This window comes from Pistacia vera, unplaced genomic scaffold, assembly GCF_008641045.1.
Source record: "Pistacia vera cultivar Batoury unplaced genomic scaffold, PisVer_v2 Contig52, whole genome shotgun sequence".
In the NCBI taxonomy this organism is placed as follows: Eukaryota; Viridiplantae; Streptophyta; class Magnoliopsida; order Sapindales; family Anacardiaceae; genus Pistacia; species Pistacia vera.
The window spans coordinates 307,395-425,178 of NW_022196357.1; the positions used below are offsets into that span (position 1 = coordinate 307,395).

The 117,784-nt window shown below is 36.3% G+C and overlaps 9 protein-coding genes, 2 non-coding genes and 3 pseudogenes across 11 annotated transcripts; 4 read left to right on the forward strand and 10 right to left on the reverse strand.

Moving 5' to 3' along the window:
* Positions 1 to 544: 544 nt before the first annotated feature.
* Positions 545 to 2,681, reverse strand: LOC116106558 (short-chain dehydrogenase TIC 32, chloroplastic-like). The gene is made up of 8 exons (XM_031392931.1): positions 2,506 to 2,681; positions 2,166 to 2,397; positions 1,849 to 1,928; positions 1,618 to 1,774; positions 1,379 to 1,460; positions 1,171 to 1,258; positions 1,041 to 1,087; positions 545 to 947 (listed from the first exon to the last, which is right to left on the reverse strand). Exons 1-8 carry the CDS (start codon positions 2,627 to 2,629, stop codon positions 744 to 746), a joined length of 1,014 nt encoding a protein of 337 aa, XP_031248791.1. The 5' UTR covers positions 2,630 to 2,681; the 3' UTR covers positions 545 to 743.
* Positions 2,682 to 10,204: 7,523 nt separating this feature from the next.
* LOC116106571 lies at positions 10,205 to 12,338 on the reverse strand. Its single transcript, XM_031392944.1, has 2 exons — positions 12,278 to 12,338; positions 10,205 to 11,119 (listed from the first exon to the last, which is right to left on the reverse strand). Exon 2 carries the CDS (start codon positions 11,091 to 11,093, stop codon positions 10,557 to 10,559), a length of 537 nt encoding a protein of 178 aa, XP_031248804.1. The 5' UTR covers positions 11,094 to 11,119; positions 12,278 to 12,338; the 3' UTR covers positions 10,205 to 10,556.
* Positions 12,339 to 16,680: 4,342 nt separating this feature from the next.
* Positions 16,681 to 25,273, reverse strand: LOC116106580 (annotated as a pseudogene).
* Positions 25,274 to 42,206: 16,933 nt separating this feature from the next.
* Positions 42,207 to 57,635, reverse strand: LOC116106581 (probable trehalase). The gene is made up of 12 exons (XM_031392952.1): positions 57,394 to 57,635; positions 50,198 to 50,833; positions 49,932 to 50,051; positions 49,330 to 49,445; positions 49,105 to 49,205; positions 48,919 to 49,028; positions 44,104 to 44,176; positions 43,850 to 44,017; positions 43,678 to 43,765; positions 43,003 to 43,102; positions 42,695 to 42,908; positions 42,207 to 42,611 (listed from the first exon to the last, which is right to left on the reverse strand). The coding sequence occupies exons 2-12, from the start codon at positions 50,803 to 50,805 to the stop codon at positions 42,525 to 42,527; spliced, it is 1,785 nt and encodes a 594-aa protein (XP_031248812.1). The 5' UTR covers positions 50,806 to 50,833; positions 57,394 to 57,635; the 3' UTR covers positions 42,207 to 42,524.
* Positions 53,593 to 57,367, reverse strand: LOC116106608 (annotated as a pseudogene).
* A 1,104-nt stretch (positions 57,636 to 58,739) lies between the features above and the next one.
* LOC116106609 lies at positions 58,740 to 62,899 on the reverse strand (annotated as a pseudogene).
* Positions 62,900 to 71,609: 8,710 nt separating this feature from the next.
* Positions 71,610 to 72,806, reverse strand: LOC116106610. Its single transcript, XM_031392974.1, has one exon. It carries the CDS (start codon positions 72,804 to 72,806, stop codon positions 71,610 to 71,612), a length of 1,197 nt encoding a protein of 398 aa, XP_031248834.1.
* A 5,931-nt stretch (positions 72,807 to 78,737) lies between these two features.
* On the reverse strand, positions 78,738 to 79,354 carry LOC116106544. The gene has a single exon (XM_031392915.1). The coding sequence runs from the start codon at positions 79,177 to 79,179 to the stop codon at positions 78,955 to 78,957; it is 225 nt and encodes a 74-aa protein (XP_031248775.1). The 5' UTR covers positions 79,180 to 79,354; the 3' UTR covers positions 78,738 to 78,954.
* Positions 79,355 to 79,607: 253 nt separating this feature from the next.
* Positions 79,608 to 79,678, forward strand: TRNAG-CCC. Its single transcript has one exon. It is a non-coding gene; the product is annotated as a tRNA-Gly (tRNA).
* Positions 79,679 to 81,481: 1,803 nt separating this feature from the next.
* Positions 81,482 to 81,552, forward strand: TRNAG-CCC. Its single transcript has one exon. It is a non-coding gene; the product is annotated as a tRNA-Gly (tRNA).
* Positions 81,553 to 82,498: 946 nt separating this feature from the next.
* LOC116106549 (ABC transporter F family member 3) lies at positions 82,499 to 90,451 on the reverse strand. The gene is made up of 18 exons (XM_031392923.1): positions 90,148 to 90,451; positions 89,852 to 90,064; positions 89,021 to 89,210; positions 88,669 to 88,877; positions 88,367 to 88,513; positions 87,724 to 87,852; positions 87,537 to 87,638; positions 87,288 to 87,434; positions 85,561 to 85,623; positions 85,402 to 85,448; positions 85,222 to 85,281; positions 84,822 to 84,904; positions 84,469 to 84,563; positions 84,010 to 84,096; positions 83,597 to 83,684; positions 83,338 to 83,423; positions 82,878 to 82,940; positions 82,499 to 82,753 (listed from the first exon to the last, which is right to left on the reverse strand). The coding sequence occupies exons 1-18, from the start codon at positions 90,349 to 90,351 to the stop codon at positions 82,631 to 82,633; spliced, it is 2,136 nt and encodes a 711-aa protein (XP_031248783.1). The 5' UTR covers positions 90,352 to 90,451; the 3' UTR covers positions 82,499 to 82,630.
* A 2,806-nt stretch (positions 90,452 to 93,257) lies between these two features.
* LOC116106595 (glutamine-dependent NAD(+) synthetase-like) lies at positions 93,258 to 98,945 on the forward strand. Its single transcript, XM_031392966.1, is given in 14 exon segments — positions 93,258 to 93,312; positions 93,315 to 93,450; positions 93,832 to 94,137; positions 94,234 to 94,457; positions 94,657 to 94,760; positions 94,890 to 95,024; positions 95,544 to 95,712; positions 96,210 to 96,345; positions 96,722 to 96,860; positions 97,034 to 97,210; positions 97,546 to 97,713; positions 98,102 to 98,197; positions 98,285 to 98,413; positions 98,508 to 98,945. Coding segments are annotated over 14 exon segments (2,196 nt in total). The 3' UTR covers positions 98,730 to 98,945.
* A 4,642-nt stretch (positions 98,946 to 103,587) lies between these two features.
* Positions 103,588 to 107,005, reverse strand: LOC116106523 (luminal-binding protein 5-like). The gene is made up of 8 exons (XM_031392893.1): positions 106,840 to 107,005; positions 106,017 to 106,284; positions 105,716 to 105,930; positions 105,366 to 105,608; positions 104,721 to 105,200; positions 104,460 to 104,614; positions 104,264 to 104,346; positions 103,588 to 104,186 (listed from the first exon to the last, which is right to left on the reverse strand). Exons 1-8 carry the CDS (start codon positions 106,895 to 106,897, stop codon positions 103,688 to 103,690), a joined length of 2,001 nt encoding a protein of 666 aa, XP_031248753.1. The 5' UTR covers positions 106,898 to 107,005; the 3' UTR covers positions 103,588 to 103,687.
* A 1,674-nt stretch (positions 107,006 to 108,679) lies between these two features.
* Positions 108,680 to 113,010, forward strand: LOC116106522 (importin subunit beta-1-like). Its single transcript, XM_031392892.1, has 3 exons — positions 108,680 to 108,811; positions 109,629 to 112,054; positions 112,144 to 113,010. The coding sequence occupies exons 2-3, from the start codon at positions 109,635 to 109,637 to the stop codon at positions 112,340 to 112,342; spliced, it is 2,619 nt and encodes an 872-aa protein (XP_031248752.1). The 5' UTR covers positions 108,680 to 108,811; positions 109,629 to 109,634; the 3' UTR covers positions 112,343 to 113,010.
* Positions 113,011 to 117,784: the final 4,774 nt, after the last annotated feature.

A 117,784-nucleotide genomic window follows, 5' to 3' on the forward strand; every position in this document is an offset into this window, starting at 1 on the left:
ATGGTCATATTTTTTCATTTTTTTTGCATAGAAGGCTTCTTAACTCTGAAAACGGGATGACTAGGGTTTCTCTGTAACTGGCCGGCTTTTGTAAGTATTATTGTTGATTAACGGACAACTGAGAGAGTCAAATTTACGACTTACGAGTCTTCATTAATTTTGCATTGATGGATTAATGGATGGTCTTTGCAAAAACATTAATTAAATTAATAATATATATTAATTAATTAATTAAATAAACACGTACGAGTAATGATATTGAAATTTTCTTTCCTTAAACGCATGTTTCCCTCCCACCACCAAACTTGCTGGCGCATGTTAGTAGGGCCGCCCACAGCATTACCACAAAGATACTCTTCTAAAATCAACCACCACATGCCACGAACCCACCTCCCCCATGTTCTTAATAAACAAAACCGATCATCATATTAACAATCTGGATTAGGGTTTCCACATCAACAAAACTCTAACTCCATAATCATTGTATAATTATATATATAATCAAGTTCATATCTCACAACTTGCCTAACTTCTACCAACACCTCAAACCACCTATATTTTTAAGCTGTTTATCTAATTAATTAATTATCTCTTATCTTCATTACTAATTATACTCATCTAAATATTTGTATGCATTGTGTTTATCTATACTATATAAGTATATATATTTCTGATCTCCCTTCCTTGATCATGTACAACTAAGACTTCATTCTCTCTCGTAGTTTCTAAATTTAAATGTCTTTTTAAATCCAAGGCTTTGCGTTGATATCAAGGACTTCTTTAGGGTCTGTAGAAACCAAAAGTTCAGAGATGGCCCATAATCTTGCAGCTTCATTTGAGTTGGATCCCAATTTTGACGTCCAAGCTTCGTTGCAATCCGCAAAATACTTTCCAGAAACATCTTCAAGTCTCGGATGAACAGAAACATAACAGGTCGTAGCAGCAGCCTACAATTACAACAATACACCAAATATTTTAGATATTCATTAACAACACAGAATCAAAAAGAAAAGAAATTAACACTTTGTAAATTTAATTACCTGAGGAATGGTCTTCAAAAGCTTTGAGGTCAAGAAGAATACAAGATCTGCATAATAATTAATTAATTAATTAAGATGAGAGATTAAAGAAATCATCAATTTCATATAATAATAATAATAATATATTGACCTGTGAGAAAGCCTTCTCGTTCTCTAGTGAGACGGGTTCTCACGATCCCAGGATGAACACAATTCACAGTCACGTTGGCATCCATTTGCTGCTGCATTATTAACAAACATATAATTATTAATACAATAGTCCTCAAGAAAATCAAAGGGAAAACAACAAAATTCGCTTTTTAAATAAATAAAATAAAGAAAAAAAATCCCACGTATACCTTGAGTCTCTGAGCAAGCTCCTTGGTGTGCAAAACGTTAGCGAGCTTCGAGAGAGCATAAGCACGTGTCGCATCGTAATGACTGGAGACAAGGGAGTAAAAAAATTCAATTAAAAAAATAAAAAATAAACAAACAGAAACCAGAAACAAATAAAGTCAAATCCCCCTATCATTTATTTCATGATCAGTCCAAGTAAATAATTAAAGACCTCCTGATCCTATTTGCTTTCTACCTTTACCTTTTGTTTCGCGATATCTGTGCGAGATATCGGATCATATCGCCGGCGAACCAAGTGTGGATGCTGGATGATACATTCACTATTCGGCCTTGAACGCCCGTCTCTTTTGCAGTTTCAATCATCTTCTTTAGTAAGAGTTTAGTCAGTAGAAAATGACCTGAAAATTCATCAAAATATCAGCCATAATTCACCAAATAATTTTAATACATTTGATTTCGTATAATTAATTACCTAGATAATTAGTGGCAAAGGTCATCTCGATTCCATCTTCAGATATTGCATGCTCGTGTGCAAACTTGCCAGCGTTGTTTCTAGATCAACCAATAAAAAAGAAATTTTAAAAAACGTTTAATTTAAATTAAATATGTTAATTATCAAATGACAATGAGTTCTTTTGTTTAAGGTTGTTGTGTTTGGTTGGTGAAAACTTTAAGCAAACAACAAAAAATGAAAGTAGCGAGTTATTGGATTTTCTCGGCAACCAAACAGAATAAAAATGGACAGATAATGAATGAAAGAGAACGCAAAACGGAAGTTTGGATGCTTACATGAGGAGATTGAGAGGTAAGTTGAGAGACTCGAACTCTGAAACGAAGTTTCTAACGGACTTGAGAGAGCTAAGATCAAGAGCCATAACAACAATCTCCGAACCGGGACACTCGGACGTGATACGCGCCTTGGCCTCCTCAGCAGCTTTGAGACTCCGAGCCGGTAGCACCAGTCTCGCGCCTCGCTTGGCCAACACCCGAGCCGTCTCGGCTCCTATCCCTGACGTGGCGCCTAGTTCAAACAGAAAAAAAAAAAACAAAAAAAATCAGTCCTTTCAGTCGATCATCAAGATTGATCATATTTCATATATATAAGCCCTTAAAGTAAAGGTAAAGTTACCGGTAATGATGACGGTAATGGATCGCAAATCAGGACAGTTGTCGGTGACTTCCTCGGCGGTGGACTTAGAGCCGTAGCCACTGGCGCCAGCTGCGCCGATAAGGTACTTCACAGTGTCGAGCATCTTCGATTCTTCTTTGTTTACAGTTGAAGAATCTCTGGCTACTGAGCGATTGACTTAGCTGACTAATGAAGAAATAGGAATCAAATAACAAACGTGTAGTTGTAGATACTGAGAGAGAGCTAACAAAACAGGCAATTAAAAGAGTTTGTTTGTTTGTCAGATTTTGCTGCCAACGCCGCTTAGCATTAAAGAGAGACTGGAAAAAATGGCGATACTGTAGTCTGTAGTAGTAACAGCTATAGCTTTGCTTGGGAAAGCTGAAAAGCTAATAATAATCAATGAAAGACTGAAAATGTGGTTAAGAGCTAAAGGAAAAGAGAAGGTTGGGAGGAGATTTTATAATGGCGATTGGTGGCCAAGATTAATCAATTAAGTGAGAGAAAAGGTTTAGAGGATTAGATATTTGGCTTTGATTGATCAAGATTAAACTTATGTGCATGATTCATGATTAAGGGGGATTTTCATTTTTTAATGCTAATTCGGTCTAATCCATTTCGAAATAATCGGCAATTCATCGCCTTTATTTTCTAGTCAAATGCCCATATCTTTGACCCTTAATCACTAATGACACAATGCTTACGTTTTAATTTAAATTAAAAGTTTACATTGTAAGCAATACATATCAACAATAATAATTCAAAAAAGGGAAATCTAAGTAATTATTATTGAGAATTATCTATTTAGTGAAATGCCATATAAAAATAATATGGTTTATTAAAAATAAATACGTGTCTTTGGTCTTGGATTCTTTATTTAATATAAAATATGATCTTTAATTATAGTTATTTAATTTTGTATCAAATAATTTTCACCATGTGTGTAACAATGGCCTTGCCTTTTATAATAAATGTTGGATCCAATCATAGATTTATTTTATATAATAATTGATATTAGATTAAAACATAATTTACAAAACTAATTAATATTAGACATGATTGAGTCTTTGACTCCTCAATAATTAAGTAGACCTCTACTTTTTTTTTTTTTAAACTAAGTGCGATTAATTAAACTAATAAACCCCAAGTTTGTGATTGACAAGTGTACGCCTTTTACTGGTGGAGACTGAGTCGGCGATTAATGAAATGAAAAAGCTGATGGCACGGGTATCTAGATAATCATCAAAGGAAATCGCACGTGAGGTGGTGAGGGTTCGAAATATTTGCAGATCGGTCAATCCTACGGCCTCGGATGCGGCATTTCATCGGGATACAAAATTTACTCGGTCAATCATTTCATAATTTTCATTCACTCTTGTTCAAACTCATAGATTATACTAATTTTCTTTTAATTATTTATTTATTTTTTCATCTTCACAATATTATTGTAGCACTTTAACGTCAATCAAATTCGACCATATAATATGTGGTGGGGCTGTACTTTGAAGAAGTTTCTTCACACCATTTTTTGGAAATAAAATGATTATATGAAGGGCCAATAATTTAATTCATGAACCATCTTATAAACTAATTAATTAGTTTAGAAAATGATACTTAGAGAGGAATATCCAAGTGGGTTAATTAATTAATTAACTTAGATACTATCTTTCAATCATTCATAGATATAATATTATTATTATTCTAATTATATTGTATATATGTAAATGCATGATAGAATTGTTTTGTAGCGTCTCTAAAGTAAAATTAGAAATCAAATGTAAATGATAAACATGAAATTAATAAGGGTTAATTAGGATAAATATAATTAAGTTATTATTTTAGTTTTAGGAAAAGGTTGGTAGGGTCGTGAAGAGCCAAAAGGTTTAATATTAAATATATAAATGGGAAAAGAAGGCAAGAAAAATTCAGCTTTATGAAGCACTTGTACCAGGGCCCGTGCCCCATGCGTGGGGGCCGAGAAATGACATCAAATTCCATACTCCACCACCACAATACAAATCTAATTTCTTCTTTATTTCTTTTAATTTAATATCAAATATGAATTTCAAGTCAAGCCTTGATATGATCACCATACCAAGCTTTGTGTAGCTTGGTTCACCTGACCTTTTCCATTAAACACATATTCGATTTGTAGCAGATTCCTCGTTTAAAATGTTTAATAATATGAACCTGAATTTGTAGCTTTAATCGGAGCTATGAATTTGGTGTATTGGAAAATGAAAAAGATCATTTTCAGAGACCTCCCCTAAAAAGAAAAACGAAGAAAGAAAAAGAAAGAGAGGTGGTGGAGAGTGGGGTACGTAAAAGAAGGAAAGATTAATCATAAAAATGGTGAAATTTATAATGGGGAGGAATAGGATGGCCAGTTCAAAAATTATAGGGTTTGAAACTGTTGACACTTGATTTTGGACGCCAACGACTCGCACGTGAAAAACGTTAAGCGGACTTAAGAATCACACGTGATGGATCCATGAGATTTGAATACACGTAATGGATCCATGAGATTTGAATATGGAGCTAAGATTATATATGTTGTAGAAAACATAAATAATAGGTTGATAAGAGAGGTTTTTATAGTAGTTCGGATGCTCAACAAGTGACTCCTACATCTACTGTTATTTTATTGATCTCTGACTATTTTTATAATATTATCCAGAAGGCATATAAAGATGAAGAAATACAGTGTTTACAGAGAGAAAAAATTGAGCTCTTATCTATGGTTAACTCTCATATGCCCAGCCCCCCTTTTCGAAAAGAGGAATACCAATAATTTATACACCTTGCATTCAAATGTAATGAGTTGTTTGCAGTTGCCTTGACACATATAAGACTCTCATCATAATTTATTGAAAAGAGATAGAGTTAGTAAGAATATCTTTGAAGAGATAGAGCTTGACAGTTAGTATCAAAAGACATTATTAAGCTAACATAAGATGACTTTTGAGGCATAACAGAAACCATCTTATCAACTTTACAGCTGGTATGGGAACAAAGGAAGATGAAAAAGCAGTGCATGATGTAATCTTCTACTACTAGGTCATATACAAAAATCTTTAACCATTTTTACCAGTGAAATGGCGCTCATATTTTTAAATTCAGAGATTTGATGGAAAAGCTATCTGTATTTTCATAATTTATTAGTTGATGATGTAGTGGGACGTTGGGCATTTTCTTAGCGGTAGTTCAAATATATATATATATATATAATATATATATATATATAACACATCAGAATAAACCCTAAAAAAGAAGTTGATGAAATAATAAAACCAGGCTGGAAGATATTAGTCTCTAGCTTCTAAGAAGAATGAATAAAAATAGAACATCGTTCAAAGGATGACTTTTAAGTCCAAAGTACAGATTGAAGTTTGTTCAAAGCAGCACATGGGAAAGATATTGACCTAACGATAGATTCTGCCAGGCAGAAACTCGATGCAGTACATCGAGCTCAGATCCTTATCTCTGCAATGCCCTCTGCCCCACACAATTTCACTTTTGAGACCCTTCTTCTTCTTCTTCTTCTCTAATTACTTTAAATTATCTGCAAGTTTCAGACTCCTCCAGAATTGTATGTCTTTCTTTCTCTCTCTTTCTTCTCTAGTATTCTATTCTATTTTATTTTTCGGTCTTTTTCCTTTACTAAATTAAGGAGAGAAATTAATTATAAAGAAAGTAACATTTCTTATATACATCATCTTCCTCGTGCATGCTTACCCTTGTCAGTGTTATTTCCTTTTCCTTTTTGAATATATATTCAGAAACCTTTTTAAATGACTTTCCCTTTAATATGGTTTTCTTAGCTTTGTATTAATCACCTTCACCATTATTGGTGTCTGTGCCACCACATAGAAAATCTAATGTGCAAACTTTCTGGTATGGAAAATTTCAATGTGCATGCACCATGCAGAAAAAAACACATACATAAATAACAGAGAATGCAACGTACATGAATATAAGAATAATTTTAATACTTAAAAGAGTACTTAAACAGTGGTTAAAACTCTATTACTGTGAGGATTAATTAATTAATTTACAAGTCTGAAAGCCAGGAAGTGTATATAACAAAATGAAGATGAAATGGGGATTGCGGATTGGGGATCAACCATGGATGCAGTGGGAGATCTGGGGTTGATTATAATAACTCTCTACTTTCCCCTATCATTTCCGAGATCAGTTAGCCAACTCTATTTGACTAATAATATGAAGCAGCTAGCTTTCAGAGAGAATTGCGCATCTGGTCATTACTTCCCACTTACTCATTTCCCAATCTAAATTAAGAAACTAATATTATTTTATTATTATTATTTATCAAAAGCATATACATATATGAATGGTGCCCTATTGAATAATGCCACTCTTCAATGATTGCCACTCTTTTGTGTGGGAGCCCCTCTTTCCCTTAAAATTAGGGTTTTATGCATGATTTTACATTCCTCTTCATTATTCTAAGTTAATTTAATCTTTCTTGTGGCTTGATGAGACTAATCATCCTTCCTTCCACTTCCTTGGATTTGAATATAATATTATATATACCTTTACATTTTGTTAATGGGTTTCTTGGGAAATAAGGTTGTAGGCTTCAAGTTATCACACCATTCCATTGTTCATTTGATCACATTAGATGACTTCAAACATTGAAACTGATGTAATTGTCAATAAAGCAGCATATATAATTAGAAAAAGTTTAAAAAGTTAATCATATAATTAATCATGCATGCTAATCAACATGATTGAATTTGAGTTTCAGATAATGTAAACGGGATCATGCACAAATCGGAATCCATTATCTTTGGTACTTTGTGGATATCCCTTTCTCTCTCCCTCTCTCTCTCCCTCTTCAAATGAGTGATGAATGATGCATAAGCTTTGGCTTTCTTTCTTTCTTTTGTTCTCATTGTATATAAATTTTCCCGAGAAAACAAACAAACAAACAAGATATGAACGATAATCTCGAGTTAAGTAGAGTATTATTTGTGTATGATTAGAGGATCTATGAGTGGCTAATCAAAAGAAAGAGGATCTTATAAAATAACCTACCACCACCCACTAATTTTAAGTAGGCCCTAAATCTTTTATTGTGATGGAATGCGTCCATAAAGATAGTTGGAGTCTGATCGTAGCTTATGTGCAAATCTTGTGTTTTAATTAACTATTAATTAATTAATGTTTTTATATACTGTAGTCATTTGCTTAGTTAATTGAGATGGTGACATAAACTTATTAACAATGATGTAACTAACTCCACCAGCTTTGGAACATTATTTGAGCTATCAATAATCAGAATATTAATGCTTCTGGTGCAAATCGAGGATTGGTTTGTCATAATCCAAAACCTAATCTCTTTACTAATTAATTAACTTTATCGGATTAAGAGGAGCACTTGCAAAAGATTATGGGTATATACGGATCATTATTCATATAATGGATTCTCAGCTGCATGGTTCGTTGGGGGTGAGTGACCACATATATAATAATAATAATAATAATAATAATACGAAAAGTTATACAGTATATAATTTAATTATATGGCCTCTTATAGTCAAAATTCTCTAACAACCACATCTTATCTTAACCCAGTAAATTAAAGCATTTTCATACTGGCCATTATTGAGACAGATTCATCATTCATTCATGCAGCCTTGAATATAAAACTCAAGTCTCATCTATCCTCTTGTGGTCGGGTGACAAACCTTTTAACCATTAGGAGGTATTTGGTTAGAGAATAAGTGAGATTATTAGGGTAATGTCATCTTATATTACTTGATTACCATGTTTGGTTGTCAAGTAATATCAGATATCGGTAATCTTCAAATACCAATAGTGGTTACTATTGATAATATCAGAGGTAATTTGATTACCTCCATTTTCTTAGGTATTCTAAGATTACCAGGGTTATCTTTTTTTGTTACAATTTTATCCCTTATTAATAAAAATTTTAGACAATAATACCCCTACTTTAAAACAAATTTACATTAATATCCTATTTCAATTTTACCCTTGTTTAATTAAAATTTTGGACAATAATACCCTTATATTTAAAATTATTTACAGACCACCACAGCCACCCAGCTACCACCACCACTGCCACCCAGCCACCACCGCAGACAGCAGGCCAACCACCACGGACCACCGCCGAAAAATCGCCGGAGTCCCTAATGAAGAAGAAAATTTTGTGGGAGGCTCCGGGGAGCTTCGTTATGGCCATTTCTGGCCATATTGATGGCCGAAAACGGCCATATCAGGCCAGATCTGGCCGTTAACGACCAGATCCCTGGCCATTATCGGCCAGGTCTGGGCTAAATCTGGCCGAAATAGATCTGGCCTTAACGGCCAGATCCGTGGCCGTTAATGGCCAGATCTGGTCCAGACCTGGCCGATAATGGCCATTGATCTGGCCGAAAATGGCCAAAATAGATCTGGCCATTTCCGGCCAGATCTGGCCTGATATGGCCGTTTTCGGCCATCAATATGGCCGAAAACGGCCATAACGAAGCTCCCCGGAGCCTCCCACAAAATTTTCTTCTTCATTAGGGACTCCGGCGATTTTTCGGCGGTGGTTCGCGGTGGCGGCAGGAGGTGGGGGTGATTTCGTCATAAATTAAAGTTTTTTATAAGCGGGGGTGTTTTAGCTAAATCTGAAATATTGGGGGTTAAAGGAAATTATTCAAAAATTAATAATAAAAATAATATTATATTAATATTTAAAAGAGGGTCAATTTAGTAATTTAAATAACATACCCACCAATTTATTCCCATAACCAAACATATTAATATAACATACCCACCAACTAACTGTAAAAATATTTCTTAAAGATTCTCAGTAATCTTCCAAGGTAAATCTTTCTAGTAATCTAACATTCCCAGTAATCAACATTCCTGAACCAAAAACCTCCTTGGGTTAGTTATATTTAAAGGTATTATATTCGAGTTGTAGGAGAGTTATTTACTATATTTGTATAATTACTTTTGTCCATTAAGTTTGTAGGGTTTTTTACAACCCTGAGGATAGACTCTAATATTGGGCCTGGATACCTCGGACACCTAACCAACAAAAAAATCTCAAGTCTCCTCTACAGTGTGCTAGCTGTGCTACAACCTACAAGTCCTCAATTTGCTTTGTGTCTTTCTTTGTATACATGGGTGAATTGAAGAACTATTATCAAGTGAAATTAAACATACGCCAGAATCGCGTAAATCGGCTTATACCAATTCAGGAGACACCGGCAATGGCGTCGAACACGTAGCCGCCGCAAACATAACAATTATACTGTATTCGTTTTTTCATTTTCAAATTACTTAAAGGAGAAAGGCTTTTAACGTGCACATTAAGATGTTTCTATAGGACTAACGAGATTGAAGACTAACATTTGGCTTCATTAAATTGGATTAATAATCTGGTTATATTAACTAGAGAGCATTAATTTGATCTTTTCCCAGACAAAATTGAAGCCTTGACGTCTTAAGAAACGGAGAGAAAAAGAATGGATGAATCTTCTATTTTCAGCCACGGTCCATAAGAAGGTAGAACTTCAATTTGATACTGTTTCTAAGAACAATAAAGCTACTGCATTTTCCATAATTGGTACTAAGATTTAGTATAACATTAAGACTTCTGGGCTAAAAAATAATCTCAATATCCACTTCTGCAAAATATTATTCAGCAATTAGAGCTGAATGTTAATTAACAAACTTTCATTCACCCACAAAAAGTACCACCTGACCAAAGTGATTCAGAACTAGTAAGACAGTAACAGAGCTTACATTTTTAATTAAATAAGATCTATATGTTAAAGTAACAAGTTTGGCATCAAAAAAGAGAAGATGAATTACAAACTTTAAGAGTTTCATTAGTAACAGCTCAGACATGGAGAGAAGCAAAAATTATAATGAAAGCATGAAAACAAAGCATGCAATCCAATAATGGTGACAACAAATTAGTGTTTTGTTTACTTCACAGCAAAAATCCCAGTGTTGCTCAAAATGACAAGTAGCTTGCGCACACATAAATGACTTGGAAATTTTCGACAAGTCTACTTATCTGCGGCACTCACTTGCTGCCTAGCTTTGCGAGAACAATCTGCATAACTTCTAAGCAACTGGCTACACTTCAGGGGATCCTTAACAAAGTCCCTGTAACAAGACTCACAAGCATCTTTCTCTGCCAAACAGGGTAAAGGTTTCTGGTAAGGAAGCTTAAATTCCTGATCATGGAGATTTTTAGCTCTTTCTGTTACTTCCTGCACCACGTTCTCTTCTTGCTTGTGTAACTTTTCCAAAACCTTCTCACTCTCTTGAAGAACAGATCTGATAGCATCTAACTCTGCATACTGCACAGATTGGTTTCCTGGCATGAATAATGGAGGCTGAAGCGGCCATCCAGGAGCCACAATCCCTTGGTGTGTTTTAGAGTCATCTGATATTTGCTTCTGATTTACCTTAGTCTGAGACTGTTCAGGTACTCGTAACGTCTTAGTTTTAGATTTCTTTGTTTTTTTCTTCAAATTCTGACCATCCTCAGCAAGTCGATTGACAAGGTTTGCACTTATATGAATTGCAAAATCACCCATTATATAGCAACCCCTAGGCCAAAGACCTGAAGAGATACATATAAAATTTTAAATTAAAACAATATATTCAAATTTTCTTTACACTCTTGATGTCAACAATCTGTATTCAATAATTATTAATGTCTCTACTTATGAACACTGGAGGGCTCAGTAAAGGCTTGACAATGAGTCTCTTTTTGGCCGAACAATTGAATTAGAAAACCATCTCTACTTCTGAGTCTCCCAATAATTATTAATGTCTTCTGTCATTGATTACACATGATTAAATGCACCAAGTTAATAGGCATTCCTAGTCCTTCAAGTGGCTCTATAAACACAAACCAAATACACATGGATCAATGGCAGTCATAAAGAATGAGAGACAGTAAGAGACTCTCTTGTACAATGCCATGCTACCCAGGGGAGGGAATACCTATAGAACTTATTAGGAAGCTGCCTTAAATAAAAAGAGAAAGAAGCAAGAAGGACACAAGGCTTGTAACCCCATTCCTCGAAGTAGGGAATGGGTGGTCTTCATCTTAATAAGAGATGCATTGAATAATAAGAATGTAAAAATATATTGACATGGTAAAAATTTAAATACCAAAACGTTCACTAGTAAGCTAGGAGATACACAAATTCAATGGTTTGTAAAATACATATTACCTAGAAAAAAAAAACAACCGAAAGCTCTACGTAATTTTACAAGGATTTAGAATACATATGCTAAAACAGTAGAGGCAGCCAAATCTTGAAGTTCTACTCAACTTTTTCCGGCATCATTTCAGTTTCCAGATAATTTCAAAATCATGAAATTCTACGCTTCTTATTCCAGCATCATTTCCGGGTTTCTAAGTAATTCTAACCTATCATCTTACCCAAAAATATCAAAATCAAAATTGCAGCTCAACAACATTAAGGTAATACTATTTAGCAAAACACATTTCTCCAAGGGTGCATCAATCAGGGCTGGATCCTGATCGGAAAGCTTATTTTGCTCCGGTTTTAGCAAAAAATTTATCATGACAAAATTTTAACATCGAACCATCAGAATTCAACACAAACGAGATTAGTGTTTGGAGAATAGAACCCTAATTATTTCAACAATAATTTGAGAACCGAGAATCTATAAACAAGATTTGAGATATATTGCAAATCATTGATTAATAAATCTTAAAAGATAAAAAGCTTGAATGAAGGATTACCTCGAAATCGCCTCAGTGACAGTGCGGGTTAAGAGTATTCTGCTGGCTAGCGGTTCTGATACGAGTGATTAAACAAAGTTGCAGAGAGAAACGATCCGGGGACTTCATTGTAAATTTATGTAAGTTTTGGGCTCCCTTTTATAGGTACGAGCGTGGGCTTAAAGATATTTCACATAATTCCTGGACTTCAAAAAAAATATTGAATACCTTATTTCTAAATAATCTTTTGAATAAAATAAAAATGTAGATTTTGGCTTCAATATTTTAAAANTCCAAAACCTTCTCACTCTCTTGAAGAACAGATCTGATAGCATCTAACTCTGCATACTGCGCAGATTGGTTTCCTGGCATGAATAATGGAGGCTGAAGCGGCCATCCAGGAGCCACAATCCCCTGGTGTATTTTAGAGTCATCTGATATTTGCTTCTGATTTACCTTAGTCTGAGACTGTTCAGGTACTCGTAATGTCTTAGTTTTAGATTTCTTTGTTTTTTTCTTCAATTTCTGACCATCCTCAGCAAGTCGATTGACAAGGTTTGCACTTATATGAATTGCAAAATCACCCATTATATAGCAACCCCTAGGCCAAAGACCTGAAGAGATACATATAAAATTTTAAATTAAAACAATATATTCAAATTTTCTTTACACTCTTGATGTCAACAATCTGTATTCAATAATTATTAATGTCTCTACTTATGAACACTGGAGGGCTCAGTAAAGGCTTGACAATGAGTCTCTTTTTGGCCGAACAATTGAATTAGAAAACCATCTCTACTTCTGAGTCTCCCAATAATTATTAATGTCTTCTGTCATTGATTACACATGATTAAATGCACCAAGTTAATAGGCATTCCTAGTCCTTCAAGTGGCTCTATAAACACAAACCAAATACACATGGATCAATGGCAGTCATAAAGAATGAGAGACAGTAAGAGACTCTCTTGTACAATGCCATGCTACCCAGGGGAGGGAATACCTATAGAACTTATTAGGAAGCTGCCTTAAATAAAAAGAGAAAGAAGCAAGAAGGACACAAGGCTTGTAACCCCATTCCTCGAAGTAGGGAATGGGTGGTCTTCATCTTAATAAGAAATGCATAGAATAATAAGAATGTAAAAATATATTGACATAGTAAAAATTTAAATACCAGAACGTTCACTAGTAAGCTAAGAGATACACAAATTCAATGGTATGTAAAATAAATATTACCTTCAAAAAAAAAAAAAAACGAAAGCTCTACGTAAGTTTGCAAGGATTTAGAATTCATATGCTAAAACATTAGAGGCTGCCAAATCTTGAAGTTCTACTCAACTTTTTCCGGCATCATTTCAGTTTCAAAATCATGAAATTCTACGCTTCTTATTCCAGCATCATTTCCGGGTTTCTAAGTAATTCTAACCTATCATCTTACCCAAAAATGTCAAAATCAAAATTGCAGCTCAACAACAGTAAGGTAATACTTTTTAGCAAAACACATTTCTCCAAGGGTGCATCAATCAGGGCTGGATCCTGATCGGAAAGCTTATTTTGCTCCGGTTTTGGCAAAAAATTTATCATGACAAAAGTTTAACATCGAACCATCAGAATTCAACACAAACGAGATTAGTGTTTGGAGAATAGAACCCTAATTATTTCAACAATAATTTGAGAACCGAGAATCTATAAACAAGATTTGAGATATATTGCAACTNTTTGAGTTGTGAGAAAAATGTGAGAGTTTAGGGCCAATTTATAGGAAAAAATAGGAAAGAAAAATGATGAAAAAGACCCCTCCAACGGCTATAAAAAGGCTATATTTCAAGGATAAAGGGGTAATTTGTAAAATAAAATAATTTTTTTTTTTTTAATTTTTTTCGGCCAACCCGCCGAGTTGCAACAGCCAACCCGGCGGGTTGCCGGGTCTCTTGCAAAAGAGACAAAATAGCAAACCGCCAGGTTGCAGGTTGCCATTGTGCAACCCAGCCCGCCCGGGGGTTGCTGCTGTGTTTAACCCGCATTTTTACGGGCCGGGTTAGTGTTGACCCGCCTAACCCAGCACAAATTTTCCACCTCTAGATGCAAGTGGTGGTGGAAGAGGATAAAGTCATAGACGGCGGTGGTGTGGTTGAGATTGGGAAACAAATAAGAAAGGAAGAGGACGAGAAGAGAACAGAAGAGAAGGAAAGGGAAAAAGATTAAGGATGAGAGTAGATTTTTTATTTAGTATAATCAATTTTTTTTTTTATTTAGGTTAATTGAAATATTTTAATTAATATAATTAATTAATTATTAAATATTTAATATTTAAGAAAGTGGTGATGTGACAGTTGATGTGGCTTTCCAGCTGTCATACCACTTTGTAAAAAGTTAAAGGTCCGTTTGTTTTGTTAATTTAGATATGATTTTAAGAATAATATTGGGTAGTTGAATAGGGTGAGTATTACGAGGTAAAAATTAAAAATTAACAAAAAAACCCTCTAGGTTTGCTAATTTAACTAAACACCCTAATATATAAAATTTTTATAAAATGACAAAAACACCCCCACCTACCCATAGTGCTAGATTCCGGCCACCACCGTCGAAAAATAGCGTTACGACACAGACTGATAGTGCTTCGATATGGTCTTTTTCGACCAGATCTACGGCCAGATTTGGCCATCGACGGCTGCAAAAGCGATGGCTAGATCTGGCTTTTTCCAACCAGATCTAGTGTGGACCTGACCAGAAAAGGCCAGATTGAAAAATTACCGTCCAGTTCTGGTCGTTTTTACACCGTTGTGACAGACTATGGGGGGTGGGGGTGTTTTTGTTAATTTTCAAACTTTTTTCTAAGGGTGTTTAATTAAATTAATAAATTTAAGGGATTTAAAAGTAATTAAAAAAATAGAATAGTATTTCTCAAATAATAAAACAAATAAGTATTTTGGGAATATGGATAGGAATAAACGCATCCAAAGTTATTTTTGTTCAACTTTCCCCTGTTTGTTTACTTTTCAAATCTCTATTCTATTATCCTATCAGATTATAGACAGTTATTGTAAATAGTAAAATACGTATTTGTATTCTATTATCTTATCCTATTATAGACAGTTATTATAAACAATAAAAAACGTATTTTTTTTAATATTGACGAAATTTAATTCAAAATTTAATTTTATTCTACTTAACTCAAAGCATACAATTACCTTTCACGATAAAAGCTTTTAAATTAACAAAACACCTTAAGAGTATCTCCAATGGTGCTCTTTATTTTGAAGAGCATCTTTTATATAAATAAAGAGCATTTTCATTAATTTTAAAATATGAAGAAAACAATTTTTATTCAAATCCAATAGACTCTTTAAATTTAATGAAGATACTCTTTATTTTGAAGAAAGAGACTTACAGTATCTCCAAATGACTTTTTATATAACCTAAACTTTTTATTATAAAGAGTCTATCCATAAAAACAAGAGTCCAACAAACTCTTTATCTTTAAAATATAAATTAGAGAGTGAGTTTGACTCTCCACATTTAGAGAGTCAAATTTCACTCTCTATCCTAATTTTAATTAATAAACTACAAGTTTCTATGTATTTTATTTATTAATTTTCTCTCCTATTAAGTATTTTTCTTAAAAATAAAGAGTATCATCATTAAATTTAAAGAGTCTATTGGAGTTGAATAAAAATTATATTCTTTATATTTAAAAATTAATGAAGATGTTCTTTATTTATATGAAAGATGCTCTTTAAAATAAAGAGCATCATTAGAGATGCTCTTAAGGGGAGAGAAAATTATTAAATAAAATACATAAGAACTTGTAGTTTATTAATTAAAATTAGGATAGAAAGTGAAATTTGACCCTCTAAATGTGGACAGTCAAACCCACTCTGTAATTTATATCTTAAAGACAAAGAGTCTGTTGGATTCTTATTTTTATAAATAGACTCTTTATAATAAAGAGTTTGGGTCATAAAAAGAGTCATTTGGAGATGCTCTAACCCACCAAGCCACTGTCAACCACCACCAGAACAATTGGCGATCAACCAGATCTAGCTGATTGTGTGTCGAACTAGCCATAAAAAATTTGGTCAAATACACGATGGATTTGAATGGAAAAGACTAGTTCAACACACGACCAACCCGATCAAACCAATTGTGCGCCATTCTGACTACTACCGACCACTGTCCGATGATGGTAGCCAAATACCAATTGCGTGGGAGAGTGTTTTTGTTAAATGTAAAGGGTTAAAAAATAATCTAAATAATTTCAAAAAATGTAATTAAAATATGCGTCAAACACATTCTCGGAATCCTATCTTATTTGATTTAATCATATCATATCCTATTCACAACAGTTTTTCATAATATCATATTTTATATAATATACCAAACAGTTTTTTATAATATCATATTTCAAGTAACATACAAAACAGGCCTTTGATTTTATTGTTAACAATATAACCCCTGCAACAAAGAGGGTGTTTGAATATTGGTATATTAGTATACCATACAATTTCAATAAACAACGGCCTGCATCCTTTATTCTAGTATATCAAAATTCCTTCTTCAGTTTCGTAGCTCACTGGCAATCTATCTTCAGGTTTCGAGGCCATCCAAACTCCTCCAATAATGCTAATACAACTCCATTTGACCAACCAAAACCAGTCTGCATCAAAGCATGCCACAAAATAAATATTAAATCGACGGCTAGTTTCAACTCTAAAGATAATATTTCTTCAAATGTACTCACTTGTGGAATGTATTCACCACCACCTCCGAAATCTCCACACTTCTTCACATTATATTTTTCATGCATACCACCGGTTTTCTTGTAGGCAACATAGTTGGTTCTGATCCACCTTACTGCAATGTCTTCAGCCATTGCCCTTGCTTCTTCTGATCCTGATCTTAACAAACCTTCTATTATCATGTGTTGAAGCGGCGCCCAACCATTTGGATAATCCCTGTTTATTGGAATTCGGTTGCGTAGGTTAATGGACAATAAATATAATGGAATACATAAGGCAATGCAAATGTTAAACATGTTACTAACCATTGGTTTCCAGAATTTATCAAAGAAGTTGCTATTCCAACAGCACAAACCAGGCCTGAACTTTCAAGACTTTTTTTAACCTTCTTCACCAAACAAGTGTCAGTGCAAACAACCAGTAAAGTTCTCAGTATTCCCCTTAAAAGGTTAGCAAAAGTTATTTCCTCTCTCCAGATCCCACTAGTATATGTTTTCATTTTTGATACCATAATAAACCTGTGAATACCTCATAAAAATTTGGAATGTAATATGCCTCACAGAATAGACTTCTGTTCCTTGATATCAATTCTTATGCCCAACTAAAGTACTGAACTCAAGAGGGCTAGGCCAAAGAGTTTAAAAGAAGAATAATGCTATCAAAATACATACGTCAAACTGAATGCAAAGGGTGTCGAAATCAATAACAGAGAGATCCTGCAGCATCTGCAATCCTTACTAGTTACTAGAGACACTTACAAGCTCATCTATTTGGGCTCATTTTTTGACTCAAGGATAATAGCAGCAAAATATAGCTTCCTAAATAAGATTCAGATCACCCACATGGTCCCAGATCGAATCTTGAAAACTGGGTTAAAGTTCAAGTTCCTCAACCAAGTGGCTAAGCCTTGTTTCCAAAACATTCAGTCCATTAAGCTAATAACTTCACCTTGTCTCAAAGTCTACTATAAAAAGCACAAACCTGAGTTGAACAAATCAATCCATAGAGGCAAGTAATTTGAAGCATATGCCCTATGATTCTGGTTCGAAGCTTGCCATGCTTGACATTCCTGCAAGTATCAAAGCAATGAAGGGAAAGTATTTTGTCCAACTTTCCCCTGTTTGTTTATTTTTCAAATTCTATTCTATATTACTATATATTGTAAACAGTTATTATAAACAATAAATAAACGTACCATTTTAAATCAACCGACTCAATTCAAAATCTAATCCTATTATAACTTAACTCAAAATATACAATTCACTTTGATAATAAAAATTTTAAATTACAAAAATGTCTCAACCACCCAAACATTATCGGCACTAACAACAATTGTCGACCACCACGAAATGACTAACGATCGAGATCAAATCTAATCGATTGTGCGCACATCTGGCCATCAAAAATCTAGTCATTAACAATAGTCAAATGCAAGTAGATTGGCAAGAAAAAGTAGTTCAAAGCACGATCGCCAACATCAAGCCGTCGAGCCTCACTCTAGCGAGTTGTCACCAGCGTGCGATGATGGTGGAGTGGTCGATATGTTTTTGTTAATGTAAAAAGTAAAAAAATAAGAGAAAATTTTTAAAAAATTGTAAAAAACACATTCTTAGAATCCTACCTTTTTGATTTAATCCTATCATATCCTATTCACAACAGTTTTTCATAATTCATATTTATAAATATACCAAACATTTTTTCATAATATCATATTCAAATTACATACCAAACAAAGCCTTTGATTTTATTGTTACAAATATAACCCTGCCAACTAAGAGGGTGGTTGAATATTGGTATATTAGTAACCATACAATTTCATAAACAACGGCTGCACCTTTATTCTAGTATATTAAAATTCCTTCTTCAGTTTGTAGCTCACTGGCAATCTATCTTCAGGTTCGGCCATCCAAACTCCTCCAATAATGCTAATACAACTCCATTTGACCAACCAAAACCAGTCTGCATCAAAGCATGCCACAAAATAAATATTAAATCGACGGCTAATTCAATCTAAAGGATATTCTTCAATGTACTCACCTGTGGAATGTATTCACCACCACCTCCGAAATCTCCACACTTTTCCACATTAATTTTTCATGCATAGCACCAGTTTTCTTGTAGGCAACATAGTTGGTGCTGATCCACCTTATGCAATGTCTTCAGCCATTGCCCTTGCTTCTTCTGATCTGATCTTAACAAACCTTCTATATCATGTGTTGAAGCGGCGCCCAACCATTTGGATAATCCCTGTTTATATTATTGGAATTCGGTTGTGTAGGTTAATGATGATAAATATAAGGGAATAATAAGGAATGCAAATGTTAAACATGTCTAACCATTGGTTTCGAATTTATCAAAGAATTGCTATTTCAACAGCACAAAACAGGCCTGAACTTTCAAGACTTTTTTTAACCTTCTTCACACAAACAAGTGTCAGTGCAAACAACCAGTAGATTCTCAGTATCCCTTAAAGGTTACAAGTTATTTCCTCTCTCCAGATAACCAGTATATGTTTTGATTTTTGATACCATAATAAACCTGTGAATACCTCATAAAAATTTGGAATGTATATGCCTTACAGAATGACATTTGTTCCTTGATATCATTTTATGCCCAACTAAAGTACTGAACTCAAGAGGCTAGGCCGAAAGAGTTTAAAGAAGAATAATGCTATCAAAATACATACGTCAAACTGAATGCAAAGGGGTCGAAATCATAAAGAGAGATCCTGCAGCATCTGCAATCCTTACTAGTTACTAGAGACACTTACAAGCTCATCTATTTGGGCTATTTTTGACTCAAGGATAATACAGCAAAATATAGCTTCCTAAATAAGATTCAGATCACCCACATGGTCCCAGACGAAATCTGAAAACTGGGTTAAAGTCAAGTTCCTCAACCAAGTGGCTAAGCCTTGTTTCCAAAACATTCAGTCCATTAAGCTAATAACTTCACCTTGTCTCAAAGTCTACATAAAAAGCACAAACCTGGTTGAAAAATCAATCCATAGAGGCAAGTAATTTGAAGCATATGCCCTATGATTCTGGTTCGAAGCTTGCCATGCTTGACATTCCTGCAAGTATCAAAGCAATAAATTCGAACTGTCGAGAAAAATATATCATCAGCCGACAAAACCTTGCGTGTAGAAAGTCACCTCAAGAGTAGCTCCATTATCAAACCAGTAATCAAGCCATTGCCCTTCTCCTCATTCCAAAAAACAGAGTTGATGTGCCGTTTTCTTGTTGAGAAGCCTTCAAAAAGCTCTTGGCAGCTATTTATCTCCAACAACTTTTGCAAAGAAGGCAATGTCAAGTTCCATCTGGACAATCATGTAGAACAGCATTAATATAAAAAGTGCATATATTACAAATCTGAAACTTACTACATAGTAATGTGTAATACCCTGAGTACGAATACATTCAAGTCAACAGGTAAAATCGATGTTGTGGTCAAAGTGGTGATATCCGAGGTGTTCCGCAATAGAAAAATGAATTGAATAAGCTCTCGAAACTGGAAACTTGTGAAATCGAAGTGAACAAGCCTGACAATTGAATCACATTATCACATAAGAGAAGAAAGAATTAGCTTTAAACTGAGCTTATGTGTGATTGTACTAAATGAATAAAGAACAATAATAATAATAAAAAATTAACCTCATCCATCTTGACTGAAATCCCATCCAGATTCAGCAGTCGAAGTACTCCCTATAAAAATCTGTTTCTCGAATCGTTCAAGATCTTTGAAGCAAATGCCTGTCCTGTTACACAGAAGAAGATTAAATTTCTCACAAAAACAGCGCAGAGAAATTATGCTAAAGTACGGGAGAACATACAATGGTAGCAGATTCAGGCCTTGGTTTGTTCCACATTGCATAATACGACTTAATTTGTGACTGCTAGCTGACTATCTTGGACTGTCACACTGTGTATTCCTACAACAGCAGTAAGAAACAAGACATATGAAATTCGTAAACTATGAAGGTATATATGGTTCCAACTTAAAAGGAAAAATATAGTAAATTTATAGAAATAAAACGAACATATATTATACCTGTATTCCAAAATTGATACTTTGAGCAGAGCAGGAAGAGCCTTTCTAACCAATCAAGTCACCAGTCCGCTTGTATATTTCATGAATCATTGCACTCAGTAGGGGAGGCTGGCTGCAACATATATTCTCAAACTACGTCAATATTCACCCAAAATGTTATAATAATTATTAATATGAAAATCGACCACATTGACGATTTGAGAACTTGCAGAGCTATACAAACTCCAAGAATACAGAAGAGTACAAGCTCCAAAAGTGTCACGGACTCCGATACTAAACATAGTATAAAGGGGTTCAAATCACTCTCCTTTCACCATCATGCACGTCCAGACAGTCAAGAGAATGAATGAATGAATGAATGAAAAAGTATTAATGCAGACCGTTACGCTAAGCAAGGTCTTAAAGGCTTGCGAAACTGAAACTCTTAGAATTGTTTCCTGAATCACCTTTGTATTGAAATATAAATGGAAACATTTTACATATATTAATAAACGAGACATCAAATACTCCATGCATCATATTGACTTGCTTATGAATTTAATGCAGAGGAGCATGAAAATTGAAAATAGTGACACAAAAACAGGAGCATTACCTCCTATTGGTGTAATAGGCACTTGCACACGTTAAGAACATAACCATATGTATCAATGAAGGAGATGAGATTAGTCACAATTGATTTTGCAGTGGCATACATTTTGCTTGCCATCAAGCCTCGCACAACAGTTACACATAGAATCAAACCCATACATGATCTCAAAGAAATGAAAATTGTAACAGCTGCTCTTCTAGATTGACAAAATAGTAAAAGGAACTCTTAATTGTAAAAACAAACATGGAAGTGAACTCGAATAACCTTATAACCCAGTAAGAATCCCAATAGTAGACCTTAAAGGCGAGACCCTGGAATAACAAACGGTCAGGAAGGGGAAGCAAAGTATGAAACTCAGGCCGGTTCAAAACAGATCAGAAACTTTCCGACCAAATTTTTCCACAAAGAATGCACTTCTAATGCCCATGCTCTCACTTGAAATTTCAACCTTAGGCAAAAAGCCCTCGGCTCAGGAACAACTCCAGTGGGTCAGCTAACACAAGATCATATCCAGCACCCAAAGTATCATCAATAAACTTGCTCAAATCTTTAATGAAATTGCCCAGTAGCGTTTCGTGGCAACTTGTCAAAGCCGAATTGTTGAAAGATTTGACTTCAAAGACAAGTAACGACATTTGGGATCAAAGTTTTGGACCAAAAGTTTTTAGCGAAGTCTCTGCAAAGTTTGAAGGAAATTTACAATGGGTTTGTGGGAATCACAGGGCCCGTATCGGCACTATGTTTCTAACGAAGCGCTTACGATGTTCATTTTTCATAGGTGTTAGTAAACAAGAACAACATATAATCGGAAACAAAGTGAAGGGTAACGTTGTGAGAAAAGCAGGCCATGACGGGGGACAATAGGAAGAGTTACTCTTGAATTTTACATGATGATCAAGGAAATAGCCGGCTACAGAAATGGATATTGCGGTGTTTTGTAGTAGTGTACGAAATTCTTCCTCTTCTAGTGGTTTTGTTTTCGATCAGTAATATGTCAGCAAATTGGTGGAAACCCATAAGTAAACTTCACGGTGAAGATAATGAGATTGACTGGACGGCTGGCTGATTGTTAACATTTGCACAGTTGCTGGAGGTTTGAGAGTGAAGTGAATAAGTAGTCTGAAGCCAAATCGAGAGTGAATGCATTAAGAAACTGGTTACGTGAAGATATATATTAAAATGCAAATGATACGGAAGCTTTATAGTTTTATAATACTGAGTACATTTTAAACATATTGGTTTTAAAAAAACACTATTTGTTTTTAAATAAAAAAATATCATTAATTGGAATAATCATCTAAATTTTTCATTTGTTAGAGGATGGTGTAAAATGTTTAATTGAAAACGAACACAAATGTTGTATTAAAGTACTACATTACCACATATTTTATGGCCCAAAAAAAAAAATTGCTGCCCAAAAATGAGATTAATTTCGTTTAATATCAACTGTATGTAAGATTACACATCATTTAGGATAAGAACCTTAATAACTTTTGGGATCGATAGAATTATTGTTTCTTAATGAATTGTTTTTTTTTTTTTTTTTTTTGGGAGGGCGGGTGTTTTAAAAAATATTAATAAAAGATTGATATAATAAAAATAAAAAGCATTCAATATATTTGTGGGAAAATGACTATTTTTCGGAGTAACTTTGATCCAAATACTAAAGGGTCTAGGAGGGAAAGTTATTTGTAAAACTTTTCCTGTACAAATCCAATTAAAAATCTAATCATTTCAACTTCAAACATACAATTAACTTTCATAATAAAGTTTGCATAAAATAAAAAATACCCCAATCCACCCAAACCATTGTGACACCAAAACCAAAACCACTGTCGACCACCACCGAACTGACGGCAATCAACAAATATAGCCAATTGTGCACGATCGACTATCAAAAAATCTGATCATCAATGACAACTAGATACACGATGAATTTGACCGAAAAATGCTAGTTCAAATGCCACCGACCAAATCAAACCAATCGTGACGTCATCTAACAACTATCGCCCCATCCACGATGGTGGCCAACTAAGCGCGGTGGACAAAAGTGTTTTTGTTAAAGTAAGAGGTTAAAAATAATATAATATTTTTCACAAAATGTCTAAAAAAATTACCAAAACACATGTTGAAAATCTTTATCTTTTTGATTTAATCCTATATCCTATTCAAAATAGTGTTTCATACTCAGGAACAAAATCCAGTGGGTCAGCATACACAAGATCATCTCCAGCACCCTCAAAGTAATCATCAATAAACTTGCTCAAATCTTTAACTGAAATTGCCCCAGTAGCGTTTCGTGGCAACTTGTCAAAAGCGTCAATTGTTGTTGAAAGATTTGACTTCAAAGACAAGTCAACGTACATTTTGGGATCAAAGTTCTTTGGACCAAAAGTTTTTAGCGAAGTCTCCTGCAAAGTTTGAAGGAAACTTACCAATGGGGTTGTGGGAATAACAGGGCCCGTTTCGGCACTCCATGTTTCTAACGAAGCGTTTACGATGTTCATGATTGTTAGTAACAAGAACAAAAATATAAACGGGAACAAAGTGAAGGGGTAACTGTTGTGAGAAAAGAAGGCCATGACGGGGGGACAATAGGGAAGAGTTACTTTTGATTAGACAAGGAAACATAATGTTGATTTTTATCTTATGATCAAGGAAATAGCCGGCCACAGAAATGGATACTTGCGGTTGTTTTGTATTAGTGTATGAAATTCTTCCTCTTTCTACTGGTTTTTGTTTTCGATCCGTAGATATGTCAGCAATTGATGGAAAAGACCCAGTAAGTTAAGAGAAATGCTAGAGTTATAAAATTTTTTAACAAAAGTCTTTTTATAAAGTGACGTGACAGATGACATGATAAATCACATCACTTATCACGTCATCATTTTCCACAATCAACATTTTAAAACTATTTAATTAATCCAAATTAAAAAAAAGAAAATTGATTCTATCAAATAAAAAATCCCCGATTCCCTTTCTGTTATTCAAACCCTAACCTTCCGTTGTTATTTCTCATCCGTCATCTTCTTCCTCTCTCCTTCTTCTCTTCTCCCCCTCATCCTTTCTTATCTATTTTTTTTCTCTCTCCTCTTCTTCCTTTCTTCTCCATCTCCTCCTTATTTCTTATTCTCTTTCTCCATCTTCCTCCAAATGCACTTGGGCAGTGGCTGAATCTTGCCACCACGGCCCAGATCTGGTGGTTGGCTCAAATTTTTTATTTCTTCAGTTTATTATTAATTTTTCTTAAGAAATTAGATCTGGTTAATTTGGAGATTGAAGGGTTGTAATTAATTATGTTTTGTAATGTATCTTTCATTAAGATTAAGAAAAAAAGAAAACAGAAGAAAAAAACTAAAATGTCAAGAAGAGAGGAAGACAAGGGATTGGTGGTTGGCCGCACCTTGGACCCGGGTGGCCTGGTGGCTGGCGAAACCGTGGCCACATGTGGTGGCAGTGCCGCGGGAGGCAAGGGATTGGTGGTTGGCCGTACCTTGGCAGTGCCTCGTGAATAGTGGTGGCGCGGTTGCGACTGGTGGTGGAAGAGGATAGAATCATAGACAGCGGTGGTGTGGTTGAGATTGGGAAACAAATAAGAAAGGAAGAGGAGGAAAAGAGAAGAGAAGAGAAGGGAAGGGAAGAAGATGAAGGATGGGAACAGATTTTTGATTTAGTATAATCAAATTTTTTTTTTTTTTTTTTTAATTTAGGTTAATTGAAATATTTTAATTAATTAATTATTAAATATTTAAGAAAGTGGTGATGTGACAGTTGATGTGGCTTTCCACCTGTAAAAAATTAATTGTAAGAGTCCATTTCTCTTAAAAGAAAAACACATATTTGTTTTTAAATAAAAAATATCATTATATTAAAAATAATCATCTAAATTTGTTCGTGACGGTGTAAAAATGTTAAGTGAATAACACACTTACACACACAAATGTTGTATTAAGCACTATCATTACCACATATTTTATGGCCCAAAAAAAAAAAAATTTCTTCCCAAAAATTAGATTAATTTCGCTTAATCTCAACTATATATAAAATTACACATCATTTAAGAAAAGAACCTTGTGATATATTATATTTTTTGGGTTTTTAAAAAAGATTGATATACTGAAAATAAAAACGCATTTAACATATATGTGGGAAAATAACTATTTTTCAGAGTTAATTTGATCCAAATATTAAAGGGTCTANAATACTGACATTGTCTCCAGAGCCTGAGAGCCACCCATGGAGGATTTCAAAGTTTCAGACGGTTCTTCATCCAACAGCCCTGAAAATTCTTTCGCTCGTTCACCCAAAACATCAAACACCTCCACTGCCACAAATATGGCCAAATACCTGAACCTCACCGATCCTAGCAACCCATTTTGGCTGGATAATGGTGACAACCCTGCCGTTGTTCTGGTCACCGACTTACTTACCAGTGATAACTACCCCACTTGGTCGAGTGCGATGAGAAGAGCTCTTCGTGCCAAAATAAGTTGAGCTTCATCACCGGTTCTATCTCTCAACCCACAGACCCCAAAGACCCTCTCCTTGACCTATGGGAGCGTTGCAACGATATGGTGGTTTCATGGCTTCAGAACTCTATAAGCCTCTCCATCAAAACCAGCGTTGCTTTCGTTGACGATGCCCGTGAACTTTGGCTAGATCTCCAGAATCGTTTCTCTCACTAAAATGGACCTCGCATCGACCAGCTCAAAAAGACTCTTGCCAGCCTTCTCCAAGAGTCGGACATTGTAAGTATGTATTATGGCAAACTTAAACGACTTTTTGGGATGAGTTACTTATTTATGACCCCATTCTAGTTTGCTCTTGTGGGTCGATGAAAACCCTCTCAAATCGTTACCAATGTGACTATGTCTTTCAATTTTTGATGGGCTTAAATGACACATATCCCCTGTTCGAGACCAAATAATGCTATTAGATCCTCTCCCACCCATCACCAAAGTCTTCGTGCTCATCCAATAACAAGAACGCCACTATCAAATGACCCCCACTTCCACCCCATCTTACTCCAAGGCCTTTGCCATTCGGAAACCATACCCACCTTCTAACCAATATTCATCCCAACCAAGATCCAAGAAAGAACGAGCTTACTGTTCTCACTGCAAGATCACTGGACACTCCCTTAAAACTTGTTTCAACGCTGGTAATGCTGAGCCACCCATCTATGCTCATTGTAACGTGTCTGAACATAATATGGAAAAGTGTTACAAACCCCATGGCTACCCCTCTGGACACAAACTCTTCAATAAATCTCAGGGTTCCAACGCCTTTGCTGCTCAAGTTGTTCCAACTGCATCTAACCTTAAGGATCTCAGTGATGGTTGAGTAGGCCTTACTTAGGCCCAGTACCAGCAATTAGTGGCTTTACTTCAACCACGATGGTCTCCCACCACGGCTCAGTCCTCTGCCAACCAGATTCAATTCAATATTCCTACTAATTCAACCTCTCACATCTCTGATATTTCCACTTGTTTATCCACCTGCACACACCATTCTTTGTTCTCACTAGATATTCCTTGGATAATTGATACTAGTGTAACTGACCATATGGTCTGTTGTACCTCCTTTTTTACTACCACCATTACCCTTGTTTCTCACTCTATTATGTTACCTACTGGCACAAATGTACCTATTACACACACAGGCACAGTTCACTTAACTCCCTCACTTCACCTCACTGAAGTATTGTGTGTGCTTTCTTTTAATTTTAATTTAATTTCAGCCAAGAGGTTGGCTGCCAATCTCACTTGTTGTCTAGTTTTTTTCTCTGATTTTTGCCTTATTAAGGACCTTTTACCTTGGACAACGATTGGGAAGGGTGAAATGAAGAATGGTCTATATCACCTGCTCAACATTGTCATCTCTCCCTCTACCCTAGTGACTACCCTTTCTCATTTCTCCACAGTCAAGAATTTGGCTACAGCTTCTGTTTTACACACTGAAAATGTTATTGACCTATGGCATTGTCGCCTAGGTCACCTTTCCTTTTTAAAATCTTATTACAGATCCTATTGTAAAGCAAAGCATTTCAACTTCTACTACAAAGCCTTGCTACATTTGTCCGTTGGCAAAATTTCATAGACTTCCTTTTCCTTATAGCAAGCATAAGACATTAACACCTTTTGAAATTGTGCACTGCAATCTCTGGGGACCCTGTTCTGTCCCTGCCTATGATGGCTCAAGGTATTTTTTAACAATAGTTGATGACTTCACTCAGAGTACATGGCTATACCTCCTTCCTAACAAAGCTGCCACCCGATCCCATATTAATTCTTTTGTTAACATGATTGAAAATCAGTTTAACCTTACAATCAAAATTTTAAGAAGTGATAATGGAGGAGAATTTCAAATGAAAGAGTTTTTCATAACAAAGGGATCATTCACCAAACAAGTTGTGTTGCCACTCCACAACAAAATGAAGTTGTGGAAAAAAAAACACCAACACCTTGCTTAATGTGGATCGTGCTTTAAAATTTCACATTGGTCTCCCTCTTGAATATTGGAATGATTGTGTTTTGACAGCCACCTACCTCATCAATAGGACTCCTAGTCCACTTCTTCAAAACAAATCACCCTTTGAACTCTTATTTAAATCACCATCCACTTATGCTCATTTGAAGGTTTTCTGGATCCCTTTGTTTTGCTGCCACCATTTCACAAGGTAGACAAAAATTTGATCCCCGAGGTCGCATGTGCATATTTCTTGGGTATCCCTTTGGCACTAAAGGTTATAAATTACTTGATCTTGAGTCCAAAACCACATTTGTCTCTCGAGATGTGCTATTCCATGAGTCAATATTCCCATTTCAATCTTTGCCACATCCCTCATCCAATCCCTCTCCAAACCCCACACTTGTTTTCACACAACCTCTGCCTAACTCACTTGATTTTCCTATGTCTCATTCTCCTTCATCATATGTCCCTCCAACTTCCCACCAACCCGCCACCTCCCTATGTATTCCTATAACAGACTCATCTCAACCACATGCCACTCCATCCTATAATTCTCCCACTCTTTCTAACAATGCTAATCCCTTAAATTCAACTTATGATTCCCCCTCCCAACCCCCTCTTCGCAGGTCACAAAGGATAAGGAGAGCTCCACAATACCTGCAAGAATTCCACTACAACCAGACTTCACATTCAGACCCTTCTCCATTGTTGTCCAAGACTTCTTCTTCCTCTACTAGTAATCCCTTCTCCTTGTCTAATTTTCTGACCTACCAGAATTTTCCCCCCTCTTTTACTGCTTTTTCCAACTCCATTTCCATTGCTTCTGAACCTACAACTTATAAACAAGCTATCAAACACCCTGGTTGGTGTCAAGCCATGAACACTGAACTGTCAGCCTTAGAACAGAACCAAACTTGGATTGTCACTGATTTAACTCCTGGAAAAGAGGCAATTGATTACAAATATGTCTACAAAACTAAGTATAATGCTGATGGGTCTATAGAAAGGCTGAAAGCAAGACTTGTTGCAAAGGGGTTCACTCAACAAGAAGGTATAGACTATACGGAGACCTTTTCTCCAATCACCAAGCTAGTTACTGTTCGAGTCCTATTATCTATAGCAGTAGTACAAGGCTGGTCACTTCTTCAATTTGATGTCAACAATGCATTTCTCCATGGTGACTTGCATGAGGAGATTTATATACGTAAACCATCGGGTTATAACAAAGGAAGACCCACTCAAGTGTGCAAGCTTCTCAAAAGCCTTTATGGTCTTAAACAAGCTTCCCGACAATGGTATTCCAAATTTTCCTCTTCCCTCATTGATTTTGGGTTTGAACAATCTAAAGCTGATTATAGTCTTTTTACTAAGCTAGATGGCTCATCTTTCATTGCCTTACTAGTTTACGTAGATGATATCATTATGGTTGGTAATTGTTTTTCTTCTATTGCATCCCTCAAATCTTTTCTTCACACCAAGTTTAAGATCAAAGATATAGGATCTTTGCGCTATTTTCTTGGTTTGGAAGCTACCAGGTCTTCTAAAGGTATTCACTTGTGCCAAAGAAAATACACTTTGGACATATTGGCTGATTCAGGGACACTCGGCAACAAGCCCCTCCAACTGCCTTTTGAGCAGAATTTTAAGCTTAGCAAATCCTCTGGTGATCCGCTTCCAAACCCGAGCCTCTGTAGAAGACTTATTGACCGAATGTTGTATCTAATAATCACTAGGCTCGACATATGTTATGTTGTCCAGCTTCTTAGTCAATTTATGGACCATCCCACAACTTCACATTTGGCTGTAGCTCATAAAACTCTTCGATACATCAAGGTAGCACCTGGACAGGGTATATTTCTCTCATCTTGATCTCCACTTCAACTTAAGGCCTATTGTGATTCTGATTGGGCCTCATGTCCTGACACACACCGCTCTGTTACTAGGTATTGCATACTCCTTGGCAATTCCCTTATTTCTTGGAAATCCAAGAAACAATCTGTGGTGTCTCGCTCTTCAACCGAGGCAGAGTATAGATCCATGGCTTCCACATGTTCTGAGCTCACTTGGCTTAGGTATTTGCTCCTTAATCTTCGGGTTTCACATCCTCAGGCTGCCTTACTTTATTGTGACAACCAAGCTGCCCTCCACATCGCTACCAATCCGGCCTTTCACGAACGTACCAAGCACATCGAGTTAGATTGTCACTTAATAGATCCAAAATGGCAGCATCATCACAGCCCATGTTGCCTCACAATGCCAACTAGCTGATATTTTTACAAAGGCTTTACCCTTTTTCACCATTAAGTTGCATTTATCCAAGATGGGAATAGTGAACCTCTATTCTCCATCTTGTGGGGGACTATTACACAACACAGAAAATCAAGCTACAGGTCGTTCATCTCCACAAGAACCTATACAGAAAAAGGATTGACATGTAGTCATGAGAGTTTTTCCTTATTTTTCCTTATTTTTATTCATTTGTAAATGTTTTTGTTCTTATTAGCTGGCTTCTATTTTTGGTACAGATTCAGTTAGTTTGTTACGTTGGTAGAATATATATTGAGGGCAAAATGTACAATGGACACACACTTTTTGAGGAATATACGAAAATTTCATCTTCTTCTTCCTTCGTGCTTTGCTCTCTGTTTCTTCTCTGATTCTTTGAATACTGACAGGGAAAGAACCAGTAAGTAAAATTTATGGTGAAGAGAATGAGATTGACCGGACGGCTGACTGATTGTTAAGATTTGCACAGATGCTGGAGGTTTGAGAGTGAAGTGATATGAATAGTCTGAAGCCAAATCGAGAGTGAATACATTAACTGGCTACGTGAACGTTAAAATTGAAAAAGGAAAATGATATATGATACGGCGCTTTTATACAAGAATAAATTAGTCTATGCTGAAGGCAGTAGATGATAAAAAGAGAAAACAAAAGTTAGGGGAGGAGTTCAAATTGGCTTTTGCTGAGTAAACAGTCAATTTGGCTTCATAACTGTAATAGCCACTTTCTACTCAAATACTCATAATGAAATACATATAAAATAATATAAAGAGATTGGGCCCAAAATTTTTCTTTTTATTACTTATATATATATATTCTTTACAACATATACATTTTTACACAAAACTATAATGTGTACAAAAGTCATCAAAAACATAATAGACAGTGTAACCGCTTCTCCTCGAACGCCGATGTCCATCCGACCGTGTCCTCACCTAGATCCTGCAAAATATAGGAAAACAACGGGATGAGCACTAAAATAATGCTCAGTAAGTAAATCATCTACTCATCTATCCCCGTAACTCTCTCTCTCTAATTCCTTCCTTACAACTTCTCATTCAATTTCTCTTTGGTACTTCTCTCTCTCTCTCTTTCTTTCTTAGAACTCTTTTCTATTAACTCTTTAATAAGTTACGGCCCCATCTTACCGGGGGCACGGCCGGGACTCGCTCCCACTCTACGTGACCTCTACTCGTTCTAGTCGATCGGACTCGGTTATGCATGGATTCGGAACCCTTGGCCACGTGAGTGTATAATCTCTCTCTCGGGTACTCAGGTATAGCCCTCATCCGCATGCACTCTCACGGGCTACACCACTTCTCTATCTCAAACTCATGCCGCTCTCTCAATGCGGCGTACATGCGGGAATACTCTACCCTTACTCACGGGTTCCCCATCGCACAACCTACTCTATTCTCTTCTCTACTATATCTCAAACTACTTTGTGAGTGTATAAACAAATGTGTATAGAAGCTCATGCTCACTAAATGCACTATGAAATGCCAAATACAGATTTCCTCAAACAGTCATTCTGCATAGTCACACTAAAAAGGCCATAACTTGCGGTATACACCTCGGATTGCTACGGTTTTAATCTCGTTTTAAAGCTTAGAAACAGGGCTATAACTTCTATGTTTTGGTCTCAGCCCAGTTCAACGTAAGATGCCCAAAAATTACTTAGAAAGTCACAACAGTGTAGGGCAGATTTCACCTAGGCATTCATCAAGCAACTCATGTGCATAACACACTCTACTAAAATTACTACTATACTTCATTCTCTAGCCATCCAAATGGGGGAAAACTCCCTCATAACTCATAATCCCTGCCAAGAAAAGCACTTCCAAATAGGTTCACACAACATCTCTCAAACTTCATCTCAAATTCCATTTCTCATACACATCAAAAACACTTCTCATATACTAATTCATCTAACTCAATTCTCAACAACTAACATACTTATACAAGCATACATCTCTATTCAATCTCTACATCTCTACTCAAAACTTAACAAACTCAAGTTGGTAGGATTTACTTACCTTGTGGAAAGGTGACTTCTTTAGCACTTTTCCTTTCCTTTGTTATCTTGTCTCTTCTACAACTCAAAACAACAACAAGAACAACCAAATAAGACTTCACTATAACTATAAGAAAACTCACATCTAAAGCATGAATCCTTACCTTAGGATGTTTAGATGAAATCTCTTACTCAAATTTACTCAAAGGCTCTCTTAAATCCTTGGAAATCTTGGAAGATTGGATGGAGAAATTGAGAGAAATTAGGCAAATGGAAGAGGCAGTGAATGAATGAATAAAGGGTGTCTCTACTTTAACTCTTTTAGCACATATTATAAGCATCCTTTCCCATTTGCCCTTGCCCTTCCTTAGAAATTCCATCTATATCCTTGATTTTTATAACTACACCCCCTTCAAACACAATCTCTACTAAATTTCCTTACATTTTACTCCCCACTTTCCTACTAATTAGGGGTAGAATGGTCATTGTGCCCCAAAAGAAGAATTCTCTAGAAACTCAAGAAACTTTTTATAGGCTCGTCGCCGCGGCGAAGAACTTTTCGTCGCCCCGGCGAAACAGGGCAGAACCTACCCGTGGTGCAGCTCCTCCTCGCCACGGCGAAGCTTCTTCTTCGCTCCGGCGAAGATTGGATTTCCAAACTTCACCAAAATTCAACCAATTTCAAGGCAACCAATTAACCAACTCAATTGAAACTGAAACAGTTAACTTTTAACTAATACAGCAAATCTTAAATACGTACCTCAAGTGGGTATTACAATAACCTTCTTATCCTTCGATTGAAAACCTGTTTTAGTAAGAAAGTTTGGATAAAATCTCCGGAATTATAGCTTAATTCTGCATCATAATAAGAAAAATGTTTAGGTTGTCAGCATATTTTTAAAAAACACACGTCCTTATTTTAAACCAATATATTTAGATCGATTTATACACATCTTGAGAGACTAGTGTAACAATATGCACAGTCTTTCTCGGAGAGATTAGTGCAACAATCGACCGCCATAGTCTCATTTAATCTTACTAAGTTATCCAAGGGTGAGTATTAAAAAAACACATTTGTTTATAAGTAAAAAAATATCATTATATTGGAAATAACATCTAAATTTATTCCATTTGTTAGAGATGGTGTAAAAATGTAAGTGAATGAGACACAAATGTTGTATTAAGCACTATCATTACCACATATTTATGGCCAACATACGAAACTTTCACAATAAAAGTTTATATATTAACAAAAACACCCAACCAACCAAGCACTGTCGACCACCAACAACCACTGTCGACCATCTACGAGAACAACTGGCAATCGACCGGATCTAGCCAATAGTGCGTCGATCTAACTGTAAAAAATCTGGTCATTAACAACGGTCAAATACATAAAGAATTTGACTAGAAAAGGCCAGTTCAACGCACGACCGAACAGATGGAACGATCGTGCGCCATTCTGACGATGCCGACCATGCGACGATGGTGACCAACTACTGACTTAATCCTATCATATCTATTTACAACAGTTTTCTAAATCATTCCATATAATATACCAAACAGGCCTTTGATTTATTGTTAACAATATATAACCCTGCAAACTACGAGGGTGTTTGAATATGGTATATTAGTATACCATACAATTTCAATAAACAACGGCCTGCATCCTTTCTAGTATATTAAAATTCCTTCTCAGTTTCATAGCTCACTGGCAATCTATCTTCAGGTCTCGAGGCCATCCAAAATCCTCCAATAATGCTAATACAACTCCATGACCAACCAAAACAGTCTGACATCAAAGCATGCCACAAAATAATATAATCGAGGCTAATTTCAACTCTAAGAGAATTTCTTCAAAGTACTCACTGTGGAATGTATTCACCACCACTCCGAAATCTCCACACTTTTCCACATATATTTTTCATGATAGCACCAGTTTCTTGTAGGCAAAATAGTTGGTTCTGATCCACCTTCTGCAATGTCTTCAGCCATTGCCCGCTTCTTCTGATCGATCTAACAAACCTTCTATTATCATGTGTTGAAGCGGCGCCCAACCATTTGGATAATCCCTGTTATATTTGGAATTCGGTTGCGTAGGTAATCGACATAAATATAAGGGAATACATAAGGCAAGCAAATGTTAAACATGTTACTAACCATTGGTTTCCGAATTTATCAAAGAAGTTGCTATTCCAACAGCACAAACCAGGCCTGAAATTTCAAGACTTTTTTTAACCTTCTTCACCACAAGTGTCTGTGCAAACACCAGTAGAATTCTCAGTATTCCCCTTAAAAGATAGAAAAGTTATTTCCCAATCGTATATGTTTTGATTTTTGATCCATAATAAACCTGTGAACACATACAAAATTTGGAATGTAATTGCCTTACAGTTACAGAATAGACTTGTTGCTGATATCAATTATGCCCAACTAAAGTACTGAACTAAGAGGGCAGGCCGAAGAGTTTAAAAGAAGATAATGCTATCAAAATACAACGTCAAACTGAATGCACAAGGGGTCGAAATCAATAACAGAGGATCTGCAGCATCTGCAATCCTTAGTTATAGAGACACTTAGAAGCTCATCTATTTGGGCTCATTTTTGACTCAAGGCTAATAGGAAATATAAGCTTCCAGAATAAGATTCAGATCACCCAAAGGTCCCAGATTGAATCTGAAAACTGGGTTAAATTTCAAGTCCCCAACCAAATGGCTAAGCACTGTTTCAAAACATTCAGCCATTAAGCTAATATCTTTACCTTGTCTCAAAGTCTACAATAAAATCACAAACCTGAGTTGAACAAATCAATCCATAGAGGCAAGTAATTGAAGCATATGGTTATGATTCTGGTTCGAAGCTTGCATGCTTGACATTCCTGCAAGTATCAAAGCAAAAATTCAGGAAAACTGTCGAAAATTTTATCATCAGCCACCAAACCTTGCTGTAGAAGTCACCTCAAGAGTAGCTCCATTATCAAACCAGTAATCAAGCCATTGCCCTTCTCTCATTCCAAAAAACAGAGTTGATCGCATTTTCTTGTTTGAGAAGCTTCCAAAAGCTCTCAGCAGTCTATTATCTCCAACAACTTTGCAAAGAAGGCAATGTCAAGTTCCATCTGGACAATCATGTAGACAGCACTTAATATAAAAAGTGCATATTCACAATCTGAAACTTACTAGATAGTAATGTGTAATAAACCTGAGTACGAATACATTCAAGTCAACAGGTAAAATTGATGTTGTGGACAAAGTGGTGATATCCGAGGTGTTCTGCAATAGAAAAATGAATTGAATAAGTCTGAAACAGGAAACTTTGTGACATTGAAGTGAACAAGCTGACAATTGAATCGCATAGAGAGAAAAAGAATTAGCTTTAAACTGAGCTTATGTGTGATTAGTACTAAATGAATAAAGAACATAATAATAAATAAAAATTAACCTCATCCTCTTGTACTGAAATCCCATCCAGATTCAGTAGTCGAAGCTACTTCCCTATAAAATGGTTTCTCAGAATCTTCAAGATTTTGAAGCAAATGCCTTGTCCGTTACACGAAGAAGATAAATTTCTCACCAAAATACCGCAGAAATTGCAAAGTATGGGAAGAACATACATGTAGCAGATAGGCCTTGGTTTGTTCCACATACGTGTACCGACTTAATTTGTGACTGCTAGCTTGACATCTTGGATTGTCACACTGTGTATTCCTACACAGCATAGATATAAGATACAGAAGTAAGCAAACAAGACATATGAAACTCTAAACTATGAAGGTATATACGGTTGCAATCTTAAAAGGAAAAATAATAAGTAAATTTTAGAAATAAAACGTAATATTATACCTGTATTCCAAATGATATTCTTTGAGCAGAGCAGGAAGAGCCTTTCTAACCAATTCCAAGTCACCAGTTCGCTTGTATATTTCATGAATCATTGCACTCAGTGGGGAGGGTGGCTGCATTATTCTCAAACTACGTCAATATTCACCCAAAATGTTATAATATACAAAACTCCAAGATTACGGAAGAGTACAAGCTCCAAAGGTCACGGACTCGCGATCCTAAACATAGTTATCAAGGGGTTCAAATCACTCCTTTCACCATCATGCACGTCACAGACTCAAGAGAATGAATGAATGAATGAAAAGTATTAATGTAGACCGTTACGCTAAGCAAGGTCTTAAAGCTTGCGAAACTGAACTCTAGAATGTTTCCCTGAATCCACCATTGTATTGAATATAAATGAAAACATTTTACATAAATTTAATAAACGAGACATCAAATACTCATGGATCATTTGACTTACTATTAATTTAATGCAGAGAGATGAAATTGAAAATAGTGACGAAAAAAACAGGAGCATTACCTCCTATTGGTGTAATAGGCCCTTGAACACTAAGAACATGACCGTATGTATCAATGAAGGAGATGGATTAGTCACAATTGATTTTGCAGTGCATACATTTTGCTTGCCATCAAGCCCCTGCACAACAGTTACCACATAGAATCAAACCCATACATGATCTTCAAAGAAATGAAGATTGTACAGCATTGCTCTTTCTAGATTGCAAAATAGTAAAAGCGAACTTCTTAATTGTAAAAACAAACATGAGAAGTGAACTCGACTAACTTATAACCCAGTAAGAATCCCAATAGTAGACCTCTTTAAAGCGAGACCCTGGAATAACAACCGGTCCAGGAAGGGGAAGCAAAGTATGAAACTCAGGCCGGTTCAAAACAGAGCAGAAACTTTCCGACTCAAATTTTTCCACAAAGAATGCACTTCTAATGCCCATGCTCTCACTTGAGAATTCTCAACCTTAGGCAAAAACCCGTGCCGTCAGGAACAAAATCCGGTGGGTCAGCATACACAAGACATCTCCAGCACCCTCAAAGTAATCATCAATAAACTTGCTCAAATCTAGAACTGAAATTGCCCCAGTAGCGTTTCGTGGCAACTTGTCAAAAGCTCAAGTGTTGTTGAAAGATTTGACTTCAAAGACAAGTCAACGTACATTTTGGGATCAAAGTTCTTTGGACCAAAAGTTTTCAGCGAAGTCTCCTGCAAAGTTTGAAGGAAATTTACCAATGGGGTTGTGGGAATCACAGGGCCCGTATCGGCACTCCATGTTTCTAACGAAGCGTTTACGATGTTCATGGTTGTTATTAACATGAACAAAAATATAAACGGAAACAAAGTGAAGGGGTAACTGTTGTAAGAAAGGAAGGCCATGACGGGGGGACAATAGGGAAGAGTTACTGTTGATTAGAGAAGGAAACATAATGTTGATTTTTATCTTAAGATCAAGGAAATAGCCGGCCACAGAAATGGATATTTGCGGTTGTTTTGTGGTAGTGTACGAAATTCTTCCTCTTCCTACTGGTTTTTGTCTTCGATCTTTAGATATGTCAGTATAAAGTGACGTAATAGATGACGTAACAAATCACATCACTTGCCACGTCATCACTTTCCACATCAACATTTAAAAAATATTTAATATTTAATTAATTATATTAATTAAAATATTTTAATTAATCCAAATTCAAAAAAAGAAAAAAAAAAATTTGTATCAAATAAAAAATCCCCGATTCTCTTCTTATAATTCAAAGTTTCAAAAGTAATACTACGTGCATTAATTAAATTATACTAATTTAAGTATTAGTAATTAAAATTTTAAAATTTTTTTCTCTTAATTTTTGGGAGAATTGACGTGACAATATAAGAGGCATGTCACGTCAGTTAGTATTTGAGTTAATATGATTTTTTTTTGTTAGTACATATAGCATTATTCAAGTTTCGGACCCTAACCTTCCATTGTTATTTTTCATATGTCATCTTCTTCCTCTCTCTCCTTCTTCTCTTCTCCTCCTCTTCCTTTCTTTATCTTTTTTTTTTTTTCTCTCTTCTCTTGCTCCTTTCTTCTCTATCTCCTCCCTATTTCTCATTCTCTTTCTCCATCTTCCTCCAATTGCACTTGGGAAGTGGCTGAATCTTGCCACCATTGCCTAGATCTGATGTTTGGCCACCACGGCCCAGGTCTGGTGGTTGGCTTAAATTTTATATTTCTTCAGTTTATTATTAGGTCTGTTTGTTTTATTATTTTGGATAAGATTTTCTAAATAATATTGGGTAGTTGAATAGGGTGAGTATTACGAGGTAAAATTTAAAAATTCACAAAAAAACCCCCTAGGTTTGCTAATTTAACTAAACACCCCAATATATAAAATTTTTGTAAAATGACAAAAAAACCCTCACCCACCCACAGTGCCAGATTCCGGCCACCACCGTCAGAATTTAGTTGGAAAATGGTGTTACGACGCAGGCCGGTCAGATTTGGCCGGTCATGCATCGATATGGCCTTTTCCGGCCAGATCCACCACTGATCTGGCAGGAAAAGGCCAGATCTAGCGGTCAACGGCAGCAAAAGGCCAGATTTGGCCGTAAGCGACGACCAAAGATATGGTCGTTATTGTCGGTCAACGACGGCCATTTCTTTGGTTGTCATTGACGGCTAGATTTGGCATTTTTCGACCAGATCTAGTGTGGATCTAACTGGAGAAGGCCAGATCGGAGAATTACCAGCCATTTCTAGTCGTTTCTACGCCATTGTGATAGATTCCGGTAACCAGCGACGGTGGTTGCCAGAATCTGGCAACTATAGGTGGGTAGGGTTGTTTTTGTTAATTTTTAAACTTTTTTTTTCTACGGGGTGTTTAATAAATTAATAAACTTAAGGGGTTTAAAAGTAATTTAAAAAAATAGAATAGTATTTCTCAAATAATAATAAAACAAGTATTTTGGGAATATAGATAGGAATAACAAAACAAAAGGACCATTAATTTTTCTTAAGAAATTAGATTTGGTTAATTTGGATATTGACGGGTTGTAATTAATTATGTTTTGTAATGTCTTTTTCATTGAGTAAGAAAAAAAAGAAAACAGAAAAAAAAAAACTAAAATGTCGGTAAGAGAGGAAGACAAGGGATTGGTGGTTGGCCGCACCTTGGCCCTGGGTCCCCTGGTTGCTGGTGAAACTGTGGCCACATGTGGTGGCAATGCCGTGGAAGGCAAGTGATTGGTGGTTGGCCGTACCTTGGTAGTGCCTCATGAATAGTGGTGGCACAGATTCGAGTGGTGGTGGAAGAGGATAAAGTCATAGACGGCGGTGGTGTGGTTGAGATTGGGAAACAAATAAGGAAGGAAGAAGAGGAGAAGAGAACAGAAGAGAAAGAAAGGGAAAAAGATAGAGGATGAGAGCAGATTTTTGATTTAGTATAATCAATTTTTTTTTCATTTAGGTTAATTCAAATATTTTAATTAATATAATTAATTAATAATTAAATATTTAAGAAAGTGGTGATGTGATAGCTGATGTGGCTTTCCAGCTATCATACCACTTTGTAAAAAGTTAAAAGTCTGTTTGTTTTGTTATTTTAGATAGAATTTTAGGAATAATATTGGGTAGTCGAATAAGGTGAGTATTACGAGGTAAAAAATAAAAATTAACAAAAAAACCCTCCAGGTTTGCTAATTTAACTAAACACCTCAATATATAAAAATTTTGTAAAATGACAAAAACACCCCCACCCACCCACAGTGCTAGATTCCGACCACCACCGTCGAAAAATGACGTTACGACGCAGACTGGTCGTGCGTCGATATGGCATTTTCTGACCAGATCTACGACCAAATTTGGCCATCAATGGCCTCAAAAGCAACGGCCAGATCTAGCATTTTCCAGCCAGATCCACTGTGGATCTAACTAGAAAATGCCAGAGTGGCAAATTACCGGCCAGTTCCAGTCATTTTTACGCCGTTATGACAGACTATGGGTGGGTGGGGGTGTTTTTATTAATTTTCAAAATTTTCTAGGGGTGTTTAATTAAATTAATAAATTTAAGGGGTTTAAAAGTAATTAAAAAATAGAATAGTATTTCTCAAATAATAAAACAAACAAGTATTTTGGGAATAGGATTGGGAATATGGGTAGGAATAAACGCACCCAAAGTTATTTTGTTCAACTTTCCTCTGTTTGTTTACTTTTCAAATCTCTATTCTATTATCCTATTAGATTATAGACAGTTATTGTAAATAGTAAAAAACGTATTTGTATTCTATTATCTTATCCTATTATAGACAGTTATTATAAAAAATAAAAAACATATTTTTTTAATATTGACGAAATTTAAATCAAAATCTAATTTTATTCTACTCAACTCAAAGCATACAATTACCTTTCACGATAAAAATTTATAAATTAATAAAAACACCCTAAGAGCATCTTCATTAATTTTAACATATGAAGAACACAATTTTTATTCAAATCCAATAGACTCTTTAAGTTTAATGAAGATGCTATTTATTTTGAAGAAATAGACTTAGAACATCTCCAAATAACTCTTTATATAACCCAAACTCTTTATTATAAAGAGCCTATCTATAAAAACAAAAGTCCAACACTCTTTATCTTTAAAATATAAATTAGAGAGTGAGTTTGACTCTCCACATTTAGAGAGTCAAATTTCACTCTCTATCTTAATTTTAATTAATAAACTACAAGTTCCTATGCATTTTATTTATTAATTCTCTCTCATATTAAGTCTTTTTCTTAAAAATAAAGAGTATCATCATTAAATTTAAAGAGTCTATTGGAATTGAATAAAAATTATATTCTTTATATTTACAAATTAATGAAGATGCTCTTTAAATAAAGAGCATCATTGGAGATGCTCTTAATGGGAGAGAAAATTATTAAATAAAATGCATAAGAACTTGTAGTTTATTAATTAAAATTAGGATAGAAAGTGAAATTTGACTCTCTAAACGTGGAGAGTCAAACTGACTCTGTAATTTATATCTTAAAGATAAAGAATCTGTTGGATTCTTGTTTTGATAGATATACTCTTTATAATAAAGAGTTTGAGTCATATAAAGAGTCATTTGGAGATGCTCTAACCCATCAAGCCACTGTCAACCACCACCAGAACAATTGGCGATCAACCAGATCTAGCTGATTGTGTGTCGAACTAGCCATAAAAAATTTGGTCAAATACACGGTGGATTTGAATGGAAAAGACTAGTTCAACGCACAACCAGCCTGATCAAACCGATTGTGTGCCATTCTGATTACTGCCAACCATCGTCCGATGATGGTAGCAAAATACCAACTGCGTGAGGGAGTGTTTTTGTTAAATGTAAAAGGTTAAAAAATAATCTAAATATTTTTAGAAAATGTATTTAAAAAATGTGTCAAACACATTCTCGGAATCCTATCTTATTTGAGTTAATCCTATTATATCTTATTCACAACAGTTTTTCATAATATCATATTTCATATAATATGCCAAACATTTTTTCATAATGTCATATTTCAAATAACATACCAAACAGTAGGGGTGTTCAAAAGAACCAGTTGAAACCGGAACCGGAGGGTATCCTGGGTTTGGTTCCGGTTCCTACCCAGAACTAATCTTCCATGGGTAGATTCTAACTCCAAATTTTTGGAACCGTTACTGTGAGGTTTCGGTTCCTACCGGAAACAGGAACCGAGACTAATATAAAATAAAATTAAATATTTTGGGGGTTAATAAAAACTTTTGTAAAAAAAATAATGTGAATACATTTATATTTATATTTCATAACATTTAAAGTAAGTTGGTTTGACTTTTGAGAATCTACCTATACAAAGTAATAGAGTTTGTAATTTTGAATTTATAATTTGTAATTTTATTTTTGTTAACAAGTGCCAGGTGGGGGGGTATTTGTAAGTTTTTAAGGGTTTTTTTATCATTTTAAAAACTTTTAGAGGGTCATGAATTTTACAGGATACCCAGAATCAGAACAGGAACTGTTGTTACAGCTTCCGGTTTTGGGTACCTAGGAACCGGTTCCAGTTCTGGTTCAAAATTTCAAGAAACCATCTGTTCTGATTCCTTCAAAAAGTACAAGGTACCCAGAACCGAACATCCCTACCAAACAGGCCTTTGATTTTATTGTTAACAATATAACCCCTGCAACTAAGAGGGCGTTTGAATATTGGTATATTAGTATACCATACTATTTCAATAAACAACGGCCTGCATCCTTTATTCCAGTATATCAAAATTCCTTCTTCAGTTTCGTAGCTCATTGGCAATCTATCTTCAGGTCTCGAGGCCATCCAAACTCCTCCAATAATGCTAATACAACTCCATTTGACCAACCAAAACCAGTCTGCATCAAAGCATGCCACAAAATAAATATTAAATCGACGGCTAATTTCAAGTCTAAAGATGATATTTCTTCAATGTACTCACCTGTGGAATGTATTCACCACCACCTCCGAAATCTCCACACTTTTCCACATTATATTTTTCATGCATAGCACCAGTTTTCTTGTAGGCAACATAGTTGGTTCTGATCCACCTTACTGCAATGTCTTCAGCCATTGCCCTTGCTTCTTCTGATCCTGATCTTAACAAACCTTCTATTATCATGTGTTGAAGCGGCGCCCAACCATTTGGATAATCCCTGTTTATATTATTGGAATTCGGTTGTGTAGGTTAATCGATGATAAATATAAGGGAATACATAAGGCAATGCAAATGTTAAACATGTTACTAACCATTGGTTTCCCGAATTTATCAAAGAAGTTGCTATTCCAACAGCACAAACCAGGCCTGAACTTTCAAGACTTTTTTTAACCTTCTTCACCAAACAAGTGTCTGTGCAAACAACCAGTAGGATTCTCAGTATTCCCCTTAAAAGGTTAGCACAAGTTATTTCCTCTCTCCAGATCCCACTAGTATATGTTTTGATTTTTGATACCATAATAAACCTGTGAATACCTCATAAAAATTTGGAATGTAATATGCCTTACAGAATAGACTTCTGTTCCTTGATATCAATTCTTATGTCCAACTAAAATACTGAACTCAAGAGGGCTAGGCCGAAGAGTTTAAAGGAAGAATAATGCTATCAAAATACATACGTCAAACTGAATGCAAAGGGTGTCGAAATCAATAACAGAGAGATCCTGCAGCATCTGCAATCCTTACTAGTTGCTAGAGACACATAGAAGCTCATCTATTTGGGCTCATTTTTTGACTCAAGGATAATAGCAGCAAAATATAGCTTCCTAATAAGATTCAGATCACCCACAGGGTCCCAGATCGAATCTTGAAAACTGGGTTAAAGTTCAAGTTCCTCAACCAAGTGGCTAAGCCTTGTTTCCAAAACATTCAGTCCATTAAGCCAATAACTTCACCTTGTCTCAAAGTCTACAATAAAAGGCACAAACCTGAGTTGAACAAATCAATCCATAGAGGCAAGTAATTTGAAGCATATGCCCTATGATTCTGGTTCGAAGCTTGCCATGCTTGACATTCCTGCAAGTATCAAAGCAATAAATTCAGGAAAACTGTCGAGAAAATTATATCATCAGCCGACAAAACCCTGCGTGTAGAAGTCACCTCAAGAGTAGCTCCATTATCAAACCAGTAATCAAGCCATTGCCACTTCTCTTCATTCCAAAAAACAGAGTTGATTGCCCGTTTTCTTGTTTGAGAAGCCTTCAAAAAGCTCTTGGCAGTCCTATTATCTCCAACAACTTTTGCAAAGAAGGCAATGTCAAGTTCCATCTGGACAATCATGTAGAACAGCACTTAATGTAAAAAGTGCATATATTACAAATCTTGAAACTTACTACCATAGTAATGTGTAATACCCTGAGTACGAATACATTTAAGTCAACAGGTAAAATCGATGTTGTGGTCAAAGTGGTGATATCCGAGGTGTTCCTGCAATAGAAAAATGAATTGAATAAGCTCTCGAAACTGGAAACTTTGTGAAATCGAAGTGAACAAGCCTGACAATTGAATCACATTATTCACATAAGAGAAGAAAAGAATTAGCTTTAAACTGAGCTTATGTGTGATTAGTACTAAATGAATAAAGAACAATAATAATAAATAAAAATTAACCTCATCCATCTTGTACTGAAATCCCATCCAGATTCAGAAGTCGAAGCTACTTCCCTATAAAAATGCTGTTTCTCAGAATCGTTCAAGATCTTTGAAGCAAATGCCTTGTCCTGTTACACAGAAGAAGATTAAATTTCTCACCAAAATACAGCGCAGAAATTATGCTAAAGTACGGGAAAAACATACGATGGTAGCAGATTCAGGCCTTGGTTTGTTCCACATTGCATAATACCGACTTAATTTGTGACTGCTAGCTTGACTATCTTGGACTGTCACACTGTGTATTCCTACAACAGCAGGAAAAAAAAAAATTTGTATCAAATAAAATCCCCGATTCTCTCTTATAATTCAAAGTTTCAAAAGTAATACTACGTGCATTAATTAAATTATCTAATTTAAGTATTTAATAAATTTTAAAATTTTTTCTCTTAATTTTTGGGAGAATTGACGTGACAATATAAGAGGCATGTCACGTCAGTTAGTATTTGAGTTAATATGATTTTTTTTTGTAGTACATATAGCATTTTCAAGTTTCGGACCCTAACCTTCCATTGTTATTTTTCATATTTCATCTTCTTCCTCTCTCCTTCTTCTCTTCTCCTCCTCTTCCTTTCTTATCTTTTTTTTTTTTCTCTCTTCTCTTGCTCCTTTCTTCTCTATCTCCTCCCTTTTCTCATTCTCTTTCTCCATCTTCCTCCAATTGCACTTGGAAGTGGCGAATCTTGCCACCATTGCCTAGATCTATGTTTGGCCACCACGGCCCAGGTCTGGTGGTTGGCTTAAATTTTATATTTCTTCAGTTATTATTAGGTCTGTTTGTTTTTTATTTTGGATAAGATTTCTAAATAATATTGGGTAGTTGAATAGGTGAGTATTACGAGGTAAATTTAAAAATTCACAAAAAAACCCCTCATTGCTAATTTAACTAAACACCCCATATTAAAATTTTTGTAAATGACAAAAAAACCCTCACCCACCCACAGTGCCAGATTCCGCACCACCCGTCAGAATTTAGTTGGAAAATGGTGTTACGACCAGGCCGGTCAGATTTGGCCGGTCATGCATCGATATGGCCTTTTCCGGCCAGATCCACCACTGATCTGGCAGGAAAACCAGACTAGCGTCACCAGCAAAGGCCAATTTGGCCGTAAGCGACGACCAAAGATATGGTCGTTATTGTCGGTCAACGACGCCATTTCTTTGGTTGTCATTGACGGCTAGATTTGGCTTTTTTTTCGACCAGATCTAGTGTGATCTAACTGGAGAAGGCCAGATCGGAGAATTACCACCATTTATGTCTTTCTACACGCCATTGTGATAGATCCGGTAACCAGCGACGTGGTTCCAAATCTGGCAACTATAGGTGGGTAGGTTGTTTTTGTTATTTTTAAACTTTTTTTTTCTACGGGTTTTTAATAAATTATAAACAAGGGGTTTAAAAGTAATTAAAAAAATAGAATAGTTTTCTCAATAATAATAAAACAAGTATTTTGGGAATATAGATAACACAAACAAAAGCCCATTATTTTTCTTAAGAAATTAGATTTGGTTAATTTGGATATTGACGGGTTGTAATTAATTATGTTTGTAATGTCTTTTTCATTGAGTGAAAAAAGAAAACAGAAAAAAAAAAAACTAAATGTCGTAAGAGAGGAAGACAAGGGATTGTGGTTGGCCGCACCTTGGCCCTGGGTCCCCTGTTGCTGGTGAACTGTGGCCACATGTGGTGGCAATCCGTGGAAGCAAGTGATTGTGGTTGGCCGTACCTTGGTATTGCCTCATGAATAGTGGTGGCACAGTTCGAGTGGTGGTGGAAGAGGTAAAGTCATAGACGGCGGTGTGTGGTTGAGATTGGGAACAAATAAGGAAGGAAGAGAGGAAGAACAGAAAGAAAGAAAGGGAAAAAATAAGGATGAGAGCAGATTTTTGATTTAGTATAATCAATTTTTTTTTCATTTAGGTTAATTCAAATTTTAATTAATTAAATTATATAATTAAATATTTAAGAAGGTGATGTGATAGCTGATGTGGCTTTCCAGCTATCATACCACTTTGTAAAAAGTTAAAGTCTGTTTGTTTTGTTATTTTAGATAGAATTTTAGGAATAATATTGGGTTATCGAATAAGGTGAGTATTACGAGGTAAAAAAATAAAATTAACAAAAAACCCTCCAGGTTTGCTAATTTAACTAAACACCTCAATATATAAATTGTAAAATGACAAAAACACCCCCACCACCCCACAGTGCTAGATTCCGACCACCACCGTCGAAAAATGACGTTACGCACGACTGGTCGTGCGTCGATATGGCATTTTCTGACCAGATCTCGACAAATTTGGCCATCATGGCCTCAAAGCAACGGCCAGATCTAGCATTTTCCAGCCAGATCCACTGTGGATCTAACTAGAAATGCCAGAGTGGCAAATTACCGGCCAGTTCCAGTCATTTTTACGCCGTTATGACAGACTATGGGTGGGTGGGGTGTTTTTATTAATTTTCAAAATTTTCTAGGGTGTTTTTAAATTATTAATAAATTTAAGGGGTTTAAAAGTAATTAAAAATAGAATAGTATTTCTCAATAATAAAACAAACAAGTATTTTGGGAATAGGATTGGGATATGGGTAGGAATAAACGCACCCAAAGTTATTTTGTTCAACTTCCCTCTGTTTGTTTACTTTTCAATCTCTATTCTATTATCCTATTAGAAGACAGTTATGTGTAAATAGTAAAAAACGTATTTGTATTCTATTATCTTATCCTATTATAGACAGTTATTATAAAAATAAAAAACATATTTTTTATATTGACGAAATTTAAATCAAAATCTATTTTTATTCTACTCAACTCAAAGCATACAATTACCTTTCACGATAAAAATTTATAAATTAATAAAACACCCTAAGAGCATCTTCATTAATTTTAACATATGAAGAACACAATTTTTATTCAAATCCAATAGACTCTTTAAGTTTAATGAAGATGCTATTTATTGAAGAAATAGACTTAAACATCTCCAAATAACTTCTTATATAACCCAAACTCTTATTATAAAGAGCCTATCTATAAAACAAAAGTCAACACTCTTTATCTTAAAATATAAATTAGAGAGTGAGTTTGCCTCTCCCATTTAGAGAGTCAATTTCACTCTATCTTAATTTTAATTAATAAACTACAAGTTTATGCATTTTATTTATTAATTCTCTCTCATATTAAGTCTTTTCTTAAAAATAAAGAGTATCATCATTAATTTAAAGAGTCTATTGGAATTGAATAATTATATTCTTTATATTTACAAATTAATGAAGTGCTCTTTAAAAAAGCATCATTGGAGATGCTCTTAATGGGAGAGAAATTTAAATAAATGCTAAACTGTAGTTTATTAATTAAATTAGATAGAAGTGAAATTTGACTCTCTAAACGTGGAAGTCAAACTGCATCTGTAATTTATATCTTAAAGATAAAGAATCTGTTGGATTCTTGTTTTGATAGATATACTCTTTTAATAAAGAGTTTGAGTCATATAAAGAGTCATTGGAGATGCTCTAACCCATCAAGCCACTGTCAACCTTTGCCGACCCCCACCAAAACGACTGGCATCAACCGGATCTAGCTTTGTGTGTTGATCTAGCCATAAAAATCTACTCAATACACGTGGATTTGAATGAAAGACTATTCAACGCACAACCAGCCTGATCAAACCGATTGTGTGCCATTCTATTACTGCCAACCATCGTCCGATGATGGTAGCAAAATCCAACTGCGTGAGGAGTGTTTTTTGTAAATGAAAGGTTAAAAAATAATAATATTTTTAGAAAATGTATTTAAAAAATGTGTCAAACACATTCTCGAATCCTATCTTATTTGGTTCTATATATCTATATTCACACAGTTTTTCATAAATCATTTTTCATATAATATGCCAAACATTTTTTTCATAATGTCATATTTCAAAAACATACCAAACGTAGGGTGTTCAAAAGAACCAGTTGAAACCGGAACCGGAGGGTATCCTGGGTTTGGTTCCGGTTCTACCCGAACTAATCTTCCATGGGTAGATTCTAACTCCAAATTTTTGGAACCGTTACTGTGAGTTTTCGGTTCCTACCGGAACAGGAACCGAGACTAATATAAAATAAATTAAATATTTTGGGGTTAATAAAACTTTTGTAAAAAAAATAATGTGATACATTTATATTTATATTTCACTAACTTAAAGTAAGTTGGTTTGACTTTTGAGAATCTACCTACAAAGTATAGAGTTTGTAATTTTGAATTTATAATTTTTGTAATTTTTATTTTTGTTAACAAGTGTCAAGGGGGTAGTCAACAGGTAAAATCGATGTTGTGGTCAAAGTGGTGATATCCGAGGTGTTCCTGCAATAGAAAAATGAATTGAATAAGCTCTCAAAACTGGAAACTTTGTGAAATCGAAGTGAACAAGCCTGACAATTGAATCACATTATTCACATAAGAGAAGAAAAGAATTAGCTTTAAACTGAGCTTATGTGTGATTAGTACTAAATGAATAAGGAACAATAATAATAAATAAAAATTAACCTCATCCATCTTGTACTGAAATCCCATCCAGATTCAGCAGTCGAAGCCACTTCCCTATAAAAATGCTGTTTCTCAGAATCGTTCAAGATCTTTGAAGCAAATGCCTTGTCCTGTTACACAGAAGAAGATTAAATTTCTCACCAAAACACAGCGCAGAAATTATGCTAAAGTACGGGAAGAACATACGATGGTAGCAGATTCAGGCCTTGGTTTGTTCCACATTGCATAATACCGACTTAATTTGTGACTGCTAGCTTGACTATCTTGGACTGTCACACTGTGTATTCCTACAACAGCAGTAAGGAAACAAGACATATGAAATTCGTAAACTATGAAGGTATATACGGTTCCAATCTTAAAAGGAAAAATAATAAGTAAATTTAAAGAAATAAAATGAACATATTATCATACCTGTATTCCAAAATTGATATTCTTTGAGCAGAGCAGGAAGAGCCTTAATAACCAATTTCAAGTCACCAGTCCGCTTGTATATTTCATGAATCATTGCACTCAGTAGGGGAGGCTGGCTGCAACATATATTCTCAAACTACGTCAATATTCACCCAAAATGTTATAATTAAATTATTAATATGAAAATCTGACCACATTGACAATTTGAGAACTTGCAGAAGCTTATACAAACTCCAAGATTACAGAAGAGTACAAGCTCCAAAAGTGTCACGGACTGACGATACTAAACATAGTTATCAAGGGGTTCAAATCACTCTCCTTTCACCATCATGCACGTCACAGACAGTCAAGAGAATGAATGAATGAATGAGAAGTATTAATGCAGACTGTTACGCTAAGCAAGGTCTTAAAGCTTGCGAAACTGAAATCTTAGAATTGTTTCCCTGAATCCACCATTGTATTGAAATATAAATGGAAACATTTTACATATATTTAATAAACGAGACATCAAATACTCCATGCATCATATTTGACTTGCTTATGAATTTAATGCAGAGAAGCATGAAAATTGAAAATAGTGAGCAAAAATACAGGAGCATTACCTCCTATTGGTGTAATAGGCCCTTGCACCGTTAAGAACATAACCATATGTATCAATGAAGGAGATGAGATTAGTCACAATTGATTTTGCAGTGGCATACATTTTGCTTGCCATCAAGCCCCTGCACAACAGTTAACACATAGAATCAAACTCATACATCTTCAAAGAAATGAAAATTGTACCAGCATTGCTCTTTCTAGATTGAAAAATAGTAAAAGCGAACCTTCTTAATTGTAAAAACAAACATGAGAAGTGAACTCGACTAACCTTATAACCCAGTAAGAATCCCAATAGTTGACCTCTTTAAAGCGAGACCCAGGAATAACAACCGGTCCAGGAAGGGGAAGCAAAGTATGAAACTCAGGCCGGTTCAAAACAGAGTCAGAAACTTTCCGACTCAAATTTTTCCACAAAGAATGCACTTCTAATGCCCATGCTCTCACTTGAGAATTCTCAACCTTAGGCAAAAAGCCCTCCGGCTCAGGAACAAAATCCAGTGGGTCAGCATACACAAGATCATCTCCAGCACCCTCAAAGTAATCATCAATAAACTTGCTCAAATCTAGAACTGAAATTGCCCCAGTAGCGTTTCGTGGCAACTTGTCAAAAGCATCAATTGTTGTTGAAAGATTTGACTTCAAAGACAAGTCAACGTACATTTTGGGATCAAAGTTCTTTGGACCAAAAGTTTTCAGCGAAGTCTCCTGCAAAGTTTGAAGGAAATTTACCAATGGGGTTGTGGGAATCACGGGGCCCGTATCGGCACTCCATGTTTCTAACGAAGCGTTTACGATGTTCATGGTTGTTAGTAACATGAACAAAAATATAAACGGAAACAAAGTGAAGGGGTAACTGTTGTGAGAAAAGAAGGCCATGACGGGGGGACAATAGGGAAGAGTTACTGTTGATTAGAGAAGGAAACATAATGATCAAGGAAATAGCCGGCCACAGAAATGGATACTTGCGGTTGTTTTGTAGTAGTGTACGAAATTCTTCCTCTTTCTACTGGTTTTTGTCTTCGATCCTTAGATATGTCAGTATAAAGTGACGTGATTGATGGCCTGACCAATCACATCACTTGCCACGTCACACTTTCCACGTCAACATTTAAAAAATATTTAATATTTAATTAATTATATTAATTAAAATATTTTAATTAATCCGAATTCAAAAAAAACATTTAATATTAATGCTAGGTGCATTAATTAAATTATACTAATCTAAGTATTAGTAATTGAAATTTTAAAAATTTTTTGTTTAAATTTTTGGGAGAATTGACGTGAAAATATAAGAGGTATGTCACGCCAATTAGTATTTGGATTAATATGATTTTTTTGTTAATACATATAGCATTATTCAAGTTTCGAACCCTAACCTTCCATTGTTATTTCTCATCTGCTATCTTCTTCCTCTCTCCTTCTTCTCTTCTCCTCCTCTTCCTTTCTTATCTATTTTTTTTCTCTCTCCTCTTCCTCCTTTCTTCTCTATCTCGTCCTTATTTCGCATTCTCTTTCTCCATCTTCCTCCAATTGCAATTGGGTAGTGGCTGAATCTTGCCACCATTGTCTAGATCCGATATTTGGCCACCACGGCCCAGGTCTGGTGGTTGGCTTAAATTTTATATTTCTTCAGTTATTATTGGGTCTGTTTGTTTTATTATTTTGAATAGGATTTTGAGAATAATATTGGGTAGTTGAATATGATGAGTATTACGAGGTAAAATTTAAAAATTCACAAAAAACCTCATAGGTTTGCTAATTTAACTAAACACTCCAATATATAAAAATTTTGTAAAATGACCAAAAAAAACCCCACCCACCCATAGTGCCAGATTTCGGCCACCATCGCCAGAATTTGGCTGGAAAAAGGTGTTACGATGCAGGCCGGTCAGATCTGGCCGGTCATGCATCGATATGACCTTTTCCGACCAGATCCACCACTAATCTGGCAGGAAAAGGCCATATCTGGCGGTCGACAGCCGTCGCTTAACGGCCAAAGATATGGTCGTCATTGTCGATCAATGACGGCCATTTCTTTGGTTGTCGTTGATGGCTAGATTTGGCCTTTTTCGACCAGATCTAGTGTGGATCTAACCGGAGAAGGCCAGATCGGCGAATTACCGACCATTTCTAGTCGTTTCTACGCCATTGTGATAGATTCCGGCAACCAGCGATGGTGGTTGCCAAAATCTGGCAACTATGGGTGGGTGGGGTTGTTTTTATTAATTTTTAAACTTTTTTTTTCTACGGGGTTTTTAATTAAATTAATAAACTTAAGAGGTTTAAAAGTAATTTTAAAAAATAGAATAGTATTTCTCAAATAATAATAAAACAAGTATTTTGGGAATATGGATAGGAATAACAAAACAAAAGGACCATTAATTTTTCTTAAAAAATTAGATTTGGTTAATTTGGATATTGAAGGGTTGTAATTAATTATGTTTTGTAATGTATTTTTTATTGAGTAAGGAAAAAAAGAAAACAGAAAAAAAAAAACTAAAATGTCAGTAAGAGAGGAAGACAAGGGATTGGTGGTTGGCCGCACCTTGGCCCCGAGCGCCCTGGTGGCTGGTGAAACCGTGGCCACATGTGGTGGCAGTTTCGTGGGAGGCAAGGGATTGGTGGTTGGCCGTACCTTGGCAGTGTCTCGTGAATAGTGGTGGCACGGATGCGAGTAAAGGTGGAAAAGCAACCCGCCCGGCCCGTGGCGGGTTGCTGCAAATGGCGGGTCAGTCCTAACCCGCCCGATGACATTGGCGGGCCAGGTTAGGCCCGCCAATGTTAGAGAATTGGCTGGCCCAACCCGGACCGCCAACCCTAACCCGCCGGGTTAGGCGCGGGTTGGNAATTACACATCATTTAAGAAAAGAACCTTGTGATATATTATATTTTTTGGGTTTTTAAAAAAGATTGATATACTGAAAATAAAAACGCATTTAACATATTTGTGGGAAAATGACTAATTTTTCAGAGTTAATTTGATCCAAATACTTAAGGGTCTAGAAAGGAAAGTTATTTTGTCCAACTTTCCCCTGTTTGTTTATTTTTCAAATCTCTATTCTATTATCCTATTATATTGTAAACAGTTATTATAAAAAATAAAGAACGTATTCATTTTAAAATCGACCGAATTCCATTCAAAATATAATCCTAGTATACTTAACTCAAAAGATACAATTACCTTTCAAAATAAAAGTTTATAAATTAACAAAAACGTCTCAACTCACCCAAACCATTATTGGCCACTAACAACAATTGTCGACCACCAACAGAATGACTAACGATCGATCAAATCTAATCGATTGTGCGGCAATCTGGCCATCAAAAATCTAGTCATTAACAATAGTCAGATGCATAGTGGATTTGACAAGAAAAAGTCAGTTCAACGCACGATCGTCCAAATCAAGCCGATCGAGCACCACTCTGACGATTGCCGACCATCGTCCGATGATGGTTGAGTGATCGAGAGTGTTTTTGTTAAATGTAAAGAGTTAAAAAATAATAGAAAATGTTTTTAAAAATTGTACCAAACAAATTCTTAGAATCCTACCTTATTTGATTTAATCCTATCATATCCTATTCACATCAGTTTTTCATAATATCATATTCCATATAATATACCAAACAGTTTTTCATAATATCATATTTCAAATTACATACCAAACAGGCCTTTGATTTTATTGTTAACAATATAACCCCTGCAACTAAGACGGTGTTTGAATATTGGTATATTAGTATACCATACAATTTCAATAAACAACGGCCTGCATCCTTTATTCTAGTATATTAAAATTCCTTCTTCAGTTTCATAGCTCACTGGCAATCTATCTTCAGGTCTCGAGGCCATCCAAACTCCTCCAATAATGCTAATACAACTCCATTTGACCAACCAAAACCAGTCTGCATCAAAGCATGCCACAAAATAAATATTAAAAATCGCGGCTAATTTCAACTCTAAAGATGATATTTCTTCAATGTACTCACCTGTGGAATGTATTCACCACCACCTCCGAAATCTCCACACTTTTCCACATTAATTTTTCATGCATAGCACCAGTTTTCTTGTAGGCAACATAGTTGGTCTGATCCACCTTATGCAATGTCTTCAGCCATTGCCCTTGCTTCTTCTGATCCTGATCTTAACAAACTTCTATACATGTGTTGAAGCGGCGCCCAACCATTTGGATAATCCCTGTTATATTATTGGAATTCGGTTGTGTAGGTAATCGATGATAAATATAAGGGAATAAATAAGGCAATGCAAATGTTAAACATGTACTAACCATTGGTTTCCGAATTTATCAAAGAGTTGCTATTCAACAGCACAAAACAGGCCTGAACTTTCAAGACTTTTTTTAACCTTCTTCACAAACAAGTGTCTGTGCAAACAACCAGTAGGATTCTCAGTATTCCCTTAAAAGGTTACAAGTTATTTCCTCTCTCCAGATCACAGTATATGTTTTGATTTTTGATACCATAATAAACCTGTGAATACCTCATAAAAATTTGGAATGTGATATGCCTTACAGAATTGAATTCTGTTCCTTGATATCATTCTTATGCCCAACTAAAGTACTGAACTCAAGAGGCTAGGCCGAAGAGTTTAAAGGAAGAATAATGCTATCAAAATACATACGTCAAACTGAATGCAAAGGGCGTCGAAATCATAAAAGAGAGATCCTGCAGCATCTGCAATCCTTACTAGTTACTAGAGACACTAGAGCTCATCTATTTGGGCTTATTTTTTGACTCAAGGATAATACAGCAAAATATAGCTTCCTAAATAAGATTCAGATCACCCACATGGTCCCAGACGAATCTTGAAAACTGGGTTAAAGTCAAGTTCCTCAACCAAGTGGCTAAGCCTTGTTTCCAAAACATTCAGTCCATTAAGCTAATAACTTCACCTTGTCTCAAGTCTACAATAAAAAGCACAAACTGGTTGAATAAATCATCCATAGAGGCAAGTAATTTGAAGCATATGCCCTATGATTCTGGTTCGAAGCTTGCCATGCTTGACATTCCTGCAAGTATCAAAGCAATAAATTCGGGAACTGTCGAGAAAATATATCATCAGCCGACAAAACCTTGCGTGTAGAAAGTCACCTCAAGAGTAGCTCCATTATCAAACCAGTAATCAAGCCATTGCCTCTTCTCTCATTCCAAAAAACAGAGTTGATGCCGTTTTCTTGTTTGAGAAGCCTTCAAAAAGCTCTTGGCGTCCTATTATCTCCACAACTTTTGCAAAGAAGGCAATGTCAAGTTCCATCTGGACAATCATGTAGAACAGCATTAATGTAAAAGTGCATATATACAAATCTGAAACTTACTACCATAGTAATGTGTAATACCCTGAGTACGAATACATTAAGTCAACAGGTAAAATCGATGTTGTGGTCAAAGTGGTGATATCCGAGGTGTTCCGCAATAGAAAAATGAATTGAATAAGCTCTCGAAACTGGAAACTTGTGAATCGAAGTGAACAAGCCTGACATTGAATCACATTATCACATAAGAGAAGAAAGAATTAGCTTTAAACTGAGCTTATGTGATTGTACTAAATGAATAAAGAACATAATAATAAATAAAAAATTAACCTCATCCATCTTGACTGAAATCCCATCCAATTCAGCAGTCGAAGCTACTCCCTATAAAAATCTGTTTCTCTGAATCGTTCAAGATCTTTGAAGCAAATGCCTTGTCCTGTTACACAGAAGAAGATTAAATTTCTCACTAAAATACAGCGCAGAAATTATGCTAAAGTACGGAGAACATACAATGGTAGCAGATTCAGGCCTTGGTTTGTCCACATTGCATAATACGACTTAATTTGTGCTGCTAGCTGACTATCTTGGACTGTCACACTGTGTATTCCTACAACAGCAGTAAGCAAACAAGACATTGAAATTCGTAAACTATGAAGGTATATATGGTTCCAAGCTTAAAAGGAAAAATTAGTAAATTTATAGAAATAAAACGAACATATTATTATACCTGTATTCAAAATTGATATTCTTTGAGCAGAGCAGGAAGAGCCTTTCTAACAATTCAAGTCACCAGTCCGCTTGTATATTTCATGAATCATTGCACTCAGTAGGGGAGGCTGGCTGCAACATATATTCTCAAACTACGTCAATATTCACCCAAAATGTTATAATAATTATTAATATGAAAATCGACCACATTGACGATTTGAGAACTTGCAGAGCTATACAAACTCCCAGAATACAGAAGAGTACAAGCTCCAAAAGTGTCACGGACTCACGATACTAAACATAGTATCAAGGGGTTCAAATCACTCTCCTTTCACCATCATGCACGTCGCAGACAGTCAAGAGAATGAATGAAGAATGAATGAAAAGTATTAATGCAGACCGTTACACTAAGCAAGGTCTTAAAGGCTTGCGAAACTGAACTCTTAGAATTGTTTCCCTGAATCACCTTGTATTGAAATATAAATGGAAACATTTTACATATATTAATAAACGAGACATCAAATACTCCATGCATCATATTTGACTTGCTTATGAATTTAATGCAGAGGAGCATGAAAATTGAAAATAGTGAACAAAAAAACAGGAGCATTACCTCCTATTGGTGTAATAGGCCTTGCACGTTAAGAACATAACCATATGTATCAATGAAGGAGATGAGATTAGTCACAATTGATTTTGCAGTGGCATACATTTTGCTTGCCATCAAGCCTCGCACAACAGTTAACACATAGAATCAAACCCATACATGATCTCAAAGAAATGAAACTGTACCAGCATTGCTCTTCTAGATGCAAAATAGTAAAAGGAACCTTCTTAATTGTAAAAACAAACATGGAAGTGAACTCGATAACCTTATAACCCAGTAAGAATCCCAATAGTAGACCTTAAAGCGCGAGACCCTGGAATAACAACGGTCCAGGAAGGGGAAGCAAAGTATGAAACTCAGGCGGTTCAAAACAGAGTCAGAAACTTTCCGACTCAAATTTTTCCACAAAGAATGCACTTCTAATGCCCATGCTCTCACTTGAGATTTCAACCTTAGGCAAAAAGCCCTCCGGCTCAGGAACAATCCAGTGGGTCAGCATACACAAGATCATTCCAGCACCCTCAAAGTAATCATCAATAAACTTGCTCAAATCTTTAACTGAAATTGCCCCAGTAGCGTTTCGTGGCAACTTGTCAAAAGCGAATGTTGTTGAAAGATTTGACTTCAAAGACAGTCAACGTACATTTGGGATCAAAGTTCTTGGACCAAAAGTTTTTAGCGAAGTCTCCTGCAAAGTTTGAAGGAAATTTACCAATGGGTTTGTGGGAATCACAGGGCCCGTATCGGCACTATGTTTCTAACGAAGCGCTTACGATGTTCATGGTTGTTAGTAACAAGAACAGACATATAATCGGAAACAAAGTGAAGGGGTAACGTTGTGAGAAAAGCAGGCCATGACGGGGGACAATAGGAAGAGTTACTCTTGAATTTTACATGATGATCAAGGAAATAGCCGGCTACAGAAATGGATACTTGCGGTTGTTTTGTAGTAGTGTACGAAATTCTTCCTCTTTCTAGTGGTTTTGTTTTCGATCAGTAGATATGTCAGCAATTGGTGGAAACCCAGTAGTAAACTTCACGGTGAAGATAATGAGATTGACTGGACGGCTGGCTGATTGTTAACATTTGCACAGTTGCTGGAGGTTTGAGAGTGAAGTGAGATAAGTAGTTGAAGCCAAATCGAGAGTGAATGATTAAGAAACTGGTTACGTGAAGTTAATATAAAATTGCAAATGATACGGAAGCTTTTATAGTTTATACATACTGAGTTACATATTTTTTAAAACACATATTTGTTTTAAAAAAAACACATATATTTGTTTTTAAATAAAAAATATCATTATATTGGAAATAATCATCTAAATTCATTTGTTAGAGATGGTGTAAAATGTTAATTGAAAACGAACACAAATGTTGTATTAAGTACTACATTACCACATATTTTATGGCCCAAAAAAAAAAATTGCTGCCCAAAAATGAGATTAATTTCGTTTAATTCAACTGTATGTAAGATTACACATCATTTAGGATAAGAACCTTATGATAACTTTTGGGATCGATAGAATTATTGTTTCTTAATGATTTTTTTTTTTTTTTTTTTGGGAGGGGGGGTGTTTTAAAAAAATATTAAAAAAGATTGATATAATAAAAATAAAAACGCATTCAATATATTTGTGGGAAAATGACTAATTTTTCGGAGTATTTGATCCAAATACTAAAGGGTCTAGGAGGGAAAGTTATTTGTGTAAAACTTTTCCTGTTTACAGAATCCAATTAAAAATCTAATCATATTCAACTTCAAACATACAATTACATTCATAATAAAAGTTTAAATAAAAAAAAATACCCCAATCCACCCAAACCATTGTGACCACCAAAACCAACAACCACTGTCGACCACCACCGAAAGACGGACAATCAACAAATATAGCCAATTGTGCACCGATCTGACTATCAAAAATCTGATCATCAATGACAACTAGATACACGATGAATTTGACCGAAAAATGCTAGTTCAATGCACGACCGACCAAATCAAACCAATCTGGTCATTCTAACAACTATCGCCCACATCCACGATGGTGGCCAACTAAGCTCGGTGGACAAAAGTGTTTTTGTTAAATGTAAGAGGTTAAAAATAATATAAATATTTTTCACAAAATTGTCTAAAAAAATATACCAAACACATGTTGAAATCTTTATCTTATTTGATTTAATCCTAATCCTATTCAAAATAGTGTTTCATATATCATATTTCAAATAATATGTCAAATAAGCCTTTGGTTATATTGTTAACAAATATAACCCCTGCAGCGAAGAGGGTGTTTGAATATTGGCATTAGCATGCAATACAATTTCAATAATCAATGGCCTACATCCTTTATTCTAGTAAATCAAATCTTTCAGTTCCATAGCTCACTGGCAATCTATCTTCAGGTCTCGAGGCATCCAAACTCCTCCAATAATGCTAATACAACTCCATTTGACCAACCAAAACCAGTCTGCATCAAAGCATGCCACAAAATAAATATTAAATCGATGGCTAATTTCAACTCTAAAGATAATATTTATTCAATGTACTCACCTGTGGAATGGACACCACCACCTCCGAAATCTCACACTTTTCCACATCATATTTTTCAATAGCACCAGTTTCTGGAGGCAACATAGTTGGTTCGATCCACCTTACCGCAATGTCTCAGCCATTGCCCTTGCTTCTCTGATCTGATCTTAACAAACCTTCTATTATCATGTGTTGAAGCGGCGCCCAACCATTGGATAATCCCTGTTATATTATTGGAATCGGTGCGTAGGTTAATGGACAATAATATAGGGAATACATAAGGCAATGCAAATGTTAAACATGTTACTAACCATTGGTTTCCTGAATTTATCAAAGAAGTTGCTATTCCAACAGCACAAACCAGGCCTGAACTTTCAAGACTTTTTAACCTTCTTCACAAACAAGTGTCTGTGCAAACAACCAGTAGAATTTCAGTATCCCCTTAAAAGGTTAGCCAAGTTATTACCTCACCCCAGATCCCACTAGTATATGTTTTGATTTTTGTACCATAATAAACCTGTGAACACCTCATAAAAATTAAAATGTAAATGCCTACAGAATAGACTTCTGTTCCTTGATATCAATTCTTATGCCCAACTAAAGTCCTGAACTCAAGAGGGCTAGGCCAAACAGTTTAAAAGAAGAATAATGCTATCACAAATACATACTTCAATCTGAATGCCAAGGGTGTCAAAACAATAACAGAGAGATCCTGCAGCATCTTCCATCTTACTAGTTACTAGAGACACTTAGAAGCTCTCTATTTGGGCTCATTTTTGACTTAGGCTAATAGCAGCAAAATATAGCTTCAAATAAGATTCAGATCACCCACATGGTCCCAGATCGAATCTTGAAAACTGGGTTAATTTCAAGTTCCTCAACCAAGTGGCTAAGCCTTGTTTCAAAACATTCAGTCCATTAAGCTATAACTTTACCTTGTCTCAAAGTCTACAGTAAAAATCACAAACCTGAGGTTGAACAAATCAATCCATAGAGGCAAGTAATTTGAAGCATATGCCCTATGATTTGGTTCGAAGCTTGCCATGCTTGACACTCCTGCAAGTATCAAAGCAATAAATTCAGGAAAAGTGCTTAGAAATTTATCATCAGCCAACAAAACCTTGCATGTAGAAGTCACCCAAAAGTAGCTCCATTATCAAGCCAGTAATCAAGCCATTGCCCTTCCATTCAAAAAAACAGAGTAATTGCCTGTTTTCTTGTTGGAAGCTTCAAAAGCTCTCAGCAGTCTCATTATCTCCAACAACTTTTGCAAGAAGGCGATGTCAAGTTCCATCTGGACCATCAAGTAGAACAGCATTAATATAAGAAGTGAATATATATAAATCTTGAAACTACTAAGATAGTAATGTGTTATAACTGAGCACGAATATGTTCAGTCAACAGGTAAAATTGATGTTGTGGACAAAGTGGTGATATCCGAGGTATTCCTGCAATAAAAAAGATGAATTGAATAAGCTCTTAACACTGGAAACTTGTGAATGAAGCGAAGAAGCCTGACAATTAAATCACATAAGAGAAAAAATAATGAGCCTAAACCGAGCTTATGTGTGTTTAGTACAAAATGATAAAGAACAATAATAATTAAAAAAAAAAAAATTAACCATCATCTTGTACTGAAATCCCATCCAGATTCAGCAGTCGAGCTACTTCCCTATAAAAATGCTGTTTCACGAATCATCAACAGCTTGGAAGCCCATGCCTTATCCTGGGAGACAGAAGAAGATAAAATTTCCAAAATACAACGCAGATATTATGCTAAGTACAGAAGAACATACGAGGGTAGTGATTCAGGCTTGGTTTGTTCCACATTGCATAGTACCGACTTAACTTGTGACTGCTAGCTTGACTATCTTGGATTGTCACACTGTGTATTCCTACAACAGCAGTAAGATATACGATACGGAAGTAAGCAAACGATCACATAGAAACTCGTAAAGTATGAATGCATGTTTCAATCTTTAAAGGAAAAAGTAATAAGTAAATTTACAGAAGTAAACGTACATATTATTATACCTGTATTCCAAAATTGTATTCTTTGAGCAGAGCAGGAAGAGCCTTTCTAACCAATCAAATCACCAGTTCGCTTGTTATTTCAGAATCATTGCACTCAGTAGGGGAGGCTGGCTGCAACTATATTCTCAAACTACGTCAATATTCACCCAAAATGTTATATTAAATTACTAATATGAAAATCTGACCACATTGACGATTTGAGAAATTGCAGAAGCTTATACAAACTCCAAGATTATAGAGAGTCAAGCTCCAAAAGTGTCATGATACTAAACATATTTATCAAGCTGTTCAAATCACTCACTTTCACCATCATGCACGTCCAATTATCAAATAAGTTATAAGATATTACCCATATAATCACAGACTGTCAAGAGAATGAACGAATGAAAAATATCAATCTAAACCGCTACGCTAAGCAAGGCCTTAAAAGCTTACGAAACTGAAATCTTAGAATTGTTTAACTGAATCCGCCATTGTATTGAAATATAAATGGAACATTTTACATATATTTAGTAAAAGAGACACAAAATACTACATGCGTCATATTGACTATTAGGATTAATGCAGAGAAGCATGAAAATTGAAAATAGTGAACAAAAAAAGGAGATACTCCTGTGTGTAATAGGCCCTTGCACCGTTAAGAACATAACCCTATGTATCAATGAAGGAGATGAGATTAGTCACAATTGTTTGCAGTGTCATACATTTTGCTTGCCATCAAGCCCTGCATAACAGTTACCACATAAAATCAAGCCCATACACGATCTTCAAAGATTTCTTAATGGAAATTGCACCAGCATTGCTCTTCTAGATTGCAAAATAGTAAAAGCGAAACTTCTAATCGTAAAAACAAACATGAGAAGTGAACTTGACTAACCTTATTACCAGTAGAATCCCAATAGTAGACCTCTCTAAAGCGAGACCCTGGAATAACAACCGATCCAGGAAGGGGAAGCAAAGTATGAAACTCAGGCCGGTTCAAACAGAGTCAGAAAGTTTCCGACTCAAATTTTTCCACAAAGAGTGCACTTCTAATGCCCATGCTCTCACTTGAGAATTTTCAACCTTAGGCAAAAACCCCTCGGTTCAGGAACAAAATCCGGGGGTCAGCATATACAAGATCATTTCCGGCACCATCAAAATAATCATCAATAAACTTGCTCAAGTCTTGAGCTGAAATTGCCCCAGTAGCGTTTGTGGCAACTTGTCAAAAGCGTCAATTGTTGTTGAAAGATTTGACTTCAAAGACAAGTCAACGTACATTTTGGGATCAAAGTATTTGGACCAAAGGTTTTCAGCGAAGTCTCCTGCAAAGTTTGAAGGAATTTTACCAATCGGGTTGTGTGAATCACAGGGCCGTATCGGCACTGCATGGTTCTGACGAAGCTTCTACGATGTTCATGGGTGTAGTAACAAGAACAAAATCTAAACGGAAACAAGTAAAGGGGTTACCGCTGCGAGAAAAAGAAGGCCATGATTGGGGGAGAATAGGGAAGAGTTACCGCTGATTAGATAAGGAAACATAATGTCCATTTTTATATGATGATCAAAGAAATAGCCGGCCACAGAAATGGATAATTGTTGTTCTTTTGTAATTTGTAGTAGTGTATGAAACACTTCTTTTTATTTTCTACTGGCTTTCGTTTTCGATCCGTACAATGAAAGAGGGATATGTCAGCAGTTATTGGAAAAGACCCAGTAAGTAAAATTTATGGTGAAGATAATGGGATTGACTGATTGTTTAAGATTTGCACACAGTTGCAGAGTTGCTGTAGGTTTGAGAGCGAAGTGATGAACAGTAACGAAAAAGTTTACACAAAAGAGAGAGAGAAAACCAGAACAAGAAATATTTAAAAGAGTTTACGAAGTGTTTATATAGTAAAAATACTCCAGGCTGGCAATCCTTGTGAATAACAAGCTACAAAATCTCTGCCTTTCATTTTTAATCAAACAAACACATTCTAAGCATATTACCACCGTAGGATCTGCTCTTTATTAGCTACAGCACTCAGTCTAAGATGCGGATGCCAAATGGCTGGCTAAGTGAAGGTTAAAATTGAAATTGGGAAATGACATATGATACGACAGCCTTTAGAGGAGAATAAATTAGCTTATGCTGGAGGCAGAAACAAATGTTTCTAGCCGTTCAAATCTTTTGTCGCGTCACCTATCACAATGTTACGATGATTTATCATTTATTTAGTTCTTTGGAGTTATACAATATTTAATAAATCCCAAAAATTACGCATAAACCGGTCCCGACAGTGTGGTTCCCAAAAAATAAAAAAAACAAAAGTTGGGGAGGAGTTCAAATTGGCTTTTGCTGAGTAACTAGTCTATTTGGTTAATTTATTTGAAAGCCATGGATTTCTGCATGTGACAATTGGAGCACATTCAGAGATATTATATCCTGATCTGACGTCCATGGAAGCTGAGCCACTCGGCCGAAAGACAAGTAAGAAAAGAGGTTGTGGAATTAAATTAGAACAATGCTAGTTTTACCGATGTTTTAAAAATCGATCCAGGATAAAACCTGACAAGAGGGCCGAGTTCCAGGTCGATCGATTTAACCGGTTAAACCAGCTGGTTCAATCGGTGAACAGTAATTTGATGACATCATCAAAATACTGTTCATAGAATACATTTCCTTCCCAAATTTTACTCCAAAGTCCAAATCATAAACTCCAAAATAAAAAATTCATAGCAAAACATCATCAAACATCATTATATCAATAATACAAATCAAAATAACAAAATTAATGAAGAAAAATAACATAATAGTTGTTTCAAGTTTTCAACTTTCAAGTCAACGACTCAACATTTCAACATTCTAACAAAAATTGATCTTCACCAAAGGGTCCTCAATCAATCTATCTATCATTCCATCCTCAATTAAAATTGACAATTCACACACTACCTGATAGATGATCATCATCATTATTAACATTGGCGACATCATTTACAAAAAATTCTAGCAAAAAAGAAAAATCATAAGTTAAATCTTCTCATTTAAACTAATTGAATATAAACTAGCTAATACCAAATTGAAATTGCTTAAAAAATTGTAAATAACCTTCTGAAGCATCTGTTGAGTCATAATAAGAAGGGTGATCACCAGATTCACCACCATCTACAAGAATAGCTCCTTCTCCATATAATGATTGTTCCAATTCATCATAATTAAGCTCACTAACCTCCTCTTCCTCATCAACTATCCACCATTCAGTTTTATCAATACTCTCATAATCAATAGAATCATATGTAATTTTCTTGTAATAACTCCTGAAATAGCAAAATTAAATATTCAAATCATGACCAATAAAGACATCAATAAAAATAATAAAATGAAGAAGACTTTATACCTATTTTGTAAACGCAAGTTATAATGAGTGAAAACCAAATCATTCAACCGTGGATGCTCCAATTTGTTCCTCTTTTTAGTATGTATGCGTTCAAAAACACTCCAATTTCGCTCACATCCGAAAGAGGCCGAAGTTTGACTTAGAATTTTGATTGCAAACTTTTGCAAATTTGGAGTACTAAACCCAAATGTCCTCCACCATTCATCTAATTGAGAATAAAAATATAAATTACATAAGAAATAAACACAATTTCGTAACTTAAAAATTAGACTTAAAAAGTTAATAACTATTACATACCTGGCCGTGTAGTTTTGCATGTTTGAAAAGCAAGCTCACGAGAAAAGCTTTCTACATGATCTTGATATAATCTACTCTCCTCCAATAACGTTGTTTTGCTCATTGAATGTACTTGCTTTATTGTCAATAGTGTCAAGAAAACCATACATGACCTCAGGTTTTCTGGAAAAAGTGTTCTCGTCATATTTAAAAGCAGGATTCAAATAATATGCTGCTGCATGAAGATCACAGTGTAACATCCTATCCAACGCATCTTGATAATTGTTGTATAAGGCTTGTACAAATTTTTCTTGTTCTTAAACAGCTTCTTGATTCCCATCCTCATTCTGTACATGCCATCATACACATATCCTATTGAAGACTTCTCATTTGAGTCTACAATCCGGAGCATACGCATCAATGGACTCACAACTTTGGAAACTATACCAATGTCATCCCAGAACTGGTTATCTAGAACCATGGAAATAGAGGCTTTGCCTTTATTAGTTTTTGCATATCGACACTCCACAAAAGTTATATCTGTCACTGTAGATTGCAAGTCATGTTTGTGTTCTATCTATCACTGTAGATTACAAGTCATGTTTGTGTTGATGTAGGCTACTGATGAGACCCCGCTGGTGCATGTTTTTAACAGAAGGAAAAAGTGTGGACAGAAGGGATAAAATGGTACTTTCTACTGAACAAGTAGGGGGCAAGTGGCATCCTTGGAAGGACAGGTGGCATCCAGGTGGCATCCTTGGATTGGAATGGGAATAATTCTGTTAGAATGAAGTTGGGCGTAAAAAGGATGACAGGGGATTTTTGTGGGGTATCAGAGAAAAGGGGGAAATTGGGGCTGGGGAGGTACTGGCCCTCGAAGCCAGCAGATTATGGTTCTTTGTGTTCTTCGTCTGTTCTGGAAAATCAGTCTTGTTATTCTCCATTCATCTTTTCTTTTACGTTTTGATACTCTTGAGAAAGTTGTACTGAACCCTTGATTATTAATACAATTATTGAGAATATTCATTGCTTGATTGAGTGAGTGTGTTGTGTGTTGTGACCGTGGATCTGTTGCTGGATATTGTAGTGTATATAAGTTTTTTGCAGGTGGAACAGCAGGAGAGATTTAAGGGAACAGTAGGGTCCTAACAAGTTGGTATCAGAGCCAGGTTACGTTTGGGGAATGGTTGGAACAAGGATGGAAAACAGATTAGATGTTGTGGAGAAGGACATGGGAACCATGAGAGATTGTTTGCTGGAAATCCAAGCTTGGATTAGGCGTAAGGATGAAGAAGAAGTTAGAAAAGCTGAAAGGGGTGGTTCGACAGAGACACCCATAAGCAATATAGGCAACACGGAAGGGGAAAATGAGGACCCTAACGCAAATATGAATGACGAAAACGAAATAGATGGCCGATGACGTCTAGGATATGCTGGCCGAAAAATCGAGATGCCAGTCTCTCTGTTTTAAAAATCGGACCGGACCGATCGGTCGGACCGGTTGGACCGGGAACCGGCAGTCTCCGGTCCAATTTAGGTCTCAGGGGGTTTTTGAAATATTTTAAAATTATGAGGGTTACTTTGTAATTTTATAGGGGTATTTTGGAGATATATCAAAACTTTAGGGATTAATTGGTAATTTTATTGGGCCATTTTTGGAATAAATAAAAATTTTAGGTACTAATTTAAACTTTTTTAGGGGAATTTTTGTAATATATTGAAATTTAAGGGGTTAATATGTAATTTTTTAAAAATAAAATATTGCTGACATCATCGGTCCAACCGACCGGTCCAACCGGTTGGACCGGTTGACCTGTGACCCGGACAGCAAAATGGTTTGCCCTCCGGTCTGGGTTTTAAAACAATGGCCAGTCTTCGTCGGAGAGGATCCGTATGGGTGGTTGTTCCGGATAGAGAGGTACTTCAACGTGTATCAAGTGGCAGAAAAGGAGTACCTGAACACGGTGGCTGTGTGTTTGGAGGGAGACGCCATAAATTGGTTCCAGTGGATGGAAATCCACGCTCCAGTCACGACTTGGGCAGCGTTTAAACTGTCTCTGCTTCAGCCGTTCGGAGGATCCCAAGATGGTGGTCCGTATGAGGTGTTGATGGGAATCCGACAGACCGGAACAGTGGAGGACTACCGCCGCAAGTTTGAAGCCCTGTCAGCTCCATTGAAGGATGAGAAGGAAGATTTACTTTGGGCTACGTTTCTAAATGGGCTAAAACCCGAATTAAAAGCTGAGGTTAGATTGGGCCAGCCCACTTCCATTATTCAGCTAATTGAACTGGCTCAGAAGATACAAGAAAAAAATAAGGCCTTGGAAGAATTAAAACATGGGCTAAATAAGAGTGTTAAGTCTGTTATGGGCAGTGGAATTAGTAGGATAAATTGGGCCTATAGTGGTGGACCGGGTAAAAGTTTTTGGCAGCAAGAAAATGGGTCAAAGCTTGCACAAAATTCTAATCCATTAGTTCCTTCAGGTAGCGCGAATTTAAACTCTAGCCAACATCAAAATTTTCCTTCCCAATCAGGCCACCAATGGAGCGAGAGAACCAGCCATTTTTCTCTAAATGCTAGTCAACGTAGCAGCAGCAACTCTGTCCAGCAGCAACCGAGCAGCTCAGTTTTCAAAAAAGAATTTCCCTTCAAACAGATGACAGAACTTGAGATCCAGAGGAAAAAGGCGCGTGGGATTTGTTTTCGATGTAAAGCAAAAAAATTTCCAGGCCACCGATGTGGAGACAAGCAGTTCCACGTCGTGTTGATTGATGAGGACGAGAGTCAAGATGAGCCAAATGACGTTGGGGTAGATCTGATTGAGACCATGGAGGAGCAACTACCAAATGATGCGGAGCTTTCAATTAGTTCAGTCGTGTGAATCTCAAGTCCGAAAACCATGAAGGTAAAGGGAAAAATCAATGGCGCTGAAGTGATAGTGTTGATCGACAGTGGAGCATCGCATAATTTTATCAGCAAGGATGTGACTGAGAAGTTGGGATTACCAGTGACACAGACGCAAACTTTCAGGGTACATGTGGGAGATGGATATCGGGTGCGATGTGAGGGAGAATGTAGGGAGGTGCAGTTGGACATTCAGGGGACTCCGATTATACATAATTTTTTCCCATTTGAGATGAACAGTGCAGATGTGGTTTTGGGTGTGGCATGGTTGGAAACTTTGGGGGAAACAACGGTGGATTGGAAAACACAGGTAATGAAGTTCAGACTAGGAGACAGAATTGTGAAATTTATGGGTGACCCTTCTCTGAGCAAAACTCTGATTTCCTTAAAAGCTATGATGCGGACAATTCAACGCGAGGGACATGGGTGTTTTGTGGAATTTGGTAATTTGCAGAAGCTAGGTGAATCACAAGTTGAAGAGGATAGCGGCATTCTACCAGTTCTGGTTCGGTATCAATCAGTCTTCTCTTCACTTCCAGGATTACCGCCACCAGGGACCCAAGACCACTCCATTAACCTCCTCCCCGGCTCCCAAACCCCAAATATTAGACCCTACCGCTATCCCTACTACTAGAAAAATGAGATAGAAAAACTAGTGAGTGAGATGTTAGCTGCCGGTATCATTAAGCCCAGCCTTAGCCCCTTTTCCAGCCCAGTGTTATTGGTGAAAAAGAAAGATGGCGGTTGACGATTTTGTGTGGATTACAGGGCTCTTAATAAGATCACGGTTCCGAATAAGTTCCCCATCCCAGTGGTTGGCGAATTGTTTGATGAATTAGGAGGAGCTTCCATTTTTTTCCAAATTAGATTTGAAGTCGGGCTACCACCAGATTCGAGTAAAGGAAGGGGATACCCACAAAACGGCTTTTAGGACACATGAAGGACATTATGAGTTCTTAGTCATGCCCTTTGGGTTGACGAATGCCCCAGCCACCTTCCAAGCCTTGATGAATGAAATATTTCGGCCTTTTCTACGTCGGTTCATTTTGGTATTCTTTGATGACATATTGGTTTACAGCCACACTAAAGAGGATCACATCCGGCACTTAGAGATCACCCTCAGCACCCTTGAAGAACACCACTTGGTTGCCAATAGGAAGAAGTGTTTCTTCGGTCAGCGAGAATTAGAATATTTGGGGCACGTCATTTCAGCATGTGGGGTGGCGGTTGATCCTTCCAAAATTGACAGTGTTTTATAGTGGCCAAGTCCCAAGGATATCAGGGCCTTACGAGGATTTCTGGGTTTGACCGGTTACTACCGAAGGTTCGTCAAGGATTACGGGAAAATCGCCATTCCTCTCACCAGTTTACTTAAGAAAGATGCATGTCAATCGAATTCGGAAGCCCAAAAGGCCTTCGATGAGCTTAAGAGGATAATGACTTCAGTTCTGGTGTTAGCTTTGCCAGACTTTACTAAGGAATTTATCATTGAAACTGATGCCTCAGGGAGTGGGTTAGGGGCTGTCCTGATGCAGGAGGGTAGACCGTTGGCTTTCTTGACCAAAGGCTTATCATCTCAATCGAAGCTTAAATCAGTATATGAGCGGGAATTAATGGCTATTGTGATGGCAGTTCAGAAGTGGCGACATTATTTATTAGGGTGTCGTTTCATTATTAGGATAGACCAAAGGAGCCTCCATTTTCTAACGGATCAGCGGTTACTAGGTGAAGATCAACAGAAATGGGTTGCTAAACTGATTGGGTTGAATTTTATTATCCAATATAAACCAGGGGCAGAGAATCGGGTAGCTGATGCATTGTCTAGAAGAGGTGAACAGGTGGAATTTGATGGGTTGTCTCTCAGTTATTTTGCAGGTATGGAAGAATTAGAGGATGCTATTCAACAAGATGACAAATTGAATGGAATTGTTCAAAAATTGTTGTTGGATCCCAATGGCCACCCACCATTCACGTTAGTTGGCCACCATCTCTTGTGTAATGGCCACCTAGTTGTACCAAGGAAAGGGGCCCACATTCCACTTCTTCTACATGAGTTCCACTCATCTCCTGTTGGGGGTCATTCGGGTTTCTTTTGCACTTTTAAACGACTCAGCAGTGTGGTTTACTGGGAGGGCATGAAACGAGATATGAAGGAGTTTGTCGATTCCTGTGCAGTTTGTCAACAAAATAAATACCAGGCCTTGAGTCCTGCGGGGTTATTGCAGCCTCTATCCATTCCTGAGCAGGTTTGGGAAGACATATCTATGGATTTCATCATCGGGCTTCCCAAAACAAATAGTGCCGATACCATCCTAGTCGTGGTTGACCGATTAACTAAGTATAGCCACTTCTTGACCCTTAAGCATCCCTACATGGCCACGGATGTTGCCCACCTTTTTATCAAGGAGATTGTCCGGCTATATGGGTTTCCCCGCTCCATTGTATCTGATCGCGACCAAGTTTTCATCAGTCATTTTTGGAAGGAGTTGTTTAAACACTCGGGCACGTAGCTTCGTATGAGCTCGGCATACCACCCTCAAACTGATGGCCAATCGGAAGTGGTCAATCGATGTGTTGAAATGTACCTTCGTTGTTTTGTGAGTAGCCAGCCTCGCCAATGGCCTAAATGGATCTCTTGGGCCGAGTTCTGGTTCAATACGACTTTCAATGGCTCCACAGGTATGACCCCTTTTAAAGCACTTTATGGGCGTGATCCTCCCATTCTTCTTAAATTTTCGGATCATGGTTCACCAGTTGACGAAGTGAACTGTCAACTGCAAACTCGCAATATTATCCTTGCTGAGCTACAGGATAATCTCCTCAAAGCCCAAACCCGAATGAAACACTATGCCGATGCAAAGAGACGAGAAGTTCAGTTAGAAGTGGGAGATTCGATTTACCTTAAGTTGCAACCCTACCGCCTTCGTTCTTTGGCTCGTCGGTACAATGAGAAACTCAGCCCCCGCTTCTATGGGCCTTTTGAAGTTACAGAAAAGATTGGATCAGTGGCCTATCGTTTGGATCTACCCCCTTCGGCACGCATCCATGATGTTTTCCATGTGTCACAACTCAAGAAAACTAAGTACCCGCCGCCCACTGCACAACCCTTTCCCGCAACACTTGACGAGGATTTGGTATTGCAAGTCGAACCTGAAGAGGTTCTACGTAAGCGCAAACTGTTGAATGGTACTTTGGAAGTCTTAATAAAATGGAAGGGCTTACCCATATATGAGAACACATGGGAGGATTTCACCTCTATTGACAACCAATTTCCTTTCTTCTACCTTGGGGACAAGGTGGCTCTCCTTGGGGAGGGTAATGATGAGACCCCGCTGGTGCATGTTTTTAGCAGAAGGAAAAAGTGTGGACAGAAGGGATAAAATGGTACTTTCTACTGAACAAGCAGGGGGCAAGTGGCATCCTTGGAAGGACAGGTGGCATCCAGGTGGCATCCTTGGATTGGAATGGGAATAATTCTGTTAGAATGAAGTTGGGCGTAAAAAGGGTGACAGGGGATTTTTGTGGGGTATCAGAGAAAAGGGGGAAATTGGGACTGGGGAGGTACTGGCCCTCGAAGCCAGCAGATTATGGTTCTTTGTGTTCTTCGTCTGTTCTAGAAAATCAGTCTTGTTATTCTCCATTCATCTTTTCTTTTACGTTTTGATACTCTTGAGAAAGTTGTACTGAACCCTTGATTATTAATACAATTATTGAGAATATTCATTGCTTGATTGAGTGAGTGTGTTGTGTGTTGTGACCGTGGATCTGTTGTTGGATATTGTACTGTATATAAGTTTTTTGCAGGTGGAACAGCAGGAGAGATTTAAGGGAACAGTAGGGTCCTAACAGCTACTCAATGCAATGAAAGTTGTGGCAAAACGAGTTGCACCTGGGCGTATAATTTCTATCCAACCCTATTCAAGTGATAGACAATAAATGTTAGTACTTGGTAAATTTTTAAAAAGTGTACATATATAATATATCTTGACAATGTAAATTATAAACATATGAAGTAAAGGTATATAACTTGTTTTTTCCTCAGTAAAGCCATCACAAAGGAATGATTATACACAAACTTTGTAACCTCAGATGCACGTGTCGAAAGGTTGACTATGTGACTCATCTCAGCCATCTCTTTCAACATCAAATTAATGCAATGTGCTGCACAAGGAGACCATGTAATACTGCTATATTTTTCAGACAACATTCTTCCAGTAGCTTTATAGTTTGCTCCATTGTCAGTGACAAGATGGACAATATTGTTTGGTCCAACCCATAAAGCTATTTCCTCAAACAAGTCAAACAATGTTGCAGCATCCTTTACAACATCTGAAGCATCCATTAATTTCACAAAACACGGTCCTTTAGGACAGTACACTAAAAAATTAATCAGTGACCTATGTGAATTATCTGTCCAACCATCAGCCATTAAAGTACATCCAACATCCTCCCAAGTTTTCTTGTAACTATCAACAAGTAATTGCACTTCTTTCTTAGCATCTCTCGATAAATTCACATGCAAATTATGGTAAGTTAGGATTTTATACCCAGGACTAATTGCAGCTATAGCATCCACCATAGGTTGAAAATAAATTGAATTAATAACATTAGTTGGGATGCAAGAATCATAAAATAACCTTGCAACAGTCATGTCTGCTCTCCACTTAGCTTCTTTTCCGGCTAAAACACTCCTAATTGAGGGCTGACACCCAGCCTTAGTCCTCGGAGCAAAATAGTCACCTATCCCAATAGATTTTTTTCTTTTACTGCTTGCAATTGAAGTTGGAGCTGGAGCTGGACATGGAGAAACCTCTTCACACTCTTGATCTTTATCTAACATATCACCCTCAAATTGTTGTACACTAGCTCCATAAGGATTGACATTCTTACGAAGTTCAACTTTTTGTTTATTCTTGGCCCCAATTTCATTTAGTGCTTCTCTAATCTTGAATTTAACATCAAAAGGAACTTTAGGGCACTTTCCAACTTCTCTCTTTATACCCGTTAGATGCAATTTAACTCGATAGATTCCTCCACCTCTGAGTATCTTACCACAGTAAAGACATGTTAATATTTTCTTCCCATTTTCATCCACGCCCTCATTAACATGTGCCCATGCTATATCATTTCTTCCTCGAAAAGTTTGTGAAACATCCATGGAAGTAGATTGTTGACAAGACCCAGATGATGACATATTCTTTGTCTTTAATCTTGATCTCTACCCTGGCAAGTGGCAACACAAATAAAAAATAAGTTAGCAATTACATGTATCCGAAAAAACAGTGTATTAGAAAACTTTATACCACTTGTCCACAATTTTTTTACAGAATTACATGTATTCAAACAAATAATTCCATAATGAACTCCTAAATCTCTAAAAAAAGTGGAAGGGACAATACATGCATAAGTTCTGCCTACATTGTATTATACTATTATCCTTCACTTTTACATGTTGTTGACCACTTTCTCAATGTTTAGAAGATCTTCACTAACCATTAATTCTTTTCTGATCTTTAATAAATTAATGCTGAAACAAAAACTGCTCAAATTTTGCATACTTCTATAATACATAATCATAGTATTACAGTAAAAATTACCAACAATTCAAAACTGGTTCACCAATCAAGTTAAATCCTATAGGTTTGAATGAATTCAATAACTTTTACAAAACAAAAATTAAATATAATGTCTTGGTGTTCCCATTTCGGTTCAGACTTCAGAGTTTACTAAGCCACAAACTACGAAGGCTTCCCATTTTGGTTCAGGCCTAATGCCCTGATCATGCACATTCTCTCTTCATCAATCTTTAATCTCAATGCACATTCTAAATTAATTACGAATTTATAAGTTTTTAGGTTGGCAGAGAAGAGTGCTACTTTGTCATTACTCATTAGTTCTCCCTTCAAAGAATCAAAGTTCAAACTTCAAACTTCAATCTGTAAATTGTAAAGCATGGAAGCCTACTACATTGCAAACTAAGACATCTCATGCACAAGACCTGAAGGCTGAAACAAAGACGTGCCTACACCGTGACAGTTACCTGCTGGTGAAGATGAGCTACCGTTTGTTGCTCGTCGGGGAGGTGGAGCTTGGCTGTGAACAAGGCAACTATAAAGAGCTAAGTCAGATTCAAGCAATGTGAAGAAGAGTGTGTGCAGCTCCGAGATCGAGATCGACTGTGCATTGTGTAGCTCTGAGAAGAATCAAGAACGAAGATGATGGATTACGACGTAGATTGGCGGTGATGAAGAGTGGACGCCAGAGAAGATCGCGAAATGAGAGGTACCCCAGCTGATGACGAAGCAAGCCGTTGACGGTGAAGGCTGCAGTGATGAGTTTCGATGGTGAAGGGAAGACTCCGGTGGTAATTTTCAGAGTTCAATGAGAGTGAAGCTTCAGAGTTCAGACTTTCAAAGCAAAGGGTGGGAAACGTGTGAAAATGGGTGGGAAACGCGTGAAAATGGAGGGGAAATGAGGGAAAGGAAATGATATTAGGGTTTGCTGTTTAAGTGTTTATTATTAAATTTAATTATTTTATATTATAAATGTTGACCCGGATTTTTTAAAATGGACGGTTGGACTAGTGGGTGCTACAGTACACCGATCCAACCGCGGGCGCCAGCGGACAGAACAAAAACACCAGTTTTTAGGCTCACCCGGCCTCGCTCACCAGCCGGGTCCCAATTGAACTGGCCAGGCTGGCCAGGTTTTAAAACATTGAGTTTTACAAAGATACATACAAAGAGGGCATACAAAGACAATTTCTACACTTGATTTTCATGATTTATCTCTCTCTCTCTCTTTCTCTTTTTCTGTTTTTTCTTTGTTTTTTTCTTTTGGATAATGTCACTTTATAACCCTCTTTATATAAGTCTTTATAAGGATAACATTTTTCATTAAATTATTGGTGATGCACATTTACGATTGCATTGGGCGCACACTAACACGAGCCCTGGCTTGAAAACTACTTGTAATGTGCAATTAATATATATTACTTGCAATGGCATCGATTTGTGCAATTTTTAAATGGTGGGATTGTCTTATTTTGACGAATTGATATCAGATTTAAGTTCGTTTGGTTCATGATTATCATACCTTTTAGAATAATATTTAAAAAAAAAAAAAAATTAAGTGAGTACCAGATATAGATTTAAAAATTAACAAAAACATTTTTTTATATTTATTTATTTACTAAATACCCTCATAATAAAATATTAAAAATTAACAAAAACACATCACTCACCTATTAAATACCGACAGTTGACCACCACCGTTGGAGGGTAGTCAGAATTATCGTATTAGCGCATGACCGACTGAATCTGATCAGTCGTACACCGATATGTCACGGTAGATCTGACAAAAAAAGGCCAAATCTACGACCAAATTTGGCCATTGATGGCCAAATCTGGTCGTATTTAGTCATCAACGACGATCATATCTTGACTCTTATTGACGACTGACTACAGTCAAAGATCTGATATTTTTCAACTAGATCCATAAAAAGGCTAATCGACGTACTATCGACTAGATCCAGCTAATAATGTGCTATTATACCAGATTCCGATCAGTTTTCAATGATGGTGGTTAAAATCTGATAAATATAGATTATTGGAGTGTTTTTATCAATTTAAAAAAAGATTAGGAGTATTTAGTTAACTTAACAAATTTAAGAGATTTAAAAGAAATTGAATAATATTTTTAGAATAAGACATCAAAACCAATTTGCTGTTTAACTTTATTGAAACCAGAATAGTATTTTCAAACTATGTACAAAAGGAGCCTAAACTTTTTGGACCGTTTAGAAATGAGGATTAACCGAGTTCTGCCGACTGCCGAGCACCAAGCTCAATCTTCTTCAAGCTAAACGATGGTTTCGCTTTTGCAGTATCAGATCATCTGCAGCGGCGCTGCATTCAAGTACCCTAAAAACCACATGCTTTTATGGAGTGCATTCAACTACTCTTAAACGATTTGTCAGGTGGGATCTTTTCAAGAGTTTTAAAAACGGTGTTAATTGCTTGATTTATAATTTCACTGTTGTGCTTAAAATTTAACAATAGAATCTAAAAAAGAAGGGAAAAAAAAGAGGGAAAAAATACAGGGTGAATGCTCCTCAGAGTCTCTTCAGTTCCACATGTGTAAAAGCTCCAATTGATAGAGCTTCAGAAATTGGAACGATATGATATACTGTTCATCACAGGAGCAAATGTTTCATCTTAAATTCTTTGAGAAAGAAAGAACAATTGTTTACTCAAACGCCAGATCTACCCATGTAATCAATTCATGGGATTTCCGGGGCTGATAAAAGCCCCAAATCATGAAGGGTTTAATATAACAGAGAAAGGCGTTTTATTTATATATAGCTAGGGTTTTGAACTCAGAGCAGAAAGATCCTGGCCGTTGGAAGAAAATTTATCATCTTGGCAGGATCCACATTATTATATGGATAATGTTTTGTCAGGATTAAGATTGCACTAGCGAAAATACTTTAAGAAACAACGGAGAAAGCCCCTTACTTCTAATATAATAATGATAATATTCAAAGCTCAACCAAATATTTGATTCAGCAACAACGCCTGATGACAAACCTTTTAATTACTAGCGTTAGTTATACTTGGAGATCAAATTTATTAAGAGACAATTATCAGGTTTACCTTAAAAAAAGAAAAAAAAAAACAAGGACAGCCAACAAGAGCCACAAGATCAATACTATTTAAGATGGATGTAATCAGGTTCACGGTACCAAGGTTTCCATGGCAACTTAGTTTTAAGCTACAAGAAGTCACAAGATCCTAACTTTCTATCCATAACATTACTACTCATAAAATACTATACAGAATAATGAAAATTCATAAGCCATTCAGCTTATGGTTGCATTGGAAACCAAGTTTGACCGACCAAAATTACCTGAAATCAGAAAACATGCTACACTATTCACAGCAGGATAGAGGCCTGAGCCATGACATGGATGGATTTTTCTCTTTTCTTGAGGCAAGATACAGACATTTATATTCTCATGCTTGCAAAATCAAAAACAACAAAAAGAAGAATGATGTAATCTGTGTTTCAGTTACAACTATTATTAATTGTTTTTAGTAAAAGAGGAGTTATATATGCATCAAAAGTTTTATTATTGAAATGGTGAATAGGGCTAAGTGGTCCATTTGTCTTTTGGGCAATAAATCCTGGAAGCAGAACACAAATTTGGTCGGTCAATGGACAATTAACCTGGAAGTCCGGATATTAAATCGCTGTAGCAGAAGACAGCTTTTGGAAGCAGAAAACCAGTTTCTTGGTTTGACTGCCAACAACAGCACGGTCAAGTCTTTAGGCCTCACCATTTATTTACTGAAGACAAAAAACACTGAAATAAACACTAGTAACTCCTACAAAAGATTCCATAAGAGAAAACATTTCTTCTCATCTCAAAAGTTACAAGGTGTAGCGGCAGAAGAAAAACACAGGAGGGAGTTAAGGTCATTGAGATGCCTACTTCCCAGCCAAAGCAGAAAAGAGTTTCGGTACCAAAGAAAGGATCTTTGAAGGAAAAGAAAGCAAGGTTTTACATTATCCGTCGTTGCGTATTCATGCTTCTTTGTTGGAGGCAGGATGGAGATTAATACTGCCCGGTAATGTCAAAACATTCATGCTATGGTGCTCTGTAGAATAACTCTTGTAGTCTTGTATTTATAGGAAGGAGGGTACTGAAGGATGAATAAAATGAGAGAGAGATAAGAGAGAGAAAGGAAGATAAACTCAAAGGTAATGCACTTGCTGTGAATTTTTTAGAACAAGGAAATACAAACTACAAGCCTCTTTTATTATCTATTTTGTCAACTGATCTATATCCTTGCTAGACAGGATTGCAAGCTTCACAATGCTCCTTACAAACAGCAGCATATCCTAAACAACTATTGTTCCATTATCCACACTTCCTTTAAATGCAATAATATACGGGATTAAAGAAAAAGAGCTGGAAGCATGGTTGTGTTCTACGTATTTATTGATTTCAACACATAACATGCACACCTTATAGGAGGATTAGAGGGAAAAGAATAAAAATCAACACAAACAGCTTAAGTTGAGACCCCTCTGGTCTATGCCCCAAAAGTGTTTATCAAGTTTAGAGCCAACTTGTCATCCTAGAAGTGTTCATAAGTTACAGCTTTTTCCAGAAACACATCATGGGTAAGGAATAGAGGCCCATCAGCCTGACTAGAGCCTACTTTTCCTTATGGTAATAATGGTTAATGATATAAGACCTTCAGTTTTAGTCAAATATTAAGTGCATGCAAGCCAAGAACATGACCTCAAAATATTATAAAGACCAAGTAAAGGACACTAGAAGACAAATTTTACTTGGAAAACTGCACCCAGGCTAATAGCCAATTTCCTGAAGTATCACAATAAGATTTATTCACAAAAACAGGAAAAACTTGCTTTTTAACCAAATTTACAATCAAAAGTTGCAGTAGAATAAGGGCGCTCAAAGTAACCAATCGTCCAAGTATTATAAATGGCATTCCTCATAAAGCCTCTTGGTCATTACTATACCCAGGTGGGCTAAAATCTACACCAAATCTAAGGAATACGGTTCCAATTGTGGCCAACCAACAATGAGCTTAGAGTGGTACCCGGAAGATCTTCTAGCTACAAGAATGGAAAAATAATCTAAACATTTTCCTCATCAAAACTTGACATTTTTATGCATCACACTAAGTAGATAAATCTATCCAATTTCCTATAATATACATTACATTAGTATACCTAAGGCAGATTCTTTAAACAATTTAAATAAGCAATCAACAACCAAATCATTTAAGAAGAGAATTGAGTCTCAGCCAATGAACAAGAGACGACAACATTGAATTTGCAGAATTGCTCTCACAGCAAATTCGACAATAGAGACACCGAATAACTGAATAAAAAAATTGTATCCCCATGACATCCACATAAACCAATTAATGAAAACATTAAATTGACAGAGGATCAGCTATTTCTTCTAAAACAAATTCGGCTTCCATTCATTATCTTAACTCAAAAGAACCAAATGAAGAATCAATATTAGAATCCTGGTATATCAATGCTGATTCGGGCAGGCTATTGAATCGAATTAGATAGAAACTAAGATAAACACGATTTTAAAAAGACAATTCGCACAGAAAATACAGCAAACCAACATTCAGAATTCCGTTCACAAACAAACAGACAAATGAACAACAGAAATTATAACATCGTCATTACATATTGATTAATATCAATTGACATAACGAGGCCATGTTTTTGAAGGTAAAGAAATAAAAACGTCAATAAGAATGAGATACCGAGGAAGATGATGGGAGCTAAACCATGTGATCGGCAGAGTAAGAGTTGGAGGTGAGGGTGAGGGGCCGGTCCTTGGCTTCTTCCTCCTCGTCGTCGTCGGGGTCGGTGGTAGTGAGGTTGACGCAAGAGCAACGCTCCAGGGAGGCGAAAAAGGCGGAGACGACGGTGGCGCTGACCCAGTTGGCCACGCTGTTGAGACTCTCGCGAGATATGATGCCGTTGTTTGGATTGTTTTCTTCCATCACAATTCACGAATTCGATTAGGGATTTGCAATCGTAGAAGATTCAATTACAGCGAAATTGAAGGAAAAGAGAAGAGGAGGGACTCAATTGTCAAATAAATAAATAAATAGGACTGCTTTTTGTAAAGAGAAAAAGATTTTTGTCTCTCCAGCTTTAATTATTTATTTTTGGAATACTCCTTCCGTTCCGTCCGCCTGTCAAATAAGCAGTAACATCATAAGTTCACAACAATTCTTACACTTTCTTTCCTGTTATTTTTAAAATTACTCAATTAATTTAATCAGCTTCATTTAATTATTAATTAATGTGATATTTTGACAATCATTTCATTTTCCTTTCTTTTATTTTATGAAATTATTTACGGTCTGTTCTGGTCAAATTCAGCAAATTAAACACCTCCTTCATAACTAAAAGGCTTTCACGTCGAGCGCATCTGGTGTAGTGGTATCATAGTACCCTCCCACGGTACTGACCAGGGTTCGATTCCCTGGATGCGCATTTTTGTTTTTTATTTTAAAGATGTTTCTCGGCTTTTTGCCTCTTTCCGAATTACATTCCACAATCAATGATCCTATTTCCATCCGAAAATAAAAGATCCTTATTGTTTGATTCCAATACACTTTGCAAAAGCAAGCAGATATTTTTTCCTCATTCCTCATAAAAGAAGGATTTATAACATTTATAAGCTTGTTGCAAAAAGCCCCTCCCCGTTCCTAAAAACAGGAAGGGTGCGTTTATTTTAGTATTTTAGATATTATTTTTTTAAAAAGTAAAAGTTGGGTGGTATAGAATTTGAAAATTAACAAAAATACCTCTCTAAGTTTATTAATTTACTAGATACCCCTGTAATAAAAACATTAAAAATTACAAAAACTCCCTCACCCACCATTAAATACCTATAATCGGCTACCATTGTCGAAAAGTGACTGGAGTCACCGTATCAGGGCACAACCGACTGGAGATCTGGTCGATCGTGCATCGAGATGACCTTTTCCAGCCAAATCTACCATAGATCCGACTGAAAGAAATCAAATCTACGATTAGATCTAACCATTGACGACTAGATCTGATCACATTTGATAGTCAACGATAACCAAAGATATTGCCGTTGTTGATGACAGGATACGACTAAAAATCTGACTGTCAATGGCTAGATCTTTGATTGTAAATTTGACCTTTTCCGATAGATCTGACCGAAAAATGCTAGATCGACACATTACCGTCTAGATGCAACCGGTTATACGCCATTATACCAAATTCTAACCACCTTCCAACAATGATGACCAAAATCTGGCAAATGTGAATGAGTGGAAGTATTTTTGTCAATTCTTAAACTTTTTTTAGGAGGTGTTTAGTTAAATTAATAAACTTAGAAGGCTTAAAAATAATTGAATAAAATATAATAGTATTTTCAAAATAGGAGCATTTTAGAAATAATAGGAATAGAAACGGGGAAAAATAGGGAAACAAGCTCACTGAAAGACTTTTTAACACATATGAATTATAACTAAGAAGACAAAAACAAAAACAATTTAANGTCATTACATATTGATTAATATCAATTGACATAACGAGGCCATGTTTTTGAAGGTAAAGAAATAAAAACGTCAATAAGAATGAGATACCGAGGAAGATGATGGGAGCTAAACCATGTGATCGGCAGAGTAAGAGTTGGAGGTGAGGGTGAGGGGACGGTCCTTGGCTTCTTCCTCCTCATCGTCGTCGGGGTCGGTGGTAGTGAGGTTGACGCAAGAGCAACGCTCCAGGGAGGCGAAAAAGGCGGAGACGACGGTGGCGCTGACCCAGTTGGCCACGCTGTTGAGACTCTCGCGAGATATGATGCCGTTGTTTGGATTGTTTTCTTCCATCACAATTCACGAATTCGATTAGGGATTTGCAATCGTAGAAGATTCAATTACAGCGAAATTGAAGGAAAAGAAAAGAGGAGGGACTCAATTGTCAAATAAATAAATAAATAGGACTGCTTTTTGTAAAGAGAAAAAGATTTTTGTCTCTCCGGCTTTAATTATTTATTTTTGGAATACTCCTTCCGTTCCGTCCGCCTGTCAAATAAGCAATAACATCATAAGTTCACAACAATTCTTACACTTTCTTTCCTGTTATTTTTAAAATTACACAATTAATTTAATCAGCTTCATTTAATTATTAATTAATGTGATATTTTGACAATCATTTCATTTTCCTTTCTTTTATTTTATGAAATTATTTACAGTCTGTTCTGGTCAAATTCAGCAAATTAAACACGTCCTTTATATTTTTGCCAAAACGTTTTCACGTGGAGCGCATCTGGTGTAGTGGTATCATAGTACCCTCCCACGGTACTGACCAGGGTTCGATTCCCTGGATGCGCATTTTTGTTTTTTATTTTAAAGATGTTTCTCGGATTTTTTTCCTCTTTCCGAATTACATTCCACAATCAATGATCCAAGCCCTTTGATATTTCCATCCGAAAATAAAAGATCCTTATTGTTTGATTCCAATGCACTTTGCAAAAGCAAGCAGATATTTTTTACTCATTCCTCAGAAAAGAAGGATTTATAACATCTATAAACTTGTTGCAAAAAGCCCCCTCCTCGTTCCTAAAAAAGGAAGGGTGCGCTTATTTTAATATTTTAGATATTATTTTTTTTAAAAGTAAAAGTTGGATAATATAGGTTTTAAAAATTAACAAAAATATCTCTCTAAGTTTATTAATTTACTAAATACCCCTGTAATAAAAACATTAAAAATTACAAAAACTCTCCCACCCACCATTAAATATCTACAACCGGCTACCACTGTCGAAGGGTGACCGGAGTCACTATATCAACGCACAACCGACTGAAGCTCTGACTGATCGTACGTCAAGATGGCTTTTTCCAACCAAATCTACCATGAATCCAACTAGATCTGGCCATTGACGGCTAAATCTAACCACGTTTGGTCATCGATGACCAAAGTTATTACCGTCATTGACAACTAACTACGACCAAAGATCTGACTGTCAACAGCCTTTTCCAGTGGATCTGACCGAAAAAAGCTAGATAGACACGCTACCAACCAGATCCAACTAATAATACGCCATTATATTATATTCCAGCTACCTTCTGACGGTGATAGCCAGAATCTGACAAATGTGGATGGAAAAGGGTGTTTTCGTTAATTTCTAAGCTTTTTTTTAAAGGTGTTTAGTTAAATCAACAAACTTAGAAGACTTAAAATTAATTGAATAAAATATAATAGTATTTTCAAAATAGGAAAACAAATGTGTATTTTAAAAATAATAAGAGAAAAATAGGGAAACACGCGCACCAAGACTTTTTAACATATATGAATTATAACTAAGAAGACAAAAACAAAAACAATTTCATATAGTAATGAGAACTCTCGCACTAAACCTATGATATCCTCCAAAACAAAAATATGTAAATGTAATTCCAGTATCTATTTCTATTTGGACTGAAGTATCTTCTTGTAATCCAGGAACGTCCCGTGGAATGGTGCCACCCTACCTTCTGATACCACCCATAGGTCTTCTACACTTCCAGATATCAAATGCTCATCGTGACTAACCTGCAAGTATATATGAAACAAAGATTAAATATTAAAATATGATAAGTCTTATGCTCCCAATCAATCATTTTTAGTTTCAAAAGATGTTTCCTGATTGTAATCATCAAGGGAACAAGCACAATACCATGAGAATTCCTCCTTGGAACAAAACAAGTCCTTGAATTAGCGCCTCCACAGCATCCAAATCCTACATTTGAAAAACCATTGATTTGTCAAATCAAATGGCAAAAGTTAGGTGATATTTTACAATTTCTTACTGAGGCTCATGTTGCTTCAATACAAAACTGACCCGATGAAAGTAGAATACTATGTATTATCTCCCATGAGGTGTAACATAATATTTAATGCAACAAGGTGCTAAACAATTTATACATTTAATATTTTTTAACCAAGCGGGCATTTAAATTTTCTTTTCCCACATAAGAGAAGAATACAGTTCAAATAATATCAAAATTCTATCTTCAAAACAATTTCGGTCCCCTTTCCCCTTGTTAACATGAAATCAAGTCTTAATATCCAACTTTCTCCACATCTTACATTGCCAAATTACAAAAAGAGAAACAAATGAAAGGATAACAACTTACAAGATGATTGGATGGCTCATCAAGTAATATTATGTGTGGCTTCTTGAACGTAATCTTTGCAAATGCAACTCTACTTTTCTGACCACCTAATATAGCAAGCAGCAATTAGATAACACATGATTTGCATTCTTGTCATGGCAAACCATAAACCCAACTCGTGTAAACTCTATTGAGATCAAACCGAACTCCGGTTCCAGAAGTCAATTTAAAAACAAACTCTATAGTATAAGGACATATGAATATAAGAAAGGAAGAATACCAGACAAAGTGTACATAGGTTGAAGCGCTAAATTTCCAGTTACACCAAAAGAACCCAAGTGAGCTCGAAGCTTCTGCTCAGGCACTCCCTGCAAGAGATATAAGGATATGGTCACACAATGTTCATTGAGGAATGGATATTCTAAATTGCGCAATAACAGCAACAAGATGTCTGCCACAAAGCCTTTTAAGCACTATAGGAGTGTCTAACCTGATCCCACCCAGAACCCCTAAAATAGGGAATTCATGAGACAGGCTTGTTAGATGGGCTCAGGCCCAAAGTAATAATTTACCCTAAGTGTAAAGATTGATAAAGCATAATAACCGCATAGATATGCGCAACAAGATTTAGAGCTCAGTTGTCATTTGTTCCTTAACAGCCAAGTCTATCACAGATGGAAAGATGCAACTTACAGGGAAGCAGCGCATCATATACAAGAGGGGATTTGAAGATAGGTCAAGCCCATCAACATGGTGCTGACTGAAAACAGCTATGCGAACCTGTTCACAGAACAATATTAATCTCCATTAGACTAAAGAATATATATCCAGCCCAAATTTTGCACGATATTAAGACAGATCTTTAACGCCGAACTGTGTCAGCAAAGCAGTGACATTTAAAAGAAATTCCCAGTTCACAGGAAAGCGGGTAATTGTCATGGAAATACAATCAAGCAAAAATTCTAGATGTACTACACAGAATTTTCTTTTTCAAAATTTAGAAACATGTCAAGGAAATCTTATCCCCAGTTCACAAAAGGGGGTAGTTATCATGGAAATACAATCAAGCAAAAATTCTAGATGTACTACACAGAATTATCGTTTTTAAAATTTGTTTTCTATTATGAGAATGTGAAGAAAACAAGAAAATACCTTAGCTGAACGGAAAACTGTTCCAGAGCTTGGCTGTAGCTCGCCAGCAATTAGTTTGAGTATAGTTGATTTGCCAATGCCGTTTGGCCCAACCACTGCAGAATAAAATGAAGACCCAGATAAAAATAACTACCATATCATGGCTAGTATGTCATAATCAAGACCACCTTGGAATGGCAGGTATATCTTCCCTCAAAAATACAAAAAAAAAATGAGCAACTGCATTGATTTTCATAACACAATGTGGTTGTATATACAAATGTTAATGGATGAGAAACAAAAGCAGTTATTTATGATGAGCAACTAATGTTACAAAAAAAAAAAAAAGACAGCTAGGAGAGAAGCATCCTTACTTGCTATGCGGCTGTCAAGATCAATCCCAAAATTCAAATTCTTAAACAATATTGGGCCACCAGGGTAACCAAATGACGCATCGCTGCAATCAAATCCAAGAAAACTCAATATTATCCAATGAGCTTTGGATGTAAGTTATAATTCACATTCTGTACTCTTTGAAGAAAATTGCAATAACTTATAGGCAGATGCCACAAGTTCAAAAGAAATGATGTCACAAAGCACAGATCTCGTACTACTTGCAGTTTTTGGAAAACAAATGCAAAGATGGCATTTCATTGGAACACACTAGAATAAAAGGGTCCCATTCTTTTTTCTTTTCTTTTTCGATATGAAAAAGGGGTACCATTATAAAACATAGAAATTCAAAATTTCTCTGAAAGAGCTGCAAAGCCAAACCTGAAACTTATTATAGGCGGCCCAGGCCTATCATCTGGAGTTGGAAATTCAAACTTGTAGCTGTAGTACACAAAAGAAGGTAGCTAAGTAATTCTAAAAGAGGAAATACAAGACAAGAATTATTCAATCTCTAAATTTTAAATGTTCAGGCACACATCAAGTGTTAAAGGAGAAGATTACTCAGGGTCATTAACAACTTCATCTACATAACCCATCCGGTCCAATGCCTGACAAAGTCAAAGGTAACCATAAGCATAACATATCATGCAAATAGATGGCCCAGGAATTAAGTAGAGGTTATCATGAACTCAAGTCATTTGGCATGATGACAATATGCACCTTGATTCTTGACTGAACAAGAGATGCTCTCTTCGCATTGTAGCGGAACTTATCAATAAATGCCTACAGGGTAAGGAAGAACATTTGCATGTCAGATACAATTATTATAATCTGGAAAATAAGAAAAAGGAGATAAACTAAACCGGTATCGTACATGGCTTTTCCAGTACTTGGATGATGTGCAATAAATTCAAACATATTTACCCACCACACTAAGAATAACTAAGAAAATGAAAACAAACGCTAAGAGGGTAGCATAACAGTGTTCAGACAGTTTTTTGACAGATAATCAGGTCTGGTTACAGAACACTAAATGAAAATGTTCAAATGGATTGCACATCAGCAAGCATCTTGCACGTTAACAGTGAGCACAAAAAGACCTCATGTAAAGAATCAGATGAAACAAAATGGAATCCAGAACGATATTTAAGAGCACTGGGTTAAACAATAATTACAGACAAATTGCATCTCAATATCCGAACTATCCTACAGGCCCAAACCAATGTGAAAAGGCATATAACAAATAATAAAATAAGTTATACAGACAAACCAACAAGATTAACTTAAATCTAATCAAAACATACATCATCAAAGATAAAATATTGGTTCAATGAAGAAAACCTGCATATGGGATCTTGATCGTTCATTCGCCTCAAATGCCTTCTGTTGGTTCTTCATCTGTTCCTCACGTGTCCTCTCAAATGTATCATAATTCCCTTTGTAAGAATTCAGTTTTTGTCCATGTAGATGAAGAATATCTGTGACCACCTGAAAATAACAATAAATCAGCAAGCACGACAAAGATAAGTATACTACTCAAGAATAATTAGCTCCCTGAATCAGAAAAAACACACAGTTCATCAGTATTACCGTGTTCAAAAATTCTCTAGCATGAGAAACAACAATAAACGTTTTTGGCCATTTCACCAGGTATGATTCCAGCCATAGAACAGCATGAAGATCAAGATGATTCTGCAAATAAATAAATAATATACAACAGTTTATCTACACTGTAAGGAAAATATGTGTACCGAAGAGGATATAATATGTAACACACCGTCGGTTCATCAAGTAGCAACAAATCAGGCTCTATAAACAAAGCACGAGCCAAAGCAATTCGCATTCGCCACCCTCCAGAAAATGTCTTTGTGGCCTTCCTTTGCATTTCTGGAGAGAAACTGAGGCCCTGCAAATGTTCTCNATACAATTATTATAATCTGGAAAATAAGAAAAAGGAGATAAACTAAACCGGTATCGTACATGGCTTTTCCAGTACTTGGATGATGTGCAATAAATTCAAACATATTTACCCACCACACTAAGAATAACTAAGAAAATGAAAACAAACGCTAAGAGGGTAGCATAACAGTGTTCAGACAGTTTTTTGACAGATAATCAGGTCTGGTTACAGAACACTAAATGAAAATGTTCAAATGGATTGCACATCAGCAAGCATCTTGCACGTTAACAGTGAGCACAAAAAGACCTCATGTAAAGAATCAGATGAAACAAAATGGAATCCAGAACGATATTTAAGAGCACTGGGTTAAACAATAATTACAGACAAATTGCATCTCAATATCCGAACTATCCTACAGGCCCAAACCAATGTGAAAAGGCATATAACAAATAATAAAATAAGTTATACAGACAAACCAACAAGATTAACTTAAATCTAATCAAAACATACATCATCAAAGATAAAATATTGGTTCAATGAAGAAAACCTGCATATGGGATCTTGATCGTTCATTCGCCTCAAATGCCTTCTGTTGGTTCTTCATCTGTTCCTCACGTGTCCTCTCAAATGTATCATAATTCCCTTTGTAAGAATTCAGTTTTTGTCCATGTAGATGAAGAATATCTGTGACCACCTGAAAATAACAATAAATCAGCAAGCACGACAAAGATAAGTATACTACTCAAGAATAATTAGCTCCCTGAATCAGAAAAAACACACAGTTCATCAGTATTACCGTGTTCAAAAATTCTCTAGCATGAGAAACAACAATAAACGTTTTTGGCCATTTCACCAGGTATGATTCCAGCCATAGAACAGCATGAAGATCAAGATGATTCTGCAAATAAATAAATAATATACAACAGTTTATCTACACTGTAAGGAAAATATGTGTACCGAAGAGGATATAATATGTAACACACCGTAGGTTCATCAAGTAGCAACAAATCAGGCTCTATAAACAAAGCACGAGCCAAAGCAATTCGCATTCGCCACCCTCCAGAAAATGTCTTTGTGGCCTTCCTTTGCATTTCTGGAGAGAAACTGAGGCCCTGCAAATGTTCTCGGCTAGTGAGATAAAGTTAGAAAAAAAAAAAAAAAAAAAAAAAAGAGCAAGACAACAATCATAACCATGGTGCAGCACCACATGCATGATCATGATGTTTTGCATGGCCATTCAATCAAAATTTTACTCAAAACTTCACAGCCAACCAATTGTACTTCAACAACAAGGTCTGGCCACCGAATTATGGAGAATCTTTTGGTCACAGGGAGAATAAAATAACAATTAGGATCAAGAAAGTTTAAGATCAATGATGGCAATTTCAGAATTTGAGTCATTTACACTCAAATTAAGGACAGAACATCCCCACCTTCCTCAAAGTCCTCGCCTAATTCCCACTAGACATGGTCCATTTTTCCATTATTTTCAATGTCCATTATCCAAACAACTACGTTTTACTTTATCATGATCCACAACCAACAGTTAACATAATTTTCTTGTAGAGCCAAAGCTTGTTCGAGTAATACCACTATTATTGAGTGGCAAAAGATTTGTAAACTTACAGCAAGAATGGTAGCTGCACGTGCTTCTGACGAATCAGCATCAATGGCATCAAGTCTCTTGTATATTTCCGCAAGCCTTTGAGCAATAGCATCTTTGTCCATTGAACCATTTATCTTTTCAGTTGCATCCTCAAAGTCCAATTCTCTCTGAAAAACAATCGTTAAACTTATCAGTAAGACCACTTGAAAAGGAATATAACTACACCACAGACAATTAAAAAAAACAAAAAAAAACAAAAAAGCTAAGAGGCCAAGAACTGATAAAAAGACTTTTCTCTGCAGTAGAATAGCATAAATTCCACCTGTTGAGCAAGCAAACTTGCTTCTTCTTCCAAAAGCTGAGTTCTTTCAATATCAGTGTTAAGAACACACTGCAAGGCAGATGTATCATCCCCTACCACTTCTTGCTCAACATGTAATATCTGGCAGTTTGGAGGAATACCATCAATAGCATGCATAGCCATGTGCCTGAGAAAAGTTGTTTTTCCTGTACCATTTCTTCCAACAAGACCTGCACATAAATCAAAAAGTAGTATTATGGTTAACAATCAACCATCAAATTATTATCCCAATTGTAAAAACAACTATAAGCATTTGTGTATTTTTACTTTTATCTTCTACAAACAGGGCCATGTGAAATGGAAAGGAACAAACCATAATGCCTTCCAAAAGAAAGAGTAACTGAACCATCCACAATAAGATCACGTCCGCCCACAGAAACATTAAAGTTCTCCATATGTATATCCTTCACAGCCGGCCCACCAGCCCTCTCATGATTCACACATGCCACAGGCATCCCTGCTCTAACCGCTTCCATTTCAGCCAGATGAATTTGGTATTGGGCCTGCACAGAATAATTCAATAACAATTATAACAATCAAAGTATACATTTCCTCTGAACATCATTAAATGTAATCACAATTCCTCAATAACAAAATGGAAAAAAATAATTAAATGTCTATAGGATACGTACTACTATATTGGATGCATTGACAGAGCAAAGTAGAGTCCAAGAGGGTCAATTGACCCTTCTGGACTTTGGAAAATTCTTAATTGATTATTACAAATATAGCTCTATTTTAGTTTAGAATATGATAATTATTCCATCCACTTGTCCAAAACTCAATGCTTCAATCCTCCCCTTTCGCATTTTCCCTTTGTTGATCAAAACACCCCAAATCCCAAATTTCTTTTTTCCTCTTTGTGACCAAAATTTCCCACATCCCTAACTACAATTCACTCAAAGCTCAACTCATTAACTTTTATTTAATGCTAAAATTTCATATAAAATACTTGACTATCATATCATGTTCTCTTATGAAAAAATGTCAAAAAGAAAAAAAAAAATGTCAATAAATTAAATGAAATAATATAGATTGATGAGTATAAATATGTTTACTGTTTTTGTTAAAAAAGTTGAATTATATTTTAAATTTGCCCCCAGAACTTGAATACAATAGATCAAATATTAATATCAACGTTCACCTCTCTCTGGCGTTCGTCTTTCCTCTTTTTCCTTTCTAACTTGGCTTTGTCACGTTCAGTCAAAACTGGACCGTCTATCACCTCAGGCTTCTTCTTCGGAACCTCCTCATCCATTCCATCATTCATTCTTAAAGGCGCCGTAAGGCTCCGCACAGTTGGTTTCGGTTTCACTAACCCATGCTTCCCAAACTTCTCAGTCAGTTTACTACAAACCTAGAGCAAAAATCAACAATTAATGATTGATCATCAAAATCTTCACAACAAATCCAAATTATAAAGGATAAAATTAAGCTGACCAAGCGGCACTCATTGAAGTCGGTGACACATTCCGCGCCAACGAGGAGCTCGCCGATGGCATCGAAAGCGCCCTCGCCATCCTCACCGAAATCGAAGTCCTCATCCGCAAGGACGTTGACGATGTAGTCAATAATCGGCTGGTCCACGTCCAGGGCTCTCCGGCCGAGAACCTCGTGCACCACTGAGCTTGCCACTTCGGTCATCGGGCCCGCCAGTAGTATAACAGACAACAAGGAAAAGGAGTTTGTGAAAGGGCTCTTGTTCTGAGAGCAAATTGGGAGTATGGAGAGATAGCGAACTTAAGACAAGTAAACGGCGCCGTTTTTTTAATGGGTTTAGCCATTGGGTAGTGTTTTTGAACCGGACCTATTTGACGATTAACACGTTACTTCATATTTAAAAACTTCTATCTAAACAGTAAACCCCAATTAATACCCAAAATACCCTTCAAATCTTAATTACATTATTTTTTACACCCATTTCTCCAATTCAATTTTAGAATCAAAACATCAATTTTAAGTAGTACGAAATCTAGAAAATGGAAGTATTTTCCATTAAACAAACAATTTCAATGATTATGGTAACTTAAATTTAGGATTCATGGAAGAAATAAAGGTTTAAAAAATTATATAATAGAGTGGGTTAACTTAGAATTTATGATGTCTATTATGGTAATTGTCTTGAGGAGGAAATAGCCTTTGGGCCTAGTTGCTGGCTATGGAACTACTGAAGAAGAAGTGGAGCATCCGGATTTTTTCTTCCTCTTTCAGTGGAGCAGATGGCTCCTCTGTGGCTGCTATAGTTGGCTGCAGGCGCCAACTTCTTGTAAAAAGGTCAATTTTGAGGCGTCAAACATATACTGTTAATATCTGGATCAAGGACAAAATTAAGAGTTGAATATGTATATACATTATGAGATTAATTACTGATATATAGTTCATTTTGGTTTGCACGCAGAAACTGCAAACGGGAATGAACAAGTAAAAGATGATGCAATACGAATCGGACATTATACTGACGAAGAGTTCCCGACTGATAGCATAGAATTCTCAAAACGTATTCTCTATGCAGTTTATATGAGATCTGAAAATAAGTAGTTAATTGTTATGTTATCTTAACAGGTCCGGGTTTGTTTATTGAAGTTTTAAAAAAACAATTAATCGACACAAATAGACTGTCTTGACCCCTTCCTATCATGCTGTGGTGTGTGTGTATATATAAAATCAAGGATATCCAGTTAGTTTGCGTGTACTTCAATTAATCATTCGAAGTCTTGAAATTAACAATCGAATAAATCATTTCAGTGATTACCCCAATCAAATTCAAGACCTCTTGAGTAATACCTCCAAGAGTTGAGTCATCGAACGGTGGTTTTAAACATTCTAACTTGTTTTACACTTCAACGTGTCAACTCAAAAGTCATCTTAACTTGACCTGTCGATAAATGACATTTTTATCTGTGAGGTTTGAAGTAACCTAGGTCCAATGAAATCCAAAAATGTCAATATAGTCCCTGTCAGTGTCAGATTGCAGCGTTAGGAAGAATTAACGTTGTAAGGGTAAAGTTGTCCATACAAACATTTTAAGAATAATAATATAAAACAAGAAACATTTTCAATTAATAAAAAGAGAGAAACAATAAATGACCCCTCGCACACCCCACTATCTGCACGACTACACACTCACCCTTACCGACCGATTCCACCCACAAGCCCAACCTGACCAGCCCACTCATCCCATCGTCGTAGGCCTTGACTAGCCTTTGTTGGTGGTGGCTTAGGGTTGAATTATTGTTTTGAAGTTTTGGGTTTTGGATTTGACTGATTTGCTGGTTTCTTTTTTCATCTTTATTTTCTTGATGCTCAATAAGATATAGGATTCTTTTTTAAGGTAGAGATTTTTATTTTAAATTTTTTGTTTTACTTGTGATAATGTTTTTATTTTTTTACAAATTCTGTTAATTTTATTTTTATTTTAGTCATTATTATATTGTATTAATCTCTATAGTCTTAGATATTTTTTTTTTTATTCTTCCTAATAATAGAAATGGGGGGTACAATAGACATTTGTTTTCAAAAGCAATAACACATTCTAAAATTATCTAACGGCACAAGTTTGACAGGGACTAAAAATGACTTTTCCGGATTTTACTGCACTAGTGTAGTACTTCCTTCAAACCTCAGGGACGAAAATGTTATCTACTCTAACCCGTCCAAGGATCCTAACCCGTCCAAGGATCCTGGCCCTGGCGCCTCAGCCACGTTCAACGCAAAAAAAAAAAAGTAGTTAAAAACAAGTGGAATCCCAAAATCTTTCTACAAACATCACGTTCACGCACCTTGGTCTTCTCTGCCATTTTTAACTTTCTCATAGCCAACCAAATCCGAGAGACAGAGAACAAGAACATTAAACTCGCAAGAATCCATACGAATCGCCAGAACACCGTCACGATTAACTGTGAAAACACATTCCTGCCCCAACCACGGACGCCATCACCGTTCGACATTATCGCTCTCTGCTGTTAACCAAGTATGTGTCTATTTACTATTTTTATTTTTGTGATTTATATTGCTTGAGTGAAGCGAAGTTGTTTCTTATGGAGAAGTCAAGAGACATTTGATATTTGTTAAGAGAGGAAGTATGAGTAAAAGAAAGGATATGGCGTTAGGATTTTGAAACTGTGTCCTCTTCCGCAGAGGAATCCGATTCCATTTTTGGTGTATTTTTGTAAGAACAAAAGAGTCAGTCACTTTGCTTATTTTTTTTGGGGTAGATTTATAATTAGACGAATTAATAAATATTTATCTAGTTCCCCTTCATTTTTTTATTTTCTATTCTGACAAAAAAATCAGCTAGTGTGGCTTTTAAGACATTAATTGTTATGCGAGAGATTCCGCATAAAAAAACGCCGAAATACCAAAGGCGGCCACAGAAAGTCGTGCTCTTCCCTGTAGTTGCAGCCACCACGCACAAAAGTAGAATAATAAAATTGCTTTTCTTCTTCTTCTTCTGTGTTTTTATGTTTTCGTTTCCAAAAGTTTAGGTTCGTCTGTGTCTCTGAAATATAACATGCCAAAACTTGAAAATTTTGTTCTGGTAGGATTTGAAGATGAGGCTGCTAAAGGTTGCGACCTGTAACTTGAACCAGTGGGCCATGGACTTCGACGTAATTTGAAGAACATAAAGGAGTCCATTGCTAGGGCTAAACAATCTGGAGCTGTGATTAGGCTCGGTCCTGAGCTTGAAATCACTGGTTATGGCTGCGAAGACCACTTCTTGGAATTAGATACCGTCAATCACGCGTATTTTTTACATTCTTTATTGAAACTTAGGCAATTGATTATCACTCGGTTTATTATTTACATTTTTGAATGAATGCATTTAGATCATTTTAGCATATTCTTGAAATTTCTTTTCCTTTTTTCTTTTTTTTTTTTTTTTTTTTTTTGGTGTAAATGTAATGATGTTGATTGAGTATAGTTGGTTTAGGAGTTAATCTGATTTTCATTGTGTATTTTCTAGTCTATGAGTTAGTTCTTTCTGCTATGTTTGGAAGTTCGATATGCTTGCATTTTGGGGAAATGAAAATTAACTAGTGTATTTTAATCCATTCAAGTAAATTCTTGAAATATCATTAATCATTGTTTTTAAATTTCATGATGATTGAAGTTGTTTTCTTGCAGATGGGAGTGTTTGAAAGAAATACTGGTAGGTGATTGGACAGATGGAATACTATGCAGCATAGGAATGCCTGTGATTAAAGGATCAGAGCGTTATAATTGTCAAGTTATGTGTTTGAATAGGAAAATTATCATGATCCGCCCCAAATTGTGGCTTGCAAATGATGGAAATTACCGGGAACTTCGATGGTTTACGGCATGGAAGCAAAAAGACCAGCTGGTGGACTTCCAGCTCCCAAATGAAATTTCTGAGGCTTTGTCTCAGAAATCGGTGCCTTTTGGTTATGGGTTCCTTCAGTTTTTAGACACGTAAGCATCAGCTTAATGGTTCTACTTTTTGTTTATGCGGTACTATCTTTTAGATGATGACTTGGATGCCAACTTCTTGTATTTTTTCCTTGTTAGAGCTGTTGCTGTAGAAGTTTGTGAAGAGCTTTTTACTCCTGTTCCCCCTCATGCTGACCTTGCATTGAATGGAGTTGAAGTGTTTATGAACGCCAGTGGAAGTCACCACCAATTAAGAAAGCTTGATTATCGCATTCGTTCTTTTATAAGTGCTACTCAATCTCGTGGAGGGGTTTACATGTACAGTAATCAACAAGGATGCGATGGTGGCCGCCTCTATTTTGGTGCATAACATGCTCTTGATAGGCTAGACATGTTTTTTATCGTTGCTTTTTTTTGTTTTGGCTTATTGAAATAATTTAAAGTGCTCTAATTCTCCATTCATCAACATCTGCGTGTGAATAGCAGTCTATATTTTTTATTAGAGTGCATGTGTAGACGTTTTTTTCCTACTATACTGAGGTACAAATTTACTCTTTGCAGATGGATGTTCTTGTGTTGTTGTAAATGGAGATATGATTGCTCAAGGCTCACAATTTTCATTAAAAGATGTGGAGGTTGTGGTTGCACAAGTAGATCTAGATGCGGTATGCTATGATGTTGCATTACTTCTGTGTTTGCTTTTGTATGATCTTTGTGGCTTTTTATGTCCATTAAGACCAAAAAAGATCAGATATGGTTTTCAGTAATTATTTTACTTGTTTGTTTAATCTCAGGTTGCTAGCCTGAGAGGATCCATAAGTAGTTTTCAGGAGCAAGCAAGTTGCAAAACCAGAATAGCATCTGTGGCGGTGCCGTACAGTCTATGTCAATCTTTTAACCTGAAAATGTCACTTTCGAGTCCACTTCAGGTCAGTTACTGGTTCAGTTAGCATTATAAAAGTCGACATGATTGATTTTGTACTACTATTTTCTGTTTGTGAATAGTTATCTTTATTTGTTAGTGGTGCATGTATTATGGAGCTACTATATTTATGCTTTGAAATATTGAGTAGTTTACCTGCTGGCAGCTGTTAGATTAGAACTTATGCAACCGCCTACAGCTTTTGAATTGGAAATGCTTGCTTTTTGAGTAATAGATTTTGGTTCACATTTTAGGTGCTTTCTATTGGTTTTCTCTCCTTGAAAATTGGGAATTTGGCCTATCTTAATATTTTACTTCCATTTAAATATATGCCTCTTGAAGAAATCTAAATCTGAACTTGATTATAGGTTCTAAATGAACTATCTTCATGTTAATTACTGACAATAATCTATAAAATGTATGCATTTTTTGCCCATCTGCTTATGTGTGAAAAATTTATTGACCTATGGAACTTTCTGGTTAAACATTTGTTTTTGCTACATAAACCATCATTTATTAATTGCAGATTGTGTATCACCCTCCCGAGGAGGAAATAGCCTTTGGGCCTGGTTGTTGGCTGTGGGACTATTTAAGAAGAAGTGGAGCTTCTGGATTCTTGCTTCCCCTTTCTGGTGGAGCTGATAGCTCCTCTGTGGCTGCTATTGTTGGATGCATGTGCCAACTTGTTGTAAAAGGTCTTTTTAACTGTATCTTTTTGTGTGTTTCACTGCCCACACACCATCTTAAGTAGCTAGCAATTTAATTAATTCAGCTATTCTATGAGGATTAGTTGTTTCAGGTGAGTGGACTGAGACAAGTTTCTTTGATCTCTTTCATTTGCTTGCTTAGCTAGTGCAACAGGTTGCATGAATTAAAAATTAAAGGCACACACTCATGACCCTGGATAGTGTTAGAAGAGAATGGTACCCTGAACTACTGAACTAATTCTTATTCACTTAAATGATATACTTGGGTTTCTAGCTGTTTTGGGTTAAAATTTTACCTGATAGCCTTATATTTCTCCATGTCCATGTGTCCGTTCTGGTGTTTCTTGTGGAATCTACCCTGTGAGCTAGCCCAAATTCTATAGTACTGCAGCAACAGAACAAACAACTCTTCCTCATGCCATGAACACAAAGCAAGAGTAATGTCTATCATCGTCTGATTGGAGTTCATTTTGGTTTGCTTGCAGAGATTGCAAATGGGGACGAACAAGTCAAAGCTGATGCAATACGAATTGGACATTATACTGATGGACAGTTTCCTACTGACAGCAAGGAATTCGCAAAACGAATTTTTTATACAGTCTATATGGGGTCTGAAAACAGGTGGGTACATGTGTGCAGGATCATTGCTTATCCTTTTTATGCCTATTGTTATAGTATCTGTGCACTAACAGTCAATACTAATACTGTCTTGTTGAAGGTCATCTCTATCTTATACTATTATAGAGAGCCCAGAGCTCATTTTGTCTTGGCTAAAACATAGAGTTAGTCTCCAACGTATGTCAGAAATATCACGTTCCCTATTATTAAGTTTCAAAGTAAACATGGAAACTGTCTTATGTAAATTATCTCACATGCAAGGACATAATCAAATAAGTTGATTGGATTTAACATTAGCTTATGTCTTAAGATTACTAATTAGTTTTACGTATAAATTTTTCCATAAAAGTGGTATATTAACAGGGTTTATTTCTTGCAGTTCTGAAGAAACAACGATGCGTGCAAAGAAGCTAGCTGATGAGATTGGCTCATGGCACCTTGATGTTTGCATAGACAGTGTTGTTTCTGCTCTTCTATCTTTATTTCAAACACTTACTGGAAAGCGGCTACGTTATAAGGTAAATAGTAGTTGGAAACTCAACTTCCTTTTTGAGAACAAAAGTTTTCCTTTAAGAATCATCAATAACTGGCGACTTGTGATCCTGCTGTACATGGTCAACTGAGATTGATAACGGTCATGGTTATCTTTGTCTGCTTTAAAATGATGGTTAATCTGGTTTTCTTTTCATAGGTAGATGGGGGATCTAACATTGAGAACCTGGGATTGCAAAACATTCAAGCTCGAATCAGAATGGTGCTGGCATTTATGTTAGCATCACTGTTGCCTTGGGTTCATAATAAACCAGGGTTTTATCTGGTATTGGGTAGTTCCAATGTGGATGAAGGCTTACGTGGTTATCTGACAAAGGTATATGATTTAAGCATTTTTAAGAAGCTACATGTTGCCCGATTGTTATAATTCCGCCTTCCCAAAAGCGAGAAACTTTTCTTGATTACAGAACTTCATTACTTTATTAATCACGACTTTGTGAAGCGGGTTTAATTAGTTCTTGTTCTGTGTTTTGGTATGCTATTTGTTTCATTGTGCTGTTTGCATTATTAACTTCTGGTTCAGCTGGTAAAATGTGTGTTAATCTAATTAAGCTTTGGGGGTTGCTGTTCTTTTTATTGGAATATTGTGGTTAATAGTTCATCTGTATTAATGATTTTCTTATGGGAACTTACTTTTTATTTCTGTTCCAGTATGATTGCAGCTCAGCAGATATAAATCCCATTGGAAGCATTAGTAAACAGGATTTGCGACAATTTCTACGATGGGCTGCGGCCCATCTCGGTTACTCTTCCTTAGCAGAAATTGAAGCAGCTCCACCTACCGCTGAATTAGAGCCCATACGTTCAAACTACAGCCAGGTATTATGTCATGAAAACTTTTGTCATTTCTTCTTTTTGTTCTTTAGGGACATGTTATTCTGATCTCTCTCTTGGAAAAAACTTATATCAGTATTGAGTTACATAAGGTTATTTGTCATCAAGAAGATCAAAAGAAAATTTATACTCTGGTCGTTAGTCGCATCCTTGTGGCAAGTTTGTCACTTTTCATATACGCTATTATTTAATAGTTTATATCTCAACATCTTGAATCGCACACGCCTTCATTTTGATCTTGTGTCTCTCTCTTTCAGTTCCTGGAGGGTATTATAGTTTAGTTTTCCTATTTTATTAGTTTCCTTGAATTTTTGCAAATAAATAATATTCATATCTAGAATTGGTGTGTAACATCACATTCTGCATGAAACAGCTGGATGAAGTAGACATGGGAATGACATATGAGGAACTCTCAGTGTATGGAAGGTTACGGAAAATTTTCCGATGTGGTCCAGTATCAATGTTCAAGGTTCGACTTTGAACTTAAATATGTTCATGATGCGCACAGTTTTTGCTTGTTAGTAAACTGATTCTTATGGTACTATGCTTGTTTCAGAATCTCTGCTACAGATGGGGTGCAAGATTAACCCCATCAGAGGTGGCTGATAAAGTCAAATACTTCTTCAAGTACTATTCCATTAATCGACACAAAATGACTGTATTAACTCCTTCGTATCACGCCGAGGTATATAACTGAAACTTGCTAATATCGTATTAAAATGTTTTTCCGACCAAATTTTTTATGTAAAGCAAAACTTAACCGATCTTATTCCATGCAGAGTTATTCACCAGAGGATAACAGGTTTGATCTGCGACAATTTCTCTACAATGCGAGATGGCCATACCAATTTCGCAAGATTGATCAGCTTGTTAAGGAGTTGGATGGTGAGAAAATTCCTTTTAAAGAAGCTAGTGAACAGGAGCTGATGGTTGCGGCATCAGCTGTTGGTGGGATGGGAGTTGTGGCAGCAGGTTCAGGCAACCCAAAAGCTGGTCACTAGTTCAAATAGAGCTTCATTTATGTTTGATTAAATGCAGACAAATGTCTCTAATTGATTTTTTTGTTAAGTTATAAAATATGTAATAGTAGAATAAAAGGTTCATTGATATGTTTCAATGAGTAAAGCATCCACGTAAAACAGGAGCATTTCGGCTTCTTCTTTTAGTTAAAATGTATATTGATTGTTTATTCCATCCAAGTGAAAATCTTCACTCCATCTGCTATAATGTAAAGTATTCTTTGAACTCCTTTTAAGTTTAATATTAGGAAGGGTGACAAGTCCATTGCACGTTCTTCCATTGCACGTTCTCTAATCCAACACAATAAAGAGTTATGCTAAATGAAGATTCAATGGATCTTGAATAAATTTTTAGAGTTTTAGTTTTCATGTTCTACGTCATCAAATTTAAATGAGTTAAGTGTATAACATTTTCTAAAGGTGCATTTATTACACGGAATTCTTTATCACTAAAAATATAGGATTATCACCATTGTTTTAAAAATCAGATCGTTCATTGACCCGGTTAAAGGGCGTTTATGGATTGACCAATCCAATCAATTGGACCGATCGGTCTGACTGGTATGTAACAATCTCATCTTTAAGCAATTCTATTAATTGTTATAAGTTTAAAAATTAGCAAATACATCCCTAAAAGTTAATATAAACCCTTATAAGTTTAAAATAAAATAAATACACCTTCAAGTTTTATTATTAATTATTTTTTCTCTCTCCCCATCACTTCCGTCTTCCACTTTTCTCTCCCCATCATGCCATCACTCTCCGTCCATTTCTTTCTTTTTCCTTTTTTCTCTCTCTCCCCCATCACTCCCGTCACTTTCTTCTCTTTCTCTCGTTCTTCTTCCTCGTCTCTTTCTTCTTCTTTCTTCTTGCTCTACTTTCTTCTCTTTCTCTCGTTCTTCTTCCTCGTCTCTTTCTTCTTATTTCTTCTTGCTATACTGTAATTTTTCTTCACTTTCTTCTTCCTTCTCTTTCTCTTCATCTCCACTTTTCTTTCTTCTAATCTTCTTCCTTCTCTTTCTCTTCATCTCCTCTTTTCTTTCTTCTAATCTTCTTCCTTACTCTTTCTCGTGTCTCCTCTTCTCTTTCTTCTTCTTTCCCTTCCCTTCCCCTCTCCTTACTTCTTCTTTACAGTTGAAGATGAAAATGGAAGATAATGAAACGGTGTTGAAATTAGTTTAGGAATATGAGTTTTTCTGAATTAGACGAACTATTTTAAGCCTAGGGCCGGTCGGTTCGACGGTTTTGTATTGTTCCGTCGGTCCATTACCGGTCCAAAACGGATTTATTGACATTCCCGGTTTTATGTAAACCCAGACCGAAGTAAAAGACGGCTCCCGATCGAACCGGTCAGACCAATCGGTCCGGTCCGAGTTTTAAAACAGAGATTACCACTAAGATAAATTACCTTAAGGGGGCGTTTGGTTAGGGGTTATGTGGGATTACTTGGGTAATGTCATCTTACATTACTTGATTACCATGTTTGGTTGTCAAGTAATATAAGATACCGGTAATCTTCAAATACTAATAGTGGTTACTATTGGTAATATAGGAGGTAATCTGATTACCTCTATTTTCTTAGGTATTCTGAGATTACCAGGGTTGTCATTTTTTGTTACAATTTTATCCTTTATTAATAAAATTTTTGGACAATAATACCCCTACTTTAAAACAAATTTTTCTAAAGGGTGCATTTATTACAGGGAATTCTTTATCACTCAAAATATAGGATTACCACTAAGATAAATTACCTTAAAGATTAATGGGAGAATGTTATACTAATATATTTGGTTAGATTTGTGAGTATAAATAATTAATATATTTGATTGAGAGGAATAAAATATTGTCGAGGGATTTTCACTTAATTGCCCTTCTTTGTTAATATTATTATTATTATTATTAAGAACATTTTTTTAGCCCCCTATATTTGAGAATTTAGCTAAAACACCCCAACAACAAAAGTTTAAAATTTAACAAAATATACCCAACCACACAAGACGATTGTCGGCCGCCAGCCACCACGACCGCACCGCTGACAGCTGCCAGAATGGCACACAACCGATCAGATGTGGCATGTCGTGCGCTGATCTTGCCATTTCTGGCTAGATTGAAGGCCGAAAACGGCCAGATGGTCGTGGATTTGGCAGAAAAGCTAGATCCATTCTGGCCATTGACGACTAGATCTATGGCCATTAACGGTCGTGGATCTGGCTAAAAACGGCCAAATCCATAGCCATCTAGCCATTTTTGGCCTTCGATCTAGCCAGAAACTGCTAGATCAACTCACGATCGATCGTGCGTGCGTCGTTCTGACGACTGTCGGCGATGGTGGCAAGTGGCCGGTAGTTGTCTTAGGTGACTAGGGTTATTTTGGGTATTATCCATATAAAAGGTGAGGGTATTTCTTTCTAAAAAAATAATATATGAGGTTAAAGAAGTCATTTCACACATTTGGGCTAATTGTTATTTAGTAGACATATGAGGCCATTTGTGTCCAAAATGTTTATTAATTTAAGGGTAAAATTGGTATGAAGAGTTGATTACCCCGGTAATAGAAAAATAACACCTCTCCTGATGGTAATCCAATTACTCTCGTGTTTACCAACCGTAACCACTATTTGCAATACAAGTTCACCATAATATTTCATTACTTGACACCCAAATGTAGTAATTTGCGGAAAAAGAAAAAAAAGAAAGATAGATTACTATCTTCCATGCACCCGAAACAAACGCACCCAAAAGGTTAAAAACATAGACCCTTAAGTTATGATTATATAACAAAAATCTTTCCGATGTTTTTGAAATAATAAAAAATCTCTTGTTAATAAACTATAAATGTACCATTAAAATTTACACAGTTAAGAGTTCGCTAATATTATTAAATTGCCCTCCTACGGTTTATTTTAACACATAATAACTTAGCATGGCTCACTGTATTAAGTGTGACAAAAAATCAAAGATTAATGGGTTCATTTATCATGATGAAACTATACATCCTACCCTTCGGTTTCACATGAAAAGATTGCAAAAATTGTGTTCCCACCACAGCTGACCTTTGGAAATGTAGACCAAAATTTTGTTAGACAGATCATCATGGCTAGGGGTGAAATCGAGTCGAATCAAGTTAAGTATCTGTTTAATCAAACCCGACTCGAGCACTGCAGTATTGAGTTCAAGTCTGAGAAATTGAGTTCAAACTCGAGCTTGATCGAGCCAGGTTTTGAGTAAATTTTATGGGGAATTGGCTTAAGGGATGGTTGAGATTGCATTTGATGTGTTACTGCCGCCAACTAGTCGACTGCTGATTTGTATTTGAGGTGTGTTTGCTAAATTTTAAACCTATAGGTACTTAATAGTTTTCAAGGGTGTATTTGTTGAATTTTAAACTTTTGGACACCTGGCAACTTTGTCGAGTTTCACCCCGGGTTGGTTATTAATACATTGCCTTACAACTTTCTCTCACAACTTGACATAGCATCCAACGCGACAGATTTGATTGAGGGTTATGCTAAAATTTGTAATTTGTAATTTTGGGTTTTGCAATTTTATTTTTTTTAAATTTTTAAGGGAATTAACGTGGCATGCGGTTGACGTGGTAGATGGGATGACACTTGCCACACCGGATGCTACATTGTAGGGAAAGTTGTAAGAGAAGGTTGTAACGCTAGAGCTTTATATAGTAGTAATAAAAAAATGTTTTGAATAATTTTTTTTTAATATTTTTTAGGGGGATTTTTGATAATATAAACTCCCAACTTAAATAATTATAGTTTAATCTTAAGTTTAGTCAAGTAAACGACCTTTTCTTTTATTAGACAAAGAATCATATAAATTTCTAATCTGTAATCTCATAAAAATATAAAAACTCTTATCACATCAAATTCTTTTAGCAACTGAGAAGATGAAACTCTATTGAGGCAAATTCCTTCATCCGAACTGAAACGCAATTTAATTTAGGGCCAAAGCCATTTACTACCATGGTAATTAGTATCCTACAATACTCGATACGTATCTTATGATATAATTCAATATGGGTTGTCAATGATACGTATCAAAGAGTTTATCCTAAACCTTTCAATACGTTGATATATATCCTACGCTACGATACGTATTCGTTTGTATCTTTAAAAATATCGATACGATTTTATTAATTTGGACCTAAGGCCCAAAAAAATTTTCAGGTCAGATCCCGGTCATCCAACCGCTTCACTAAAACCTGCCGAAATTTACCTATTTTACATAGAGAAAATGAAAAGGGAGATGTATTGCCCATTTTGTATAATAATAATAACACAAGTGGAGATAAATATTGACATTGATTTTGGAAATTATACGAATGATTGAGAGGAAAAAATATAGATTCTTAATTTTGATTATGTAATACCATAATTTAAAGTCAATATTACCATAAAATTCGTTAATTAATCATAAAGATTATATAAATTTTTAGAAATTTTTTATTATTTTATTAATTACTTTTTGAAAAAAATATATCCTATGACACAATACAAGATTCGAAAAATTAAGTTTTCAATAGGCATATTTTATACAAGATTCAAAAAATTAAGTTTTCAATATGCATATTTAACAACGGATTTTGTAAGCTTCAGAAATGAAAAAGCTTATGAAAACACTATCTGTCCAAGGCACTTCTCTTATAATTCTATTTCTTTTGTCCAACAATAGACAAAATTTGAATTAGAAATGAGGCGTAGAACAAAAGTTTAACTGATATTAAAACAAATAGCAATAGTAAAAACAATAAAAAAGGATATTTTAAAAAGTATTCTTCACATCCAAAAAACAAGCGAAGGGGAAGTTCCTCTCCCTTGACTTCTGAAAAATTACAGTAAGTTCCCTCTCACATTACCCTAACACTATTTTCTCAAATTTTGCCCCCTATATTGCTGGCAGTAGTGGTCAATCAAACTAAAAGATTCTCACAGTTCATCATGTGAATCGTCCTCCTCCTCTGATGCCCCACCACCTGGAGCTCCACCGCTTCTTTGATATACGGCAGTGATGATTGGGTTGCAAACAGCTTCAACCTCCTTGAGCTTCTCCTCATAGTCCTCCTTCTCGGCACTCTGGTTGTCATCGAGCCATTCAAGAGCCTCCTTTGTGGCTGTCTCGATCTTTTCCTTCTCATCGGACTCGAGCTTGTCAGCAAGCTTGTCCTTGTCGTTAATCTGGTTTTTCATGTTATACACGTACGTCTCAAGGCTGTTACGGGCATCAATCTTCTCCTTCACCTTCTTGTCTTCCTCAGCAAACTCTTCTGCTTCACGAACCATACGTTCAATCTCCTCTTGGCTGAGGCGTCCCTTGTCATTTGTGATGGTGATCTTCTCTGATTTTCCAGTGCCCTTATCTTCGGCCTTCACATTTAGGATACCATTGGCATCAACTTCGAATGTGACTTCAATTTGAGGGGTTCCCCTGTTCAATCAAAGAATACAATGCCATTAGCTCCGAGCCAAAAACAATTATAAACCTAAACACAGATAGGTACAAACCTAGGAGCTGGAGCAATTCCGTTAAGATCGAATTTCCCAAGCAACCTACAATCCTTTGTGAGACTCCTTTCACCCTCAAAGACCTGATATCAGAACAAACATCAGTAACTCAAATAAATTTACTATCACAGCAAATGAAACCTAAGCAAATCATAAACTCTCTACTTGAAGGGATAAAAACACAGAAGACAAATACCTGAATGGAGACAGTAGTCTGCTGGTCCTGATAAGTAGTGAAAACTTGAGACTTCTTGGTTGGAATGACAGTATTTCTTGGGATCAACTTAGTCATTACCCCACCAACAGTTTCAATACCAAGAGTGAGTGGAGCCACATCCAACAGAAGGATGTCTGCAATCAGAACATCAATAAATTTGTCAGTCCATAACCAATATCAATATTTTTATGAATATCATCGGGATTACAAGCAAATAAACAGAAAAATGAGAATTCATACCTTTGGTCTCATCACCACCCTCTCCACTCAAGATGCCACCTTGAACAGCAGCACCATAAGCAACTGCCTCATCGGGGTTGACACCCTTGTTAGGTTCCTTTCCATCAAAGTAGTCTTTTAAAAGCTGTTGAACCTTTGGAATTCTAGTGCTGCCACCAACAAGAACAATCTCATCAATCTGGCTCTTCTGTAATCCAGCATCTTCCATTGCCTTCTTCACAGGTCCCATGGTCTTTCTGAACAAATCATTGTTCAACTCCTCAAACCTAGCCCTGGTAAGTGGCTCAGAAAAATCAACACCATCAAAAAGTGATTCAATCTCAACACGAATCTGGTGCTGACTGCTGAGAGCTCTCTTGGCACGTTCACTTTCCCTCCTGAGCTTGCCAAGAGCCCTGTTGTCCTTGCTGATATCCTTTCCGTGCTTCTTCTTGATCAATTTAATGAAGTACTCCATAATTCTCATATCAAAGTCCTCACCTGTAAGAGAATGAACCATCAGCATGCAATAATAAGATCAACTAACATTTATACATGAAAACACTCTAAAATAAAAAAAACTCAGCTCCAGAATTACTTAAAGGGAAGTCCCAGAAGTGCAAAAAAAATCCAAATACTAATACAGAACATGAGATATGTACACACCTCCCAAATGAGTGTCTCCATTTGTTGAAAGAACCTCAAAAACACCATTGTCGATTGTCAAGATACTGACATCAAATGTCCCACCACCAAGGTCAAAGACAAGGATATTCTTCTCACCACCTTTCTTGTCCAAACCATATGCGATGGCAGCTGCTGTTGGTTCATTGATAATTCTTGCAACATTCAATCCAGCAATAACACCGGCATCCTTTGTAGCTTGTCTCTGGGCGTCATTGAAGTAGGCTGCAAATTAAAAAGTGATGAGCAAAATTATAAACCATCATTTCAATCAATCAAGTTCTTCTTGCAAAATGCATATTTTAATGTATAAACAAGTACGTTATACTAACCAGGAACTGTAACAACAGCATCCTTTATCTTCTTCCCAAGGAATGCTTCTGCTGTTTCCTTCATCTTAGTCAGCACCATAGCACTGATTTCCTCAGGACTGAAGACCTTGGTCTCACCATCCTTAACCTGGACTTGAATATAAGGCTTTCCATCCTTATTCACAATCTTGTAAGGAACAAGTTTCAAGTCCCTCTGGACTTCTTTGTCCTCAAACCTGTCAATAATAAATATCCCCAGTTATCACCAATTCCTCAATAATCAATAAAAACATAAACCAGCACAATCAAAATGATGCATTACTTTCTTCCAATAAGTCTCTTGACATCGAAGACAGTCCTTTCGGGATTAACAGCTGCCTGATTCTTTGCAGCCTCACCAATCAGCCTCTCACTGTCGGTGAAAGCAACCCATGAAGGGGTAATACGGTTTCCTTGGTCATTGGCTATAATTTCCACATGGCCGTTCTTGTAAACACCAACACAAGAATATGTTGTTCCAAGGTCTATTCCAATAACTGTTCCCAACTTAGCAGCTTCCTCTTTCGCAATCGAAAGAGCAAATAGACCACCTGTTAAACACCACGTAAAACATTAATACTAATACTAATAAACATGCTTCCAAATATATTAAAACTATTCAATTATAAAACAAGCTATCAAGATAATGTTATGATTTTAATAATTGTTTCAATAATAACATACATCATTGCATAAATAATTGAAGATAAAATAAATCAAGAAACCATTACTGACATTCACGTTAATATAAAAACTGGATTACAGAAAGTTGCTTTTAAACAACTGTGATGTCAACTTTTCATCATTAAACTATAATGATTAAGATATGTAACTGCTTCTCAGATAATCAGATCTAACGAAACATCAACGTTAACAAAAATAATAATCATTTCGAGATAGAATGCATCAAAATCAATAAAAATTATCAGATCTAAACCGTCGCTAAATCAATCCAAGACGTGTCTATTTCCGAGCTCAATTTCAATCTCAAACCGTTAACCAAAAACCAGATCTACTACATTTCTCTATAACAAAAACAAGAAGTCAGATCTAATTACTATTTTTTCCAATCCAACTTTTTGCAAAAATGGAAACTAATAACTCACCGAAGAAGACAATAGCGAACACAACGAGAGAACCGCGTGCTCTCCAAGAGCCGGCCATCGCGCGTACTTCAAAAGTTAAACTCCGCCTAGCTTTCTCGCTCTCTTTCACTCTCTAAAATCTAAACAGAGCCTTTCTTTGTCTGGGAGGGCTTCGATGTTAGAGTTTTAAAGGCTTTTGGTTTCACTGGAATATCGCGCGTGGAGGACTGAGCCTTTTATAGAGTCGGGATTTACGTGTAAACGGAGTGCCCTTTGTTAATTCAATAGAAGTGCTACGAGAGAACATGTCATCTTTGATGACGTGGACCAATCATTTTTAAGACACACATACGTCGGGCCAATGAAATTGGATCTCTTGTTGTTGTTGTTGTTGGGATGATCCTGGCCGTTCGTTCTTCCACAACTTCGCGTGTCCGCTTACTTTTTCTACCCGCTCTTTTGGGCCTAACATGGTTATTGACTTCAACGTCTTCGGCCTGTAGTCTAAACGGCTTGGCCTTTTAAAAATTGGGTATTTTCTAAGCCTCTACAGTCCTTTTTTTTTTTTTTCGTTTAAGTTTGATAAAATAAGGGTAAATGACCTTAAAGCCCTCTTCCTCTCATACCTAGTACCTTGTCATAATTCTCATAAATCATGCCTAATTGAGACCCATTTATAGTTAGGAGTAATGTTCTGAAAACTGGACTGGACTAGTCAACAGGTGTCATCTCCTGTCCGATTTTTCCAATTTTATTGTTCACCCAAATCTCTAATCTTATCGCCAGTGAATCAGGAGTTACCAAGTGCCTAAGATTAGAGGAATTTTGTAGAGTGGAGACTGGTGGTTCAAGAAGTAGTGTCGGATTGAATTTTGGACACCGGAATCAGTCAGAATTTGGTCAGAAAAATAAACTGAATACTCGAGTCACAGCCAACGAATGGGGGGCTACCAAGTGCCAAGGTTAAATATGTTTTATAGAGTGGAGGTCAGTGATTTAGGTGGTGGTATTAGATTGAATTTTTTACGTCCGAATCAATTGGAAAAATCAACTTAATCACAACGATGTTTGTGAGTCACATCTGACGAACGGGTTACCGAGTTATGAGATTAGAGAAGTTTTATAAAATGGAGGACAATGGCTTAGGAGGTGGCGTTGAATTGAATTTTGGCCATCAGAATGCCAAAATTCAAATGGGTTTAATACTGATATCATAAGGGGTTTATTTGGTTTTAAAAAACCTCGAGAGTTTAATATTTATTTCGGGATTTAAATATATAAATATTAATACTGATATCATTATTATGAAGTACACTTACATTTAAATGGATCTAATTTGGTAGAATGCTAAGTTAAGAATGTCAATGACACAAAGGACCGACCAAACATTAAACATTATACTACCAAGTCAACAAAATTTTTAAAGTCAAGTCAAAGCAAACCTTCATGCTTTTTCTTTCTTACGGTTCATTCAATTATATTTCCAGCCATATTTAATTTGATTCGTATCTACCAAAGCTCTAATCAAATTTTAATCAACCAAAAATGTACAGAAATTACAGGCTTCAGGCACATTAATCCAGTCTACAAAATAAATCACAACTGTAATAATAACCGTGATGACAACAATTTTAATCTATTCCCAGCAACCGTTAAAGCGCGTGAACAAGTTTAACCAATGAAATTATCTTCTTCAAGAATCGAGACCCGTAGCATGCGGGACCCTCACAACTACTCTTAAGCACGAAGTTCCATCACGAGCCAACGCTCAGAATACTCCGCGTGGCCCATTCTGAAAGCCAATTAGAAAAACAAGATAGTTTTACTATTATTATTATTATTTTTAAATCAAAAGCTCTTGCATTTCATTGACAGTCTCTCTCTCTGCTTTTCTCGTCACTCTGCTAGGGTTTCAGAGACGCCGCTTCTTTTTGTTCCTCTCAAATCGATCGCTCACTCGCTGTGTTTCTCAGAGTCAACTCACCAACTCGGTGTAAGTACCTTTGATCTCCAAGTTCTGATTTTTGCACCTGTTTAGTTATACTTCATTTTTTTGAGATCAAAGTAAGTTTGTGTTGCTTCTTTTTTTTTTTTAGTAAATTAGTTGTGTACCGTTTGGTTACCGAGAAAGAGCTAGGAAATTAGTTTCAAGATAAGTTGGTTATGTTTTCGGGATCAGAGTGAGCCTGACTTGAGTTTCGACTATAGTTTTAGTTTCTAATGAATTGGGCATGTGCTTTTGGGCGTTGACAATTTGAAATTGAATGAAGATGAATGAATAGCGGTAACATCGTGATTTATGATTGTTACGACCGCGTCAATGAAATCTGTCTAAGTTCAGCTGAAGGTTGGTGAAGTTGACCTTTCACTATCCGTACAAGAAGATAAGTGCAAATTCGATATGCGCATTTGATTAATGAGACAGTGGGAAGATGATAGCCGATTGGATTTTTTTAGTTTCATTTACTTGGTATTGAAATATTAAATCTAAACTTACTAACCGAGGTTAATAGGATTATCTGGTTTTGTGAAGTTGAGCTTTCTCTATTTGAAAAGAACAGAAAGTGAAGCTTGGAGTGTTTACTTCACTTAATGGCTTGGAGCGTTTCCTTCACTTTCTGGAAACCAATGTAGTATGATTCTATAAAACTATACATGGTTTTATATTCCTTTCCCCTCTATAGAAGACCAGAGTTGTTTATTGAGGTTCTTAGTTTATGTTCCATTCTGTGAACCTAATGCTAGGAGTACATATGATATTTTACATGTGATAATTTTTCATTCTAATTGATCTAATGTGTTAACTTCAGATTTTAATGGCCGCGGAAGTCACCCAAATCCTTTTAAATGCACAAGCAGTGGATGGCACTGTCCGGAAGCAAGCAGAAGAAAACCTAAAACAATATCAGGAGCAAAATCTTCCTGGCTTTTTACTTGCCCTTGCTGGGGAATTGGCTAATGACGAGAAGCCTGTTGAGAGTCGTAAATTAGCAGGTTTGATCCTCAAAAATGCATTGGATGCCAAAGAACAACATCGGAAGTTTGAGCTCGTACAACGATGGTTGTCGTTGGACCCCTCTGCGAAAGCCCAGATTAAATCATTCTTACTAAAGACTCTCTCTTCTCCTGCACATGATGCACGGTCAACAGTGTCTCAAGTCATTGCGAAGGTAGCAGGCATTGAGTTGCCCCATAAGCAATGGCCTGAGCTAGTTGGAGCTCTTTTGTCAAATATTCATCAGCTTCCAGCTCACACCAAGCAGGCCACCCTTGAAACTCTTGGGTATATCTGTGAAGAAGTTTCCTCGGATGTGGTAGATCAGGATCATGTAAATAAGATACTTACAGCTGTAGTTCAGGGTATGAGCAATTCTGAGAGTAACAATGATGTAAGGCTTGCTGCTACACGAGCATTGTATAACGCTCTTGGTTTTGCTCAGGCAAATTTCTCAAATGACATGGAACGTGACTACATCATGAGAGTTGTCTGCGAGGCTACTCTTTCTCCTGAAGTGAAGATTAGACAGGCAGCTTTTGAGTGTTTGGTTGCCATTTCGTCAACCTACTACGAGAAACTGGCTCCGTACATTCAGGATATATTCAACATCACGGCAAAGGCTGTGAGGGAAGATGAGGAGCCAGTAGCTCTACAAGCAATTGAGTTCTGGAGTTCAATATGTGATGAGGAAATAGATATATTAGAAGAATATGGAGGTGATTTCAGTGGGGATTCTGATGTTCCTTGCTTTTACTTTATTAAGCAAGCTCTCCCTGTTCTAGTTCCCATGTTATTGGAGATGCTACTTAAGCAGGAAGAGGATCAGGATCAGGACGAAGGGGCATGGAATATTGCAATGGCTGGAGGCACATGCTTGGGTTTGGTTGCTCGGACAGTTGGAGATGATGTTGTCCCGCTTGTTATGCCATTTGTTGAAGAAAACATAACAAAACCAGATTGGAGGCAGAGAGAGGCTGCAACCTATGCATTTGGTTCCATTCTGGAAGGTCCATCTCCTGAGAAACTTATACCTCTTGTTAACATCGCTCTGAACTTCATGCTTACTGCCCTTGTGAAAGATCCAAATAACCATGTGAAAGACACTACCGCATGGACTCTTGGAAGAATGTTTGAATTTCTGCATGGGTCAACTTTGGAAACACCTATAATTACGCAAGCTAATTGCCAACAGATCATTACTGTTCTGCTTCAGAGCATGAAAGATGTTCCAAATGTTGCCGAGAAAGCCTGTGGTGCTCTTTATTTCCTGGCCCAAGGTTATGAGGATGCAGGATCATCATCTTCTCCTCTAACTCCCTTTTTCCAGGAAATTGTTCAGGCTCTTCTTACTGCGACTCACCGGGAAGATGCTGGAGAATCACGCCTCCGAACAGCAGCTTATGAAACTTTGAACGAAGTTGTAAGGTGTTCTACTGACGAAACAGCACCAATGGTGATGCAACTAGTTCCAGTTATTATGATGGAGCTCCACCAAACTCTCGAGGGACAAAAACTCTCATCTGATGAGAGGGAGAAGCAAAATGAAATACAAGGCCTTCTTTGCGGTTGTTTGCAGGTCATCATACAGAAGCTAGGTTCATCTGAGCAAACAAAGTATGTCTTCATGCAGTACGCAGACCAGATGATGGGCCTCTTCTTAAGAGTATTTGCTGTTCGAAGTGCCACGGCTCATGAGGAGGCTATGCTTGTCATTGGTGCTCTTGCTTATGTAACAGGTGCAGATTTTGCAAAATACATGCCAGAGTTTTACAAGTTTTTGGAAATGGGTCTCCAAAATTTCGAGGATTACCAGGTTTGTGCCATCACAGTAGGGGTGGTGGGGGATATATGCAGGGCTCTGGAGGAAAAGATATTGCCTTATTGTGATGGGATTATGACCCAACTCCTCAAGGATTTGTCAAGCAATCAGTTGCACAGATCTGTGAAGCCTCCAATTTTTTCATGCTTTGGCGACATTGCTTTGGCAATTGGTGAAAGTTTTGAGAAGTACTTGATGTATGCTATGCCCATGCTTCAAAGTGCAGCTGAGCTATCAGTCCATACATCAGGTGTTGATGAAGATATGATGGAGTATACCAATTCTTTGAGAAATGGAATCTTGGAGGCATACTCGGGTATCTTTCAAGGTTTCAAGGGTTCTCCGAAGACCCAACTATTGATGCCCTATGCACCTCATATTCTTCAGTTCGTAGATAGTTTGTACATGGAGAAGGACATGTAAGCACTACTGGGATCCAGACTCTTTTCATTTATTTTCTGAATTTTATATTTATATTGATAGTGCCTTACTGTTTGTTTTTCTTTAGGGATGAGGTGGTGACCAAGACAGCAATCGGGGTTCTTGGAGATCTAGCAGATACCCTGGGTAGTAATGCAGGTCCCTTGATTCAGCAATCTGTGTCAAGCAAAGAATTTCTAAATGAATGTTTATCCGCAGAAGATCATATGATTAAGGAATCTGCTGAATGGGCCAAGTTGGCCATCAGTAAAGCAATTTCTTTTTGAGGCGAACTGCTACCGCATATATTCTAGTACTTGCATGCATTTGGGTGTGTCGAGTTGGGTCTTGGATTTGCATACCCTGAGTCAGGTCATCACCATTTTTGGGCACGAGTGTCTCGGTTGTTTGGCTGTCAGTATTTCACATCGGCAGGATGGAGTCTTTCCCTTTCAATTTTTTCATTTTATTGTTTTCCTTTTCCATGGAAGCAGTTGGCAGTGATGACTTCATATCTATCTGCTAACGTGCATGAAATAGTTGGACGTTTACATATGGGAAGAAATGGAACAACTAGAGTTGGGAGGATTGAGATAGGATAGATCCCCATCACACCCTGCCGGTGTTGTCTACAATGGGTCGCCAATAGCAACAATTTATGAAGTGAATGGTGCTGAAGTTTTGGTTTAGGAATTGGGGCACTTTTAGCAGCAGTGGTAAAAACCACATTCCCCCACCCCCCTTTTCTTTTTCTTTGTTTCTTTTCTTTTCTCCAAAATTCGGAGTCTTAAAAAGTACTGCATTGTTACATGTCAACAATTGTCACAGTTCTTCTCTTGCCATATGTACTCATTCTGTATACTTTGTGATCGGTGAGAATCACATAATGTTAGGGTGTTCAAATCATGCATTTATCATATTTAATCATTATTATATTTAACATAGACGTTCATTCCGTCTCCTCCTTTCTTCGAATCTTACCCTGTGAGCTAGCCCCAAATTCTATAGTACTGCCCAGAACAAACAACTCTTCCTCATGCCATGAACACAAACAAGATTAATGTCTATCATCGTCTGATTGGAGTTCATTTGGTTTGCTTGCAGAGATGCAAATGGGGACGAACAAGTCAAAGCTGATGCATACGATTGGACATTATCTGATGACAGTTTCCTACTGACGCAAGGAATTCGCAAAACGAATTTTTTATACAGTCTATTGGGGTCTGAAAACAGGTAGGTACATGTGTGCAGATCATTGCTATCCTTTTTATGCCTATTGTTAGTATCTGTGCACTAACAGTCAATACTAATACTGTCTTGTTGAAGGTATCTCTATCTTATACTATTATAGAGAGCCCAGAGCTCATTTTTTCTTGGCTACTAACATAGAGTTAGTCTCCACGTATGTCAGAAATATCACGTCCCTATTATTAAGTTTCAAAGTAACATGGAACTGTCTTATGTAAATTATCTCACATGCAAGGACTAATCAAATAAGTTGATGGATTTAACATTACTTATGTCTTAAGATTACATAATTATTTTACGTATACATTTTTCCATAAAAGTGGTATTTACCAGGTTTATTTCTTGCAGTTCGAAGAAACAACGATGCGTGCAGAAGCTAGCGGATGAGATTGGCTCATGGCACCTTGATGTTTGCATAGACATTGTTGTTTCGCTCTTCTATCTTTATTTCAAACACTTACTGGGAAAGCGGCCACGTTATAAGGTAAAGTGTTGGAAACTCAACTTCCTTTGAGAACAAAGTTTCCTTTTAGAATCATCAATACTGGGCTTGTGATCCTGCTGTACATGGTCCTGAGATTGATAACGGTCATGGTTATCTTTGTCTGCTTTAAAATGATGGTTAATCTGGTTTTCTTTTCATAGGTAGATGGGGGATCAACATCGAGAACCTGGGATTGCAAAACATTCAACTCGATAGAATGGTGCTGGCATTATGTTAGCATCACTGTTGCCTTGGGTTCATAATAAACCAGGGTTTTATCTGGTATTGGGTAGTTCCAATGTGGATGAAGGCTTACGTGGTTATCTGACAAGGTATATGATTTTAAGCATTTTTAAGAAGCTCCATGTTGCCGATTGTTATAATTCCGCCTTCCCAAAAGGAGAAACTTTTCTGATTACAGAACTTCATTACTTTATTATCGACTTTGTGAGGGGTTTAATTAGTTCTTGTTCTGTGTTTTGGTATGCTATTGTTTCATTGTGCTGTTTCCATTATTAACTTCTGGTTCAGCTGGTAAAATGTGTGTTAATCTAATTAACTTTGGGGTGCTGTTCTTTTTATTGGAATATGTGGTTAATAGTTCATCTGTATTATGATTTTCTGATGGGAACTTACTTTTATTTCTGTTCCAGTATGATTGCAGCTCACAGATATAAACCCTTGGAACTTAGTAAACAGGATTTGCGAAAATTTCTACGATGGGCTGCAGCCCATCTCGGTTTACTCTTCCTTAGCAGAAATTGAAGCAGCTCCACCTACCGCTGATTAGAGCCCTACGTTCAAACTACAGCCAGGTATTATGTCATGAAAACTTTTGTCATTCTTCTTTTTTTCTTTAGGGACATGTTATTCTGATCTCTCTCTTGGAAAAACTTATATCAGTATGAGTTACATAAGGTTTTGTCATCAAGAAGATCAAAGAAATTATATACTCTGGTCGTTAGTCGCATCCTTGTGGCAAGTTTGTCATTTTCATATACGCTATTATTTATTTATATCTCAACATCTTGATCCACACGCCTTCATTTTGATCTTGTGTCTCTCTCTTTCAGTTCCTGAGGTTTATAGTTTAGTTTTCCTATGTTATTAGTTTCCTTGAATTTTTGCAAATAATAATATTCATATCTAGAATGTGTGTGTAACATCACATTCTGCATGAACAGCTGGATAAGTGGACATGGGAATGACATATGAGGAACTCTCAGTGTATGGAAGGTTACGGAAAATTTTCCGATGTGGTCCAGTTATCAAGTGTTCAAGGTTTCGACTTTGAACTTAAATATGTTCATGTGCGCACAGTTTTTGCTTGTTAGTAAACTGATTCTTATGGTACTATGCTTGTTCGAATCTCTGCTACAGATGGGGTGCAAGATTAACCCCATCAGAGGTGGCTGATAAAGTCAAATACTCTTCAAGTACTATTCCATTAATCGACACAAAATGACTGTATTAACTCCTTCGTATCACGCCGAGGTATATAACTGAAACTTGCAATATCATATTAAAATGTTTTTCCGACCAATTTTTTATGTAAAGCAAAACTTAACCGTCTATTCCATGCAGAGTTATTCACCAGAGGATAACAGGTTTATCTGCGACAATTTCTCTACAATGCGAGATGGCCATACCAATTTGCAAGATGACAGCTTGTTAAGGAGTTGGATGGTGAGAAATTCCTTTTAAAGAAGCTAGTGAACAGGAGCTGATGGTTGCGCATCAGCTGTTGGGTGGGAGGGGAGTTGTGCAGCAGGTTCAGGCAACCCAAAGCTGGTCACTAGTTCAAATAGAGCTTCATTATGTTTGATTAAATGCAGAAATGTCTCTAATTGATTTTTTGTTAAGTTATAAATATGTAATAGTAGAATAAAAGGTTCATTGATATGTTTCAATGAGTAAAGCATCCATTAAAACAGGAGCATTTCAGCTTCTTCTTCTTTTGAGTTAAAATGTATATTGATTGTTTATTCCATCCAAGTGAAAATCTTCATCCATCGCTATAATGTAAAGTATTCTTTGAACTCCTTTTAAGTTTATATTAGGAGGGTGAACAAGTCATGCCGTTCTTCATTGCACGTTCTCTAATCCAACACAATAAAGAGTTGCAAATGAAGATTCAATGGATCTTGATAAAATTTTTAGAGTTTTAGTTTTCATGTTCTACGTCATCAAATTTAAATGAGTTAGTGTATAAATTTTCTAAAAGGTGCATTTATTACACGGAATCTTTACAAAAATATAGGATTATCACCATGTTTTAAAAATCAGATCGTTCATTGACCGGTTAAAGGGCGTTTATGGATTGACCAATCCAATCAATTGGACCGATCGGTCTGACTGGTATGTAACAACCATCTTTAAGCAATTCTATTAATTGTTATAAGTTTAAAAATTAGCAAATACATCCCTAAAAGTTAATATAACCCTTTAAGTTTAAAATAAATAAATACACCTTCAAGTTTTATTATTAATTATTTTTCTCTCTCTCCCATCACTTCCGTCTTCCACTTTTCTCTCCCCATCATGCCTCACTCTCCGTCCTTTCTTTCTTTTTCCTTTTTTCTCTCTCTCCCCCCCCATCACTCCGTCACTTTCTTCTCTTTCCTTCGTTCTTCTTCCTCGTCTCTTTCTTCTTCTTTCTTCTTGCTCTACTTTCTTCTCTTTCTCCGTTCTTCTTCCTCGTCTCTTTCTTCTTATTTCTTCTTGCTATACTGTATTTTTCTTCACTTTCTTCTTCCTTCTCTTCCTTCATCTCCACTTTTCTTTCTCTAATCTTCTTCCTTCTCTTCTCTTCATCTCCTCTTTTCTTTCTTCTAATCTTCTTCCTTACTACTCTTCTCGTGTCTCCTCTTCTCTTTCTTCTTCTTTCCCTTCCCTTCCCCTCTCCTTACTTCTCTTTACAGTTGAAGATGAAAATGGAAGATAATGAAACGGTGTTGAAATTAGTTTAGGAATATGAGTTTTTCTGAATTAGACGAACTATTTTAAGCCTAGGGCCGGTCGGTTCGACGTTTTGTATTGTTCCGTCGGTCCATTACCGGTCCAAAACGGATTTATTGACATCCCGTTTTATGTAAACCCAGGACCGAGTAAAAGACGGCTCCCGATCGAACCGGTCAGACCAATCGGTCCGGTCCGAGTTTTAAAACAGAGATTACCACTAAGATAAATTACCTTAAGGGGGCGTTTGGTTAGGGTTATGTGGGATTACTTGGGTAATGTCATCTTACATTACTTGATACCATGTTTGGTTGTCAAGTAATATAAGATACCGGATCTTCAAATACTAATAATGGTTACTATGGGTAATATAGGAGGTAATCTGATTACCTCTATTTTCTTAGGTATTCTGAGATTACCAGGGTTGTCATTTTTTGTTACAATTTTATCCTTTATTAATAAATTTTTGGACAATATACCCCTACTTTAAAACAAATTTTTCTAAAGGGTGCATTTATTACAGGGAATTCTTTATCACTCACATATAGGATTACCACTAAGATAAATTACCTTAAAGATTAATGGGAGAATGTTTACTAATATATTTGGTTAGATTTGTGAGTAAATAATAATATCTTTTGATTGAGAGAATAAAATATTGTCGAGGATTTTCACTTAATTGCCCTTCTTTGTTAATATTATTATTAGTATTATTAAGAACATTTTTTAGCCCCCTATATTTGAGATTTAGCTAACACACCCAACAACAAAATTTAAAATTAAAAAATACCCAACCACACAAGACGATTGTCGGCCGCCAGCCACCACGACCGCCACCGCTGACAGCTGCCAGAATGGCCACAACCGATCAGATTGGCATGTCGTGCGCTGATCTTGCCATTTCTGGCTAGATTGAAGGCCGAAAACGGCCAGATGGTCGTGGATTGGCAGAAAAGCTAATCCATTCTGGCCATTGACGACTAGATCTATGGCCATTAACGGTCGTGGATCTGGCTAAAAACGGCCCAAATCCATAGCC

What these genes read in the sequence shown, in the direction of transcription:
- LOC116106610 (XM_031392974.1), bottom strand. Translation starts at nt 72,806, where the DNA reads ATGTCATCATCTGGGTCTTGTCAACAATCTACTTCCATGGATGTTTCA.
- LOC116106544 (XM_031392915.1), bottom strand. Translation starts at nt 79,179, where the DNA reads ATGGAAGAAAACAATCCAAACAACGGCATCATATCTCGCGAGAGTCTC.
- LOC116106581 (XM_031392952.1), bottom strand. Translation starts at nt 50,805, where the DNA reads ATGGCCTTCTTTTCTCACAACAGTTACCCCTTCACTTTGTTTCCGTTT. An exon ending in ATATCAATTTTGGAATACAG is followed by an intron (nt 49,206 to 49,329) that starts GTATGATAATAT and finishes CTGCTGTTGTAG; the next exon opens with GAATACACAGTGTGACAGTC. An exon ending in GTGGTGAATACATTCCACAG is followed by an intron (nt 42,612 to 42,694) that starts GTGAGTACATTG and finishes GCTTTGATGCAG; the next exon opens with ACTGGTTTTGGTTGGTCAAA.
- LOC116106571 (XM_031392944.1), bottom strand. Translation starts at nt 11,093, where the DNA reads ATGGGTGATTTTGCAATTCATATAAGTGCAAACCTTGTCAATCGACTT.
- LOC116106558 (XM_031392931.1), bottom strand. Translation starts at nt 2,629, where the DNA reads ATGCTCGACACTGTGAAGTACCTTATCGGCGCAGCTGGCGCCAGTGGC. An exon ending in TTACCTCTCAATCTCCTCAT is followed by an intron (nt 1,929 to 2,165) that starts GTAAGCATCCAA and finishes TGGTTGATCTAG; the next exon opens with AAACAACGCTGGCAAGTTTG. An exon ending in TTTTGAAGACCATTCCTCAG is followed by an intron (nt 948 to 1,040) that starts GTAATTAAATTT and finishes TTGTAATTGTAG; the next exon opens with GCTGCTGCTACGACCTGTTA.
- LOC116106522 (XM_031392892.1), top strand. Translation starts at nt 109,635, where the DNA reads ATGGCCGCGGAAGTCACCCAAATCCTTTTAAATGCACAAGCAGTGGAT. An exon ending in TTGTACATGGAGAAGGACAT is followed by an intron (nt 112,055 to 112,143) that starts GTAAGCACTACT and finishes GTTTTTCTTTAG; the next exon opens with GGATGAGGTGGTGACCAAGA.
- LOC116106549 (XM_031392923.1), bottom strand. Translation starts at nt 90,351, where the DNA reads ATGACCGAAGTGGCAAGCTCAGTGGTGCACGAGGTTCTCGGCCGGAGA. An exon ending in AAGACGAACGCCAGAGAGAG is followed by an intron (nt 89,211 to 89,851) that starts GTGAACGTTGAT and finishes TATTCTGTGCAG; the next exon opens with GCCCAATACCAAATTCATCT. An exon ending in GATCAAGATCCCATATGCAG is followed by an intron (nt 85,624 to 87,287) that starts GTTTTCTTCATT and finishes CTTACCCTGTAG; the next exon opens with GCATTTATTGATAAGTTCCG.
- LOC116106523 (XM_031392893.1), bottom strand. Translation starts at nt 106,897, where the DNA reads ATGGCCGGCTCTTGGAGAGCACGCGGTTCTCTCGTTGTGTTCGCTATT. An exon ending in TGGAGACACTCATTTGGGAG is followed by an intron (nt 105,201 to 105,365) that starts GTGTGTACATAT and finishes ATTCTCTTACAG; the next exon opens with GTGAGGACTTTGATATGAGA. An exon ending in GGGTGGTGATGAGACCAAAG is followed by an intron (nt 104,615 to 104,720) that starts GTATGAATTCTC and finishes TTCTGATTGCAG; the next exon opens with ACATCCTTCTGTTGGATGTG.